This window comes from Chelonus insularis, unplaced genomic scaffold (assembly GCF_013357705.1).
Source record: "Chelonus insularis isolate UGA/USDA-ARS -01 unplaced genomic scaffold, ASM1335770v1 contig_270_pilon, whole genome shotgun sequence".
Taxonomy (NCBI): domain Eukaryota; kingdom Metazoa; phylum Arthropoda; class Insecta; order Hymenoptera; family Braconidae; genus Chelonus; species Chelonus insularis.
Window position 1 is genome coordinate 1 of NW_023276458.1, and position 142235 is coordinate 142235.

General features: G+C 29.8%; 19 protein-coding genes and 1 long non-coding RNA gene across 33 annotated transcripts in view; 14 read left to right on the plus strand and 6 right to left on the minus strand.

Moving 5' to 3' along the window:
• Nucleotides 1–2925: 2925 nt before the first annotated feature.
• On the plus strand, nt 2926–4824 carry LOC118065170 (uncharacterized). The gene is made up of 2 exons (XM_035080288.1): nt 2926–3575; nt 3689–4824. The coding sequence occupies exons 1-2, from the start codon at nt 3545–3547 to the stop codon at nt 4588–4590; spliced, it is 933 nt and encodes a 310-aa protein (XP_034936179.1). The 5' UTR covers nt 2926–3544; the 3' UTR covers nt 4591–4824.
• Nucleotides 4825–4955: 131 nt separating this feature from the next.
• Nucleotides 4956–6434, plus strand: LOC118065171 (farnesol dehydrogenase-like). Its single transcript, XM_035080289.1, has 5 exons — nt 4956–5296; nt 5372–5498; nt 5770–5902; nt 5966–6109; nt 6188–6434. Exons 1-5 carry the CDS (start codon nt 4996–4998, stop codon nt 6230–6232), a joined length of 750 nt encoding a protein of 249 aa, XP_034936180.1. The 5' UTR covers nt 4956–4995; the 3' UTR covers nt 6233–6434.
• A 218-nt stretch (nt 6435–6652) lies between these two features.
• On the plus strand, nt 6653–8555 carry LOC118065168 (uncharacterized). Its single transcript, XM_035080286.1, has 3 exons — nt 6653–6750; nt 6863–7587; nt 7730–8555. The coding sequence occupies exons 1-3, from the start codon at nt 6720–6722 to the stop codon at nt 7952–7954; spliced, it is 981 nt and encodes a 326-aa protein (XP_034936177.1). The 5' UTR covers nt 6653–6719; the 3' UTR covers nt 7955–8555.
• Nucleotides 8556–9614: 1059 nt separating this feature from the next.
• On the minus strand, nt 9615–29805 carry Fim (plastin-2 Fim). Of its 3 annotated transcripts, none has more exons than XM_035080202.1 (4): nt 29204–29805; nt 11270–11700; nt 9970–11188; nt 9615–9897 (listed from the first exon to the last, which is right to left on the minus strand). In XM_035080202.1, the coding sequence occupies exons 1-4, from the start codon at nt 29252–29254 to the stop codon at nt 9673–9675; spliced, it is 1926 nt and encodes a 641-aa protein (XP_034936093.1). In that variant the 5' UTR covers nt 29255–29805; the 3' UTR covers nt 9615–9672. The 3 variants fall into 3 exon arrangements, with proteins under 3 accessions (XP_034936093.1, XP_034936094.1, XP_034936092.1); XM_035080203.1 differs by lacking the exon at nt 29204–29805 and adding an exon at nt 13077–13095; XM_035080201.1 differs by lacking the exon at nt 29204–29805 and adding an exon at nt 12111–12785.
• On the plus strand, nt 13077–14852 carry LOC118065124 (farnesol dehydrogenase-like). Its single transcript, XM_035080206.1, has 6 exons — nt 13077–13140; nt 13648–13971; nt 14077–14203; nt 14290–14422; nt 14492–14638; nt 14717–14852. The coding sequence occupies exons 2-6, from the start codon at nt 13671–13673 to the stop codon at nt 14756–14758; spliced, it is 750 nt and encodes a 249-aa protein (XP_034936097.1). The 5' UTR covers nt 13077–13140; nt 13648–13670; the 3' UTR covers nt 14759–14852.
• LOC118065123 (farnesol dehydrogenase-like) lies at nt 15374–16516 on the plus strand. Its single transcript, XM_035080204.1, has 5 exons — nt 15374–15720; nt 15797–15923; nt 15988–16120; nt 16186–16335; nt 16398–16516. The coding sequence occupies exons 1-5, from the start codon at nt 15420–15422 to the stop codon at nt 16437–16439; spliced, it is 753 nt and encodes a 250-aa protein (XP_034936095.1). The 5' UTR covers nt 15374–15419; the 3' UTR covers nt 16440–16516.
• On the plus strand, nt 16814–17987 carry LOC118065125 (farnesol dehydrogenase-like). Its single transcript, XM_035080207.1, has 5 exons — nt 16814–17162; nt 17234–17360; nt 17430–17565; nt 17645–17794; nt 17890–17987. Exons 1-5 carry the CDS (start codon nt 16862–16864, stop codon nt 17917–17919), a joined length of 744 nt encoding a protein of 247 aa, XP_034936098.1. The 5' UTR covers nt 16814–16861; the 3' UTR covers nt 17920–17987.
• Nucleotides 29806–33380: 3575 nt separating the features above from the next.
• Nucleotides 33381–45351, minus strand: Kdm5 (Lysine demethylase 5). Of its 5 annotated transcripts, XM_035080311.1 has the most exons (13): nt 44604–45351; nt 41741–41957; nt 41487–41647; nt 41208–41409; nt 40272–41129; nt 40074–40201; nt 39727–39921; nt 36345–38318; nt 36153–36234; nt 35331–35731; nt 35144–35264; nt 34744–34886; nt 33381–33873 (listed from the first exon to the last, which is right to left on the minus strand). In XM_035080311.1, exons 1-13 carry the CDS (start codon nt 44862–44864, stop codon nt 33799–33801), a joined length of 4818 nt encoding a protein of 1605 aa, XP_034936202.1. In that variant the 5' UTR covers nt 44865–45351; the 3' UTR covers nt 33381–33798. The 5 variants fall into 5 exon arrangements, with proteins under 5 accessions (XP_034936202.1, XP_034936203.1, XP_034936200.1 ...); XM_035080312.1 differs by having other exon boundaries at nt 35331–35668; nt 36207–36234; nt 40272–41409; XM_035080309.1 differs by having other exon boundaries at nt 36207–36234; nt 40272–41409.
• Nucleotides 45352–45965: 614 nt separating this feature from the next.
• Nucleotides 45966–47049, plus strand: UQCR-Q (Ubiquinol-cytochrome c reductase ubiquinone-binding protein). 2 transcript variants are annotated; one of them, XM_035080321.1, is made up of 4 exons: nt 45966–46067; nt 46287–46452; nt 46524–46621; nt 46900–47049. In XM_035080321.1, exons 1-3 carry the CDS (start codon nt 46059–46061, stop codon nt 46616–46618), a joined length of 270 nt encoding a protein of 89 aa, XP_034936212.1. In that variant the 5' UTR covers nt 45966–46058; the 3' UTR covers nt 46619–46621; nt 46900–47049. The 2 variants fall into 2 exon arrangements, with proteins under 2 accessions (XP_034936212.1, XP_034936211.1); XM_035080320.1 differs by lacking the exon at nt 46900–47049 and having other exon boundaries at nt 46524–46736.
• A 396-nt stretch (nt 47050–47445) lies between these two features.
• On the plus strand, nt 47446–61417 carry LOC118065181 (epidermal growth factor receptor kinase substrate 8-like protein 1). Of its 4 annotated transcripts, none has more exons than XM_035080315.1 (12): nt 47446–47504; nt 47594–47772; nt 47912–48017; nt 56656–56713; nt 56813–57051; nt 57129–57465; nt 57584–58791; nt 58880–58997; nt 60512–60775; nt 60834–61002; nt 61069–61204; nt 61273–61417. In XM_035080315.1, exons 4-12 carry the CDS (start codon nt 56668–56670, stop codon nt 61354–61356), a joined length of 2601 nt encoding a protein of 866 aa, XP_034936206.1. In that variant the 5' UTR covers nt 47446–47504; nt 47594–47772; nt 47912–48017; nt 56656–56667; the 3' UTR covers nt 61357–61417. The 4 variants fall into 4 exon arrangements, with proteins under 4 accessions (XP_034936206.1, XP_034936204.1, XP_034936207.1 ...); XM_035080313.1 differs by having other exon boundaries at nt 47919–48017; XM_035080316.1 differs by having other exon boundaries at nt 47594–48017; nt 58880–58988.
• Nucleotides 61418–63068: 1651 nt separating this feature from the next.
• On the minus strand, nt 63069–77643 carry CRMP (Collapsin Response Mediator Protein). 2 transcript variants are annotated; one of them, XM_035080319.1, is made up of 10 exons: nt 77350–77643; nt 71629–71723; nt 70945–71257; nt 69141–69320; nt 68887–69000; nt 66823–67055; nt 65651–65987; nt 65363–65518; nt 64772–65048; nt 63069–64472 (listed from the first exon to the last, which is right to left on the minus strand). In XM_035080319.1, exons 1-10 carry the CDS (start codon nt 77386–77388, stop codon nt 64393–64395), a joined length of 1824 nt encoding a protein of 607 aa, XP_034936210.1. In that variant the 5' UTR covers nt 77389–77643; the 3' UTR covers nt 63069–64392. The 2 variants fall into 2 exon arrangements, with proteins under 2 accessions (XP_034936210.1, XP_034936208.1); XM_035080317.1 differs by lacking the exon at nt 66823–67055 and adding an exon at nt 67910–68142.
• Nucleotides 77644–82078: 4435 nt separating this feature from the next.
• Hcf (Host cell factor) lies at nt 82079–89758 on the minus strand. The gene is made up of 6 exons (XM_035080242.1): nt 88439–89758; nt 87205–87912; nt 86984–87129; nt 83774–86896; nt 83302–83686; nt 82079–83176 (listed from the first exon to the last, which is right to left on the minus strand). Exons 1-6 carry the CDS (start codon nt 88596–88598, stop codon nt 83058–83060), a joined length of 4641 nt encoding a protein of 1546 aa, XP_034936133.1. The 5' UTR covers nt 88599–89758; the 3' UTR covers nt 82079–83057.
• A 297-nt stretch (nt 89759–90055) lies between these two features.
• On the minus strand, nt 90056–94527 carry LOC118065148 (coatomer subunit alpha-like). The gene is given in 5 exon segments (XM_035080243.1): nt 90056–90452; nt 90575–92686; nt 92760–93298; nt 93301–93983; nt 94392–94527. Coding segments are annotated over 5 exon segments (3645 nt in total). The 5' UTR covers nt 94472–94527; the 3' UTR covers nt 90056–90221.
• A 174-nt stretch (nt 94528–94701) lies between these two features.
• Creld (Cysteine rich with EGF like domains) lies at nt 94702–97180 on the plus strand. The gene is made up of 5 exons (XM_035080244.1): nt 94702–94975; nt 95105–95504; nt 95582–96242; nt 96314–96409; nt 96499–97180. Exons 2-5 carry the CDS (start codon nt 95331–95333, stop codon nt 96720–96722), a joined length of 1155 nt encoding a protein of 384 aa, XP_034936135.1. The 5' UTR covers nt 94702–94975; nt 95105–95330; the 3' UTR covers nt 96723–97180.
• A 34559-nt stretch (nt 97181–131739) lies between these two features.
• LOC118065172 (outer dense fiber protein 3B) lies at nt 131740–134605 on the plus strand. 3 transcript variants are annotated; one of them, XM_035080291.1, is made up of 4 exons: nt 131740–131880; nt 132082–132512; nt 132587–132928; nt 134248–134433. In XM_035080291.1, the coding sequence occupies exons 2-4, from the start codon at nt 132086–132088 to the stop codon at nt 134280–134282; spliced, it is 804 nt and encodes a 267-aa protein (XP_034936182.1). In that variant the 5' UTR covers nt 131740–131880; nt 132082–132085; the 3' UTR covers nt 134283–134433. The 3 variants fall into 3 exon arrangements, with proteins under 3 accessions (XP_034936182.1, XP_034936181.1, XP_034936183.1); XM_035080292.1 differs by lacking the exons at nt 131740–131880; nt 132082–132512; nt 132587–132928 and adding exons at nt 133029–133441; nt 133540–133758; nt 133968–134175 and having other exon boundaries at nt 134248–134605; XM_035080290.1 differs by lacking the exon at nt 134248–134433 and having other exon boundaries at nt 132587–133280.
• A 190-nt stretch (nt 134606–134795) lies between these two features.
• LOC118065131 (outer dense fiber protein 3-like) lies at nt 134796–135823 on the plus strand. Its single transcript, XM_035080215.1, has 4 exons — nt 134796–134929; nt 135004–135201; nt 135273–135429; nt 135555–135823. The coding sequence occupies exons 1-4, from the start codon at nt 134836–134838 to the stop codon at nt 135799–135801; spliced, it is 696 nt and encodes a 231-aa protein (XP_034936106.1). The 5' UTR covers nt 134796–134835; the 3' UTR covers nt 135802–135823.
• Nucleotides 135824–136070: 247 nt separating this feature from the next.
• LOC118065132 (uncharacterized) lies at nt 136071–137305 on the plus strand. The gene is made up of 3 exons (XM_035080216.1): nt 136071–136244; nt 136307–136488; nt 136568–137305. Exons 1-3 carry the CDS (start codon nt 136134–136136, stop codon nt 136905–136907), a joined length of 633 nt encoding a protein of 210 aa, XP_034936107.1. The 5' UTR covers nt 136071–136133; the 3' UTR covers nt 136908–137305.
• Nucleotides 137306–138647: 1342 nt separating this feature from the next.
• On the plus strand, nt 138648–139963 carry IFT46 (intraflagellar transport 46). Its single transcript, XM_035080223.1, has 3 exons — nt 138648–138859; nt 138919–139104; nt 139375–139963. Exons 1-3 carry the CDS (start codon nt 138648–138650, stop codon nt 139949–139951), a joined length of 975 nt encoding a protein of 324 aa, XP_034936114.1. The 3' UTR covers nt 139952–139963.
• LOC118065138 (uncharacterized) lies at nt 139341–140223 on the minus strand. Its single transcript, XR_004690139.1, has 2 exons — nt 140091–140223; nt 139341–139871 (listed from the first exon to the last, which is right to left on the minus strand). It is a non-coding gene; the product is annotated as an uncharacterized lncRNA (long non-coding RNA).
• ClC-b (chloride channel protein 7) overlaps nt 140200–142235 on the plus strand; it is a 4313-nt gene continuing 2277 nt past the window's right edge. Inside the window, exons 1-5 of the mRNA XM_035080221.1 lie at nt 140200–140803; nt 141049–141180; nt 141352–141550; nt 141637–142068; nt 142139–142235. The exon at nt 142139–142235 is cut by the window's right edge and continues 428 nt beyond it. Coding sequence (XP_034936112.1) covers nt 140642–140803; nt 141049–141180; nt 141352–141550; nt 141637–142068; nt 142139–142235 — 1022 coding nt within the window. The 5' untranslated portion in view covers nt 140200–140641. The remainder of the gene's footprint in view (nt 140804–141048; nt 141181–141351; nt 141551–141636; nt 142069–142138) is intronic.

A 142235-nucleotide genomic window follows, 5' to 3' on the forward strand; every position in this document is an offset into this window, starting at 1 on the left:
TTCCCCCTATCCAAATACATGGGATCGGGAAATTTCTAATTTCTTCGCCAATTTACAATTATTTCTATAAAATTAGGTACCAAATTACAGAGGAATTAATGCCGGACTGACGTAAACAACAATTTTTTGTATATAGTGAATATTTTTATTAAAAAAATTAGAAAGAATAATGAAAAAATTATGAATTGACTTGCCGCGCTTAAATTTCAAGATGGCGGCCACATCATTCAGATGAAAAATCACTAATTATTTCATTTTTATACGTTTTTCGCCCAAAATTCGTGTTTGCGTCAGTCCTTGCCATCTGTCTGAATGTTAAAAAAATCAATTCATAGTGTAAAATTGAATAATTTAGAAATAATTAGAAATCTTGTATTCCAGATGATATTCTCCGGAAAATTAGTTTGAAAAAATTCTGATAGGTGACAGCATTATGCTCGCAGATGACCTCAGTCATCCATATTGAAAAAATGCTCAATCCGTATCCAGAACTGATGGTGCCCTGCATTTTGGCGAGTAAATTCTGTATGTGTGTGTACGGGTAATATATGTATGTGATGTAAACATAGTGTATCACTTTACAATGCCCTACACTTTGATGACTATTGCAGTTAGGATAAATAAAAATGATGATACTCATTTAACATTAATTAATATAATACCTGCAAATAACTTCAAATACATACACTCATCCATTATTATCATTTTTATTAGGTATAAATGTTAATAAGGAAGCTCAATTCCAAGTCGGCGTATCCAAGCATGTAGTGTAAAAACAAATATACATTAACTCAATATCGAGATCATGCTGGCCATGTGGTTAGGGCGTCAGAGTTCTATTTTGCCGGGCAGGGTTCGATCCCAGTCATAACCAATTTTTTTTTTCTACTTTATTCGTTAGATTAGCATGTAATTATAATATTGACATGCTATAATTAATCTTTTATAACAATTTGATTTTTTTTTCTGTTTATTCATTGAATTTATTGACGCTAAGTCGAAAAATATTTGAACAGAGCCATAAACTTTCTTTTTGTATGAATACATTGATAATAGCCTGTGTTTAACAACTTATACATCTTTACATGTATTAACAATGTTATGTTATTAACAAGTTAATCATATTATTATCAACATTGAAAAGTAGTTTAAACAATCCGTGGCGAGTTCTGGCACTTCGCTGGCAAGCTCTACCCCCACTCTCTATGCCCAAGCCTGCAGCTTATAATTTTTGAGCATATATAAATGTTTTGTAATCATAATAGCTCGGTGGTTAGCGCATCGATCTTTCATTTTGATGGGCAGGGTTCGATTCCAGTCATGGTAGTTTTTTTTTTTCTTTTTCATTTGTTAGATTTGCATGTAATTATAATATTAACATGCTAAAATGAATTCTTACCAACGATTTGATTTTTTTTTCTCAATTATTTATGTAATTTATCGACGCCGAGTCGGAAAACATGAACAGGGTTATAAACACTTTTTTACTATAGCTATATGAACGTAGCTTTTTTTTAAGCAATTTAGAAATATTTAGAAGTAGTTGAAATAATCCACGGGGATTTCCGGCACTTCGCCGGCAAACTCTATCTCCACCCTTCGTACTCAAGCCTGCATTATACAATTTATAAACATAAACATGATGTCAGAGATAATATGTTAGCTCTGTGAGTAGAACACCAAGCTTTCATTTTACCGATTAGGGTTCGATCCCAGTTATAGCCAATTTTTTTTTTCATCAAAATTTTATATAAATACAATAATTGGTTGTTTGTATAAGTTCAAAATCAATTCCTAGTGTCTTTTAAAGACAACATTTTCTAAAAAAGAGAATTCATAGTAACTCGTTCCTCACCCTCAGCTTATTTTCAGAAAAACAAGTTTTTTTTCGTAATTAATTGGAAGAATAATGTAATAAAATATATGAATTGATTTATAAGTATATAAAGTCACTTGAACAAGAAACAGAAAAAAAAATTGCCTATGACTGGGATCGAACCCTGCCCAGCAAAATAAAAGGTCGGGGCTCTAACCACTGAGCTATTATAGTTCCAATTATATAAACGATGCTTGAAAATTATAAGCTACAGGCTTGGGCACAGAAAGTGGGGGTCGAGCTTGCCGGCGAAGTATCGGAACTCGCCGCGGATTGTTTAAACAATTTTTTATTATTAATAAGTTGTTAAAAAAGGCTATTATCAATGTATTTGTACAAAAAAAGGTTAATGGCCCTGTTCAAATATTTTCTCATTTGTCATTGATTAATTGAAAAAAAAATTTTACATAAAAATTGAAATTTAAAACTCATTTTTGGCATGATAAAATTGCAATTACATGCAATTTAAATAAAAAAAAAATTTTGCCGCAATTGGAATCGAACACCGTTCGGTAAAATAACTGGCGAACCTTCTGACTATAGAGCTAGCATATTTTCATTTGCTTTGTTTACGTTTAGATATCGTAAGCTTCAGGCTTAGTAACAGAGGGTGGGGAATGTGCTTGCTCGTCAACTGTTCGAACTCGCAGTCTGCTCTGAAAAATAAGACGGAGATAGATAGATATATTTTGTGCTCTGTCTTGCTCGGAACAGATTATTCTGAAATTTGTAAATTTCTTGGTACCCTAAGGCTCCCTTTTTGTAGTGCATCCCTGAAAATTATCATTTTTCGAACGATTTCTCTGTTACCTACTCAATTTCAATTGATATCGAGCTTCGGCTTTTCGCCGCACAACGTGAGGGCGTAAAGTCAACTCCGGGAAACTTTCTGACTTCAGCCCAGCCTTAATTTATTTAGTCATACATTATTTTAAAAATTAAACATTTTATCAGCTATACAGAATTTTCAATATTTTGATGTTCACATAAATTAATTGTTACTTTTGGATGAACTTTTTTTGATCGTTTACAAAAAAAGTATCAAAGATGAAATGGCGCGACTAAAATCTTACTATGGCGAAACACTTATTTCCGTTTAAAAAAAACGTCACATCCGTTTTGTTTAAATATTAATCCAGTAGAATTTTATTGCTCTTCCATTCGAATTATTTTTCTTGTTATGCTGGTTATTTCATAGTCAAATTATATGCTAGTTGTATATGTTACGTTTAATTTATTATATTAATTATTTTATTTTTCTAATTTTTGGTTAATTACTTTCTATGAATTATAAATATTTATGCAAATCATAACGTGCCAAGTGAAATGTGCCTATTATCAATCATGATTACAAAGAAAAGTGGTGAAAAAATCAAACAGTGATTGATAGTCATCCGAATAATGAAGAAGCAAATTTGATTAGTAATTTATTTAGTTAATAATTAAAACTTTCATTATGTGATTAAGAAAATTTATGGATGATTATTAGCAAGTGGTTATTTATTCTATTAAAATCTATTAAGTCCAATAAAAGAGGGTATATATATGGAGTAACTTGTAACTAACATCCTGCTAAGTTTGCCTTGAGACTACTTTGAGTCTACGTTCTTCACAATTTTAATATAGGAGTATTAGCATTGCAAGTCCAAAACTATTATCAATGTCACAATGATTGAATACTTTATACCATATTTACTCTGTGAGTAAAGATCATTTCTATTTTTTTTTATCATTAATGAAATAAAATAACTTATATTAATGCTTTTATTTAACTTGTTGATATATCAAATAATCATTCATTATCCTTTACAGTTACACAATATTCGTTCAATGATCCGAATGTTTATTATGATCCACAGTATGTCTTCAATTATACAATTAATCATGAGCATAAGTCTCAAAATTCAATATATCACAAAAATTTTTTTGCAACACTCAAGTGCCAAAATTTAAATTCCACAAGTCTCATTTGTATTATTGAAAATCCAAAAGTACAAGACTATGAAGAAATGGAAGATTTAAAATCTAATATGCTAGAACCAAAATACAGACTAGCTAATTGTAAAGAGTTAAATATTTGTCATCCATTTGAAATTATTTTCGGAGAGGATGGGGTAAATCAAGTATCTGAAAACGTACAATGGAATAATTCTTATTCAATTTTATCTCAAACTGTGGATTTACTAAATATACAATGGATAAATAAAATAAAACCGGAAAATGGATTATATTCTTATCAAGAGAAGAACACTTTTGGATCTTGGAATTTTTCAGTAAAAGTAATTAAATCAAAAGAAAATGAACATGATATTGATAATAAAGATTTATATACTATAGAAAAAATAGGGAATTTTAATGGTATGAAATTAAATTATAAGAAGACTAGGAGAGAACCAAGTAACATTTGGAATCATCTGATAAATGACACAATAAAAAGATATTTTGTACATAGAGCTATCATGTCGGCACACGAATTTATATCTTTTATAGAAACTAGAGATGATTATACTCCACACTATGGTGTGATAAGTATAAAACGAACTTTACTTTTGACAAATATTGAACCAGCTAGCGATAGAATTTTTATCAAACATGGCATTAAATATCGTCCATTCAACATTTCATTTGGCATGAATTACGACGAGATATCTTTAAGAGATTATTTATCTAAATTTACGGACAAGTTTGATCATTATGGTAAAATAATTACATAGAAATAATATACTTCTATGTTATGGATATTGTCTAGTTAGCTAAGTGTGAAACTACTGCATTGTTGAGTGCTGCATAAATATACTGTATTAAATGTTTATGTTTTTTATTTCAATAAATTTTGTCTAAAATTTTGATAATTTCATATTTTAATAAACGTTTCAAATCTGAACTAGACATTTAAATGTATTTGAATAATTTCAAATTAATGTAGTGGAGTATTTTTTTGATATTATTTTAAACTTTTTCAAAGTTCAATAATAAAAATATGTATTTAAATATTTAAATATCAGTACTGTTTTTGTAAACATGCTATTTTTAAACACTCAAAGTATAAGATTAGTATCTCATGAATACTTGACCGTTGACTTTATATACTGGCAGTAGTTCGCACATCTTCGGCAAAAATGGAACGTTGGGTCGGAAAGCTTGCTATTGTGACTGGAGTTAGTTCTGGAATAGGAGAGGCAATCACTAGAGCTTTAGTTGGAAATGGAGTTAATGTGTTGGGCCTTGCACGACGCGAAGATAAACTCAAAGAATTATCGAAAAAATTGGAAAAATCGAAAGGATCATTTCATTACGCAAAATGTGATGTTAGACAGGAAAAAGACATTTTAAATGCTTTCACACTAGCTGAAAATAAATTTGGGGGTATTAACATTTTAGTAAACAATGCAGGGATTGCTACATCAGGTGTTATAACAGGTAACTAAACAAAATACAGTAATATTCAAATTTGAATGATTGTCCATTTTTATTAACTAATAATCTTTTTCTTAGATACAACCACAGAGAATTTTGAAGCAGTTTTAGACGTAAATGTTCTTGCTCCAGCCATATGTATAAGGGAAGCAATTAAATCTATGAGAAAGAATAAAAAAGAAGGGCACATTTTCAATATTAACAGGTAATAAAATTTTTTAATACGAATATGGTATCAGCATTTTATTGAAATATTTTTTATAAATATATTGATATAGAACGAAGATCTGCTGATAACTCAGACTATAGATAATTTAAATGAAATTGTATTTATGATACTATAGAAGAAGGAACTTTAATTCATATCAAAGCAGTTTTTAGTTACACTTCGAATTTTGCTAGAAAATATGTATATAAAAAAATAATAGAGTAAATTTATAATTGAATATTTTGTATTGAATTTGTTGAAATGTTAGTGTTGCAGGACTTAGAGCTACAGCAGCAGGAATACCACTTCACATATATCCGGCCAGTAAATTCGCTTTGCGTGGAATGACTGAAAATCTCAGAGTTGAATTAGCCAAAAATAAAGATATAATCCGACTGACAGTAATTAATTTTTATTAGCACATCTAAGATAAATGAATCCTGAATAATTGTTTATTTTTTTAGTCAATCTACCCAGGATTAGTGAAAACTGAAATATTAGAAAAAGGGAATGTTGGAAATAAAATTTTTGATCTCGTTCCATACTTGGAAACTAAAGATATTTCTGACAGCCTCATATTTGCATTAAGTGCACCACCTAATGTACAGGTAATAATGTTAGTCTTAATTCAGAAAATAAATTTTCTTTGTCATTCATTAAAACTAACGTGATCGTTTTTTATTCAGCTGGAAGATCTAGTCATTACTCCTACTGCTTCAATGAAAGCATAATCAATTCAATCAAAGTAACTTTTTTTGTAATTAGATTTGTATCTTTATAGTATGTTTATTGATTACATTTTAAAAGTGAATATTAAATTTTGTTTAAAAAACACGAATGTTCCAAATATATTTCTATAAAATATATGATGGTACTGCTACAGTATTCTTAGTTTGGAATAAAAATTAAATAAATTAACAGTTTAATAAATTAAGAACATAGAAAATATATTTTTATTCATACATTGTAATTTATTGGTACTAAAAATGATCAATAAACTAATCTAAGAAAAATCAACTAATTATTAATTGTAGTTTTCTTTGAACGTAATTTTCAAATAACCATTATTCAATTATATATGAAATGACCATCAATCTGATAACTTTTCAGTGTGCAATTTCGTAATTTATATAATGCTTGAATAGACTAACCAATATAAAAAGAGTGTCATGAATGTTGGAGATGTTATTTTGTTGCATTAGTTGAATCTTTGCTACCATGAAAGTGATAAGTCTTATACCATTTGTCAGTAAGTCAGTAATATTTTATTTAAAGTTTTTATTTCATAACATAGAATATTTTTTAAACATAATTTACAACTTTAATTAGTACATCAAAGTTAAATAAAAATTTTTTTACAGTCGGTTTAATAGGTTTTGAAAATTGTTTAAAAGAATCACCAGATAATTGGAAACATGGGCCAGAATATTCTTTTCGTGTTGGAGTTAATTCATCATTTCAATTTAATGAAACTGATAAATTTATGTATTCTAATGTGACAATTATCTTGAAATGCCGTCCTTTTGTTTCTGGCTCAGAAAATCGTACCAATGGTCTTCAATGTTACGTTAAAGAATCTCAATTACAAAATTTTGATGTCGACAAATCGTCAAATCCATCAGCTATCATCGAAGCTGACCCTAAATCTGATTTGGAAATAGGAGCATTCAAATTTGAGCTTCTATATGATAAAAGAGGTTTAAAAGAAATCAAAATAGATCCAGCACTTACAGGATGGCGTTTAAATATAATTAGATTAATAGCGAGTCATTTAAATTTTGGATTTGATAAATTTGAAAAAGGAGGCGAAAGATTTGCCGTTGTTAAAGACGTAGGGACAGAAAATTCGACTCTAGGTGAATGTGAAACAAACTTTGAAGTGTCGAAACAAATAAAAGCTAAAGGAAAGCAATGGTCCAGTAAATGTGGAGATAAAATATATCTAGAAATGTATGCTTATGGGAATAAAAATCCTATGATTGCAATGGACAAAACACGGAACATGGAGAAATGCTCAAAAATCACTCCTTATTTTCTTGGGGTTGATGACATAAAGAAAAATGAATCAGTCTTCAATATCAAAATGGTACTATTTTAATTTACTTTAAACGATGTCGCAGTCTAATTGACATGATTTAGACACTTATGAAAGAAGAAATGATAAATATCTCTTCTAAATTTATTCCTTTGAATGTTATAATTATTCTAAGAATTATCATTATTTTTAGACTTCTTCAGTAACTTCATTCTTCATGGCACCACATAGTTTTCAATCTTCGAGTCAACAGCAAGCAACCATAATTCTTCCTCTTAATGAAACAAAATTAGGGACGACAAATGAAAATATTTGTTTATATTTGGAAAATATTGAGCCAGCTTCTGAAGAATTTAAACGGATTCCAACACCAAGTACTACTACGATGTTTTCGAATGATGAAGTTCACAAAAGTTGAATCTCATTAATAATTATAGTAAGTAATACATTAGATTAAATTTAACTATTCTATTAATGTTATAAACTAAATAATTGTAGAAAGATATCTATCTATATATTATAATTATATATTTTTGACAGATGAATATAAAAACAAGATATTTTTTATAGTTACTTTTATTAAGTATAAATTATAATTACATGAAAATCACTATTTGATTTTATGTAGCTTCTGTTTTTATCAATACGAAATAATTTTACAGTGAAATAAATTTTCATTATTATTCCTATAATTAATAATAAATTTTAAAAAGTCAAATTACTCTTCTAAAATATGCTCTCACTTCAGTTTTAATAAATTTATTATGCTTTAAATGGTAAGAAAAAAATTGCATGAATACATTGCAAATGCCCCTATGCATTTGGGTAAGAGAAAAATTTTTTTAATTGATAAAAATTTTTATATTTAATATATCAATTTTATATATATTCAAGTAGAAATTCCAAAAGTTTGTATGTTTGTTTGTGAAACAATCATCGATATCGTCTCTTTTAAATGACAAATTTTAAAAAATTTTCTTTTGAATTACAAAGTTGAATAAAAATGAATTATTATCCCATTTCTTATTGGAATTGACTTAGTGCATTTAGTTGTATTTTGCTTATGCATATTCTGAATCGCAGTCTCTTCTTTTAATTACTTAGGAGAAGTTTTCTTATGTTTCGTATTATAATCATTATTATTACGATAATTAATAATTATTAAAGCATTTTTATTGTTGATTTATTAATAAATTTTAAAATGCGCCAGCATAATATAGACATAACAAAGCAAGAAATAAGTACGACGGTTTAATTTCAATAATCATAAATTCATTAATTAACGATTAAAATAATTAATCTAATTTTTTTTATTCTTATAAATATAAATAAATCATCATTCGACAAAAATTATCAAAATTTTTGCATTTTACATTTCAATGGCACAATTACTAAATTATATGATTAGTGTGCGCATTAACTTTATTATAATTAAATAGTTTTGTGATAATATTAATTAATATATTTAAATATTGACCAATCTACGATTATAAATCATCAATCATTTTCATGGAATGCCTTACTGGATTTCTTAAAAATTTTTACCTATTTAAACCAGCAAAAACAAAATAAAAAAAATTTTTTTATACAAACAGGTATTGAATGCGATTGAAAGAAAAAAGATACAAAATCGTTTGTAAAGTATATTAATTAACATATAATCAATAGACTGTCACTTAAATAAGCATTCAATGCATATAAAGGTACGGTCGTTGATCATAGGCATATAATATATGTATAAAATACGACTTAAGATTGTGTTTACTTGTAAAGTTTTTTTTATGGTAGTTTTATTATATATTTCAAGTCGGTATAAAAAGATCAGTCAAAAAAATTTTACCCTACAAAATTTTTTTAATCTTATTATGGATCTTTTAATCGAATTTTTTTTATTTTAAAATTAGTACCGACTAAATAGACGTGTATATACATTTATTATTGCATTAAATATGAAATCATGATCCACTTGAAATCGATATTATTTATCATATATTCTTGACTATACGTATAAAAAATTTAATTAAAAATTATTCTTAAATTAATAAGTAATCCATTTGTTTTATATGTAATTATTGAAATCACATAATTATTATTATTATAATTTTATCATAAAATTTTTTCAGTATTAATACCATATTATTGCCCGTTTTTCATATTATTTACGTTATTAACATTATTGATGTTGTTAATATTATTTTGTTTTGAATCCATATTTGGAATGTAATCCATAGCCATAAGACAGGCAAATACGGTCATTACCATTTTGGGTTTCACTTCAGTTATATCTTCAGGAAGGGCATAAACTCGAGCTCCACATTTTCTTGCTAAAGATATTGCATATTTTGCATTGTCTAGATTATCCTGAAAGAAATATATTAATTCAGAACAATGAACAAAACAGTTTAAAAAATTCATCGATTGAATAATATTTACCTCTTCAGTTCCACCAACTTTAACAAGTTCATAATTTACAACTCCAGGTTTGATAGCATCAATGAGGTCTATAACGGGTCGACCATCAGCTATTGCAAAATCTTGAAAACTTTTAATACTACTACTCTTTCCAGCTGCTTGAAGTTTTGAATTTACCCACTGGACAATTTCTTTTTCAACAACTGGACTACCTGGTGTTCCTGCAATACTGGATAACAACGAAAGCGTATAAGATCTCATTAACTGCCAAATTAGAGCCAAAGTCAAAGTAGCATTTCCATCATTAATATCTTGTCCAGCTATTCCTACCAACGAAAAGTTCATTTGCTTTCCTAATTCTACTGCATAATTGCAATTTTCCAATTTTTCCATAAATTTACGGAGTTTGGAAAATTTTCTATGAACTTTAGGCCACTTGACAGTTCCTGGTTTGATAATGTCATAAAGTTGGAAAATAACAAGACCATCAGCCAGATCAGAATACAACCAATTGACATATGGAGACACCCCCATAGAATTCATCCAATTTCTGTAGGTTTTTTCTTCTCTAGTTTCTTCTAAAGATCCCAAACCTTCAATATTTTCGGCTGGTTTATCTAATCCAGGATAATTGTTAAACATATTTGCAACAAAGGCAAGATTAAGTTTATAAATTCCATTGACAACATCACTGGGCGTTACGAAACTTCGACAACCGAGTTTTCCAGCTTGTTGAAGCATAATTTCTGCCCTGGTAACATGATTTGGTTCCATCAGAGCTTCTAAAGTCACTCCAGCTGAGTTTGGAGCAATTTGTTTAATCAAATGTGAATAAATTTCTGAATCTGTAATATCTGATTGGAAATTAGTACATCTTCGAACAATTCCAGCATTTTCTAAATGATGATTGACCCATCGAAGAAGAATAGCTTCTGGTGATAATTTCAAAAGATCTTCAATCTTTTCACCATGTTGGAGTAAAGTTGCAAGGCCTGGACAATTTTCAAGAGTAATTTGATTAAACAATCCAATTCTAATAATTTGCCAAAGGAGACCGAGAACCAGATGTGGAGAGCCTTTTGTTAAGTCATGAGCATCAATATTTACTATGTTACAACCGATTGCTTGGGCTGATGTAAGAGCTAGAGTTAAATTCTCATGCTTTTTGTAAAGAGTAAGATTTTTTTTATTTATTGTTCGTTCATCGATGGTGTCTGGACAAGAATGGTTGATAATTTTGCTAAAATATAACCAAAAGTTATTAAAATTATAAAAAAATATAATAATTTATTACATAAATTTGTTAGAAAAAAATATTTACCAGAGTAAAATTCCATCTTCGACTTTATCATAAAGCAGTCTGCCCTCTGGATCAATTGGCAATAAATGTTTGAGATCAGGATCATGGCCAAGATTTGTATTAATCCAATCACTAAAAGCCAATTGTTCTTCAAGTCTTACTGAGTGTGTTGTACCCTCACTAGATGCTTCTGATATTCCACCAAGAGTCTCAAGATTTTCTTTCTTTGATACAACCTGCTTGAATGTAGATCCAAGCTCGTTGGCCTTGAGTTCTCTGCAAAGCTTCTCAAACTCTTCGAAGGACAAACGACCTTTGTGTTGAAACTGTTGTTTGTCGTCATATTCTTCAATCATCTGACGAACTTTGTAACCCGGCATTTTAAATCCGCACACGTCCAAAGCACTACGCAACTCCGTGAGGTCAATGAATCCATCACCATTTTCGTCAATCTAAACAAAAACAAATTCCATGTAAGTATTTCATCGATTAATCCATAAAAGATTTTGTTTAAAGTTAATATACTAGATATAAATGATATTTATCAGGTGATGAGTTTTCATCAGCATATCGTTTATCAAATGAATATCTCAAAAGTCATTACTTCAATTATTCTTCTGGCAACTGACTAAACATCAATCATGAACAAATATGTTCCATCAATATCATCAATTTATTTGTCATATTTTACTAACTTAATAACACAGCTAAAAATATTCCTTAACATTGAAGAAAACAATATTTATTCGTTTATAAATATTAATGACTAAATAATGTTCTCACAAAATGTTCAAAAAAAAAAGAAATAATAATAATAAATATTTTTAGAGAAATACCTGAAACTGAAACAGAAATTACTCACTAATCGAAATAATTCTCGAAAATCTTGAAAATATTCTTCAACAATATCGAATCTTTTTATAAAAAGAATGTCCATATTGATAAAAATAATATTAAATTATTTACACAGGTAATAGAGTAAAATTTAAATAATTTTCAATGATAAAATATAGTAATTTTATTTAAGAGTCTACGTAATGTGTAACGAGTGATGAGTAAAAACTACGATACTTCGCTTATCGTTGTTATCAAATCGATTAGACAGATAAAAAATTTTTACAAAACGATCATTTTATAGTTCATTTTTCCATGAACTAATTTCGTATGTTACATATTAGAGTTGAACATTTAAAATTTTAGAAGCATTTCAAAGACTTCCTGTATTAGAAAATGAGAATATTGCTCAAGGTCTTTAAGTGATCATTTATTTTGTACTGTTCGACCTTCACACAATCAATCCAATTTCCTTCTCGACGGTATCCTGACGTAGTCTGACAGGCTTCCTTCCTGTTCATTTTGCAGTCTCACTCTTCATTTTATTACTTCTTCATTCATGACTTTAAATGATGAATCAATAACAGATATTTTGCTAAAAAAGTTCCAAAAATAAATTCGCTTCTTGTGTAAAAAAATCCATCAGAGTCAATGACAGTATCATTAACAAATAAGAACATTCAAGAATAGATGGTTATTATTTCATTTCAGTAATAAAAGTATTTTAAACCGTTACTTCCAGACAGTCCCACGATTTTTCCTTTAGATTTGTTCTCACATCTCTAAGATAAAAGACTTTGCACAATAGATATTTTATGTGTTGTAACACCATAAGTATAAAAATTAATTTATAAATAATTTTTAATTACTTTACATTAATAAATCTATTATATTAATTTTCTAAACTTTTATATGATTTTACATATTTTTTTATCTGTAACTTCTGTACATTTTATCCTTGAAACATATTAAACATGTGCAATGTCAACTTAACCATCACTGCATCAATTTCCTAGATCATTCTCCATCCGTTCATTGTAACAGTGAGATCACACTTGGTATTACTTTATTTATGTATATACTGTGAATACAGTGAAACCTCTAACATTTTGGGAATTCGGGGCTATGGTTTCTCAGAATTCCTCAAAATCAGAGAGGTTGGTGCGAAAACGTCTAATACAAAGTATATGGAAAAAAGAGTGAGGGATTTCTGGGGTGTTTGATTGGATGAAGGTTCAAAATATTAGAGGTTTTACTGTACTATCTCTTTTTTGATATATATTATGACCGTTGATTACCAATTAACTGAATTTCGAGCGTTCGATTAATTGACAGTATAAAAAATTATCAGTCATTTTTCTATTTAATTAAAAATTATTAAAGTCAATATCATCGTGATAAAGCAAATTTAAGCGGAAGTATATGTCATTACATACTCATTGATTATCTATCACGTAGTATTATTAAAGTGCTATGAAGTAACAAACATAAAACTCTTATTAAAGTTACATAACAGTTGTTCACTTTATAAATCATCATCTGAAGAACATTGATTTTGCTTACAGTATTTTGTACATCATCAAGAAAGATGGATCGTTGGATTGGAAAACTTGCAATAGTTACTGGTGCTAGCTCTGGAATCGGCGAAGCCATTTGTAAATCATTAGTTCGAAGTGGAGTAAACGTTTTAGGACTTGCGAGACGTGAAGATAGACTTGAAAGTTTAAAAAAAGAGTTATCTGGTTGTAAGGGATTGTTTTATTTTGCTAAATGTGACGTACAAAATGAAGCAGACATAGTAAATGCATTTGACTATGCTGAAAAAAAACTTGGTGGCGTTGATATTTTGATCAATAATGCAGGCATCCTTAAAGCTGCTCCATTTCAAGGTAATGATGAATAATGATAAAAGTATCTTCTCTCTTTTTGGGTTGATTTTTGATGATGTGATAAATTACACTATTTGGACTCATTATCTTAAATATTTTTTCCAGAAACTAAGATAGAAGATTTACGGGCGGTAATGGATGTAAATCTGATTGCTGCTGTAACATGCATTAGAGAGGCTCTAAAATCTTTACGCAAAAGTAAAAAAGAAGGTCACATTTTCAATATTAACAGGTAGATAAGTGATGATTGAAAAATATACTAAATTAATTTTTTTCTATTATCGAGTTTTTTGTTTTATCTATTGGATATTCATTTAGTATTGCTGGACTTGATGCTAAAATAGCATCAATACCTATCAATATTTATCCAGCAAGTAAATTTGCTATGCGTGCTATGGCTGATTCATTGAAGATGGAGATTAAGCAAAATAAAGATAAAATACGATTGACAGTATGTATATAATTCTATGAATGATGAACAACAAAAACACTATACAATAATTGATATGAGCTTTTTTAGACAATCTATCCTGGTTTGGTGAATACAGAGATAATAGAACTTTCTGGTCTTGATACAGAAGCTATTTTCAATCTGATGCCAGCCTTAGTAAGTGAAGATATCGCAAATGGTGTAATGTACGCACTTGGAGCACCACCTCATGTTCAAGTAAATTTATTTTTATTTTATTTTATATATAATATTATGTCTAAGTTAATTTATGAACATTTATTGATTCTATATTAGGTGGATGATTTGGTAATTACTGCAGTTCATAACAAAGAATAAAGTTATCTAAATAAATGGAATCATCAATAACCATAATGTTACTAAAAAATTTGTTGAATAAATTATAATGAATAAAAGCTATTTTATAACTGAATTTATTGAAAGTTTTTTTAAATTAAAAAAAATGGTTTTATAATAAAAATACAAAGAAATATTTCATTATGAATAATTAAATTAATTAAGATGAATAATGAAAATAAAAGATAAGTATTCAAACAAGCTTCTTGTTTCACCGGGTAATTGATTAAATAATGAGTCCATCAATATTCAATGTGATTAAGTAAGTAAGCAAAAAAAAAGTATAATCAATTAAATACTTATATAATTATGTTTTTATTAACAAGAAAATCATCAAGAGACCATGGAATAATATTTAATTGTCTATTTCTGATTATGATTTAATAAAAAAACTTCTAGATAATTTTTCAAATAACGAAACTGGTACATTTATTTCAGAATTTTTATAGATTATACGGAAATTCTATGAATAATGATTTAAAATTTTCAAGTTAAAAATGGTATCCACGTCCATCATTTCGATATAAGCATTTGAAACGTATTATTTGTCAAGGATAAAGATAACAAAAAAAATATTTATAGGAGTAATCTAGCTATCCTTAAATTAGTTGAACGTATACTATTCTACTAACTGTTAAAAAATATGAATCGTTGGGTTGGAAAACTTGCAATAGTAACTGGAGCAAGCTCTGGAATTGGTAAAATTATTTCACAATCCTTAATTCAAGACGGTATCAATGTATTGGGGCTCGCTCGAAATGACGAAAAGCTCAAAATGTTACAAAAAAATTTTATTGGAACTAAAGGATCTTTTCATTATATGAAATGTGATATACGTAATGAAAAAGAAATATTAAGTGCTTTCAAATACGCTGAAGATCAATTTGGTGGTGTTGATATTTTAATTAATAATGCCGGTGTATTTAAAGTTGCAACATATGATGGTAAAAAAATAGATTCTCGTTACGAATTATTTTTCAATTTTCAAATCTACCCATCACTTCTCAATTCGTTTTCTAGTACTCTCGACAGAAGATATGCATGAAATAATGGAAGTCAATCTGATTGGATCTGTGATATGCATCAGAGAAACTATCAAATCTATCCGTAAGCATAACAAAGAAGGTCATATTATCAACATCAATAGGTAATTGAATTTTATTTTTGTATTTTTTTACTATCAATTTGAAATTAATTATCATAATATTTAGCATTTCTGGTATTAATGCTAAAGCCGTACCTTTACCACTAAACCTCTCTCCACCAAGTAAATTTGCTCTGCGTGCAGTGGCCGATAATCTTAGAGTGGATATTGCAAAAGCCAAAGATCAGATACGAGTGACAGTATGTATAAAATTCTACTAGTAAAAAATATCATTGTACAATCATTAATATGAGTGATTTTTTAGTCAATCTACTGTGGTCTAGTAAATACAGCGCTGAAAGAAAAAAAGCCTCAATTTGATCCAGACGTGGTTACCAAAACAATGGCAGGCATAGAGGGTACTGATGTCTCTAATCTTCTGCTATATATACTTGGGACACCACCTCATGTTCAGGTAAAATTTTGATCATTATTTTTGTTGAAATAAATTATACTTCAACGTTTATTATTTTTTAGATCGAAGATTTAGTTGTTACTGGATTCAATACAAATAAGTGAACTTGCTGGATCAATTGATTATGTTTTTTCCCAAATATATAAATGATTTTAAATAATAAACAAATATAATACGTAAATTTAGTTTTTTTTCAATTATTTAAAATATAATTTAATAGTGTAGTAAAACGTAAGATGACATCAAGTATTTGCAATTGCATTTAAAATCATTAATGCATTTGCAATAATGACAATAATAATGCCACTTATCAACTTCTCAGCTGTAATATTTAATTTATTATTTTTTCTTTTATATAAGAGCAAGAACGTCAAGCAAATTATTTCTGAAGGTTGAGTAAAATGAATAAAAAGTATATTTATAGGAGTAGGAGGAATCGTTGCCACTATAAAATGCACACAGAATTACAAGTCATACATTTCATAGGTCAGTTAAACCATCAGTATTCTATTCATTGTTAACAAGAATGGATCGTTGGGCTGGAAAACTTGCAATTGTAACTGGAGCAAGTGCTGGAATTGGTGAAGCTACTGCGAAAGCTCTAGTTATAGCAGGCGTAAACGTTCTTGGACTTGCACGAGGAGAAGAAAAGCTTAAGAAACTGCAAAATAGTCTTACTGGGTGTAGGGGATCATTTTATTATATGAAATGTGATGTACGTAATGAAAAAGATATTTTGAATGCATTCAAATATGCTGATGAAAAACTTGGTGGTGTTAATATTTTAATTAACAATGCAGGAATTGTCAAAGCTGCTCTATTCGATGGTAAGATTTAACTTTAGTACATTTAACTATTTGATTAACTATTTATTTACTGAATATGATATTTTGTTTAGCTTTGAAGACGGATGAGATTCATGCCGTCACAGATATAAATCTGATTGCACCTGTAATATGCATCAGAGAAGCCTTGAAATCATTACGCAAACACAAAAGAGAAGGACATATCATAAATATTAATAGGTAAGTATATATAATAATAATTAACCATATTATTACGCACAAATATTGAATTTGTAAAATTTTTTGTAGCCTTGCCGGTCTTAATGCCACAATAATAGATCCACTACCAATCAACATTTATCCAGCAACTAAATTTGGTTTACGGGCAATAGCTCAGAATGTTAGAGCAGAAATTGCAAAAGCTAAAGATAAGATACGATTGACTGTAATAATTATTTTTAAATTTAAGACTTGTAGATAAAAATTATACTCAATAAATCACAATAAATTTTTTCATTTTGTAGACAATTTATCCTGGTGCCGTCAAAACAGAGATTAATACTAGCTCTGGAGTTGACCCAACTATACTCAATAGTATTATGCCTGAAGTTTTACGGAGTGAAGATATAGCAAATGCTGTCATTTATGCTCTTTCAGCACCTCCTCACGTTCAGGTATTTAATTTTTCCAATACTAATGTTGTGATCCATTAATTAAAAATCAATGTTTTCCATTAATGAAATATTTAACTTCTATATTTTTTTTCTAGATTGAAGATTTAGCTATCAGTGGATTCTAAAAACCTCGTTTTTTTCTTTTACTTTTATATGAATTATTTGCTAAAAATAAATACTCATCAAAACTAAACAATATTTATTTTATTATTATAATTGGTTTTACCGAATCTTCGTACTAAATATGACATTTAGTTTATACGATAATTAATGTTACAAAAATTTTATCCAAAGAACAAAGATAAAATAATAATTGAAGTTATTTTTATCAGCAAGAGATATAAACTTAATACCAGCATTGTGGTAACGAATCAGTTGCTTTTGAAATTAATACCAACACCAGTAGTTCATCGTCTGCTTACAAGTATGAATCGTTGGGTTGGAAAACTTGCAATAGTGACTGGTGCAAGTTCTGGAATAGGTGAAGCCATTTCAAAGGCTCTAGTTCATGAAGGAGTTAATGTTTTGGGGCTTGCGAGGCGTGAAGAAAGATTGAAAGAATTATCAAAAAGTCTTGCAGGCTGCAAAGGTTCATTTTATTTTATGCGATGTGATGTACAGAATGAAAAAGATATTCTGGATGCGTTTGAATATGCTGAAAAAATCTTCAACGGTGTTGACATCTTGATTAATAATGCAGGAATTATTAGACTATCCTCTTTTGAAGGTAATTAATTATTAAACGAATAAATAATTTTATAAAACAATGATTGATTCATTTTTGTTGTTTCAGAGACTAAGACAGAAGATCTGCGTGAAGTATTAAACGTTAATGCTCTCGCACCTGCTATATGTTCTAAAGAAGCTTTAAAATCTATGCGTAGACATCAAAGAGAAGGTCACATCATAAACATTAATAGGTGATTAAATTTTTGGTTTACTCTTAGATATAAAACTTATCATTAAGTGTTTAAACGTATCTTTTTTTAGTATACTTGGGCAAAGTATAAAAACAAGACATCGTAAATTTAACATGTATACTGCGAGTAAATTTGCCATGCGTGCTCTGGCTGATACTTTAAGATCAGAAATTGCTGAAACAAAAGATAAGATTCGAATCTGTGTAGGTGTACTTATTTATTTATAAATCAATAATCAATGATAACATTTATAAATATATTTGATATTTTTCACAAATGTAGTCAATATATCCTGGATATGTAAGAACTGAAATAATTGGACCAGTTGAAGATTTGAAGCAAAATGTAGGAAGACCTGTCATAGAAAGTAGTGATATTGCTGATAGTGTTCTATTTGTTTTATCAACTCCACTTAATGTTCAAGTGAGTTCTATTTACTAATTGTATAATTTTCTACAGCAGAATATAATTATTTTTTTTGTGTAGGTAGAAGATATGGTAATAAATCCACTGCATGGAGTAGTGTAGAGAGATACATGTATGTTTTTTGTGCGAAGAAAGAATTCTTCATTTCCCATGGATAATAAAAATAGTAATGTTTTAATAGTGTTCACCAATTAAGTATGTCTTTACGATGTAAGATAAGGGATTGATGAAAGGAAGAATAGATAAAAAATTGGGAAATGTTCAGAAGGCATGAAGGACAAATTGAGATATAAATTACATGCATTACACGTAAAATGACCTGCATCAAGTGTTTCATTATTTTTCTTGGTCGCGTAATAGTTGGCCTGGTTAGTAATATTGTCCATGTCGTCACCGTTATGGTTGCTTAGATGACAGACGCAATGGAATGCAAGAACATTCTTAATTTATGTTTTCAAACCGTGACCACGTTAACGTCGGAATCAAATGTTTACAAGAATTTTCCCAATATAAATTCATCACAATTAATAGTTTTTCATGACATTGATTAAAAACCTGATAAATCATTATGTCATTGATAAAAAAAAAGTTGATTTAAATATTGCCATTTATTTATCTTTATCTAATCGTGGGTATCGAAGTATACACTTATCGACATTTACTTGACATATGACATATGAGTTAACTGAATAATACAATACATGAAGATTCAAGTACGTCTGGAATTGCTTGTCGTCTGCGAATCTACGTTATTATATTACTGCATGCATTGACTCTCACGTAGGAGGGAGACAACTTTCAAGACGAGGACATTATACATCAGATGACAATTGTTAGCCTTGATTTTGAAGCTCTACTCTTTGCTAATATGCTAAATAACAAACATGAACTCTTTTATTATTATCTATTTAAAAAAAAAACACTTCACTCTTCTTACTATAGAAGAGTGAAGCATTACATCAATTAAATCCTCACATCGATACACTAGTAGGTAAAGAAAATATTACAGTTTGTGTATAAAGCAACCGTTGTCAAGTTTCAATCTTGAGATTATTTCATTTTTTGTTGTCTATTTTTTGTCCAAATAAGTAGCATACATATGTTATTTCAAGGTAGCAAAAGATCAATTTCAATGAAACTGCAGCATGATAGCTGCAGCTGTGACTGGTTTTTGTGGTTTGATAATCCCCCATCAATGATATCACGTGGTATTAAGCATTATTTGAATCGTTAATTAATAATAATTATCCTTCAATGAATTGACTGCAAATTTGAAGGCAATAATTTACTGAAGAGTTTTTATTTATATATTTTTAAAGCTGAGAAAAAAAAAGTCAAAAAAACAACGTCAACTGGTACATCATTTAAACTATTAGAGAATTCCTTGGAGCCAGAAATTGTCGCCAAGTTATGGAAAGAAAAACCTGTTGCGACGACGAGACTTCCCTGAGGCTAATTGTAAATGTCCACATTTTGTTGCGCTTCATTCTGCCCTTGCAGCTCAACTCTAGAGTTTAACTTTACTCCAAACGTTGACATTAGTGTCCCTTCAAGCTGAGGGGTCACTAGCCTCTCCATTAGAAGATTTTATATCATTTCCTTTTTCCTTGTGCATTTTAAATCATGTTTTTATTTCTTTTTCTTCGTCACACATTCATGTAAATACCTCACTTTTGTTCACTTTTTTTTTCAATTAATTATACATTCAAAATTAAATTAATTGTGAAGAATAAAAAAAAGGAATAAATTAAATTTTTATGAATCACACGTCAATGACTGATCATATGTGATTCATTTCACCCACGCATCTAATAATCTTCAATAATATATGTTTAAAAGTATATATTTTTCCTGCAATTGATAACAATAAAATGTCTCTTTTTTAATTTTTATTTCTCATTTTAGTAACAATTATCATTTATTTTTATTCTTATCATCTTCGTCACTTCCGAGAGAAGGTTAAAACATAAAAAAATAAAAAACTTTATAGAAATATTAATTTTTCTTACAAATAGTATTTAGAATTAAAATATAATATTTATTTTAACGATAAAAAAATATAACAAAGTCATAAATGATACATTAGATATTATTCGTGTTTCTTAATCTTCAAAGCAATTGACCTAGATTAGAGACTTTTGTCGTAAAATTGTTAAAAAGATTACACATGAAATTTGAACTTAACTCTCTAAGCTTTACGTAAGTCTTAGATTTCAAAGGAAGTTCTTTAGTGAGTCATGAGCAATCACCAGGTCTTCACGTATTAATGTTAAAAGTAATATCCGTCATTCTATTTGAAAATAATCCAAATGAATATTTTGAGTGTAAAAATGGGAAAATCTCAATCAGATGTCAACGGATTTTTTCGTGAAAACATGTATTTTTGATGAGAGTTCAAGGAGAAACTGGTCACGATCTGAACTGACAAGAAATAAAAGTAAACAAGTACTACAAGACTGAGAGATTCAACAAGAAAGAATCTGTAGTATGGAATGTACGGACGAGCCACTCGTTTAAGTTGCACCCACTCCTTGTACGACTTGTATTCTTCCGCAAAGTATCTTCGTATTCTAAACGAGTCTCTGTTATTCAGTCGACACGATACACTCACCACCTGGTGATAGGAATTTCAAGGATAATCATCACTTTCCAAAAAAATTATTATCCTATTTTCTCAACATACCTTCATGAAGTTTTGAGTAATTAAGACTTGAAGGAATTTAATTGGTTAAATATTTTCAAGTTTGCGCTTCTCTAACCTGAATTAATAATAGTTGATGATAGCTGTTTGTAATCATGTTCTAATTTATTCAGCTATTAACAATGTAATTAAAAAATTCTGGAACTTATTGTCACCATCAGTGTCATATAAGTATAACAGAATCAATTTAAATATCATAAACATTTGAAGTTATAAAATTATCATGATTATTTTTTAATGACTGTTTGCAATATAATAACTTCAAGATATCGCCGTGTCACGCAGTATAATTATTTGTTTCTATTTCTTTTCAATTTTCATTTATTTATTTAAAATTACTAATTACTACACATTATATGTATTTTTCTATTTAATTATTTATTTCCAATGTTTCATTAAGTTTTATTGTTTAATAGTAACTGAGAATAATTAAACAGCTATTACTCTAAATTTCATGAATATTATTATAATATGAATTAAATTGTTGTCATTAAAAATGTTGATTATTTGTCGATACTAAAGTATAATTGAGAAAATAAATGCTGAATGTCATTAAGATTTTTTTCGATGATTAAATAAAAATAAATTAAAGAGATATTAAAATAAATAATAATAATGAGTCATTTGTGGTAATAACATATTCACAATATGTATTAAGTAATTAAAATACAAATAAACCCGTTTACGATTCTGGAATTTCTCGATTTGGTTCGTTGAACTTAATTTTTGCAAGTGTCGGATGTAAAAGAGTAGAATCCGTATAAGAATGGATTAATTATAAGAGCATGGGTAATAAGAAGCTCACCGTGGGATACGTGAGACAAAAGATTGACCGCCCTGTTAGACACGTGAGAATATAAGTTTTCATAAAAGGGATTGTATCTATACAAGTATATAGAAATACTCATTCAGCATGAGAATGAAGCATGTAATACCTCGATATCATGAGCATTTCATTCATAGATGTGTAACTCACTTTGTTTTTCTTTCACGTCTTTAAACAATAAATGTACTAAGAAAATGTTATCTATTATTACATTTTAACGCGAGTTATTTCATTCTTCCTTCGAATGTGTTGAAAAAACAATGATTAAGAAAGCACTATTTATTTTTATTTAATAAACAAAAAATTAATTACTATCCATGATGTATGTATATTTTTAATTATAAATATTTATTTATATCTCATCTGTATCTTTTCTGTCAATTTTTAGGTAACCCCCTAAATGCATTTAAATCCAAAAATAAAGCAAAATATTGGGGAGTCACGAGCCAACGCAAAGTTTCTTCGCTCTGGGGGTCTCAATAGGCACACGTGCAACAGACAGATATAATAGTTTACGTATATTTGAACACACCAACCCATGACTGACGCCGATACTTTATTTATCCATACACAGACAGGCTTTCAAAAAAGTTCAGGAGATTGAAAAATGTATCACAAAGTTTGATTTCAAAAGAAAAATTTTTAAAGCCAATTCTCTATTCAAATTCTATCACAAAAGAATTTCTAAATAGAAAATTATTTATCATAAATATATTCTAGCGAATAAAAATCATTTTTTATCAATCAAATCCTTTGTTTACATCCCCTTATTATTGTGTATTTTAATAATAATAAGTATTTTTATTAGCAATTAAAATAGTGATTTGTCAGCTTCATATATCCTGAATGATGAATCAAATGGTGAGTCACTAGTTGAACATTGAATTGTTCTCTTTGCATGCATCAAATAAGAAATAATAATGCAACAATTAAAACAGCGTCACTGAATCATAGGAAAATAACTATTTATCAAAAAAGTTTTAATTTTTATCTTCCGCCATTTCTTCTACTTCTTATCGTTGATTTCACTTTTATTTAATTTCATTTTTTGTGTAGACATTATTTTCGAATAGAAATGCTTATCTGCATATAGACTCCAGACTTTATTATGAGACAGCACATAAACAAGTTTTATTTTTAATAATTCTTAAAAAAAAACACCGACATACTGGTCACGAGATTAACTTTTGCTTTCTGCAATAAGCGTTATATAAGTGAAATAATTTGATTATTTGCTTGAGTCATGACATAAATTTTCCAGTAAATAGACGTCAATAAGAAGTAAGAGTCGAATAAAAGTTGGTATAAAATGACTTGATTTATTTATAAAAAATAACAAAAAAATCTGTATTGTAGATTGAATGAGATAAATATGAATTTGTGATTTGGAGATTCTTTGAAGAAGAAGAGTCCCAAAAGATTCTGATTTAAGGCAATGACTTTCTGTTCTAGTCAACAATAAAGTAAGAAATGAAATGTGATTGTAGTTTAAAGAAAATCATAGAAAACTTTTCTCGGCTGAATAAGCATTTTCAAGAATAGAAAAAAAAATGAAGAGTTTGCGAGGTATTATGACCAATAGAAAACTTTTACACTATTGAATATATATATATATATATATATATATATATATATATTGATACAGATTATGACTTTTACTATTTAGTCTAGTAAAGAGATTGTTTCCATTCGATTGAATTCAATTAAAAGGATATTATCAATAAATGAACATAAAAATTGTTATAGAAATGAAATACAATAAATTTAATTAAGTTACATTGATGTTAGTTAGAAAAATCCAGTTGTTTTTTAGCCAATAAAAGATAATTAATCATCTTATTTAAATAAATATATGTAGAAATAGCAATTCAACAACTAGAAGGAAAAACGACAAGGAAGTGAAAATAGAGGAATATTTTCTAGCTTGCTGGAAATAATCACAACTTGATTATATTTACAGCAATGTTTCGGAATAACCAGAAGAATAAATTTCCAAATGACATTTAAAGACTTCACGAACTCACAATTTTCTACTTTATTACTGTTAAAAAAGGCAGTAAACGATTCTACGTATATCCTTATAATTCCGTTGCAAGAAAGACGTCTAGGCACGCCCAACATTAACTGGGTATATGTTCACGTTATTACTCATTTCATTCCTTGTTAGTCTATCGTGAAATTTCTAACAAAAAATTAATGTGTGTAATACATCTGCAACTTTACCACAGACAATACGATTATGCAATTTATTTGCTCCAAATAAAAGTTGACAAACTATTTGAGTAAATACATTCATTTAAAATTCAAAAGGATAAAAAGTTGAATGGTCACATAAAAATTATCTAATGTAGGTTTAAAAAAAAATAAAAAAATAAGTTAATACTTTTTCAGGTGTCAATTCAAATCTTCCAAGGTTTCGACCTTGTTTACTCCTCCCACATTTTATCCAAATCGAATAACAGTATCGTATTAATATTCGTCACAAAAACTAGGACAAGTGAAACCTACATTATGGAATATTTTTTCTTTATGCCTCAAATTATTCAAGCATTGACGTCAAAGAAATTTACGTCAATATCTAATACTATCGGCAAGTCTTTTTTCAATTCAATTACTCATTTTTACACGCTATTTTCTTCTGTACTTTTAATATGTATGGATAAAAAAAATACCTTTTCTGGATAAATTAGCCCACTATTTTTTGTACACCTGACTTTGCTATCCACCTGCCTACTTATTCATTCACTCCGGCAAGTTCTTCCAAAGCCCATGGTCTATCCCTTCATTTATTCGGGTTTGTTAAGTTTTCATGCTAAAAAATCTTGGAAAAAATATTGTGACATAGACTTATTATTTTTTATTATACCTAAGCAACAATTAGTAAATTTTTGAAAATAAAAAAAATATTTTAAACATAACAGAAGTGGAGGTGAACGACCTATGTACATATAGGTACGTACGAAAAAACAAAAGTCAGAATTTCAAGAGCTTTAAAAGCTCTTTTTGAGTCTGAAGATTTTTCCAGGTTAATAAGACTCGTGATCTAGATTTTAGTAGACTGAAAGATCAAATAGAAACACACAAAAGAAGAGAAGTCAACGTGACTTTCCTTGATGGAGGGTCGGAAAGAGAGAGAATGATTTGATGGCAAACAATGCAGCCGCTCCAATTATTTCTCAACCCGGCTACTGTAGTCGTCATTTTGCAATTCTTACACGAGTGTGGCAGCTGGAGTCGTACATACATATACATATGCTAAATAGTAAGTAGAGAACAGTGCGACCAATTACATTACATCCAAGTACGGGTGTGTTGTTTAAAAACAATTATTCTTACGCAAGTCATGTGTTCATATATATATCGAAATGTCTAAACACAACAAATGACAATACTATCTATTTATGACTTAAAAACCAAACATGATTAACCAATAATGTGATCATTTCTTCATAACAATTATTTTTTTACATTCTCAAGGATAAGTTGCAATTTAGTTCACTAAAACATGAATAAACAATTATTAATTTTAATTTAAAATGATAAACAATTGAATATTTCTATTGACTTTTTTTAAATACAAAATAAAATTCAAGGCTAAAAAGCAAGCTGTTATCAGTTCTTAACTAGAGTTAAAATGATTAACAGAAGGAAAAGAAATGAGTGAAGTCTACACAAAGAAGGTTGTTAATGAAACTAAAAACGGATAGACACATTCAGAGACTGTGGTCAAGAATTTCTTACATTTTAAATGCCTGCTATATTTAATCTATGATTTACCAATAATTGGTACTAAATTTTTTAGAATAAAAAAATCTAGAGAGTGGAAAATGGTTGATTGCACGGTTATTTCCCCTTTGAAGCACCCTACAGTTATATTATAGTTTCCGAGAGGGTGTGAAAAGAATGATAACGATTAATCCTTTACTCAGCAGTATTGTTACCACTTTTTTACAGCGAGTCTTTCAATTTATTAGTTATAATTGTCTTTTTGTCATCAAGAATATAATCCAACATAATAAATATTGATGATATTATAATGCTCAATAGTTGTTGGAAAATTGAAAAAGATTTTACAAGCTACTCTTGATGTATTAACTCCGTCAGTAATTTTATGACGTGCAGAAATTGACAGGCGTTACCCTGGTTACGAAAGCCGGATATTCAGCAGCGTTGTTCAACCCTCTTAGCTACAACGAAGAACCGTCATATATATTTATTCATCCTACGAGGGTGATCCATGCGAGGTGGCTACGAGCATCAGAGAATACACCCGTCTGCTACAAGCACAGCTTTTTCATCTTTCTATACTTTACACACTAATCCCTCACCTCCCCCTTTTTGCCCTCTTATTCTGGCATGCTTTATCATCTCAGCCGTATATAAGAACAAGTTGAAGTCTGTATTTTTAAGTGCAAAAAGAGATTGACAAGATTCTCGTCCCTATAAAGCTCAACCTGCTCAACGATCAATAGGACAATTAAAGACCTTCTAGAAAATACCGGCGGAAGTACGTAATTTTATCTGCCCTCTTCAAACTTCCCTTTCTACCACGTTCCACATTCATTGTTTTATTTATCTGATACTTATAGGATTTACGGCCCGTATGTCTGTTTTTTTTACTCCTTTTTTTTTTTATTAGAATTCAGAAGCGAAATTTCAAATTAAAACTTTATTTAATCAAATGATTTTTCGATAATTAATTTTTTTTTATTGTTTCTAATAACAAACTTATAAATTGTGGCTTCTGTTATAAGATGAAATTTTTTCAGTATTTATGAGTTGCCGTTCAAGTTCGGCAGAAATTATTACATGCTTTACAAAACTATAGAATAAGTCAGGTAGATACATAGTAGTTTATGTACAAGTTACAAATTATTGAAATCCAATATTCACTATATAATATGTATGAACTCGTTTTCTCTATCTTTTTCCTCGTGGCTACTCCGGTTTCGTGGAATTTTTATAAATTATAACGGAGAATTGGTCTGATAGCCATAAATTTCCTGTCAAGCGAAAAGAGTGAGGGACAAACATTTTTGTCGTTTTTACATATGAATTTTATAGTAATTAAATAATCTATGAAAGCTTTTAAATATTTCATAATCGACATAATATTCCAGATCTTTAGATAATTATTGATAGACGTTTTTGTTCAATTACAATAATGAATAAAAATTAACAATATTTTATCACTTTTGATGGTAAATAAAATCTTTATTATTTCATAAATAAGAAAGAATGATAATTGTTTACTCAAACATATTTTATTCAAGGAACCTTTTATAGTTTAATGACGTCAATTTTTGAATCATTTTATCAACAAGTTCCCTTGTATATATTTAAGAATAAAACAAAAAATAAAGAAAATCAATTTTTCCTTGAAATAAAATGGTAAAATATAATAAAATTTTAAAGCATCGTAACAAATGAATTCGTAAGCAATAATATGCAAAACTGAAAGTCAAGAATTTACAAAACATGAGAGCGTCCTTGATGAATCAACATGCTTGGAAAAATTAAATTATAATGACGTGGATATGCTTATACATTAATGTGAAGTGAAGAGCAACAAAAGGCTTCAACATTGACACCAATGTAACTAAATTTATTTTATTTCACAGTACATAGAAACTCAATGTACGTCTCTGAACATAATGCCAACAAATTAGCTACTCTTTACTACTTTATGAAAAAATCTAATGGAATTATTTTTTCAATTAGATTTGTGGTTACTTAAACATTTGTATAATAAAGAAATGCAGTACTTGGAAACATGAAAGATGTTGATTTATGAAAATTCTAAATAAACTTGAATCAAAATGAGAAAGTATTTTTATGCTTGAAAATAACACATACTCAAATGGACTCTTGATATTAAAACATAATAAAACCAGAAATTTCTCATCGGGCCTATCCTACATATTTATTAATTGCCTGAGTCATAGATGGTTAGGTTAAAAAGGGAAATCATACTGAAAATACCAATAAGAAAAGGTTATATACAAATCTAATTCTAATAAAATAAATTTAAATTTTCAAACATTAAATTCAAGATTTCACTGATACCTTTTGATGTTAATGAAAAAGAATTTTTATAACTTTAAGAGACTCAAAGTATCCATTATTGTGATAAAAATCAGAAAAAGACATCAAAGTACAGTAAAAAAAAATCTGAAGGAATATTTTTTGAAAGTTTAAAGGGACAAAAGCAGAGTGATAAGCTAAGAATGCCGATTGGCAAAGTGCAGAAAAGGATCAACAGCCACGAGGCTTTTACAAGTAAATAGAAGGTGAGACAGGTAACTCACGAGGGCATGTGATAACCGTAGGATCGATAAAGAAATTAGAGAAGCTCAGTATGACGCCTTGTAAATTCCCCGAAATCATTTCAATTCATTTAATCCCTCTTTTCACATCCAACTTATTTATTTTTTCACTGTTTTAAGAATTTTTTGAAACAATTGTCATTGAAAAAAAATTAAAAGTGATTGATGACATTATTTTAGAGAAAAGCAAAATTGAAAAATGAAACTTACCGTTTGGAATTGCTCCAAGAGTTCCTGCCGGTCGTCGATTGTAGTGGCCATGTTGCCTGAATCCTTCCGTGGTCTCCTTTTTCCACGCCCCGCTCACCCTCGCTATTTCTTTCCTTCTCTCACTCACAGACTTTTTATCCTTCTCTCCAGGCGCGTCTCACTCGAATTCACTCCGAAAATTACACTGATAAATTTTTTGATCACTTAAACAAAACTTTTTGTTAAAAATCTTCTTAAACCTTTTTACACAGAATAAAATTTTAGTGCTTTTATTGAAAATATTTAAAGCACGTTTCCCAGAGTCTTGACGTATATTGTGGAGTACAAAAATCAATATAAACCATCTGTTCACTAGCCAGCCGCGGAGCAAACTGAGCTCACTGAGCTACAGCGGTAGATTGAACACCGAAATACAGTGGATTGTGATGCCCCACCATAAACACTTTGACCTGCGCGAGTCACTACGAGTCATTGTGACCTGCCTCTATCCTTTATCACCATCATCATCATCATCATCATCATCATCACTTGTGTATAATATTTATACATATGCGTATTGCGTAGTTTAGTGTTATCCTACAACGACACTGTTACCATCTAAAGTTGACTCATTTGTATTTTGTTTAATGTACATATTTCAGTGTACAACACGTGTACAACGCAACATGCGCAATCGCACGCAGTTGTACTTACAAAGTCATAACATAAAAGGAGTTCGTCATTTTTGAAATTACCTTTTTAATGATTGACATTAAGAAATTATACCTTTTACTTATTCTGATATTAAATTCACATTTAAATTAACATAAAAAACTAAACAATTATGTCTTTAACATTTATTAGAATTTTTAATTGTATAATTGAACAACTTTTTAATAAATAATTTTATCATGTCAACGTGTATGGTACTAAAAATAAATACTAAAGGATGAAATTAGACAGAGTAAATTGGTCAATTAAAAAATTTTGCTCAAACTTAAATGGGCTTCATACATGTGTAACTCCTTTACGACCACAATTTCATATTCATAACAGAGGGAAAGAGGGAAAAAAATACAAAAATATAAAATATGAAGGAAGAGCTTTGAACCTATAACTCGAAACAGACATTGTGCATAATATTCATATTCAACTTGCAACCGTGCATTCATAATTACTAGTTTTTAGTCATTTTCAATCCCTTGAACGCCCACGAATATTTCATATCACAGTTGTTAAATGATAGATTACTTGTAATTATTAACGGACAATGATAGTCATTTGCAAAATTTTTATTCCATTAATTGTATCATTTTCTAAATTTAAATTTAATAATATAATCAAATGGAAAAATAATAAAAAATAAAAATTACTTTTACAGTGATTAAACAAAGTACATTCCACTGATCCCAGTCCCTTAGGCCCGACCTTGTGCCCGTAAATTCTTTTCTGCTTACGTCGTGAAAGTTATAGTTCTCTCATCCGCAAAATGTTACGTGGGTACGGATAAAAGAGCCAGTATAGGTACAACTATCTATATATATCGGGACATCACATTTTTATGAATAAATTGCTTAGCTTACTGCTATGTAAGTAATTTAATGCACACTATACATGCAAAACAGATCGAAATCGATATAATAGAACTGGTATATACACTAAAAAAGGTGGTATTATTCATATTAAAGAATCTGATGAATCACCATTCAATCTCCCAGCTTCATACATTTGCACTATACAACACTTTGTACTCACATTTAATTAAAAGGTTTTCCTATCTCTTTTAACAGAATTAATATTTTGATAAATACACAAATTGATTTATTAATGTGCAATTGATCTTTGTCTGCAAATAAAATTTATTAAATTTATTTATATTTAAAAGTTTAAGAAATTTATTCAACAAACCCATTTGTAGATTTAGAGTATTGATAAATCAACAGGAAGTTGGTTCAAGTATATAAGAGATAAAAAAAAACCAAGACTGAAAAATGAAAGTATAAAAATGAAATGGGTACAGAGAGTAATAGTGTTAATCTCAACATTTGATTACTGGGAAAGCTGACTTTTGTTCCTGTTTGCATCTCTTTACTAAGCAAGAATCATCCAGATCTCTAATACGTGTTTTATACGTATAAAGTGATAGTTCGATGACCCTTTAAACAAGCAACGTTTGTGTTCATGTTACTCGTTTTTAAAATATTTCTTTACTCTTGATGCTTAATTAATTATCATGATGATTACATGTATTAAAAGTATGGTAATTGTATATTCATCATGTTGGCTAAAAATGAATGAAAAAAATTTCAAAAAAGTACATGAAAATAAGTATGATAGAATTATCACCTATGAATTGAAATTTTAAGCTGTGGGTCGACCTGAATTCTTTCACTGCAATATTCTTGTACCTATTGTCATCATTGTCACCATAGTCACTACCGCATTAACATTTACATTTGAGTTTACAACAGCATATACTCCAAAGTTTATTCATACCGAATTTATAAGTTCGAAGACGAAACCCAAGAACAATTGTAACAGTCTAGTATGTAATAGAAAAAAAAATATTATATGTATAGTCATAGATTAGATTGATGTTGACATATCATTGTAAAATCAACGTCTGATGATTAACTTTGTCAGAGATTAATTCGTCATACTGATCGTTTAGATGTAATACTATAGGTGAATGAGTCATTTTTTAAATTGATTTTTCGAATAAAAAAATCTATATAGATGATTCATTTACTCTAAAAAAATTTATACGACAAATAGATGAAACTCTTGATGATAAAAATCAAAAAAACTTTAATGAAATTTTTTATCTTAATTAATAATAGTAATCAATGTAATAGATTAATTGAAATAACAAATAAAAGATTATAAAGATACCTATATATTAACTGAAATGTTATTTTTATCCTTACCTCTCACCTGCTCATCCTTTATGTCTCTGTCTGTCCCTTCTCACCTTCCCACTTTCATGTTGTCTGGCCATCAAGGGAATCTTCCTTCTTTGAATCTTTCGGGTTTGGGGACATCGACCTCTAAAAACTCCAACTTCTAAATTTGTATATACTATATATGATCTATACACATAACAATGTTTATCTCACACATAATGGACCAAGTGCAACAGAGAAAAAAAAATATAAATATGTAGATAGATCGTTGTTGTTTTTGTTTTTAGTAAATTTCATGGATTATTGATTTTAAAAATAGTAATAAAGTTAAATAAAAAAAAAGAAAGATATACAAAAAAACAAATCCAATCAGGAAAAATTAAAAGTTGTAGAATAGGTGTAGAATCCACTCAATACAGCATTCCAGGAATTCTTGTTATATTGGTGGAATAAAAAATAGACTCCTTGATTGAATCTAAAAAAATATACGGGTATATTATAATTGTCTGATATCAGTAAATTACTTTTGGACTCTATCTTTATTATTATTGTTGTCATTATTGATATTATATATCTTTTTCACAGCCTGTTTTAAATAAAAAAAAACGTATATATTTATATTTAAAACATACTGTGCTATCGTCTTAAATTTAATTAACATACATTTTGTTTGTAAATTTTTCTTTTGTTTATCAAGTTTCTTAAAGATTTATAAGGACATTATTAATCATCATCAGTAACAATGAATAATTGTACAAAGAGTGTCTTATTCACGTGATAAAAATACGTGAACTAATTATTTACCACTTATAATAATTATTAATTTTTTATTGTTTTTTTAAGATGTAATATTTTTTTATTCTAGAATAAAACTCTTTTTTATTTTTTTATACAATACGTAAATAAACGCTACATATTCTCTTATTCTTAATATACGAAATAATATTAAATTATTATTTGTAAAATTAAAAAGAACAAAAGAACAATTATTAAAATAAAAATAATAAAGAGCAGATAATTTTTACAGCGTTTATATCAAATGCAAAACTTTTCAAACGACATTTTCGTTAACTAAGGAAAAATTCATTATAATTATTCGTAAATGAATAAAGTACTTCATCATCATATTTACATGCTCTATCAATAATTATTATGTTATTTCTTATTTAATAAAAATTATATTTGTTACAGAGAGATATAATTATTTCTTACAAATGTTTTTCGTCATTTTATTTAGAAACTGTACGAACAAAAAGAGTCTAATGTCATTATAACTCAAATTATTTGATTTAACAAAAATTAAAAAACAAAAACATTTATTCATACGTGGTATGGTCATTTGAATGAATGATTTATTTTATTTTGGAAAGGCCAAGTAGATATGATTACGCTTTTTATCCATCAGTGCAAAATTACTTTGTTTTTATCAGCCATAAAAACACTCCATATTTTATAGTCACATTTTACATTTACGTAGTTTTACTTATTATTTTTTAAATACATCTCTCTTTCAGTCTATCTACATGCACCGCAATTGACATGAAGGGAATATAAATATATTTTATAGACATAATTTAATATTTATAATTAATATCAATGAAAAAGGAAAATAATATTTCACGGATGAATTTGAGGACCAGAGATGATTTTCTTGCATTCGACGCTGTTTGTCTGTCTTCTAGAATTATTGTGCGGTGCTTTATTTGAAGGAAGTTAATAAGTCCGCTCGTAGGAATCGATTTCCTCAATGTCCTGATCATCATTGTCCCCGCTCAGGTAACCCTGGGACTAAGAAAGGGATAGAAGTGCATCCAAGCCTAATAAATTTGCCTTTCTATTCACATTTAACTTATACGTTTTACATTTAGTGTAAGAAAATGATATATAGTATAATCGTTAAATTTCAATTAAATAAGCTCCGAGCAATTTTTTCTCATGTGTCAATAATAAAATTAAATCAACTTTTAAACTCAAAATATTTATTACTGTAGAAAGAAAATAATAAGTATTATTTTCTATACTTTAATTTAAGAAAATATTAATAATTCGTATTATTATCAAGTATTTGAGTTTAAAAATTATTTCTTGTGAATTTACAACTTAATGAAGCAAATGTTATACTTAAAAATGAATGTTACGCAAGTTCTGTACATAAAGAATATATATCTAGAAATAACACATCGTCAAGTGCATATTAAAAATACTTGATAATTAAATATATTCAAACATAAGAAGAGTAATTACGATCTTTATCTGAAGATTGAAGTAAATTTTTTTTTTTATTATTTAAACTTCAATATATCTGTTCTAATCTACGGAAGACAAAAAAGTGAAAAAATTAAAATAAGAATACAAAATAACTGTATGGCTTCGTTTATACAAAGTGAATAAATATGAATAAGAATATTTCGACATAAATGTAAATGAATTTAGTTATGAATTGATTATCAAGTGTAAAAATGATAACGAGGCAAAAAAATAGTTTTTATGAGTGAAAATAGAGAGAATAGGATTCAAAATAGCACCAGCCTTCATGCGAGTCGAAACTCAATTTAAAAATAAAAATAAAATCAAATAATAACTGACATATCGCGGCAACTAAATGAAATTTCTAATACACGGTTTACGAAAAGATGATAATTATCTGACTTTTCGTACCGTTGTATTTTGATCCACGTCCTTGCAATTACTGCAAATGTAGTCATCTTCCTCAGCAATTTCTGTTCTATCCAGGCCGACGCAGTGCATATGGAACCATCCGTTGCATCCACCATCACACTGTACCCAATCAACTTCACGTCCTTCATTATAAAAAAAAAATAATAATGAATAAATAAACAAGCAAGCAAAATAAATTTATATTATAATTAAAAATAATTTTTATGTTAAATTACTTCCAACTAACAGTAATGATTATAATTTTTACGATCAAAAACTATGAATTTGTAGAATTGTCGTAAGAAAAAATTGCTCTTCAGCTTTAAGTATTATGTAAAATATAATTAATTGTTACATTTAATAACTGAAAATTATTATATAAAATGGAAAAATAATTTACCGTTCGGCCGGAGACAATTATCTGCAGCACAATCATCTTCTTCATCAGATGTATCCTGTTTAGTTTTTTTTCTATTGCCTCCTTTTTTTTTCGGAACTTCGTCCCCTTCTTTTCGCTTGATCTAAAATTGAAATTCAACTTTGTTTGTCACTGAAAATCTCTATTTAAAAATAAAAATAATACTAACCTTTCTTGGCCCACGTTTTAATTGTCCTTGAGATGGAATGATTTTTTTGTCCTTATTAATCAATCCTTTCTTCTTCATGATGACTTTTTCATCAACTTTCGGTCGACTGACATTTTTGACGACTTCAAATTCGTCTGACTTCCTTTTTCTACCTCTTTTTTTAGGATCTTTTGTATCAGCATTGAAATTGGCTTGAACTTCTTCGAAAGCTGCATAGTTGCGAACGGTGGAAGGGCTGTTAGTATGGCTAAGGATTCTCCAAATATGCTGAGTTTCATCAAGTGCCACTTCTAGAAGATCTCCTTCCATCATTAATTCCTCCAGTTTAATTTTCATCGCTGCAGATAAAACGATGGTGGTATCGGAGTTTTGAGTTTGTAATTTTCGTTGTAATTTTGATACTACAATAAAACAATGAACATTATCCTTATTCTTATGAAATAAATTATTAATTAAAAATTGAGACTTGATGATATTAAATTACTATACTCATCTATCTCATTTAAAAATGAATAATATTTGGAGGTATAAATAATCATTTAAAATGATACGAACAAATAACTATTATTTTAAATCTATCATTGAGATAAAATTTTCAATTGACTAGATATTACATTTATACTCAATGAAAAGCTAGAGTACGTTTTCATGTACTATTAGATGAAAAGAAAAATTATTGAAACAGCATTATTCAATTACTTATCTTGATAGATAGGCATTTAGTTAATTAAATTTTTCTATCTTATAGAATCTCAATCAACGTAAATCTTGATGATTGATTAATTTATTAACTGATATGGGTAAAAGCAAAATGGTTTTTACCATAAGAATAAGCATGTTCATTACTATTAAAAGTACTACAGGACGGCTCCTCACCCTCAGTTAAATCGTCTTCTTCTTCTTCCTGAACATTTAAAAAAATAAGTATAAATAAAGACTATCATCTAAAAAGTTATTTAATTCAAAATAAAGATATATTTTGACGATTAAGTTAACATTAGAATCATTACTTACAGCTGTACTAGGGACACTCTCATCTGAATGTACCCCACTCAATGGTGCTATTGCTTGTACACGCTGATGTAATTCTGGATTATTAGCCGCTTTCTTAAGTTCACTGCTGATGATTTTTTCTGTTTTTTCACGAGCTGCAGCTTCTGAAAGTTTTTGAGAAAGTACCGAAAGTTTGGCGAGAATTGTAGAAACTTCTTCTGTTGCTAAAGCTTGTCTGGCACGGTCCTGCCAGTTCATTGCTCGTTCTGTGAGACATTGAAGAGCTTCTCCTTCTGGTAATCGTATGGGAATTTTTTGAAGACTAACTAAAAGTGCCAAAATAGTTTCTAATCTCGGTCTTCTTGACCTTAGACAACAAGGACATAAAAATTTTGTTTCCCTAGCTGGCTGAACTTTCCCTTTATACGTAGTTTTTGGAAGAGGTACACAATTGGAGTGAAACCAATCTTTACACAATTCACATTGAAGCATCAATCCAAACCTTGGTTTTCTACAGACACAATACTTCGAGTCTTCGTAAGTTACTTTTTTTATATTTCTATTTCTTAAACTTCTCATAGCATCCATTTCCCGACCTTCAGCTGATTTAAAAGCAGCTACAACATTTGCTGAATTACTAGAATCATCAAGTTTTGTATCACAAACAAAAACTGCATTACCCTCATCTCCTTTGTTCTTTTTCGTTTTCTGCTGTCCTGGTTGTCCAACTCCGATCCGAGGAGAAAGTGCCTCCATCAATGTGTAATGTGAATTTTTTCTCAAAAATGTCCTTGCCGTTCGATCTTTCCAGACTTTTGCTTGGGATAATGTTGACTCAAGCATTGGAAGAGCATCTAAATGAAGAGGAATATTTCGTCCTTTGCGAGTAAGGTCTTCTAGAGTATCATAATAAGGATAATTATCTCGAGCCTGAATTTCTTCGACAGTTTTTGTCCAATTTTTAGCTTTATTTAAAATATCTTGAAGACTATCTAAACTTGGTAGATATGCATCAATATCATCAGCTTCTTGAATTAATTCTTCAAAGGCAGTAATACTCTGTCGATTCTTTGCTTGCAAATATCCTTTAGCTTTTTCTTCCCACTTATCAATATTTAGTACTAGTTGTTGAAGCTTTGATAACATCGTTTCTATACTTATGTGAGGTGGTATTGACATTCCTTTTTCAATTAATTTAGCTAAATCTTCACGAGTTACAGATTTAGATTCATCTAACATCGATTTTACCTCATCAAGCCATTGGATTTGACTCAATTTTTGTTTCAATCTTGTCAATTGTGGTAGTTCAATGCAAATAGAATCACCAAAATCAATGCATTTTTCTAATTTCGCTACATCACAGTCGTCACATTTAGATTCTAATTCCTCTGCATCTTTCTGAAACTGTAATACTTGATCTAAAATATATTTTACACCATCAGATTCTTTTAGCTCACAGCAGAGATTAGTTATTTCTTTATAAAATAGTGTCAACTCTTCAATAGTCAATTTATATTTAGTATCAACAGACTGTCGAGTTCTTGTACGTTGTTTGTTATTTAACAATTGTTGAGCGACACTAGCACACTTCTCTGCATCTTGAACTGCAGTTGTAAGAGCTGTCAAGAGTTGACTGTCAGGAAACTTTTTGCATTCCGCTTCACTTAGTAATTCTTTAAGTTCACTTAATTCTATTTTTTCTGCCTTAGGATCCATCGCTTCCTTTACTTTTGTTACCCATGAGTCAAAAGACTCAGCCTTGAGTTTAAGTTTTTGCAACATTATGGGTAGTTCATCAAGTGTATATCGATAACGAAGAGTGTGCTTCTCCGGAGGACAATTGCAAAGATCCCTAAAATGCCTCAAACACACCAATTGATTACTCTGACATGAACAGGTCACCGCACTAAGGAAACATGTTGTTTTACATGTCTCACACTGTCTTTCGTCATCTGGCAATAACTCAAAAGCCTCACGTTCTGCTTCGGTAACACCCTATAACCAAAAAATATTTTTGTTTATTGTTAAAACTTTTATACTCATTTATATTATTAATATATTAATAATATATATTTATTTTAGATTGATAATATGTCGAATAAAAATATTTATACAGGTTAAAATTTTTATTTGCTTGTAACGTGAAATTTGTGTTGATGAGAAATTTATTGAAAATATCAACACATTCAATATATTCTAATAAATGAATTTAAAATTAGAGAGAGTACAGAAAAGATGGTTATTGATTGATATTTATACAAAGAGACTATTCTTATGTCCTTGTTTGCACATTTATGAAGACATCAATTGTATACCTCATACGTTTGAACTGTAGCTTTAAGGTTAAAAAAAAAAATCTTGATTTACTTCTACACTTCATTAACATATTATTATTATTATTTTAATGTTTTCCAACTGTTGAAATAAATTTGTTGCCTATTTCAAATAGAATTAACAAAAAAAAAAAACAACAAATAGAGAACAAAAGAAAATTAGCAGACAAATTTGACCGGGGAAGAATGTCCAGCTGTAACAAAATTTACTAATCAATTATTCAAATGATTTTGAGGTTAATCTATCATATTAAACACTTAAATACAGATCTAAATATTAAATCAATTATTTTTAAGCAAAACAAGGTAAGAAAATAAATAGAAATGATTGTAAAAACGTTTTTCGTTTACACAAACACGAATGTGTGGCGTTTTAACAACATAACCTTAACATGACTCTTCAACTCACCCGTTTTCTTACTGAATTTTGTTATATAATCAACTTAAATGCATACACAATAAGCTAAAATGACTCAAGGTCGACGCGGTAACACGAGGAAGACGTCTTTTAGCCGGTTATTTGAAACAACCTTAATGATAATGCAAGAAATAACCGCCGAGTAAATTAATAACGCGCGCACATTAACCGAGAAACATTTTTTTATTACTTGTAACGTGGGCAAGCAAGTCTCAACTAGTCAGACAAGTTCATAGATATATTGGATACATAGCACACACGCGGACTCTACAGTCATTTTATGTGTTTGTGCGCGCGTCGACTGTTTGATTTGAGGCTGTTGCTAGTTGCAAGCCACCAACAACCAATCAGCATCGTAATTATAGCGATTTATATGTGTGTGTAAGTAACCAATCAAACTATATCAAATTTATACTCAATATCAATCCCTCGTGCTATATGATACATTTAACAAAACTTAAAAACATAAATTTAATATGAAAGGAAATTCATGTTATCATTGTTTATAATTTAGTATGTTTTAAATTTTAAAAAATTGAATTTGTATTTGTAAAAATGTTATGTATAGACTATTTCATTCTATTTACAATGGACTTGGAGATTTCAATAAATTTAGAAATTAATATTTTGGAGTAATTGTTTTAATACTTACCCATTCTAGTAAATTTTTTCGAAGTTTCTTTTCATCATCAACCATCTGCAACATATCCTGGTATGTTGCTGCAGCTATACCAATATCTAAAGAATCTGGATCCGATGACATTTTGCAAACTAATTCGTCATGGGAAAATACACAAAATCGACGCAGATTCGAATAATGTGCAATACATTCTCTCCCGATTTTTAACTGGAAAATAATTAATCGTATTAATGAATATATTAAACAAAATAGATGAATAAATAAGTCAAGAAATATTGAATTTTTTGTTTTCCTCTCAAGTAGAAAATATTAATATTAAAAATATCAGAGTTTTGATTGAATTTTTCATAAGTATATACCCAGTCAGCAGGAGCAAAGTTTACAGCTTCAGCAAAATTATAGCCTTGATTGAAACCTGCGTGATAAGCTCGAGGAAACGTGACAACAAATTCACCCGCGTGCTGATCCGTTCTAAATACTGGTACACCTGAAATTTAATCAATAACCTATTAAACAACCTATACATTTAAATATCAAAATCTGAAATTATTTTATACCTTCATTAGTCAAAATTGTTGGATTCATTATTGTAACCAATTGATGAAGTAAGTCTGGCTGGCTATGGAATAGTTCAGGAGCAGCAGACTTCATTGATTGTTCAAATTTCTCAGCTTCAGAGCCAGGAACTCCATACCAAGTTTTAGGTTCGCCCCAATGTAAGTAGTTAATGGAATAACTCCAATGATCTTCGTTGTGCCAACAAAATGTAGCAAAACACATGCCAACGTACATCCAGGGCACTTTCATCCCACTGATATCTGCATTGATATGACCTAGCACACTTCCCTGAAGAACTGGAAGATTATTGAGATTCCAAGCTGATTCAGCATATTCTTGGTCACAAGTAAATAGATTAACGCTGGTCTTTGTAGGAAATCCTGAACCATGATCCATCGTATGAAGATCGGCACCGTACTCGACAGTAACATCTTCATCAATCGAGGAAACTATCCTCCAAAATTCCTTCTCTACAAGTGATGTCGGTACCATATGGACTGGCATATTAAAGTAATCACTTTTAAATTGATCAGCCATCTCTCCAAATTGTTGAAGAGTATACTCTCGTTGTGCTTGTTCAAAGCCAAAAGCCTCCATAGGTTTGGATACCTCTTCAGCAACGCATTTTGGACATCGCCAATCACCTTTTGGGATTTCGGTCAATGGAGGTAATAAACAAAACGTATGATAGCTGTCATCACATCCATCACAAAGTAACATGCTTTCTTCCATATCTCCTCTTCCACAGTTGTGACATATATATTTTGCCAATGGATCATAATCATAGGTGTATTTAATCCCACGAGTTTTGTTGGACTTTTTTCCATCTTTGGTATTGAATCCAGCCATCTTTGGACCTGGGCCATAAAATTGAAGTTTTTTAAGTTCTTTTGAATCCTTATCTCCATCAAGTTCTAATTTAATATCATCTTTACACTCGTTGTCAGAATCACATTCGTCTTTACAATCTTCCTGCTTAACAGCCACATCCTGCTTGTCATCTTGACCCGCAAACCTCTTCGATCGTCGAGAAAATTTTGCTGTTGGTGGCTTTATCTGTTGTCTGGATATAATTCCATGTGGTTTATAGTCACGATCTTTCTTCTCATTTACTTCGTTTTCTGGAGCTTCTATTTTCTAATTTTTGTAAACAATTATGCATTAAAATTAATCAAATTAAATAAACTGATAAAAAAAAATATTTAAAAACTTACAATATCTCCCAATGTTTTGCCTTGTTTAAATACGTCAAATGGATATAAAATTCTTTCATAATGATTTTTTAAAATACTGCCGACACTTTTTCCGGAGGGATAACCGAGTTTGTTTGCAATTTTTGCCCATCGTCGTTCTCTTCTGACAGTTTCAATACCTCCTAAATATTGAAAATAATTCATGTTAATAGTTTTTTCAAAATAATATTCTTACGATTAAGTTTTTGATGGTTCAAAAAAAAATTCATTTTTACCTTCTTCACTAACTATTTTATGTAATGAATAGAGATCTAGAGCTTTCTTTTCAACTAAAGGAATTTTCAATGAAGATCCTTGCAATTCCCAAAACTTAGCAATTTGGTCCAAAAAGTTTAATTTAATCCTTGTTTTAGCCTCAAGTTCATTTAGCCTCTGTATTCTCGGCACGAATTTAAATTTGTCAACGTCTACAGCAAATGGTGGTTGCCAGTTCTGTGAAAGAAAAAATGATGAATATAGTTTCTAGTTTTGTATGTTTTTGAATGGATTTAGAATATTATTTAAATCACTCTAAGAAAACGCGTATTAATTGATGCTTTATCAATCATAATTGATTTAGTCTCTTAATACCTTAATCTAGTATTATAAACGAATGTTATCTTTAATTTACTCAATAATAAACTATATTTTGAAATAATAATTTTTTTTTATGCCTACTAAAAATATTATTTCTAGATATCAAGTACATATTTGAAGAACAGATATTTTTGAATGATTAATTAAACATTAGTTTCTGCTTCTATTTTTATTTCATGTAACACCTTTATTTTCCTTCAATTCTGTTTTTTCCCAGAGTTCAATCGCTTACCATCTGCCAATTTTTGCACTCTCTTGTGAGGTTTAAAAGTTGTACAATCGATACGTATTTTCTTCAATACAGTAAAGGACGCGAATCAATGCCATTCACATTAAAAAATAAAAGAATAAACGTCACAATAAATTAAATGATGAACAAGACATTATTTGATGATCTTTTAACAAAGCTTCTCAAAGTTATTCGACATATTTACTGAGTAACTTCATAACTCAACTTGTTGAATTTTCACTATATTTTTATGAGCTGTCAACTGTAAAAAAACTAACAAACATATTTATTGTTAAAAAATAAAATATACTAGTAATAAATCATGCATAGTTTCTATTGGAAACGAATCCTCTTTATTACATCATTCCGTGTAATGGCGTCCCAAAGTTTCCTTTTCATCATCAATATCTCGCAAAAAATGGTCTCTAATTACTAATGATAATTTTTCATCAAAAAGAGGGTTTATTTTATAAGAAATAGTTAATGAAATTTTTATTCACTTTATTTTATAAAATTAAATTAAATTGTAAACATAATAAATATTTATAGAGTTTTAAAGTTGAGATATTTTTACATCATAAATAATAGATGAAAGGATAAATTCTTAACAACCTAATTATAAAAATCAATTACTTTATTCGAAATCGGAACTATTGAAATTAATATAATTTATACGATAATTAAATAAAATTTTGAATATCTAAGAAAATGTATTCTCACATTGAGAAAAACTAATTGAAAAATTGGGAATAGCTTTATTAATATTCTTTAAGTACTGTTAAAAAAATTTTGATGAAAATAATGATATTTGAGATTCTTTACAAAAGTTTATATAATTTGTTTATTTAGATAAAAGAAGATATTCTTTTATGTAAGTCCAGTTTTTTGATTAAAAAATATAATTCCAATGAAATTCCATATTTACAAACTGTTTCAATGAATAACTTGCAAGTGTTATTATCTACAACTATTGCAGATACTTTTGTTGTTGTTGTTGATGTTGTTATACTTGTAACTGCCAATTCATGAAAACTCAGTAACTACGAATAAACAATCCTACCATTTTCATCGTTTAAAATCTAATATATTTGTAAGTAAAGATTATTTTAAAAATTTTATCCGAAAATGATACATTAACGATTGATTTAGATATTTTAGAATTAATAAAAATTGTTTAGATTGCGTCACACATCATAATGGATGAGAAAAAGGAGGGGATCATAAATTGTCTTTATCGACCCGTAAGCGAGAGAGATGCAAGAAAATTTCCCTGTCATGGGAGTTTTAGTCCTTTTATATTAATGCTTAGTATAGCTCATATTTATCTAGATAATACGAAATTTAAAAGATTTATATCTTTGATTAACAACAAAATGTAAACAAGTTTTCCATTTTCCGACAACACATTATTCTAATCAAAGAATTATATTATTTGAACTACTTTCTTAAAGTTGAAAAATTTTCTATCTACTTTAAGCTCATTTAGAAAATTTTATCGACTCTAAATCTATTGAATATAATCATATTTACATTTACCAAGTAAGTTAAAATAATTAATGACATCTTGAATACTTAAGGCTTTGATATCGAATTTGATTCAATAATTCCAATTTACTTTGGTGGGATATTTTTTATTTACTTGTTACACTGCCTATTACCTATATACCAAAGTGAAAAATCAACAGAGAGGCAATAAAGGAAGAAGACCAAACCAATGAATATTTCTGAAGAAAAATAGTAAATGATGCCCTTCCCTGACATTGTTAAAATTGTCCTCCCGGCCATTTTATCATGAAAACTCGAAAGGCCGTGCGGGTGTGCTGTACTTGTTCTAAATAGTACCGTTATACAAAATAATAATCCACAAATAAGAAATTATTTCAAATTTTATCTTTAACCTAAAAATAACGAAAAAATCAAAAAAAATGTCAATTGCATGAATGATTGTTGAGGATTAATAGCATTATACAACATTTGTTTCTTGTCGGTCTTTCTCTCACCTCGTATTACCCCCACTTTCCTTTCTATTGTCACGTACCAACGCGATGTCTGTTTTACTTAATTTACCCTGTTTTTCCCTTTATTAATAATTTTACTTGAAAATATTGTTTTTATCATATTTTAACTGTTTTTCTAAAACAAGATATCGAGGGACGATTTTAAAAATTTTTGGACAAGTAACGGAAAATTTGAAAGGGACAAAGGATACCCGAAAGATTTGATACATGTCTGAACATGTTTGAAGAAGTGTTTTAACATAAAAAGACACTCACAGGAGGCGGTTTAATCTTGCATATGCCAGATTTTTCAGCGATGGGACGTATTTTAGCAATGTATGCAAGTGGATCCAGGAACTCCTCGGCTGTTGGTTCGAAGACAGGTGCTTCTGGTGGGGCTCCGAACTCAAAATCACTATCAGCACCAGCGTTACAACCGCGTGTTGTATGTTTCTCACTCATTATGTTTTTTGTATTGATAGCAGCCCGGCTGAATCTTGTGCTCTCAATATTATTGGCGTCTACCTTGGACACCATGACTCGTGTGCACGCGATGATGCACGACGAGAACGTCGACGATGGCAGCCACGATGACGCCAACAAGCTACGCAGCACAAGAGAAAATTATCTTTTTCGTCTGAATAACTTCAATTTCCTTCAAATACACTTCACTGTCACACTCTTTTTATGTCTTAAAAGTCTTTATAACACACTATTCCAATCATTCAGGAGTTAACTCGATGTTTAGACACTTTCCCCGTACAATCATGATTGCTACAAGCATTAACTTTGGTTGTATGGTTTTCAAGTTTTTTTAACAAGCTGACAGCGAAACACTTAGTAAAATAGACTACAAAAAATTTTATTTATCAAGATTTTTCTGGATAGATGAACTAATTACTGACTTAATTAGGCAAAAAGGCTACAATACACAGCAAACAAAACTCTCTTTTAATCGCTCTCCTGCACGAAGCTTCGCACACGGACTACTGTCTGAACGTTTCTTTCTCCTCTGCCTCCTCAGGGCGCCGTCGTGGATTACCTTTACGGATATTCCCTTTAATTTCATGTTCATGTGAACGACGTTCGATATGCCGCCGTACGGAGGAATAGTGAATCAGAGCCCATTGAAAAGTAGAAAACATTTTTATTGGCCAATATAAATTTATTCATGTAATTCAAAAAAAAAAAAGAAAAAACTCTTTTTTTTAGCTAACCTCTTAAAATAGTTTTATGTCATTTATTAATACATGCATTTATTTCAAATTTTTTCAAAGAAAAAAAATAAAAAAAATTTTTTTTATTCGTTAAATTTCATTTTTTCAACAATAGTAAAGTTATTAATATTATCTATGTAACAATTATGAAGCTACACAAAAAATTTATACTTTCTATTTAAAAATTTAATCATAGAATAAATTTAGAAAATTTTTGTTTTTTTTTTATTTTAACTTATGAGAAAATTAATTGTTTTATTGATTAAGCGCTAACATGTGTATATATTTCCTAAAACCGTTGCAATACGTCATATTTTATTGGTCGTTGTCTTACAATATGGCGCAAACATGATAGCCAACTATGCGGTACGTAATTCACTAACAAAAACAAAAATAAGTTGGTAGCAATGAATCTCATAAATTTGGGGAATAACAACATGATCAACTTCACGTCAGTCCCGTATAGGTATTCGTACATATTCATACGGTCAACGTTAATTTTTCAACAGCAAAAATGCGTCTTGTGAGTTTATTTTCTGATATTACATAACAATTAATAAAAAAATAACTTTTCATATAAATTCTTGTTTATTTATCACAAATTGATATAAAAATGATCTTATAAATTATCTGGAAATGGATCAATCAAAATTCGATCAACTATTAACGAAGCTCTATTTTTAATTTTATGTAATGTTATTTTTTGGTTAATTTTACATATTTCACTAATCATATATTTCAGACTGCTGTAAGAAATCACTTGAGATTTGGCAATCTCGCCAAAATTCGTGGAATAGTCTATTATAGACTAAGTCCATTTGAACAAAAAGCATTTGGTGGGGTCATATCTCATGGAGTACCTAATATAATTCGTAGAATGAGAGAACAAGTTTTGAGAGTTGTTCCCCGTGAGTATTATTTATAATATAATTTATTCATGATTTACAACTGATATTAATTATTTACTATGTTGTTTTAGCATTTTTTATATCTTATTTTGTTTATTCCTGGGCCACACAAGAACACGAACGTTTTGTTAGAAAGAAGCCTGGTGAATTTGACAACGATGTGTAAATGGTAAAAATGTTTAGCTAATATAATAATAAACTTTAAATTTAAAAGAATTTAATGATTATTTAAAACTAATTATCGTTAGTAAAAGTGTATATTAAATAAATTTCTGAAGAACCAATTTGAGTGGTTTATCTACTTTTTTCAATCGAAATTTTTTAATTTCTATACAATAAACATGTAGTAATAAATACTTTCGTCAGGTACATTGTTCATTTCCAATGCATTTTAGCATTCCAAAACTTACACGCTCTTACTTGCTATGAATTTCATTGTGGTTTCAGAATATAACTTGAGGATATTTCCTGTTAAAGAATTCTTCATGCTTAGCGATTACAACGGAGCTTCTTACTGATCTCGAATCATTCAAATATACTACTACTTATACGTTTATAAATGTTACACATATGCTAATAAATATTATATAGTCTAGATTTATGTGTATTGCGATATTGATAAATTATGCTGCAGAATAAAAAAATATGTGTCATTGTGAGAAAATGAAACTTATTGGTTGAACAATCTTGACTCAAAATACAAGCAGCAGTAATCATAAAAGGGTTGAAGGGAAGATAGTCGTTGGTGACTTTTCGTATCATTAAAGTCAAATGAATAAAGTAAGAAATTATTATCCCTCAATTGTAAATGATTATATAAAACATGTTTTTATTAATACAATTGTGTCGATAGATGTCTCCAGATAATTCGGTTGCTCCAGTATTTATGTCTAATGAAAAATTTCTACTTTTCCCACATGAGAGTTTTATGTAGTGAAATTTTTTTTGCTATAAATAATTGCAACTTAATATATTGTTTAAAATAAATAAAACTCAAAAGAAATTTTGAATAAAAAACTACGTCATGTGTAATAAAATATGACGAAGCAAGTGTAAGTATAGCAATATTGAGTTAAATTTTTAATACGCACCTGAAACCCGTGTAATTTAAAAGCTAGAATCCGATCTCCTGCATTTTCAGGTGGGGAAGTGTCCACCAATCACGATGGTCGTAATAGAAAGCCAGCGTCGAAGCTGTAGTTGAGTCGGCCTCAGGTAGTAGCTCAGGTATTTCCAGTCGAGGATGAGTGGGACTTAGGTTCACTGAAATCTCAGTGTGTTGCGTATAACGCGCGTCTGCTTCTTGTAAATATTATATAGGTAAGTAAATAAGTGCGTGTTATATTTGTTTTACTTCAATCTCTAAATACTCGTGAAAGGAATTTGTGAAAATAGTTTTAATCACGGTATTAATCAAAAATTTTACCGATGAGAAATAAGTAAAAAATAATAATTAAAGAATATAGTTAGTGTATTTGGTGATCAAGAGATCGATACGAGATCTTCCACGAGTCATCTTTACCCGGAAAAAATTTCCCCTGAGGTATCATCAGGTGTTTATCAAGGTATTTATCGATGTGCTAAACTAAGTACCTGTTTAACGACGTATGATTAATTTTATTTCAAGCGGAAGTTGGTGAAAAGGATGTGTGTGAATATGTTTCAGTTGATGTGGCGTTCTCCATGTTTCTCTATATGTTTTCCTGTGTACACATCAAATTTCCTGTAATCAACTATATAAATGAATCTCAAATCTTCCCAAATTTACATACTATCAGTGTTTTCAGAGTATTTTTTTTTTATCTCAAACAATTTTTTTTATCTACTAAAAATAGTTAAAAGTAATTTTTATCGATCTTAAATTATTGAATATATTAGTAAGGTGTCGGAATTTATGTTAATGCATTTGAGAGGAATAAATTCCAGTAGAGTCGATGATTTTCTCTGCCACGAGATATCCTCATTCCTACTGAGTAGCCAGATGTTTCTTGTTGTGGTTGACGTGCGGCAAGAGAAAGATGAAGTGACCGCACACTCGATGCATTTTGCGATCTTGTGGCTCTGTAATTGCAAAAAAATCATTAGTCCGTTTTTTTGACACCTAATTAAGCTACTAATTGTCGATTAATTAGTTCATTCGTTGAAGTCTAGTACTTTTAATTTCTCTTTATTTCTAAATAAGTATTTGACAAAAACTGTGCCACAAAAGATTATGTCATTAGTATAGTTAATAGTTGATGGCAAATTATTTGAAAATATTAAACGTTATCAAAAATTGATAAAAATTTATAATTGCCACGTTCCATTGAAATTAACGGGATCTCCGACTTAATGCATATTTTTCTTGTTGCATACTTGACCACAGTTCTTGGGTTCCCTCAACAAAACTCTGATTTACATATGTAGAATATTTTTTTCTATTAAGAACAATGAGACTTGAGTATGATTTAACACAGGAACAATATTTTTTTTTGTTTATTTTAATATTTTATCTTGGAACAATGATAAGATTTAAGCTGATCTTGAAACACTTTTTTGATATGTTGATTCCTAAACTGGAAGAAAAATAAGTTTATAGACATTTATGTACATCTGTATAAGTAGTTCGTAGATATCTTGTGTACATATAATGATGTATGACGAAGGATGTTATCATGAAAAAAAAGTCTTATCAGTTATCACCGTGATATGCAGGTGCAGAATAAGATCTTTCAAGCGAAATGCATTTGTGGTTTCACGTGCGATTTCCTTTTATCCTTTTTACTTATTCCATTCACGTGGAGTTTGTGTATACAACACAATGTGCTTATTAAATTTTCGACACTTTAATATTCGATGTAAAATTATCTATAATAAAAAAAAAAAAAAATATTTTCAAGTCAATTTCAATAAATGAAATATTTTTAAACTGTTGCCAATATTTAGACATGTTTTAAATAATTTATGTTCAACAGTTATTATTGATGGTACTTATTAATGTTAATTAAAAATTGTTTCCATAATTTTTTAATAATATTATTGATAATAACAATAAATACTTAATGATGGGAAATGATATCACAAATTATATTTTTAATGCTGAATAAATTCTCCGGAAACTCTAAATGGTGAAGAGAACCTGAGGAAAAATGTTCCGGAACATAGTGGAAAGAATAAAGCAGTAATAAGGGAACAGGGGGAAAGAGAAAAATGCCGGTGTTTTGCGTTGAACTAAGCCATGTTACGGTACATTAAAATGATAAGGTTCGTGCGGGTTATATTGCAAAAAAAAAAAAAAATGAAAAATACCCATAGATAGTCTAGTACTGGTAGTCATCATTTTTTATCATATAATTTGTTCAAGTTATTATGTGTTTTTTTTTTTAATTGTTGTATTTTTTAATTTAATAATTTTGCTATGTTGAAGGTATTTATAGTTAATTATACTTTTGAAGGTGTTGTCAATGATGATAATAGAAATTTCAATATTACATTTGTGGTTGAACAAGCTCACTAGCAAGGGTGCCTGCGGTAAATCGTTATTAATGACGCGGAAACTAAACATATATGTATGCAACACCTGATCATTTCTACCTCACCACTATCAGATATTTGATAGATTTTCAAAACCATTCATAATATTGAACATTATCGTCTCTTGATACTTCTCAATTATGTTGTTTGCTACCTGTGAGTTCATGTTGGATTAATGACTCATATCAGGTGTCTACTGATAACATTTCCAAATTTTAGAGTATGAAATATCGCCAATAATACAATCCGACTGATAAATTATACTTTCAACATATTAAATGCACTTTAGGAACTCTAATTAATTATTTTTAGCCTTGAATTTGTCTGTTCGGTCATAATTTTTCCTTCAAGTTTGTATTTTTTAAATAATAAAAAAAAACAAGTGTCTGAAGTAACAAACAATTAAAAATTTTTTTCACTTGTTAACTTCTTGAATCACAATTCGTGTTCATTGCCCATTACAGACTTGATTGCAAATTTATTTCCATCGTTCCAGATAACTTAAAAGGAACTCAACTAACATTAGAGAACAACATAAAAGTTATATGACTTACCTTGAAAGGATGAAAACGTTTAAAAATTTTTCTAATCTTTGTAAAAAAATTTTAAATAATTTAAAAGTAATCATGTAGTTAGTAATTATTTTTTTACCGAATATTGTATATTTAAAGTATTTTTGTTAGCGTCAATCAAGCCATTTTATTTTTCGTATAAAAAATTATCTGTAATTGTATGTGCCTATTCATTCTTATTTCCTTTCTATTATTACCAGCTCAATTACAAATTTATTTACGCCATTGTAGACAGCCAAATAAGAATTTAGCAAAGATTAAAAAATAAAATAAAAGCTATACGAATTACCTTGAGGAGGTCGAAACATTTAAAAGTAAAAAAGAGAAAGAAAGAGAGAAAATAATGTAAAAAAGAATAAAGTTGAGATGAGGATCACTTCAGTCGCATTCCTAAGAAGAGGTCGTGCTCTCTCCTCTCTTCTCTTCTTGTTCTCATTTTCTCTACCTACATCTTCTTTTCTCTTTATCTTACATAAACTTTAGAAGAAACTTCTACAATATTACTAACATATGTATATACATATATAAAATACCTACGATCTAACTATATATTTGTGTGATGTCGTCGATTAAAACTTATTCCATTCACTTGGGTCGAACGTGATCCAATGAACTCTCATGTTCATCTACTCATTTTCAAGTTAGTTGATTTACGGATAGAATTAATGGAATGCCTGTAAATGCAATGCATCTCTCCTATTACTTAATCAACATTTTTTTCTTTGACATTCCACGAGAACTATTTTTTTTCTTCATTCTTTATTGAAAATATTTTCAAAAAGTCATCAATTTTCATTATAAAGAAAGCATTTATTCATAGTAGGTAATAGCACATCTACTACACTTTTTATTCCATTAATTAAAGTAAAAAAATATTAATGATAGAGTGAATAGACATAAATACATGATAACTGATTAATTAATGTAGAATATAAAAATGAACATGATGCAAGTAAATACCGCTATAAAAAATGCATTGAATTATTGAAGAATTAAGTGAAGCAAAAAAACATTTTTTAAGAATACAAATATTTTATAGTACATTTTTTCCAAGGCGTGGTTAAAAAAAATTGATATATCGTAGAGAGATTAAAAGCAAAAGGATGTCAAGGATTGATCATAAAGATCATGATATTAAATATAAATCAACAATTAAAGTTATTATTTACTGTAAATAACTTAGTTTGAATTAATAAATATTTAAATGTACCTCGTAAAAATAATTAAATATTATCTAGTAAGTCATTATTGATCCTGGAATAAAAAAATTTCATTAACCAGAGATTAATTTAATTTTGAGATTATTTGGTATATAAATAAAATAATAATAGTGCCCCAAATTCCATAACCCTGTAATATATTATCAGATACATTCAAGGACACAACAAATAAGACAGTATTACTTCATGACACATTCCATCATTTTATTTCTTTACCTGGGCGTGTCAGAGTCGCGCATTCATAAGTAATTTCACGTGACTCTCTTCACCCGTTTAGGTATAACATGTAAGAAATAATTTCTGTCAAGTTTATTTGTTGCGGTTGTCAGTGTCCAACGGAAAATCAACAAGTACAAATTGCTGAATAATTATATTTTTGTGCATAAATTATGTCATACATCCACTTAAATTGTCAATTTGTAATAATATTACAATTAATGATAAGAAAAAAAATTAATTAATTTAACATCCCAGCGTTATTTTTATCCCAAATATCTCATTTTATTAATCGAGAAAGTAAGAAAAAAAAAGGCCGAAGCTAATTAAAAGCTCAAGTCTAAATGAAGCAATTGGAAAACAATTAGAGGTATCGCGTGGATGGTTCATATATGAATATAACGAAATCCTTGGGTGCATCGAATGCGGAATGGCGCGTTCAAGATAGGCGTAACGGTCGATGAACTGCGAGTGTGGTAACTCTTCTCTAATTATAGCTATGGGGTTCCCAAGTGTACCTGCTTATGTGCAACTTTCTTTGCCCGGAAGATGTTACTTCAGACGACTCAACTAGGAAGTAGCCTTGAACAAGCCCATGTGAAGGCTAAAACTGCTCTAGATGGGATTAGATAATTGTCCAACATACTCCTGAGTGCTAACTAGCTTTTCTAACGAGATTTGTTTGTTGAAAAGACTGATTAACTGATTTTATTTCAAGAATATCTTTGTCTAACTAATTGATAATAGCTTTCATTCAATCAAAGCTTCGCTTTAAATCTATATAAACTCTGCAGAGTCAAGCTGTTCAAGTGGATTTTTTTGCATAGAAACATAAGTAGCAGAACAAAAAATATGTCATTTGAGATTTTACTTCCATGCATTTGAAAAAATATCAATGTTACCTGAAACTATTTATAAAATGTACTTCTTGATGATAACTATAATGATTTTTCAAACTGTTTAGTACTTTAAATGATGTGCAAATGAGTGTAATTAATTAAGATTGATTATTGTCATTTTACATTAGAATAAATAGTCAATATGTCAGTTAATTTGAAATGTAGAACACAATGAATTTTATCAACAAAATTAAATTTAACTTAGATATCACTTATCATTAGAGCCTAATCATTCTCTCACGATTAATTTAAGTGAAAAACAGCCTTCAGCTGTACGTAATGTATGTTTTGTATTTTATTTTTCATGAGGCTTGCAAGTAGGTGTGCCACATACTGTTATGGGTCAGTGATTGGCGATGATTTTGCGTTCGAAAGTTTGCACGTGATTAAAGAATGCCAAGAACGCAATAACATTGTAATACATTAATTTTAGATATTCAGTTGGTTTATTATCTTAAAATATGAATTAACTGAGTATAATGATTGTTTCACCATAAAACTAGTAAATGACGTTATTTAAAAAGTCATTTATAATTAGAGTGTATTTAAATTTCTAATAGATCTTAAAAGAATATGATGATGAAGTCAGCTGATGACTAAAACACACCTCATCTTATTCTTATTGACTATTAAGTACTTTATGTGAAGACTCAATAGATAGTAAATTTTCTCTTTACTTTTGCAAAACGCACGACATTTCCTTTTGTCTTCCTTTCATTATATAATTGTCATAGTACAAAGATCCGATGTTCCTGTTCAATAGCTTAGTTTCATCACTCAACATTTTATTATTATTATTACAACATTTACTTTCTCTTCAATTAATATGCACACCATAAGAGCGCAATGTTTGCTAGTTATTATTATTTCTCTCTTTATTTAGAACTTTATCTACTTCAGAAATGACATTTTCTCAACTCATTTTATAAAATTCTCCATTGAATAATATAATTACTAGTGTTAAAATAGTAAATCACAAATCGACCTTTCATGAAACCTAGAGCGTAGGTTTGAATAGCCAAGTCATAAAGTAAAATTTATACGAAAAGGCGATAGATCATGTTGGTATGACGCCTATGTAGTTCACACGTAGTCCACACCCGGGAGGGAAACTTGGAGCACTTAATATTCATACTCAACTTTAAGTCATTTTACCCACGGTCCTCACACGCCTCAGTGCCCTTAGACAATTTAAATTGAAAATTCTCTATGAAAAATAAAAAGAAAAACTCATTACCAGATCGTAAAAAATATTTAGTAAACCTCTCAAGTTATCTAGATAGTGATAAAAGACGAACGATAACTCTCTACGATAATTTTTCTTTCTCATATCATTATTATTGTTTGAAAAGTCTTCTCTGAATGGTTGTTAATGAGTTCCTTGAGTCGTCGAGCCTTATAAGAATCGTCAGCCTACACCTGTGCGTCTCTATGATTCACCTGTGCATGAACCAGTAGAGTCATAGATAGGACAGCATACTGTTTACACACAATCCACTCGATTACTGCATCAGCTTATCCACCTTAACATGATCGTGAAAGAGACCAGTACTTATTTGTGATTAGCAAATACTATTTCAGATTATTATAACATCTTACGTTGACTGTATCATGCTTTGTTCTACTTTTGTTTGATAAGATTTTACTCAAGATAATTCTGTTTTTTCATTTGATAGACAATTTAACCATTTAATTCGTGGTATACTAATCCACATTATTTTCTACACTTAATCTTGAGTAATATTTACTTTTTTCACGAAGAAGTCAAGTTTTTATTACAATATGATATCAGATTTGTGTATGATCATTAATTTTTTGCTATTTCTAATAAATATATAAGAATTTCAATGGTTCGTGGAAATAAACCAGAGATGAATTGATGAATTCAATAAAATCGAGAGTTTTAAATAAAATTGTTTTCCTATTCTATTTTCATGTTGATAATTTATAGTTGATAAAAATTTGTCAGTGCATTGTATTTTTGATTCAAAATTATCAGAATTGTGGGTGGGAAAATAGATTACAATCTTTATTGAGTTTTTTTTGTTGACAACTTTCTATTGACTAATTGAGAAAGTTATTAAAAAAAACAATTATTTAGTAAAAAATTTTTTTTACATTAAATTATTCTTTTTCTGATAGCATGCAAAGTTTTTAATTGAGTTTATTTTCCAATATACAATTAATAACTTTTTTTCAATGTAACATATGTTTAGGGTTAAGTTTTTTATTGCTCATAGTTCTTCATGAGCGATAGTGGATTAAATGTAATAAAAAATTTTCACTCAATTTTTACTTTTCTATTGTTTATTTCTGTATAATTTATCTCAAAGTATGTTAAAGCAATTTGCAAACTTTCTTCAACAATTCTTTAGTGACTGAATCTTTTGATGATGAAGCTGAGTTTGAGTGAAATTTCACTAGATGGATTTCAAGAAGACATTCTGTGACATTTAAGATCAAGAAGAAGCAGTCGCAAGACATTTAAGAGTAGAGTCCTTGAATGTTCATAGGAACGTTCTCATCTTTTCTCATAGCAATCTTGCTATTGTTATTGCATAAAAATTATTTAATAATAGTACAATAATTAATTGTAAAATTCATTCACATTTTCCTAACTGTATATTTTATTTGAAAATATTAAATGATGGATTGTCATTCTTTTTGATTAATTGATTATGATTGTGTCACTTTCATCTCTAATTCAAATAATATTACATCAGTTTACCTCAATTACACTGTAATCTTTGATGTTTCATACTCTCATTAAATAAATTAAATGAAAAAAGAAAAAAAAACATTTCATTTCCATCGGATACGTGAATATGCCGTTATCTTGCATGCAGTTCATTGCACGTCTCATGTAGAGTCTCATGACTCTTCTGATCATGGTATCAAGATAAACAGCGATCCGAAACCTCCGCATCCTTTATTCTCACTGTACTCGGCAAGAATACACATGATATTGTCCCCACAAGTATACTTATATGTCTTACATACTTAAATGTGAAAAAAAAGTTTAAGAATATAAAGTTTCACTTCTCTTCGTGGATGATCGATTGACTCGAATGGCCCACGAGAAAGTCGAACGTGATCGACTAATTTTGTCGTTTAATATTGAGGACTCTCACATGTAATGACATTTATTACCATTGAAAAAAAAAAAATATAAAAATTGAATTGTCAGAAAAACTTGTTTCAATGTTTACTAGCAAAAATATTGACATCACTTTTTGTCCCATCAGTGTAGGTATTAATTTATTCGATTTTTTGTCTGTACCGTTAGCAATAGCAGTTGCATGTACATCATAATATTTAAATTTCTGAAAAATAAGTGATTTACATGATTTTCTTAACCATTCAATTACTGTCAAGACTAATTGTTTATTTAACAAAAAACAATATTAACTTCCGTAGGATTTTAAATTGATAAAAATCATATATTATCTTATGATTACTGTAATAGAAACATATCGAAAAACTAATTTATTAATTTGAATTAGGTTACTTGAAATTTTATTTCACTATAGAGTAGTTTAGCTTTCCTGTCACCAAGTACGGATGTCTCGTTCAAGTTGTTCTTTCTCGAAGCCGGATGCGACATATAGTATGGGCAAGAACAACTGGTCAGTAAAGAAAAGCCTTGCAAATCAAATAGAATAGAACTTCCAAGTGCAAAATGTTTCATGAGTTGCATACAAATGATATCATTTTCCATTAACAGTTTATATAATGCCTTTCTACTCCTTCAAAATTTTTTATAAGTTATTTATTTTGTTTCAGGTCAATTTAAAAATGCCTTACTATAACAGTGGTCACAGTTCTTCACCCTATACAAAAGGTACTGGTAGTTGATAAAATAAATTTTGTTGAAAATTTTTCAATCATTAGAAATAAAATTATTTTGTTCATTAATAAAAATTACAAATTCAATTGATAGATGGCAATCCAAGTGGTCCCTCGAATTCATCAAGTGGTAGAACTGGAGGGAATGAACCACCAACATATATGATGGAGCATTTAGCTACTTTTACAGTCACAAAAGAAACAGGAATTGTTTATCCAGCTGATGGAATGCGACGTCTTCTTCAGCTAGAAAAAAGTAATGGAATATGGAGTCAAAAGATGCAATTACGGCTTGAACGTAATTGGGTTCTTATCATGGACAATGAGACCGGAGTAAGCAATAATTCTAATTGATTTTCCATTTGTCATTTATCAATCAACAGACTTGTAAATACTAAAAAAAATTTCAGGCTGTAATGGAGAGATTTCCAGCAGCTCTTATCCAGGAACCAACGGCCTTTACCTCACGAGATCCAATGGAAATGTACAACAACATTCTAGTATTCACAGTAGCCGATGACAGTGGTTCGGGTCAACGAGCAGAGATGCACATCTTCCAATGTCAAAGCGTTTCTGCTCAGGACTTAGTTGAAGACTTAAAAATGTTGCAAATGGGAAAATTAGCAACAGGAGGCTCACCTCGAGGACCTCGAGGTCAAATTCCACCTCCCCCAGCTCTTCCACCCCCTGAACCACCATTAAACGGCGTCAATGTCCGTGAGCAAGTTTCAGCCTTTAATGCTAGCAGTGAGTATCTTTCTTTATTACCTTTATTTCACCCTTCCCCCAGAATGATCATGATAATGTTAAATTTAATTGGAAATTTTTTACTATCAATCTATTGATGAATAATTTTTATTTTCAGGTCCAACGGATAGAGAAGAAAACAATGATGAAGTATCTTCAACATCATCAGAAAAATATGAGAGAGATGTCACGATTTTAAACCACTGTTTCGATGACATAGAAAAATTTATAGCACGACTACAACATGCTGCTGCAGCTTCGAGGGAGCTTGAACGAAGACGACGCAATAGAAAGTCGAAAAAGAGGAATTTAGGTGATGGAATGCTAACGATGCGAGCGAAACCGCCACCAGAAATGGAATTTATCGACATTTTCCAAAAGTTTAAGCTTTCATTTAACCTTTTAGCAAAGTTAAAAGCTCATATTCATGATCCTAATGCTCCAGAGTTGGTTCATTTCCTCTTTACACCCTTAGCATTGATCGTGGATGCATCTCATGATACCAATTACGATGCGAATTTGCCGAGTAAAGTTGTTTCCCCTCTATTAACTCGAGAAGCAGTCAATTTATTGATAAACTGTGTAACAAGTAAGGAAACGGAGCTCTGGCATTCTCTAGGAGATACCTGGTTGATTCCAAGGGACCAATGGAAAGGTCATGTGCCACCATATCATCCGATTTTCATGGATGGCTGGTCTCCAGAGTATCCAATTCCAGAAGAAAGGGATCATGATCATTTGGCTTCACTTTTGAACGCCGATAAAGCCAAAAGGGATGAGATTCCCGAACAACAAGGTGATAATTATTATAGCCACAGAGACGTTGAAGAGTCTCATTACAGCAGCGATTACTTGGAGTATGAGAGTAGAGAAGAACGTGGTAATGATTATTTCGATCGGAATTATGGGCCTGGATCTGAATTATACGGAAGAGAAGAACGAGAAAGAGTCGATCAGACACGAGCTCATAGCGATATCTCTGTAGATTCAATTGAAAGAGGACCCAGAGGTGCTCCTGCTATTGATAGAGCCCAAGATGCTTGGCTAGATGAGCTAATTGCTCGCCATGCTAAAATAGTTCAGGTTACTTATCCTAGGACCGCTAATAACGATAAAGAATTAACGGTAGTGAGAGGAGAATATTTAGAAGTTTTAGACGACAGTAGAAAATGGTGGAAAGCAAGGAATTCCAGAGGAGTAGTTGCTCATGTTCCTCACACCATTGTTACACCGCATAATCCCAATCACAATGCTGATAATGATGTATTTAATAATCCCTTATATTCTTCAAGATATCCAAGACAAAGTCATGGATATAATTATGCGGTAAATAAATGAAACCGATAATATTTAAAATTTTTCATATTCGTTTGGTCGCGTGGATATTTAATATTATGTATTTTTTTATTTTTAGGATTCTGAAATTGAGGGAACTAGTACTAGTCCTGGACCAGAAACCACTCACCGACCTCACACAATTCCACCTCCAGCTCCAGCTGATTGGGTACGCAAAGAGCGTCTTGGTAAGAAAGGTGAATTTCGATATTTTTAAAAACAAAATTAATTACATCAGTATTTTTACTGATTTATCAATCAAATGTATATGAATAGAGTATTTATATTCATATATCAATTGAACATGTAAGTACCAAAAGCATCGAGAAAGAAAGAAATTAGGATATTATATTATACTTCTAAATATAAAATAATTCTTAAGTAATAAAATTAATTCAATCTCAAAACACGTATATTTATCTTAAGATTAGATTAAAAACTATGAACAAAGCATTAGTGTTATAAAATTAATCTATAAGTGTCCATTTAAAAATATAATTACATGTCTTCACATTGATTAACTAATTAATAGTACGTGGAATATATATTATAATAAAAATATAGATAAAGTTTTATGAAGAAATCCATGACTCTGAAATTGATTATATTTTTTCTACATTCAAAGAGATTGAGTTACCATGGATTTTTATTTTTGCTGACAATATTTATAGAGAATAAAAGCACATGAATAAATATTAATAAACAATAAATCAATTATTTGATTAAGTTTATGAATATTTTCAATCAAGTTTACATGGAATTTTGTATTTATCAACTAACCAAATTTTAGAAAATATTTTGAAATAATTATTTTATATTCTTTTACGGATTTTTGTAATATAACTTACGAAATTACATTGTAGATTTTTATTTTAACATTTTTTATCATGTTTCTCGATTTATGTGGGAATGATGATGTATGCTTGTCAACCTACTGTATAATGTTTTTTGTCTCTGAATGTAGCTTTTGTCTTAAAAATGATTTGCATTTATTTTTTGAGTTATTGTGTCCATCCTACACTATATTTTTCATAAAGTAAAAAATTCTTGTGATTGACAACAAAAATTTTTTACTTTTATTTAAATCATCTATGTTCTTTGAAAAGTCAATACTCAACATTGTGAAATTATTTTCAACATATAGAATAAATAAATAAAAATTACGTTATATTTGTAATCTCTAAATGTAATTAGATACTTAGAACCTGATTGATTTCACAATGTTGATGTGTTCCATCCTGTCACGACTATCGTGTCATAACGAAAAAAAAATAGATTAAAAAATATAAATAAACTTATACATACATGAACATAAACGAATTTTTATTTTTTAATTATTAGCAAGGATACAATTATCCGCCCAGTATTTCAGTTTATGTAATTTATGTAAATCTTTTTTTTTATTATTAATAAATGATTGAATATACATTTTACAACTATTTGTGCTTATTTGTGAAGTCTTGAGATCATTACTGCTTTTTTCATTCGCATTCTATCTTTATTTTTATTTAGCTTAATGCATTACATCATATATGAGTTTTATTTTTCTAAGTAAATCTTCGGAAAAACGAAAGTATTTTTTTTGCTTATGAATTGTTGCTTCATGTGATTGTCAAAGCTCCCAGCCAAGGTATTTGAATTTTTTTTTTTTCACTATTAAAATATTATTTAGAGATAGTATTATAGATGTTTACCAATGTTTTTAATTTAGATGATTTGGAAAGTATATCGGAATCATGGAGTAATTCATCACAAGATAGTGAGAGTTTAAGCCTGAAAAATGAAAGAATTCTATCTACATCAACTTTTAAAGATTCTAAGGACATTTCAAAAGTGACTAAAGAACTAGAAAAACTTGTAATACCTTCTGTTCCACCTCCACCACCTTTACCTACCCCTACAACTTCTTCAAATACAAACTCTACGTGTTCTAGTAAAACTAATACACTTAAAAGCTACAAATCTGATAATGGAGGTAAATAATGGAATGTATGTTTTTTTTTCATCACTGATTGCATAATAAAATGTTTAAGGACCTTCGGACCAAGAAAAAATGCAACAGGAATTGAAATATGTACTTACAATGTTTCGCGAAAAAAAGAAACATGTAGAAGTAGTTAAGACTCCCGACATATTTATAGATCAGCTATCAACTCCACGAGAAGTCCAGGAGTGGTTGATGGCTAAAGGTTTTTCGGAAAAGTAAGCATCTTAACTTTTTTACCGTTAAAAATGGATTAAAAGGTAGCAAATATTTTCATTTTATAGGATCCGAAGACAACTAAAAGAAATGACCGGTTCAGAACTTTTTAATTTGTCAAAGAGACAATTGGAGCAATACTTTGGTTTAACTGAAGGAAGACGGTTGGATAGTCAAATAACTATATCGAGAAATACTTCAGGGGTAATTCTGAAAAAATCTTTTAAACGTTTTTGAAAATAATTTATGCTAATAATAACTATATATTTCAGTATATCACAGCAAGAACGTGTGAATTGAAGCAGATATTAGAAAAAGCTAGAAAAAAAGTAGATACTCCAGATACTCATGATTAAATATTATTTTGTCAAATTATATATATATGAATATATTTAAATAAAATGAACAAATTATTTATTTCTGCTCAACATAATTTAATCATGTAATATGTTAATGTATTTATTCGAAAACAATCATATACATTACAACAGACATATAAATTAACTGGTATACTCTAAAATTGTATTATGATACACTGATTAAATTAGTAATTGTGATAATTATATTAAATTAAAATTTGAAACATCGTTAATTAAGTTTCTTAAAAAAAACATGAAATTAAGTTCTTAAAATATATTGTAAATTATTTTACATTAATTAAGAAATTATAGAATATCGAGAAAACATGAAAAAGAAGAGGCCGTTTCTTAAGAGTTTCCATATACTTTGTATTTCCTTATCGTAAATCGTTGCTCGTTCAGTTATACCTGTTCAATTACTTTTCATGAATTTACGGAAAATCTCGAAACAAGACGAAAATGTCCGAAAATCTTGAGACAACCTCTTACTTCTTCATGTTATCCGGATACTAAAGTCAATTTTTCCGTGAAATTTCATCATAAATTTTATGGACCTCTATTATGTGGGCGATCCGAATTCAATAGTCCCTTTTAAAAATAGGTACCTTTTTCGAGAAAAGGTATGAGAGTACCTTTTCCATTGTAATAATAATTAGATATTGTATATTTGTATTGTTATCAATTGATTTTTGGATAATTGTTAATAATGATTTTCATGTCTTTTTACTGAAATAAAAAATGTAAATCAAGTATAATATGTATAGTGAATGTATACTTGTTTTAAATATTGATCAATCTATTTTGATACTTTCAGAAGATTTGAAGAATATAGAATAGTGTACTTTTGGCAAGAATGATCTCGAAATTTTGTACCAGATAATCACTAGAGCAACATGAAGCCTTATGAGGTATACAGTAAAAATTTTAAAAAGTATGTCACTCGATTTCATATCACAAGTAAAAAATTGAAAATTTCTCTTTTAAATTAATCATTTAAATGTTTTGAATAATTTATTAAGAAGTTGCAGCATCAAAAAATGCGGTAGAAAAATTTTCATTTCTAAAATATTTAGAATATTCAATATTATTACGAATAGATTATCAATCTACTGTTAATACTAGTAATAAGATTAGATGCCCTTGTTAATTAATTAATTTATCAGCTATTATTTATTTTATAATATTTTTGCTTTGTCTTGGCTTACATTGATGTGATATAATGCTTGGAGTAGATTACCCACAGTGACTGTCAATCAGATATTTAAATAAACATCGACTGACAGGGAATATATTTAATTAAGTAGATAAACACTGCACCCGGAATTTTATTTGTATATAAACTTTTTGAAAAATATATATTTTTTATTTCATTATAAACTTTGATTTATTTTTTTAATGGTTAATTCAGTAAAATTAATATTGAGTGTTTAATTCTTTTTTATTTGTATTCAATGAGAAAGATATGTTTACAAACATGCTAACGTAATTTTTTTTTATTTATTATTTAAAAAAATTTTTTTTGTGTCATGTTACTTTTACAGTATTATTATCAACAATATTTTTTTTAATCAATTTTTTTCTAAATTTATTAATGACCCTATTTCAAAGTGCAGTGAATTATCTAATTATTTTCTTATGCATTTATTTGAATAAGAAATAGCATTTTTTATTTTTGATTATTAAAGATCATTAAATGGAGGCTCCAGATATTGATTTTAAAATTTTCCATTTATTCATTGGTTAAACTCCAAACAATTATTTTCCGATATTATTTCTGTATTTCAATTTATTCTAAATTGAAATACGTCTGATACTTTCTGATGACTTGTATTTTATTATCATGCTCACTTTATTATCGTGTGTATAGATAAAATACAAACAACAAAACAAGATACTAATTGAACTATTTTTTAATATAAATTTTTAACATGAAAAAAAAACAATATCGTCATAAGACATCTTTAAATGACAATTATTCAATAAATTGAATGTTAATAAACAATTATACAGTAATAGTCGTAATTCATTCTATAACATTACACTTTAATAAATATTATTTAAACCATAAATCGTCAAAAACTTTAATTTCTTTTGTTATTACACAATCCATTTGTATTAAATTTTTGTGCGTTAAAATTCATTGATATAGTTAACTTATTCTAAAAATCGTCAATCGTAACACACATTTTATACGAAACATTCAAACGAAATTTGTTTCATCATTTATATCAATGTTTCATAATGAAATGAAAACGAAACACAGTTATTTTTATAACAATACTTTAACTGATCAAGTGCTTAAAATTATTGATTTGTAAGCTAACATTAAATAATACCCATAAACTTCTTTTTATTATTATCTAATATTGTATTATATTTTAGAGCAGTCTGAATATCATATTGTATACTTTATATTTTATTAGCCTCTTGTGAATGTATATAATAATTTTCTTAATCAGAATCATTTCCATTCTTCATACTTCACATAATATATAAACATTAACTATTGTTATAAATAAATTAAACTAACACCTAATGAATTTTAATATTACTTGTTGATGAATATTAATGAGTAATGGATATTACGAGCAATTACGCAGAAATGTTTAGTATGTGTCTGAATGTTGAATTGATTCATTTATTAATATATATGTATATAAATGAAAAAGCAGTTTATAAGCATAATAGATATATTTCAATAAATAATGATTCATAATTGTCTATTGATTCTTGCGATTTTCCGACGGTGATACAGACCTTGATGAGTTTATTACATTATTTATTAGTAGATAGTTAAATATGTATTAATAATATTTGGTGAGTAGCGAAAATGAAAGCGAAATAATTTCCCCAGGATTTGGGATGATTATAAAGAGATGAAAATGAATGAGAAGGATATCATTTGTGTAAATGAGGAGCGTGATAGGATCATTCTTTTATTTATAAATATTTTTGTTTTCATTAAACTTTGTTTAGATTTCTTTATTGGATAAATACCCGCGCAAAAGCAAGCCTTTTAGCTGAATTTAAAAATTACCAAAATCCTCCAGCACTGCGACCACCTGGTGGATTATTCACACGAATACAAGCACGTCGAGCTTCATCAATATCCTCTGTAAAAAAATTTTTTAATATTACAATTTAAACAATAATGAAAGATGAAAAAGAAAAAATATTGTATTGGTTAGCTAAAAAAATTAAACAAAAAATATTCATATCAGAATAATTACACTTGAAAAAAATTCAAATGCTGAGAAACATCCAAAACAATCACTGAAAATAAAAAAAAACAACAATACAAAATACACAGCAGAAGAAATACTATTTAGAGACAATAAAATAAGACAAAAAGTAATGGGTGTCGAAAAGATGGTAATTAGGGGTGCAAAAGATATCCAAGATCAAAGTTTACCGCTGATAGAAAATGTTGAATCTTGAAGATTCCTTTGTCCTTCTAAACGTGGTCCCTTAGCTGAAGGAGTAACAACAGCAGAATCAGGCAATGTTGGCGTGCAATCAATTTCTTGAATTTTAAGTCTACGAATAGCTTCATGAGTTCCATTAGTTTGATTAGACTGTGCTCTAGCAGCTGCAGCAGCTCTAGCGGCTTCTCTTGCTTTAGCTAATGCTGCATCCTCTTCAGCAAATCTTTTAGCTTCAGCAGCCGTTCTCGCAACTCCTCTGGGCATCTAAATGAATTCATCCGTAACATTTTTAAATATATATATATATATATATATATATAGATTGAAATGGTCATCACAGATATTTATCAAATTATTTATTTTATCATTTGTAAGTTACATTTTTATAAAACTTAATTTATGGAAGTTGATTAAGGATTATTTCTAATCAAAAAATTTTAACCACTTGTTTCATATTATTCACAGTTGGTAGTAAATATCAAGTATAAAAAATATAAAAACATTCTATAGATTAATTATATTTCATATGAAAAATATTTCAAAGTAAAATATTCAAAAAAAAATTAATTTTTGTTCACCTTTTCTCTGTCTTCAATCATTTCATAAACATAGGGTGGACGCAGAGCTGTTTCAATGAATTTCCCATAACCGTGAACGGCCTTCAACTCACAATTGTCTACGCAAACGCGTCCGTTAACGATTACATACTCGGGAACTCCATTAATTTCCATCCCCTACAATAGAATGGAAAAAAATACGTTTCTTTAAGCTTTCCTATAAATAACTCACGATTAAAATTAATAAATAGTAATGTGGCTTGATAGTAAGACAGATAGATGAATGAATAAATAAATAAAGAATAGTACCTCAAAAATATTAAAGTCAACAGCTTGAACATGAGTCTCGGCAGAAATAATTCTTTTTCTGCTTGGATCCCAAACTACTATGTCTGCGTCAGATCCAACAGCAATAACTCCTTTCCTTGGATACAAGTTAAATATTTTAGCAGCATTAGTGCTGGTAACAGCCACAAATCGCATTGGATCCATAATTCCAGCATGAACTCCTTTCTCCCAGACAACAGACATCCTGTCTTCGACTCCATTAACACCATTTGGAATCTTAGAGAAGTCATCTTTACCGAGAGCCTTTTGGTCGGCATTGAAAGTGCAGTTGTCACTACCAGTACATTGTAGTCCATCCCTGTTTTATTTGACATTATTATTTTCACGAAATATTATTAGATGGTAAATCATTTGATTACCAATCAATCACAATAAGTAAATTATTTGTTATATAATATCTCCATAATCTTATTTTATTGCTACTTATAGGTATGAATTAATGATGTAATAATAATAATATATATGTTATTGTAGCATTGACTTTATAATTTATTCAGTTTCCCTTAACAACAAGTTGGTTGATCAATAGTGATAATCAACTTTTTTGTATTTTTAATCAGTAGAGATTTGTATAAATTATGAATTTATAACTTATTGCGCATTTTATAAACTCTGTTCTATCACTTATCATTCACTTCCCGTCCAATTATGCTAGAAATTATTCTCAATTCCTTTCAACCAGTCTTTCAGACAACTTATCTACTATGACAACATTATATTGCAAATTGTAATACTATCTCAATTCTCTTATTCACCTTTCGAGTCGCAATTATTTTAGTCTATAAATTATACGATGTGTTTTTTTCAGCTTTCCAGTGAAATTTTCAATTTCAAAACTTTCTTTATTCCTTAATAAGCCGATTCGAGAGTCCAATAAATTTATACTTATATTGCAATCTCGTTTCTAGTTATACTATTTACTATTTAAATAAAAATGTCTTATTTTCTCTCTATATTGTTCACTTTTTTATTAATATTCTCCTCCTTCTACTTTTTTCATCATTACTTCTTTTTACTACATTATTTTCCTGTTTACGCAGCATTATTTTTTTATTGATATTAGGTCAATTTATTTTTCTTTCTACAGTTATTCGTATACAAATAGAGATATTTTTATTTTTTTGATTACTTACTCAGCTAACTTTTCTATCAAGTAAGCAGGCGTAGTAGGATCTGGTCGAAGAGGAGGACAAGTAACAAAACGACGGCCTTTGTCAATGTCTTTTCCAAATTGTTCACTACCATCAATGCCTACACTCGCAGCAGTTGGTTCACCAAATACAATACCACCTTCACAACGTTTTGCGGATATCACGTCGGCCGCAGATTTACTCATCACCGCTGACACGTACAACGGACAGTTTACCTACATACGTCATTCAATAAAATCAACTCCGATATTTTTATTCCATCAATTTATACTTTTACATCTTTTTCTTCAACATAACGACTAGTTTAACTGTCCTAGCACAGTTGATACATACTTTCAATTGCTCGTGCATCATTACAATGAGATGAATATTTTACAACATGGGATACAAGTAACTATGTTCAACAAGACAAACAGCATAAATATAAAATATAATTGAGATGCTTCAGTGGCAAAAATAAATTAAATTATAAATTAAAAATAAAGGAAAACTGATAAATAATAAAGTCATGCTTTCAAATTCTACTTCTATAAAAAGTGCAATTCATCTAATTGTTTTGAATATAATAAATGATATGAACACTTCGAAACTCCTTCAATAATTTTTTCACTTATTCTACGTGTGAAAATCAGTGTTGACCAAATGACAATACTCTGATGGCAATAAAACGAATACAATAATGTGTTGAGCTAGATTGGAGCATAAGTAAGAAGTAATTGTCCCTAATGTGATAAAAAAAAATAAATAAGAATGATGTTTGAAATGGATGATTAAAATCAAGTAAGGTAATGACATGAGAGAGAAATTTTTTGAAATTCATGTCCTGAGCCGTGTCTATGACAAGAAATGACCATCAGGTTTGATTGCTCTGATCTATATAAAAACTGGTCGGTCTCTTTTACTTTTTCATACTTCAGAACGTGGAAGATTCTCTGTTTAACATCATTCCATGCCTTTTCGGTTTCTTATCGACATATTTTACAATTAATTATTAAATCTAACTTCTGAATGAAAACTCTATATCATTTATTGATTAAGAATAATTTTTTCGAAAAAAACTTAAACTCACGTGCTCAGCTTAATCATAAGATCTTGCGGAGTATTTTCATCTGGTCTAAGAGGAGGACTAAGAATATGTCCTGCAGCATGTCTCCAGCAGCTGTGCCGATAGTTAGTGCCATCGGTGCCAAGAGCAGCAGCTAAAGTCTCGCCCCAAACGCAAACCCCTCGTTTCCGGGCAGATTCAATAACTTCCGCCGCACTACGACTCATCACATGCACAACATACAGTGGACAGCCAACCTAAGTGCCATATAATACGTATTTCTATTCATGCAACATTGCAACATTAAAAGTACATTAATAAAACATTATCTAACACGTTCAGAATACTTGATACATATAGGTATAATAATTCATCATCGAGAATTATTTCAACGTTAAAAGTATCGACAATTTTTTATCAACTGTTTATTAATTTTTCTAACTCACAAATTTTACTAATTTTAGCTATCAAGTATTGTTAGTGAAATTGAGAAGTTGAATTACATTATCTCATGTCCAACAATATTTTTTTAGGGTCTATCAATTTTTGCATGACTCAACCTAGAAACTACTAAACATGCACGGTTCATAATAGACATAAGCACTAGTAAATGAACAGCAGACTCCCCAAACAAGTCGCGACATCCGGTCGTAATTCTCAAACGTGCAACTGTCAGCACGTGTGCTTCTATTAGACAAAAAATAATTTTTTACAATGTGATACTATCAAGTGTTAGCCGTATTGCAATAATTTATTCACCATCAAAGCCTCAATAGCACAAGCTGAACAAATATTTTCATGCAAATTTATTGAAAATAATTCTTCTAAACAAAATGAGAAAATAAAAATATTTTAACGTTGAAAAATTCTAAAATGATTACATAAATATAAATACTTAAAATAAAACTCATAATATTACTCAATTATTCAAAAAAAAACGTATGTCTTTGGCAACAATAATAACTTCAACTGTAAACAACTTGTTTAGATGTAATAATTACCTGATTGGCTATTACACAAGCTCTATTTGTAGCCTCGGCTTCAACTTCTTCCGGGCGTGACATTTCATGTCCCTCAGGACCTGTTACTCCAGCTTGAAGTAATCTCTTCGTGTTCTATAAATTTGATTGCAAAACTTTAATGAATTTCGAAGGAAAAAAAAACGAGTTTCCTAAAGAAACTTATATTTAAAAAATATTCTTATAATTTATTCTACTGTAATTGATTTCATATTATTGAAGATTATTTTAGTTACCGCTGCAATAATGTCGCCATTTTCAGCATGTATCATAGCAACAGCTCCTAGCTCTTTGCAAAATGTGAATACTTCAATTAATTCTGGATCACGTAGCATGAAAAGATCTTTGTATGCCATAAACATCTTGAAGCTATTAACTCCATGGTCTTGGGCAAGTATCATCATTTCTTCTTTCACCTATAAAATTTATTTATCGATTAATATCTTATCATTAGTTTTCCTTTTCTTGATATCATTTAAAGTATTTTTTGCAACCAATCAAATCAAGACTAATCTTCAGATGTTGGAATCATTGGAATTCTCTACAAGCAGTTAATGTTTCATTTCATTAATCTAGGTCGAAGGTTTCCTAAACATAGAGCAAGTGCACGCAATTCTGTTATCTCTTTAAATAATCGATCTTTTAAAAGAACTAATTCATAATAACTATTCAAATTAGTTCAAACTTACAAAGTTTACACGTTTTTATTGCGCAAAGACGACTAATTAATAAACGAATTGAAAGTAATAATTAAATAAATCAACTAAGTAAATCATTTTCTAGAAAATTTTTCAAAAATTTCCCTTTTTTTTCTTGCCTTTTCTGTCTTCTTGTTAAACTCGTTACGCTACTCCTAAGTAAGCAAAAAAGAAGTAGGTTGATTGTTTATCACACGCTAAAGTTCACAGAAATATACATGGATAAACTTGTTAATGATTTCTTTTGATAAAAAAAAATAAAAAAAAAACAAATAGAAAGCAAAAGAAAATATTTCGATTTTCATTCTATAATAATTTTGATTACAAAATTACGTTGGATTAGTAGATAACATATATCTCACGGGTTATACACAGTTTATAACTCTAAGAATAATTATAATGATACTAATAACATGAAATTATTTGACAAACAATTGAAGAAATCTTTTATTTTCACTAGAGTTCATCGTTTTACTGACTTGATTTAGGCCACTGAATTTCGTATTTGATTCTTATTTACTCATAGCAATTGGATTCAAATCTAACTGGAAATGTAACAAGTTTATACATTCTTCTCACGTAATTACCCAGGCTTTTTCGAATTCTTTCCACCTGAATATCTTTTTTATGAATAAAAAAATATTACTATTATTATACTCCAATAATTGAATAAATTTTCAGACTTAGTTTAGTTGAATAATGACATGACATGACGTAGAAACGTTATGAAGACCAATAGCCAGGATTGAAAAATAATAAGCGTCTGAGTCACTGGAAAAAGGGTGGGAACTGCCATGAGAACTTGCAAGTGATAAGTTGATAATCCACTATTCTCTAGGTTCACATCATCATTATTCTTTTAAATCGCCTGCAGAGGTACCGATTTAATCTCTAAATTATTCTTCAAGTCTCTAACTCTCAACTGATTACACGAAACATCTTCTCAAAGTTTACTTCCATTATCCACCGTAAATACTCATACATACTTGTCATTATATGTAAGTAAATAAAATTGGTTGATAAGGCAACGGGATAGCAACTTAGTACAGAGAACTGCATTTGTAAAAGCGTGCGAAAGTCACAGTGCATGTGGCACAATGACCTGGTACTCATTTACACTCATTTGTCATTATACTTCATTATATTATTTTATACTGGAATCTCTAAATTTTCCCTCCTGTCATATTTCTATTTCTAACACACAAATTTATTCTCAATTTTATTATGCCATTTAAAATCTAAACAAGGAAATTTACTCTATCCTTTCATTTATTTACTATCATATACACATACAGCTTAACTATGTAATAGTAAACAAAAAATATATTGAGATAATGTTTACCTTTGGGCTCCAACTAGTGATAGCAACATGAAGTGCATAGTCGCAACAGACTTTCTCATCAGCAGTGGCACGATACCTCTCATAAGCTTCGAGAATGCTTTCTCCCTTGCGAGGAATAACAAAATCCATAATCATTGTTGTACCACCAGCTACTGCAGCTTTAGTCCCTTGATAAAAGTCATCCACTGATGTGGCACCCATAAGCTCTAATTCGAAGTGAGTATGGGGATCAATACCTCCAGGCATCACATATTTTCCACGAGCATCTAACGTTCTAGTGCCCCCAGGAATTATTAAGTTACGCCCAAGCTGTCTGTTGAATTTAAAAAATGTTAAGACAACAATGCAATGATAAGTAATAGGTAATTGTTTTTATTTTTACCATTATAGCAAATAATTGACTGATGAAAAAGAAGTTTTCATAGAAAAATGACTAAATTGATAAAATGTATCATACTGAGCGACATGAGTGAGTGTAATTGTATTGTAAAAGGTGTTGATCAGTTAATAAATATTGTGAATCCAAACAAAGAATTCTTCAGAACTATATGGCTTCAGTCTTGATATTAAATTTATTGGTTTAATATACTCATGTAGACTTTTGACTATTATCAATTAATTTACTCATTTACTATAATTTAATTAATAATTATCAAAGAAAAAAGATATATATGATTTACTTACTTGATAATTCCATCTTCAACATAAATATCACTATCAATAATTCCATCTGCATTCACAACTTTTCCATTCTTTATCAGCAATCTGTTTGCTGCACTCTGAAATAGAAACAAAATATTAGTTATAAGGATATAGCGTTAATTAATCCGTAACGTTAAATCCTAAATATATATGATGTTATTTTAAATCATTATTGATGATCACAGTTGTTGTTTATTGTCAATTGTTATCGATTTTAAATTGCTCGTCATCATTTTATATTACCTTCTATCTTATATCTAAGTCAGAACATCATTACTCTCTTCGATATGCCTATCCAACCGTGTACTCATGATTGTATGTAATTTTCTATGATCGTGTTATATTATTACATAGCACGAGCCATCATCAACACAAGTCTACATATTAAATGATCCACTTTCAATTTCTATCAAGTATTGCTGTCTTAGCAGTATGAATAGATTTTGTTAGAATCAATCTCAGTACTGTTAAATGTAACATGAAAACGAGTTTGGCAAATTTCCATATTTTTTTTCTTGTTGAAATATCTGAGTTTGCATTATTTCCCGGTCATCGTACTCATCATTTTTTCTTAAAATAATTCATTTAAAAATTTCTATTTTAATCTCGCATAAAAACAACTTTTCACTATTTGGAAAAAAGAATCTCTCAAATGATCAAATATATTTCTAAATAATTTATGAGACGTATTTACAATATATGTCGTTAAAGATGGAGAATTTAATCGATATAATTACTCTTTCATGTGAAAGAAGAATACTCGTCCTGTGGATTGCATAAAACTTGTAGACTTAGATTTCCGACAGCAGCCACTCGAAAAAGGGGATAAAAATATAAATAAAAGGCTGAAGGAAGTCTAAGGCTTTTATCTCAAAATGGTATTTAAAATATCTACACTCACAGAGGTATCATAGCACGACAGTAACTATTACCATATATGTGAACCCCTTGTATTGTACGTGAACTCGATTAGGGCTGTCACCCTTGTTATTTACTGCTTATGACCGCTGATATAGATTTTCTCTGGTTAAGACTGATTACTGAAGGGTTTGATAGCACCCTTAAAACCCCTGGAGGTATATGTGCTCACTCGCGCAACGGATTTTAATCTCCCTACTGGTTCCAGTGCGTAAACACCAACTGGGGCCCATGCATTTGCAAACTGCTTGACCTCTTAAACCATTACGAATCATTTGTCGTTTAGGGCACTTGGTAAACCTTATCAATTTTCTCATAATGTCTTTTTGAATTTTAAATGAAACAGAAAATACAATTATTTTTTTTTTTTTAAATAAAAATTATGAAAAAAAATGTCTATAGACATTTAATTATAATTAAATTGAAGTATAGTTTTCCATGTTTTAAATTTAATTAGTGGTTTTGATAAAAAAAAATCAGAGTGGAAGTAATTAAGCAATTAACTTTTACTTAAAAGAATTAAAAAATTTTTTCTGATGGAAAATTAGACCTTAATTATTACTTGAGTGAAAAACACGAAATTTTTCTATTCTATTAAGTGTAATCCAAGTAAGTAAATAAGGAATCATGTATGAAGACATCGTAATTCCAAACACTTCCCAAAGTAATTTAGATTATATCATTGACCGAACTTTCACTGTCTCGTCCACTAACATGATCAAATATTCATGTCAGGGTCGTCGGACACTCACTAAAGGTCAACATGTTAAAAACAAAAAACCACATTACTGATAAAATATTAATTATTTTTTGAATAGAATAAGAAAGATTCTAGTTATGAAATACTGATAATTAAATCGATAAAAAATGAATAAACATGTAAAGAGGTCATAAGATTGTAGTGCATGGTCTAGTTGATTTGCAAAAGCGCGTGCTGTCCGGAAATAGTAGATGTACAAAGTCACACCTGGCCAACCAGTTCCTCCCTATAGTTATTTATAAACACAATCAACAACCTGCAATGTTTCACAAAGACTGGAGAATCAACCCTAACATTTTAATTTCAATAATAAAGATAAAAATCATTCATCATAGTTATTATTTTACTACATATCTACTCACTGTCAATTATTTTTTGTTAAAATGATTTAATTACAAACCACTACAAAGAGCTTAGTAATTTCAACTCATTTAAAAATAATCGTCTTCAAAGATAATATTTTTTTACTCTGGTAAGTTTTGAGATTTATTTTCTCGTTTTCACAGTCTTAGAATATTCTTCTCGACCTATTTGCTTCTGGCTCAAGTTCAATATTCCTAGAAGTCTGTAAAGAAATTTGCAAAGTAGTCAGAACACATGTATGTATCACTGTAATAAATTGTCAGACTAAAGATAGACATCTTCTATTTGATATTTGGTGACATGATTTTCCCATTAAAGTTATTTGGTACACTTGGATATTATTTTGATTGTGAGAATAATAGTGATTGTTTAAAGAAAGTCATACTGATGAATGAGGTAGACTGTGTAAAAGTTGCAATCGATAATCAATAAAAGTTCATTCAGAGTTTAATTATAGCACTTTTACTTTTGTGTATTACGCTTAGATATGGATCTTGCGACGATATAGGTACTTCTGTAATGTTCCTCGAGCGACACAGTGTCGACGAACTATCGATTTCTGTCTGCCACAAGCTACAACACTAGTTTATTCCAAGCACTGAAGGATAGAAACGTACAATACTTGAACAAATATATTGTATAAAACATCAGTGAAATAGTAAAGTTCATGTAACTGATAATAGACTCACAGAAAATAGATACTCCACCCATCTGCTGTATATTTGCAAAATTCAACAACAACAAAGACTCATCTATAAATAGAATTGTGTTGAATCAACATTGAGATAGTATTCAAAACAGAAAAATTATTTTCTCCATCAAAATGAAACGAATTCGCCGTTTAGTTCGGCCACTCTACAACCGTAAACTCTAACGGGACAACCGATTGTTCCGGTTGTCAGTTAAGTCACAAGTCTTGTTTCTAGTTATACTCCTGAACGCGTATTTTTGAAGATAATGCAGTAAACAAAAACCTAAAAGTAGCCAAGTTTGACCAACAAAGATAAAAAACATGAGATGATAAAATGGTACTTGAAAAGAACAACTATCTCAAAATATATAATCAGTTGATTAGGTTTCTAATTAAATATTTTCAAAATCATCTTGATAACTTAATATTACTGATACTTTTAATATTAATATTACAATCGTATATTGATAAGATAGTATATATTATTCTAATCCAATCGAAATCAATCAAATAAAATAAATAATTTCTTAGAAAAAAGAATTAAAATTTTTTAATCAATTTTGACTGTTTCTTAAAATAGATAATTATTTCTTAGCGATAATAGTATGTATGTTAAATATGCTCTACCTCATGTGTGATGGATAAAAAGATCAATAAGTCACCAGATTGCTTATTATTTCAATAAGTTGGATAAAAGTAATCTAATGTTCCATTTTCTGCTATTTTTAAAATGCCCACTTTTATGAGAGCTTTAATTTATTTCAAGATGTAACAATTCCCTTCCTACAATCATTCTACCCACATCCCCTATCAGATTATTCCCCTTCAGTATGTGGATTATTTATGTCGAAAATTCCAATTAGTTAATGAAAAAGAAGCAGTAACATATTGGATTGTTTAAATAAAATAGTTTGAAAAAATGGAGGTATTGGTGGTGACAAGAAGGTGATAGTTGAAAATAATTTACACCACGTGCTAACTGAGCTCAACAGCCGGAACAGTCGAAGAAATTTTTCACAAAAGTATTGCCATTAACAATTTATCGCCTGATGTTTTTAATGTTACTTGAGCGTAAAGAAGCCGCCTGGTAATAAAATAAAAGTCGATGAGACTTGAAGCATGTTACTATTGTTGAATGATCAGTGCTTACAGTATACATTTTCAAGTATTTTGATCTTTAATGACAAGCCACTTGGACGTTTCAAAGTCTATCAGAAGTTCTAATAAACAGCTGAAGATATAATAAATTTAAAGAACTTGAGTATAATATTCTTTATCAATTAATCGCCTAAGTTCAAGAAGTTTCATTGGATTATATACAACATTTTATACTCTTTGGAGTAGTGTAGGTTGAAGGTCTGAACAGGTGTTTTTGTTTGTGTAGCGACACTGTCCCTTGGTACGTGTTGAGTTCATTTACCTTTTTTTCATCCTCCAATTCAAAACAATCTGTATTTTTCTTATGACTTTTACAATTTTGAATAAATAAATGTTTGATGTTTACCAAAGCGTACATCCGTAATAATATAAAAGGTACTGCAATAAAAAAATATTGTGTATAAACCCATGAAAATCTCATTTTCCTCATTTAAATTTCCATATCATGTATATTAATTTTTTTTCAAAACATACTTTACACTAATTCTTCTGTTTACATTTTATTATGCATTTATATTCATTAATATCACTTAGGATTGTGCTCTTTCAGTTATTTCCTAATTTCTTTTTTTTTTTTTTTGAATAACTTTTGCATGTTGAGGTAGTTCATTAAAAAAATAATTAACCAAATAATTTGAAATAAATAAATTAAGTGAATAAAGTAAAAAAATCATAAACAAATATGATAGTGTTTTAATCAACAAATTATCATAAATTAGAATTTTTATTTCTTAATATTCTTTCTACTTTAATTATACGATAAAAATGTAATTACCAACAGCTGGAGAATTAATTAAACTTTCGATTGTAATTAATGAATAAACAGTAAATAATATATTGTACATTGCTTTCGTGTTTTTTTTTTTTTTAATCAAAATAACAATTTTATCACATTATTTTCCCATATAATGTTGAATGAATTAATTATTTCATAAAACTACTATGTACATACACATTTGAATGATATTTTATAAACCATCCACAATGTACATATAATAATAATTTATGATTCCCAGTTATAGATTCCTGTCAATGTTCTACAACGCCTATTTCTGGATATTCACGAGTAAATTACGTAATAATCATAGCTGGTGTATGTGTAAATGTTCAATTACACGTCATTAGAAAAATAGTAGTTGTTCATTTTGTACATAAGTTGCTATTATATCAAGTATTAAGGCTGTTTTATCAATATATTTACTATTGATTCAATTATTTCACTTTTTTAAACAGGACTCTCGATGATAATATTTATTATATATCATCTTCTCAAAGGATTCTTTGATCATGATAATTAATTTACGATCATAATTACGACTCACTACAGTTCTACTTCCAATCAAGTAATTTCATTTTGATATCATTGCTCTTCAATTGTCACTCAAGATTTATTGATCTATTGTGAATCAAAATGTATGGCTAGCTATGATGCTGATGTCAATTTTATTTCAAATGTAACAAAGAAGAACCAAAGTCTATTTATTTTTTACAATAAAATCTAATTTTTATTTTATAATTGGAATTTTCTTCTGTAATCGATAAAAAACAGATACTTTGAAAGAGATAAAAGTCGAAAACATAATGCTATTACATGGCTACCGGCTTTGAGAGGAGGCAGGTAACAGAAATAAATCAACTGTATTTTCAGCAGGTGAAACGAGAGCTATACAATCAGCTCATTGTTTATCCTCATGTATTAAGCTAGTTATATTAATTAAATCATCTCATTCTATTCTTTAAAAAATAATAAGGGATTTTTAATTTGTTTTTTTTTACACACATATAATTAGAATCTATGCAAGATTAAACTCACCTGGAGATGAATTGGCACCTTCTTGACCGGAGTACTCATTTTAAATTCACTTTGGTTTTTTTTGGTTTAAATTAATTTTCTTTCCAATCACAGTTCACTTACACAATTCGGAAATATGTTATTTGCACTTTTATCGGGTTTTTGTCTTAAATGTTTGATTTCAGTACAACGTAAAGAATCAGAAATTAAAGATCTTTCACTAAATTTCCCACTAGACACTTATACTGTCTCAAAAGGACAACAGGGCGAGTGTTCGAAGGGGAAAAAGCTCGAGCTTGCGCTTCGCAACCAAAGCCAGCGATCGACTGATGTCATAAACGCTCTGCGCGATGCGTAGAAGGGGCGATTCGCGTCTTTATCCCCTCCTTACTACTATAGTCACGTCTAGGCATCCTCTTTTTCTCTTTCACTCTCGCCCTCAAGCCTAAAATCTTCAATCTCACGCTTATCTTCTTCTCTTTAACCTTTTTTTTCATGCAAATATAGCAAATGGAACAGAATAAAAATTTGTCAATTTTTGTCTTTAATACTATTTAAAATTTTAGAGTATACCAGTCTCAAATTAACTGATAAATAATAATTATAAAAATAATTTATAATAAATCGGAATCATTCTCGGTTCTATTCTCATCAATATTGGAAAAAAATTGGCTTGTTCAATGAATTTTATTGTAGTGAGAAAATAAAACTCAACACTGTGCTAGTAGTAACGCCAGACATGATGAATGAAGTTAACCGATTTAAATCACTGTCAGTAAGGGTGAAAATCTTTAGAGTGATCATACGAATGTTGTCGGCACTTCATTATCAATGCAAATTGTTCTGTCATTCTAGTCAATCAATCAGCTCAGAGATAGAATTACTTCGTAGGGTTCCACGATTGTATCTAATGTCTAAAAATAAACATACACATTTATATTTTTTATCAATTTATTGAAAACTCATTATGTATATTTACCAATCATTATATTCTTCTTTTATCTTAGGCATCGTAGAGTTCCTGTTTCAGCCTCAGATCATAAAATCCGAATCATACTGAATCCACTGTCATATTAGCTTCAAATGGCAAAATATAGATCAAGAAGCATACAAGTTAAAAATGCCAAAAGTCTAAAAGATCCTTTTTTAGTGTGCAAACTCAGCACTCAAACAGAATTTATAACGAGTGGTTGGCAAAGTATAGAAGAAATAAAAAAGGAATAGGCAATGGGTAGTGGACTGGAGAAGTCAACGATTGCAATCGTATCACGTAAATCGTCAACTTGTGTTATCCATAACGATGAACATCCTAAAATAGCATAGGAAGGTTCAACCATATACAGTTGAAGTAGTCAGAAATGATATGTGAACCTTTAATGGTTTCGTTAAGCCATTACATTTTTAAAATACCTAATAACATTGGAAATGATAAAGATAAAAAAAAACAATTTGAACGTAAAAATGGATTAAGGAATACTCGGTCGTTAAATGTACATAAAAAATTTGACATGTATTTTTTTATCTTTATTATATAATATATATATACTTAACACTGTACCATTGAAGAGAATTAATAGTTTGTTTGTGAATAGAGTGAAAAGTATAGTAATCACACTGTAACTTAAACGAGAGGAAACACTTTTATGTCAACACATTATTTTGTTATTAAATTTATACTTTATCATTGTTTCAATTCTCTTTTTTACCTTTTATATTCATCTTTTTCATTATTTATATTGCATCTCTTTCTATGCATTTAATGAATAGTTATTCTTTCAAACATCTTATGGTATCTGTCAACTTATAATTTATAAATTATTGTGGTTCATCTCTTAGAAACTAATAAAATAAGATGATGAATATTTTTCTATGTTATATTAGTTTTGTTGAACAATTGACAAGTTAGTAAATTGAATTAAATAATAAAAAAAATAAAATTCTCAACTATTTAGTTACATTGTAGAGGAAAAAATTATTCGACTTCTTGAAAAAAATTATTCTCTCATTTCGGTAGATTCTATTTAATATTATTATTAATAATATTACTAATAATAAACATGTGTGCTTATAAACAAAAATAAAATATATCATAAATTCAATATTCATCTAAAAAAATTACTATCATTTCTTTTTCATTCATTCTATTCATTCATTAACTAATTATTATTTATTTACTTGATTACTTTTCATCTTTTCAATTTTTTTCATATTACACCCATGCATTTTATCTTTTGTTATAAATCTTAATAATTAATATTTTTATCATCATTTTTATTAACCTTCAATCGATGGGTTAGTTGGTAATTATTTAAATACTTTTAGATATACAATCTGCATGTCTATCATTAGATTCTTATAAAGGATGAAGATATTCATCTATTTATACGTTTATTATCATTATTTTTCTTATATCTTTATTATGCTTTCACTCATAAGTCTACTGTTTATTGTATCATTATATTTCCGCCTACATTATCTTTTTTGGATTTTTTTTACAGAAAAATTTGATAGATTTTTAAAAAATAATCTATCTTATGATCATTTGAGTGTTTCATCATTCTTTCCATTTGTTTAAATTTTTTTTCTATGTACAGTACCCAGTACTTAGCAAGTCAGTCTGCCATTGTTACGCATGAAGAATCACTAAAAAACTTCGTTTTATACAATAAAAAGTGATTATTGAAGATCTAAGACTGTTTCTGTGTTTTTTTGTTTACCAAGAGCATCAAATTTTTCCTAGACTTACTGTTAATAAATTTCAAGTCTTCGACTCATTTTTTGATTAAAAATTTCCCAATAAGACTAGAAAAAATTTCAATCTTGTGGTCATCATTATGCATGTTGTTTTATATATTTAAAATCAATTTTTTACTTCACGTTAACGTATGATAATTTACCGTAAAAAAAAATATAGTAAAATAGGATATTCGTTGCGTTGTTATAAAATAAAAAATTTTAAAATATAATTTTCAAAAAAGATCTAGAAAATTTTTTTCAATTATTATTCCTAAATTTTTTCATAATCGCATGCATGGACACATTTTGTTGTTGTGAATATTTTTCTTAAAAATTAACACTAAGGAATAATATAACTGTGCCTGATTGAGACGTTAGGCGCATTGCATTCACTTTAAATATTTCTCAATCATGATCATTATTAAATTCGGACCTTAATATTTCTTCTCATTTATAATAATAAACACCCAAATCGAAATTACAAAAAGATCTCTTTTTATCGTTTTCTTTGTTTCTATGATTTTTATTTTAAAATTATTAAATAAAAGGCGAATTTTTTTCTTTCTCCAGTAATTTTTCACTTGTCGGATTAATAAAAAAATACAAAAATTTCTTTATTGTAATAAAGTAAGAATTCTAACTTCTTACTGTCGAATAAAACATTTAAAAAACATCATAAACTTTCAAAAAAAAAATATTTCTTAATCATCCTAGGCACTTTGATTTCTTGCGAAGTTATCCTGATGCGTAGCTTTAAGGCCATCATTACCGAAAACACTTCATTTAATTTTTAAAATTGATTTTTAATATTTTTTAGTCCTAACAACAAATGAGCCAGTTACTATCGCTTGATTTAAGTTATTATTGAGCTGATTAAAAATGTGATGTTAGTGCAAGACTAAACATAACATAAGTAAAATAACAAATATCATTACATGTTTTTGTGCATAATGAATGGCTAACTTCACATAAAAAATAAAAATAATTAGAATTTTAGATGCTGAAAGAAAGATTAAATTAGTATAAAGAATTTTTCTACAATCAATTAATTTCAATCATTATAATTCGAGTTATTTATTCAAATTTGAATCTTCCATAAATCTTTGCTGCTACTTTACTTGCATTCCTACTCGCTTAAGTTAAAGTAAACAGAGACTAATCACGACTGTCATAACTAAAATTTAAAAAAGTCTTTGACTTATTATTAATTATAACGTAAATAATTAAATTTATTTGTGAAAATTAAAATTTAGACATTCGGTGATTTGTGAAATTATACATTTACTTTACATTCATTTCAAAATCACCTAAAATAATATTTATAATCATAATCATAATATTATTAATAATAATAGCAATAATATTAATTATTCTTATACATATATTTTCATTCATTGACTTAAATTTTTGTCGAATAAATTTTTATAATTTAAGTCGAAGAAATTCATACACTATGTAATAAACATTTGTGTTTTTCATTTTATTCATTAATTAATATTCTAAAAACTATGAAATTATTTATGTGAGGATCATTTTATTTCTTCATCAATTATTATTACCATGTCTTGGCGTGAAGTTCGATGGATTAGGATTGAAGAATGTTGTATGGAATCGGTACAAAAATAACGCCACAGTACGTTTTCATTTATCCTTTTTTTTTATAAATGTATTTATCATTAATCATTAATTGTTATTATTTTCTTTTCATCATTATATTTTTTCTATTTCATTTATCAACCCCCGTTACTTCTGGTTTCTATGATTCACTGAAAATATTAGTAATAAATTAACCGCGACAGCTCAAAATCATCTTCGTAATGCGGCCTCATTAACTTTATTAATTAAATGATTATTTATTAAATTAACTAATTAAATAATTATTAAATAAATAAAATTAATTCGATGTCAGTGGCCTTGAACACTACAAAAATTTTCTTAAATATTCGAAATTATAAAATCTGTTTCCATGATCGTTCTAATTTCTTATTTGACTCAATTCCAGAGAGTGAAAGAATTTTACAAATATTTGAAATAAAAATAAGAAGAGAAATTGATTATTTTCTTTTTGTAGTTGGAAATAATCCCATTACTCATACAAAAATATCCAATATTCCCCCTATTATTTGTTTACTTTTATTATTGGTCATATTACTACCACTTGTTATAGATATAATATCGATGATTATAGCATCAAAAATCAAGTTATTATTGTTTGGTAATTTATTTAATTTAATAATCATTCAACTTGATTTTTATTAATTCATGCTCAAGGTAATCACGATATGTATTGTAAAACTTTTCTTTTTATAGAAAGTAATTAATTACAAATAGAAATTTTAAAAATGCAGTTTTATCACGCCTTTTTATTATTATTTATAAATTATGTTCAATGGATCTAATGATTAATTACTGAGGGGCTTCAAGTATTTATAAATGACGATTAAAGTATTTTTTTTGTAATTAAGCGAAGGAATTGAGGCTGTTGTACCGATGTGATTTCGTTTTAAATCGAACACTTGGCGTACCTCGTTTAATTTTTAATTGTTTTAATTATTTTATTAATAAATTTTTGGATAAGACACTCATACAAAAAATAAATGGAAGAAAATTTTCCATAAACGGAGAGACTCTAATAGAATTATTATTAAATTTTTTTTCTAATCACATATTCATCTCTTATTACATAGTATTTTTACACTCAAACGTTCGTTCGCATTAATTAAAGAGGAAATAAAATTACGAGCGATTCAAGAGTTTAGTCATTACATTGTTTTGTTGATTGTTTATATTAATTACTTCACTTTTTATAATATTAATGATAATTATTAATTAGTAGTTATTAAATTATAAATTGTGATACTTATTAGGCGTGCGTATCAGCGAGAAAATAAAAATTACTGTTGAGTTATGAAATTTCGATATTGAACAAAATAATGGGGGAGTTGATTTGTTTGTCGAGCAGGACTTGATGAAAAAATTAATGAAAAAACAACTCACGAGTAATCTTTATCAGCTTCTTGTTTCACTTTTTTCAAAGGAGAATTAGCTACTGAACGTGCATCACCTACTGATCGTTTTATTTGAGGATTACTTTTAACTGCTGTGGCTGGATCTGCAAAAATAATTAAATAATCATATAACTTTTAAATGATTACTTATCGCACATTTTAAATAAATTTCAAAAGATTATTTTATTCATTAACATATATTATAAATAATTGATTTTCTATTATTTACCCTGCAACCACCTCACTTGAGTGGCAGGTCCATATCCTTTGTCATTTCTCGCTGCTATTCTGAAAATAATAGCTGGTTTTGTCGTTACATCCATGTGTGCTGCACTTAACGAACTGTTAGGAACAGAACATGAGTTGTTAGGTCCACAATAAACTCGAATGAATGCCAGTTGAGTAGAAGTCGTTGCAACAGTTGTTGCTTCTCCAGCACTATTTGATACTGCACTAGCACTTCTAACAGCTAGATATACCGAGTACTCTAAAATAGGTCCTAAATTACTTGGAGGTGGCTCCCAAGATAATTGAGCACCTTCCGCTGACTTGGAAATTTTTATCGCACTCGGAGCACCAGGATATCCTGGTAGGCACGTTTTGAATGCAGACACCTAAACAGTTATAAAAAATATTTTTCCAACATCTCTCAACATGATGAAAATTTTAAATCATGTAATTTCATCATTGAGAATATTTACCTCACTCCACGGACTTCTTCCACAACTGTTAACAGCAGCTACTCGAAATTTATATGCTGTACCAGACTCTAAAGGTACTTTAGCTCTTCCTTTAAATATATCTGCCAAAGGTAAAGACATGTCAAGAGGACTGTCACCGGGTAGATAATAATGTTGAACTGTAAACGTGTTTCCTTTAACAACTCCAACATCATACCAATCTAAATCTTTTTTTTCTTCTTCCGTAAGTTCTGGTTTCACTGTTGGTTTTACAGGTTGTTCTGCAGATCCTAGAGCTGCAGTTGCTAATGTTGTCAATGCAGTGGAATCGTCATTTTCTCTGCAATCATTTTCCTTTTCTGTCTTCGAAATTTCTTTCTTCGGCTCTTCTTTGACTTCAGGCTTTATTATTGCATTTGATTTCTGCAACGAGTCAGTGTCAGGTTCAGCTGTAACTCGACCGTTAGCTACAGTAGTGGCTGGTGGATTTTTTTCACTAATCGGCTCTTCAGTTTCCATTGGAATTTTAGTTTGCTTTACTGGTGTTGGTGGCGATGGTGCTGCTTCTATTTTTATTGGTACGTCAACATCCATGGATTCACTTTCAGGATCAGCTTTTGCTTGTAAAGAAGATTCTCTACTCATTTCTACGTCATTATCAATACTAGTTAGAGGTGTTTCAAGTTTTTCTACTTCTTCATTGTCATCACCAATTTTATCTTTTTCTTCCCTAGTTTCATTTAGTGAATTTTTCAATTCTTTTTCTTCAGTTTCTTGAACAACTTCCGAATCATTTAATTTATCTTCACATTCTGTTTCCAATTTATCTTCTAAATTATCACTTTCTGTTTTATTATCGATCGATTCAGTTGGTTGGAGTTCAGATAATTCTGATTTTAATGAGCACTCTGATGGAGCATTACTAACAATCTGCATGTCACTTTCTGATGGTAAATCTGGTTCACTTGCTTCCATCGGAACTTCACTATTTCCTTCTCCTTCTGCTATATCTTCACTTTCTTCCGTAATTTTTTCAACATTTTCTTGATTTCTATCTTCTTTCTCTGTAGATTCCTCTATCTGAGGAGCATCTTCAGTAATTGATGGATTGACATCTTGCTCTAGTTCTTGGTTGTCTTGCTGTGGCGGATCTGGTGATGCAGTTGATTGCTGCATAGTTGATTCTTCTTCAACTTTTGGATCTTCTCCTTCATCATCAGAAGATAATATATCTACAGGTCCATCAACTTGTGGTATAACAAAATTTCCATCTCCATCAACTTGCATAGGTTCACCAGCACTTAATTGAGACACCAATGCAGCTGTAGTAGTTGCTTCATTTCCGTTACAACTGTCTTCTGCTTTTTCATCACCAGTATCATCAGTCACCATAAAATTAAGTCCAGAAGATTCTTGAACTGGATCAATAAGTCCAGCTTCAGCAGCTAAAGCTGCTAAGGCTGCATCTGTTGTCGCAGGCCCATCCGATGTCGATGCCAGTGTAGCTGAGGGCTGTTTTTGAGGAACGAATAGCATTTTACTTGTGTCTATTGAATCCCCAGATACAGAGGTAGTGACGATGGAACTACTGGTAGGCACTAGAGTTACAGTTTTAGCACCAAGACCACCAGACATTTGAAGAGTAACAGGTTTTCCAGTTACATCAGTAGCTTTCTGAATTCCAGGAACAGTCATAATTTGAGTTTTTGAAGGATTAAAAATTGTTTGCTGACTACCTTTCGTAGCAATTGTAACAGTTTTTGGAACTCCTCCGTGACCAGGAACTGTTATTGTGATGGGCTTTCCTCCCGTTCCACCACCCATAGCGGCTGATGAAACCACAATCATTTTAACCCCTTGTTGATTTGTCACGTGATTTGCTGCTGACAAAGGTAATACATTAACTGGAGTAGTTATTGTCCCTCCTTGACCTGCTTGAGATGTTGTAACAGCTTGAACAGCCCTTAATCCAGACCCTGTAGTAACTACAATGATCTGATTAGTTCTACCCACTAATCCTCCATTTCCACCTGGCTTAGTAATCATTATCGTCTGTTTGCCAGCAATACCTTGACCTTTGCTCATTGCAACAAGATTAGAAGTTTTCACAGTTGTTAAAATTTTAGACCCACCAACGCTATTAGGACCCACAAGTCGCAAAATTGTTGGTCCTTGATTTAAAGGTTTGCCTCCGGCAGTTTGTACGGTTTTTCCTGGAATTAAACTTACTTTTGGTACACTGGCTACCATACCTTGACCAGTTTTAAGTAAATGAACGATCTGAGGTTGTCCTGATATATTTTGACCAGGTTTTTGAAGAATAATTTGTTTACTTTGTTGAGGAGAGGCTGCTCGTAACACTGTAGCTCCCGGGGCCGCAAATCTAATCTGTTGTCCAGGTTGAGCGGTTTTTATCCGGACGGTGTTAGTTGAAGTTTGTGATACCACGTTACTTGGGACATTATTCATACTAATTTTAGGAGTCGCTGCAGCAGCTGCTGCTAAAGCAGCTATTCCAGACATCGCTGTTGGAGATTGACCAGCTGTAGTAGCTACCGGAGTAGTAGGAGCCTGTTCTGAAGCAACTGATGAAACTGGAGTAACGATAGGTGATCGAATTCTTATTACATTGCCAGCAGCAACTCGAGGAGTTAGTGGAGCTGTTGGTTTAGCCACTGGATTTGTTAATGGTCTAACTGTTGGACTCTGAACTGGAGTTTGAACTCTCACTGGACTTTGAGCAATAGCAGCTCGTACTGGAGTTGCAGAGGCTGCAACTGGAGTGATTACAGTAGTTACCGGTTGTGTAGGTGTTGGAAGTGGTAAAGTTGGTGTTGTTGGAACCGGGGTAGAAGCTTGAATAGGTGTAGTTGTTACTGGAATTTTTTCAGCTGTTGGAGCTGGTGTAATAGCTGGAGTTGTTACTGGAGGAACTACAGGTGTTGTCGAAGCAGGTGTAGCAGCTGGGAATGGTCCAGTTGAAGGTGGCATATCATATTTTTGTATTTGCAAAATGTAGTATTGAGCGGACGGCGTTGGAGTCCAACTAAGTTCAAGAGAATTCGTTGAAGCTCGAACCAATTGGACTCTGGGTGGTGCTGGAGGTTTACTGACTTCAAGATACCACAAGTCTTTGCAGCATACCTTAAAAGTAATAATCAACAAACAAGTTAAACAGGAAGTGACAATATATGTTAACTACAATGTTAGTTTATAAAAAGCGACTCTAACCTGATTGTTCCATGCTTTACGATAACCGTCTCTCCCAGACCAGACATAAAGTCTACTATGAATCCCGACTGCACAGTGACCAGCACGAGCTCGAGGGACATTTTCTTCCAAAGAGTCTACAGTTAATTGTTCCCAAGTCAATGTTTCTAAAAATTATTTTATACCATTAATATACAATTAATGAATAATTTATAAAAATAAATTAAAACACATTAACAAACCTAAATTTAAACATGCTAAAGTACTCGTGCACTTCCATTCTTTTTCATGAGTAGCGACTTTGATGTCATCAACAACTAGAGGCACCCAACCACCGAATACATACATCCGGTGACCGATAAGAGTAGCAGTATGTAATGATCGAGGAAGAGGTGTTGGTCCGTGAACGATTGGTTTGTTCCAGGTCATGGAATCAACATCCAGAAACCATAAATCACCTAAACGGCATCCACTCATTCCTCCATAGATAACAAGGCAGGATTTTCCGGTTGTACGATCAGTATAAGCCACTCCTGTATGTGATTCTCGTGGTGGAGGGGCTGGACCATGAGTTTCGGGAATTTCCCAAGCACATTGGCCGTTAGGAAGAAGCTCCAAGGTATAAAGGTCATTTAAATACCTAGGAATATTATTTTTTGGATCGTCACTATCATTTGCTAGACCTCCAAAGAGGAAGACTTTATTTCCTATCAAAGTAAAACTATGTCCAAGTCTTGGACAAGGAGGTGGGCTATCTTTGGGTGGTTTAGGTTTTAATCTTTTCCATTCCCAACGACTTGCTTGAAGTTCATAGAGTTCATTTGAATATTTTCCATATTCTACCATACCACCAAACACTAAGATTCTCGTTCCATCCACAACGAATCCATAAGCAGCACATCCTGGAGGGATGTCTCCTTTGGTCGATGGGACAAACCATTGATTTGTGGCTAAAAAATAAAGACCATCATTATCAATTAAATTAGCCTATAATCAAAAAGCGCGCGTGCACGACGCGCATGCGGGTGCATCAACCTAAAACAGCGGTGTTTGTGGTCGCGAAGGAGAATTCACGGCAGGAGGTGATGAAACGAAAGAGGGAAGAATAAATGTGAACGTGGAATGATGGGAAATGCCGGTTGGTGGGAGAACAGATCAGCAATGGCTGCTCCCGCGCGTATACATTGGAAAAATGTCACACTCTTGATTATTTTATTGATGATTTGAAGGTTTTTAGCTTGTAAATAGCACAAAAAAAAATTCCACCAAAATAAATATCATTCAAAATGAATTTTTAGTATATTCTTTGATCATAATAGGTTGTAGGATTTATTTTCTATCATAAGTCCGGCCGGTGACCGTCATGTCAACGCGTGCCGCCATATTGAATCGCGGGAACTGAACGGCGCGCACGGGTCGGTTGATAGGACGCAACAAGGGTTGTAGTGCCGTCCAAACGATGAAAAATAAAATTACCTGTATTGTAAACGTGAAGCTCATCCACGATCCCCTCATTGCCACCTCCAAAGACGACCATAAGGTCTTTAATGGCAACAGCCCGATGTCCATGACGGGGTCTTGGTTGAGGTCCGCTTGGATTTGTGATTCGTTTCCACTTTAACATGGGTGCCGCCATGATGACCGTCGATCACATCATTTTTTCATAACACCGTATTACCCTACGAGCAGGGGGGTCCCGCGATAGATTTATGTTTTAATTAATTTATTAAAAAAAAATATATATTTATCTCAAAATCTCCGATAATTTATTTTTTTTTTCAATCCTATTCTAAGATTCCAACTGCTTCACTTCTTTAGTGTTTCCAAAGTCTCGCCACACACGAAACACTATGAAATTGTCACTTTTTTCACTTCGAATACACCATCTAGAGTCCACTGTTCTTCAGTATTTCTAACTAACCTTCCCGGCGTTTTAGGGTGGTTACTTTTCGAGTTTTTAACCTTTTCAGGACCTTGCCGATAAGTTTGCGACGTTTTAAGTATCAAATACTGACAGAAACTTCTTATTCTTTGACTAAACAATTTTATTTTCCTCTCTATCAATATTTTTCAGAGCGTGGAAATCCGCGCGCGGGTTTTCCGTGAACGCAACCCTCGCGGGGGCCCTCTTCTGTCCGTCTATCTTTCTCCGGCTTTCCGCTACGCGGGTGTAATGTAAACCTTTATCTACAAACGTTGGTCTTTCTTGCTATCGCATTTACACTCACATAAATATATTACAGTCTCTTTCTATTATCCATTTAGTACAATTAAGCCCGTGATGTTTACGGCACTGCTTTCATGTTCCTTCTCGTTCTATGCCTATCTCTATTTCTATCCTTCAGCCTTGTCTATTCACAATTTGCTGCGAAAAACACTTTGTAATAACCTAAGTACATTTTTTATGAATTATCAAAACCATCTTTTAAGGTTAAGATTTTCGTTCAAACAATTTTCGAAATAATTTTTTATTTGACCTATAATTTTAATTGGTATTTACAACATTGTAAACTTTATTGTCAGTTATGTGTTGAAAAAGTATCTGGGGAATGAAAATTTTACTGTATTAAACAAATACACACACGTCGCCGAATTTTCGCGCGCGCACTGTTATGATATTTTACAATTACCTAATTATTTATTAATTAATTATTGAAAGATAGAAGATGATTAATAATCGCTCGACTTAAATGAATTACACTTCAAAACATTTAATCGTCACTAAAATTATCATACAATTACCAGTTTGACGGCACGCACAAGCGGCCTCCACAATACACATTCGCCATTGCACACGAAAGTTGCAGCGGTAATAACATACAATGCTACCAAGCATAAAAATCTAACCTCACCTTCTGTTTATTTTCTGGGGTATTTCGTTGTATTGACACCATTAGTCGTAGCTATACGTGGCTTCTTTTTAAATATTTTTATATTTATGAAATTATTAAAATCACGTCTCGATTATTTCCAACACTTTTTTTTATTGTACATTTTTCATTGTAATATAATTGATTTTTTTTCTTAATAAATATATAATCAACATTAAGATATTTTCTTCACCTTAATATAAATAATTTAAAAAATAGAAAATTATCAGTTGTAATAGATGAATACTTTATTACTATTGTTATGATTAAGATTAAGCCATAGAAAAAATTATCTGAGGTCATTGACCTTTTCTAGCACATGTAGGACAAAATGTAGAGTTGAATATTTCTAATTAATTAAAAATTTTACCAGTCTTTGTCTGTTTTTTTTACGCTTTCGCGCTAATTTTTAAACCAGTACACTCTTTCCCAATTTGGGAAACTTCGCAAACTTTACATAACAAATCCTTAAACTGTGGATGATAACTTGCTCCGCATAGAGGACACTTGACTTCTGGCTTCCCTTTGTAAATTGGAGTGTAAGTTGCAGCACACAAAGAGAAGGGATTATACTGATCGTACTTCATTTCATGTTCATCGACTGCATTCTTGTCACATGCCTTAACAAAGAAAAAATACAAAAATTAATCATTTTTCAATATATTAAATAATTGTTAAAAAACACCTGTTGAAAACTTTTTCAATAAATCTCTATTATTTCCAAAAATCATCAATTACTAACCTGAAGAATCTTTCTGACTTGTTGAGCAACTTCGGGTTTTGGTCCTAACTCTAATAATCTTCTTGCAAAAGATGCTGTTGTTTTATAATTTTTAAGTTTGAAAAATAAATTGACAGCTGTCCTTAGAGTTAAAATTTGATGGACAGGTTGGAGATTACAATGAGTAAAGTATGCTGCCATTTCACAAACTCTCTTTTGTTCTTCTAAAGTACTTTTAGGTGCATTTTTTCTTTCTGTCTCCATTTTCAAGCCCAAAATATACTCTCGACAAATCTGAATCAATTGTTGAGCGCCTGCTATATCCTGTCGCGTATCTACAATTAGTAGAGGAACACTTAATAAAATTGCTTGAAGTTTTTCTATTGCCTCCATAAACTTTCCGCCTGTTGTCAGTTGATAGCACACTTGTAATCGTTGCACAAGTTCCGTTAAATGTAATCCAACAGCAGGAAGACCAGTTTTAAGTGTTGCAGTTTTCCAATTCCGTTGTGGATAAGCATAAAGAGAAGGAATGCTTGGAAGGCATGCAAAACTGGTCCTAGATCTAGCAAAAATATTGAGAAAATGCGTTTCATAAGCATCAAACTTGGTTACTCCAACTTGATCATGTAAAAGTCTAAATGCAGTATCAAACGATCCAGCTACAATATGATCTGCCGGAAGCTGAGAATTGTTGATCCAATAATGGGTTACTGATAGCCCTTTAGTTGGAGCGACAAAATAGCCCTCTTTAGCACCCGAACCTGGTGTATCTAACTCTGGAGGAAGATCGACGTCTTCAACATCCCATCCAGCACCACTGTCTTCTGCATCTGCAAAACCTTCTCCACCTTCCACACCTTCTTCGTCATCTATTCCAAGCACGTCATCAGTAGCCCAACCATCAGCTCCAGTTTCATCTTCAGATTGGACTGCAGTTAAAGCCGCCGTGACTTGGTTGTGCCTTCTAGAGTTCATAACTCCTTCAAAAAATCCTTTAGATACCGTTAATAAAGGCCAATTATTTTCAATTTTTTGTACAGGTACCGGTGGTCTAAAATAGACTGCATCACGCTGTAAATCTTTTAGTTCTTCTTCAACTGAATTGGCTTGTTCTTCATCATCTTCGGTTGCAATTCCGTGAATTTTCTTTGTAACCGCAGCCAAAGAAGTTTGTCCAGCTTCTTTTAAAATTTTGGCGCGTTCATAAATATCGCCAAGAAGAAGGCTTCCTTGATATTGACCAGAAACATCTTTTCTTATTTCTGCTATTTTAGTCATTTTTTTTAATTTATCTAAATTTCCTGTAATTAAATACAGGAATGCAAGTTTTTCGAAATTTTTTGTGCGCTGATAGCACATTTCTACCACTTGGTGATTTCCCTGCAACAAAGCTGCGTGAGCCAATCTTTCCCAACAAGTTTTTTTATCTAATATTCTTGCAGCCTCTAAAGCTACTTCAATATTGCCACACTCTAGAGCTAAGTTAAATCTAGTTTCTTCGTCTTTAACGAAGTGTAATGCAACTTCTGGATATCCTTTCTGTTGAAGATAAGCAATAATGGATTGACCAACTAAATTAGCATTCACAACCATGTGAAGAACTTCTTCATATTTTCTGTTAATTAAAGCAAGTTTAAATTTATATTCTGTTGGATCGATCCGTAAAATTCTTGGTCGGCATTCACGATCCAGACAATAAACTTGATTTCCTTTAACTCTCGTCACGTAAATAGGTAGATCAAGAGTCCGAATAATTCCATGATCTCCTGTGTTAATGGCATACTTGATATGATTACTTGTAGTATAAATAAATACTCCAGAATCGTCCCATGCTCCAGATTTCACTCGAGTATTTTCAGAAATTGAACAAAGAGATTCAAGTTTTCGATTACAAATGTTGACGGTATGCTTTGATAATAATGCTACATGGGACATATCATTGGACCACACAACATAACGGCATTTTGAAATTTTAACTTCTGCTAACTGACGTTTCTGTTGAACATCAAAAAGAATTACTTGATCTGAGTCTCTAAGGAGAAGCATTCCCGTTCCTGCATAAAAAATTTCATCACAATTTGGAATTTGGACTTTTTTCGTTACTTCGTTCTTCAAATTTTTGATAACCAGCTAAAAAATAAAAGTAAATATTATTGTCATGTTAAACATATTTAAAAATTTAGTAATAATGACTATTACTCACTGAATATCCTCGATCCAAAACAGCAAATCGATTTCTTGCTACCCAAATAGCCGTAACACCAGAAGCTCTTTTAGTTTCTGGTGTTGTATTTGAATCACCATCCTTTGGAATCATGTACAAATCATAGGTACTGTTTTCAATATTAGATGGAACTCTCATACAAATGAGAACTGCATTCTCTGCTTGATTATATGACATACTGTAAGCAGGAATTTTTCCTCCCCCTCTAAGTTGCATTACCGAAACATCTTTTGACGTAGTGAAATCCAACTTTCGTAAAAATCTATCCTTCACATAATAAAGTAAATTACCATGAACAGCAAAAGCTGGTCGTTCTCGTTCTAATTTAAATATTATCATTCCTCCATCATGCCCAGCAGCAAATAAATTCAATGTTGGATGAGCTGCAAGAACCCAAAATCTTTCATGTTCTCTTCGGAATGTTTGAAGACATCCTCTTTTAGCCATGTCCCAAACTCTAATACTTTTATCCTCAGAATTAGATAAGATTAAATCTTGTCGTGGATGAAATAGACACAAGAGACATTATTGTAATGACCTCTACATGTATCCACTTCCCAGGCTTTCATATCATTCATTCTCCACATTTTTATTTGACGATCATCAGCACCTGAAACTATCAAGGGTAAACTTGGATGAAAAGATGCCCAGTTTACTCCACGATCATGCCCTTCAAGTACATGTTTGACAACAGCATCAGCTTGCCCAAATAAATCTGTCGTTCCAGGATTTTTTAAATGCTCTTCAAGACCACCTGGACCTGGAGCTACATTTTTCTTTCTCAATCCAGAAATATCCCAAACTCGCACAGTTTGATCCAAAGATGCTGACAAAATCATATCTTCAGAAGGATGGAATTGTGCACACATGACATAGTGATTATGGCCAGTTAAAACGCAGATACAAGCTCGACTCTGCCAGTTCCAAATCCTAATAGTTTGATCATCTGAGGCACTCAAAATCCAAGGATACTCATGGTGAAATACTGTTGTTCTAATGTAATCTAAATGACCCAATAAGGTGAATATACACCTCCTTTGTTTGTAATTCCATACTTTAATTTTGTAATCATCTCCTCCGGAAACAAAAAGAGGCTGTTGATTGTGGAAGCAGATTCCCCGGACTGGACCATCATGTTCGTCGAATTTATCCAAAAGGGTACACATTCGATAATCCCATAATTGAATAAATCCATTGTGTAAACTTGAAAATTTTAAATAATCAATATCATTAGTTTCAATCTGCTCTAATAGAAATTGAATTATTTATCAATGATTGGATTGTTACTACGACAAATGTCTGAACAACAACAAACTCTAATATTGATTGCAATGATTATTACATTTCGAGTAACAATGAAAATTATAGTATGGCTATTTAAAAGGCATGTTTTATAAAATTACCCAAAAATAACAGAGAAGATAAATTTAATATGTGCAGAAAAACATTTAAAAAGAAGTAATAATCATTCGCAAATTATGTTTGTTACAATCTAATTCTAAATACTCAAATTTGAAAATGCCGAAATAAGTAAATATTTAATAATCCCATATACATAATAATCTAATAATTATTTAATTAAAAATTTATGATAGATTAGACAGTAAATACCTTGCTAAGATCCACGGACGTTTGGGATGAAATGAAAGCCCTTTGACTCGAGCTGACTTTGTTTCGAAATTTGTTAACATTTTCTTCGTGTTGACTGATTACAATTGATATTTAATACTTTTAAACAATCATATACATCATAAAACTGTGTTTATTAGAAGCAATAAATTGTTAACCGAAGACACGTCACTCGAAATTGCGTTAACAGCAGTCCACAGGTTAGGTTATTCTCGAACATGATCTTCGCCATTATAGAATACTCTACTAACTCCATCTACTTACAAAATGGTACCAACTTGTCTAAGATCGATTTATCGACTAATGATATTATTGGGTGGTTCCCAAAAATGCTTGTTTTTATTGTTTATTTAATTTATTTAGTCATGCATTACTTTAATAATTAAATAAACATTTGAATTACTATACAAAACCTCCAGTATTCTGATGTACACATAAACGAATTGTTACATTAGAATAAAATTTACATATGTAGGTACCTCTTAACAAGAAAGTACCTCAAATACAAAGATTTAGAATTAAAAATTGTGATAAAACTAAAAATTGAGACAAAATTATTCACTGAGGTAATTTTAATTTACATGTTGTTACAAAAATCATTGCTAGACACAAATTCTTAAAATAATACGCGGTAGAAATTGATTGGTTATTAGCTGACATATGCCCTAATCTCATTGGAGTAAAATTTTTATCAGGTGGTGTTTGTTGCTGTCACATCTGCAAGAGTTTGGTTCTTTCTCATAGAATGAAATAAAACGAGAGTTTTTTGCTGGAGAATTTATCAAGAATCTTGAATATCGTCAATAAAAATTTGATTATTTATCATTAACAATCACTCCATATCACACGAGTTACACATCTAACCTTAAATAGTGCCTCTACACCTACAAAATTGATTGTAAACAAACTAGTGTGATTAATATGCAAAAATTCATTGAATACGTAATTGTTTATTCTGTATTATTGACAGTAATTTGCTCAATTAATTATGCCAAAGCCTCGTTGAGCCCTCCATCACCTGTTGATGAAAAACTTAAGACTGAGAAACTTCCACCATGTGCTGCTTGTAAAGTACTTATCGAAAGCTTTAAGAAGGTAATTACATTGTTTATTGAGTATCTATATGATTCATACTTTGCTTTTCTTTTTAAATAAAATATTGATTATTACAGGGTTTTGATAAAACTAAACGAGGCAAATTTGAAGGAGGAGATACTGCTTGGGAGGAAGATAATCTTAAATCTTATGCTAGAAGCGAAGTTAGACTTACAGAAATTCAAGAAGGTTTATGCAAAGGAGTTTTAAAAGGTGAAGCTCAATGTCATGAGCTAGCCGAAGAATTAGAAAGTGCGATTGAAGAATGGTGGTTTAATCATCAGGATTCTTACCCTGATATTTATGTGTATATTTGTATAAAACACTCCAAAAGATGTTGCCCTAAAGATCATTTTGGTCCTGAATGTACTAAGTGTACTGGCTATCCAGATAAAGTTTGTAATAATAATGGCAGATGTAAAGGATCCGGAACTAGAAAAGGAAATGGTCAATGCTCATGTGATAAAGGATACGCTGGAGATCAATGTTCAGAATGTGCTGTAGGCCACTATGAATCTTATAGGGATGAAAATAAATTACTGTGCTCCAGTTGTCATGAAGCTTGTGCCAAAGAATGTAAAGGAGCAGGAGCTGCCAACTGTGAAGGAGGATGTAGAAAGGGTTGGAAAGAAACGGAAGATAAAGGGTGCGTGGATATAAATGAATGTTTAGAGAGCGAAAAGTATTGTCCTGGCAATCAATTTTGTATTAATAAAGACGGAAATTATTCTTGTTTGAGTGAGTATTTATCAATGTATTATTTACATTTCATTAGTTAAATACTATTTTATATTAATTTTTATTGTTAGGTTGTGATCGAGCTTGTAATAGGTGCAATGGAGATGGTCCAGATATGTGTATCAAATGTGCTGACGGCTATGAGAAAAAAGACAATATTTGTATAAGTAAGAAAGACGAGTTGTAAAAAATAGTTGATAATGATTAGATTGAGAACTGAACTAGACTAGACAAAACGAAATCTTTCTTCATACAGATCCAGATATTCTTGGTCGTAAGCGACATGAAAATATGGCTCGATATGCAACGTATTTTGGACTTTGTGTTGCTACATGTATTATTCTACAAAGAAATGTTTATGCTGCTAGTGGAATCGGTCTCCTGGTCGGACTCTACATATCTGTGTCTGAATATATGATTGCTAATAGTGATATCCAGCATACTACACCTAATGTCGATATCTTAGATCCAATTAATTAATTTATTTTCTGTTTATTTATAGACAATTCACAATTAGGGCATCTTAAAACACTCAACTTAATTTATTTCTAACAATTTTTGGTGATCTTTAATAAATACTGATTCTTTTTCTCACTAAACGGATTATCTTTTAAATAACAGACTGTAGGGATAAACTGATCAATGGTGGTAAAATAAAGGATTGAATAGTATCTTTAATTGAATAAGTTAAGTAAAGAATACTATAATAAGTACTTCGTTATTTATTTTTAAATGTTTTCTTCAGTTTTGATGATTAATCATTTAAGATTATCACTTTCTTACTGTTTTGTAAAATAATACTTGACAGCACTGATTAAAACCTCTTCCATTACGTGCTGAGATTTGTATAGAAAATTTTTATCAGTCATTTTCATGAAGAAATTTGTAATATACTTCACTTTATATGCATGAAAATATAGACATACAACCGGAATTTATAGTAGAGTACAAAATTTTTTAAGATCTCTACTTCAACTCCAATAATTCTTTAATCACTTTTATCAATAAAATTTGTATATAGCCTATAAAACAATTCCAAATAAAATGTTATCTTTAAAAAATGTATGTTTAAGTTTATTTTTTAATTTTTTGTTGGTCGAATAAATGATGCATAACCAAAGAAAGGATAGAAATCCCATTACAGTATAATTCTGTGTATCAGTATGATGCCAAGTGGAATACAATGAATTACGAAAAAATAACGAAAACTGTGAAACGGAACAATAATTTTTTAAACCCTGGGTTTATTCAATGTCTGTCCAAGTAACAATAGTTTTTTTTATTCTTTTCCTTTTTTTGCCCTTCTCTCACTTATTTTCTATATTAGCTATAACTTGAAATAGTAAGTTAGGGGTAAAAATTGAGCAAAAACACTTTTACCTCGGGGTTCTGTAAAATCCTTCTATCCTTTCTATGGTTTAGCGATCCTTCCTCGATAGGGTGATCGTCAATAGGATTTTTTGGAATTTTTAACTGGGGGTGAGAAAGAGAACTTATGCAGCCAGTTGTTGTGTCTATGTCCTTCCTTTAATTTCTCTTCTCTTTTTTTAGCTTTCTGCTGACGTTAGCAACCCCTCACGAATTTGCTCCACAGGCTACCCCCTTTACCCCCTACTTTTGCCCGCATTTTTATATAAAGACTCGTTGGCTGTTTTAGGATCCTTTTTCTGGAAACGGGGTTAATATTAGGTAGCTCTTACGCCTCGAAGGGGGCCAATCAATGATGAAAAAAATGGGGAGATGACGGGCGACAATACTTTTCTCTCCTGAGATCAAATTTTATAACGGTTTTTACTTGAATTTTTTAAAGTGTCATAAAATATTTTGATTTTCTGATAATTAAGTGTTCTATTTACAAGCTTATCATCATAAAAAATTACTCGAATCACTACAGCTCTATAATTAACTTTTATATTATGATTAATTTTTATTTCTATTTTTTAGAATGTAATCAATAAATTCAGCAGGGAAAAGGAGGTAACGTAGGGTTAAGGGCTCGAGATAGGATTTCAAAATAAATAAAAATTTATTTGTACGAAAATAAAGTAGTGTGAGAGGTTTATTCATCATCAGACAGCTAATGAATTTTCGATTCGTTTCTAGGCTGTCAAGAATTGTAGACTGTGTAATTGTTACAAATTTTCGCATCATGTGTCTCCATTTGACAATTTCGAGAGACTGGCAGCTGCTTAAATGATGTTCTAGAGAATTGAATAATACTGAGAGTATACAGATCTAGTAAAGCAGGAGGAAGCGTTCATTTCTCTCACAAATTATGCACATATCTAGAGCTATGAGACCTCTGACATCTCACTGCAGTATAATTCCAGCGATATACATTTTATAGATTATAATTGAATTTTTGTAATTTAATTTCATGGGTATCTCTTCACTGATCAACTTTAGTTTCATTAAGATGTCACTTGGAATATGTGCAGTGTTTTACCTAATTAGAGTAATGCAATCATCTATTTCAATTTTTAATAGATATTCAATTATTTATAATATTCGATTTATAGAGCTCTAATATAATGAATAAATCATTACTAAGGTTTATTCGTGAATATAAAAAATTAGCTATCATTTCTAACATTTTTAATAATGATAAAAATCAAATCAATTCAAATTGTCATAAAAATAAATAATGATTAAAATGAATTAAATTTGGATTTTTATTTAATAAACAAAATTTACATTGAAGTTTTAAAAATATAAAATTCGATAAAAGTGTATCGAACGGATGAATTATACTACTTTCTAAATTAAGCAGTTTTTTTAGCATATATGAAAATGATTAATAAATGATCATTGACTTTGCAATTGAAATAGAGTTGCTTCCGGCTTAGCGTTTGTTATGACCACCTGACAGGAATAATTTAATTATCAAAATCAATTGTCAAAAGCGTGAGTGTTTTCGTCTGTCGTCAGAAATTAATTCGATTGTTATATATTCAGTAAGTGGACGTTGATTTTAGAAACGTCAACGACATACAAGACCATCCCCATATGCACTAAAAGTTGCACTTACTAAATTGGAAGGAAAATTGAAAAACTCAACATTGATTGAAATCAATGGTGGAAATTAAATTATTTATAACGTTTCTAAAATTTCGATGATAATATCATCAACAGTACCCTAAAGTTTATCAAAGATTAAAGAATTCTAATGTCTTGATATTATCTGTAGTTATTGAGCTTGAATATTCTCTACGTCATTACATTTAAATTTTAAATAATTATTTAACTAATTTTAATTAAACAATATCTTCATAAGTCGTCAGTAGATGGCATTCGTGACCTGGTCTTCTCTTCATTGAAATATTACCAGGGTCCAATAAATTTCAATGCTATATATAAGATGATAGCAATATTCAGTAGAATATATCCATATAACTAATTTTTGAAAGAAGCTATTACAGAGCAGCTTTCTACAAAATCCAAATAATAGTTTGGAAAACTCCATTACTCCAAAAGGTAAGCCATACACATATATGCCATAATACGAGGATTGATCATATGAGGGGTAGGACAAAAATAGTCAGTATTTTGGTATTATTTTGAATATTATAAAATAATATTATTCAGCATGGAATTTTATAGATTTCAAAAACATGTTAACTAAGAAAAAATCAGATCATTAATGTCCGCTGGCGATAAGTTATAATGAGTATGAAAATATTAAATTAAACATTAATTTAATTTTTCTCTTGTCTCGATAATTATTATGTAGTATTGTTATGAGTTCCATGCTTACCGATAGGTGGCTAAGTAATTTTCATTTCTTGCTAGAGATGTATAGTATTAAAATAATAAGTTTAAATCGCTTATTTTGTTGAAATGCAATATTCAGTATAATATACATATCCATATTGAAATTTTTGAGGGAGTGGTGTAGGAATACATACGCCAGCACCGCTATGTCAGTTGTAAACAAACATCACTTTGAATTAATTCTTACATGTGAACATTCAAAACGTGACCAATCATAGGCTGAATGATTTCATGAGATTAAGTCAAAGTAATTACAACAAGTCATATAATTTTCTGATAAGCGTAATAGTTGATGATAAAAACTTGGTTTTTTGAATGACATTTTTTACAATGTGCTTGCCAATAGTTGATTATGAATTTTTTCATTTAAAGATGGATAAGTTTCGACCATTCATACCAAATAGCACAAATACAAAAAATATTCTAATAACTAAAAATATTCTATAACACAAATATGATAATAAAATCTAGAAATGTAAAACTTTCAATAAAGATCAATAACAATACTCAATATGTTCAATGAAATTGATCCGTGTATAAAGAATATAAAGTAGCTTTTTATCATTATAATCTGCGTTACATTTTTATCTAATGATTCACTAACATCCAAACATTTTATAATCAACTAAAGACGTCTTAATATATTAAAAAATGAAAGATTTCATCATAATTTTTTAAAAAGATATTCATGAAAAGAAAACGAATATAGGGAGAGAACGTTCCCTTATTTCCCTTTTTTCATAACCCCAAAGGCTTGGTTCTCGGCACCTGGACCTAGTCAACGCGCGAAGCTGTTCACCCTTCCTGGCTAAACTACATAAAACGTACACCAATATACACCCCAACAACTTTTTTAACTCCCCACTAAATTTCTCAACCTCCTCATATGTTGCTTGTGTACATACATCGAAGGTTTTAATGTGTAAGTTTGAAAACCTCGATTTCAAGTCTGGCCTACCCCCTGCTCGATAGCTCGAAGGGTTGTTTTAAATAATAATACGCGAAGCGATCGCGGGTCGAACTCTTACGCCAGTCGTACGTCAGTGTGTTACGCGAAGGGGCACGTGCCCTTTCGTACTCTTTTCACTCTTTCACGTTGTTGTGTTGTCTATACCTTTTTAGACTGCTTTGAATTTGATTGAAGGCCCGATAAAGCTTGTCGAATAAATTTGATTCTATTTAAATATGTGGATCGATTTGGAATTGTAATTGTGCACGGTGGTTAATAGAATTTGAGTGGGATTCAAACATTCAAGTGATGGATTACTGTGTTTCACTCCAATGAATTCTTTTTTATTTAAAATATCATGCGAGAATTGAATTTTATAAATTAATATGTATGCCAAAGGTTTGTATTACAATATCTTTTTATTTATTCCACTGTAAATTCAACTCATGATTAATTTTAAATCAAAGAGTTATGCTGATGAAAAGCCATCGCTCATTTACAATAATCATGACAGCATGATAATCCTTGCAATGGTTAATTGTATTTAAAAAAAAAGGAAAAATAGTAGTTTAATATCTTTATGACGTACAGTAATACATTGGTTATAAAGTTAAGTTGACGATTCACTAGAACTGATGCTAATAAAACAATCTGAAAAAATTTTTTACGATTTTCTAGAACTGATCTTCAACAATAACTTTTGTGATGGTCATTTACAATGCCACAGTTTTTCCAGTGATAACGGTAAACTAAAATAATAGTCAAACAACTCAGGAAGTAAACCAAAGATTATTGTTGTTGGGAAAAAAGAATGCAAAAGCACTCAAGATGGTCAGTTGTGGTGCTAAAATAGAAGGAAGTTGTGAAGAAAGAAGAAAATGATTTAAATCTCTTGGAAGAGACGCGTTAGAATAAACGTTATAGTTTCTCTGGTTCTCTCTTACTTTATGCTTCCGTTATGTACTAAAACCATGAGTACTCCTTGAACTGTGCAGGAAGAGAGATGGAGAGGAGAGCAAAGACCGCATAGATAAGTGGTCCGGTTGTGCGCGATCGGTTCAGCTCTACGTCTTTGGCCCTTCTCTGATGCTCATTCGAGCAAGGCGAGCGGAATCGATGATGCACGCTGCCGTGAATTCGTGATCTTCCTGGTCCGAGGTACAATGATCTCCGATTTTCTCGCGAGAGTGAAATGCTTCTTCCACACGAATTGCTTGCCTCCATAGAAGTCACTTCCCACCGACATTACATATTATACCATTTTTGAATTCACTTTTCATTTTTTCATCCGTTTTATTCAATATTTTTCGAACAAATATATTCTCGCCAAAAAATTATCCATTTAAATATTTAATTCAAATTAATAACTCATCCATTATAAAGATAAATTGTTTTTAAAATTTTAAGTTAAATTAATTTTTTGTTATTACTAAATCATCATTTCCTCTTGAAAATATAATAGCAAAGAGCAGCAATATAATATTCATCAACTGCAGTTGATATTTTGGGTAATTTATGTTTAAATATGTATACAATAATTGAATAATTTTATTGAAGATAATTTTTAAAAAAGGGACAGCTTAAATATGTTAAACATTTATGAACAATTTACGTATTATTCACAACCTTCAGTTAAAACTTTGAACATGTGTCATACTTTTCGCTGACTGTCAAGAGAAAATGGAAGAAAATTTATAAATTATAACGTTCGAGTTAAGCTTTTAAATGATAAATAAAAAGCTTTTTTATTATTTCCAATTTTTCGCTATAAAAGTTCCCTCTAAATGACAAGGAACTTAATATATCTATATTTCATCAGTTGTTGAAAAAATGAAATTAAAACCTAAGTTATTTAATCATTTATTTTTCACGGACTTTAAATGAAACTTATTTTCATTTTTGAGTATAATAGTTCTAAAAAAATATTTAAGATATTAAGCAATCACCGAATCATTTCAACGGACCATTTTCCAAAAAAAGATAAACAATATATAGATTAAAATCAAGAAATGATCAAAGTCATGCTTAGAAGCACAAAAATCACATTTTCCACCACAAAAATAATGGGCAATAAAAAAATAGATTAGCTAATTAGTTAAGGTTTAAAAAAAAAAAAAAATTAAATAATAACTGAAAAAGTGCATGGTTTAACAAGGAAATATCGAATGAAGCTAATCATGAAAGAACACAAAGCCCGGAAGCCGATACCTTTCATTTTCGTCCTCACTCTTTCGACAATTTAAAAAAAATTAATGTTTTTTTCGTCGTAAGATTTCTTTGTCTCAATCCATAACTATTTCTATCGAGTATTTTTACTTTTCATTTTTGTCAACTCACGGATGGACAATTTTGAACATTTTTTCAAGTTTTATCTTTGGTTATTGTCCTTCTTTGTCTTTGCTAGTATCGATGAGTTGGACGGCTGACTCGAACCCAAGGGACGACGATGACACGGTTGGTTATAGGGAGAGAGAGAGAGAGAGAGAGTTATATAGGGTGTAGGGTGGCGCACCCCTTAAAAAACCAACTACCTCCCTTTTCCCCTTTCTTTCCACCCTTCTCGTCCTCCTTTTTGACCAAAAGAATTGGCTACCCCGCTGGCTCCCTTTTTTCCACTCTGGCACGCGCAAGAGTTGACGCTTTCGATAGAGAAAAAATAAAATGAGAAGAGTTTGGCACATGAGGATGAAGGTAATGAGTCGAGAACTATTCCTCGTGACTCGAGAATTGTATTTTTAAATCAACTCATTTTAATAGAATAATTATTTTGTTAAAAGTAGATGACAGCTGACATTCAGACCATATTTTTACAATTAATTCCTTTCTTTTTTACAGCTAACATTACATTAAAAAATATTCATTCTTTCAAATATTTCAATAAAGTAGATTTAGCTTTCATGGAATACACTAAATTACAGAGAGTTAAATTTCAAAAATAAAATATAATTTTGCAAAATGGATAGTCAATATTTTTCGTCTTTAAATAATTTTAATGCACTTTCTTCATTTTTAATCTCAAGAAAATGTCTTGGTTTTTACTTGATTATATTAAATGTATTATTAAAATGGTAGATTGAAGATTTAATTAAAGTTAAATTTAAAATAATTCGAGTAAAAATTAAAACCAATATTCCATTGATATAAAGTGGAAAATATAATAAAATAGAAATGTTGAATAAGTAAATGTTAATTAAACAAATAAATGATGGGTGTAGAATAAATGAAATGAATAAATTGAGGTATTTCCTCAAAGTGTTGTTCAAACAAGAATAATAGGAGAGAAATGATAGATCTAAAAACCGCGGAAGTGGAATACCGTTAATCGTCAAAGATCACTGATTGTCGACACAATTCATTGAGCTGTAGAACATTGAAATACTCGATGCTTTGCAGCAATAAGACTGTAATTATTCCATTGTTTAGTAAAGTAGAAAACCTGTTTTCTCATATTTTCCTCCAATGCTCATAATTTTTTTATTCTCTATCTTTGCCAAGAAATAGTAAATACTTTTTACTGACTTCTAGCAGTATCTATCAATTCCGTCAATTATTTTTTATTCCTTCACTTTATTCATCATTTCACTATTCCATAAAAACACAAACTCTTTGCTACATTTTACCTTAGATATTTTTTTATTTGAAAATTATTCTAAAAAATGACTTTGAAAAAATTTCAAAAAAAACTTAATAATAATCAAGAATATCGTGGTTAAATTTTTTATAGACATTTGAGCAGATGTTTTTTAAAATGCATTCTAAAGAATGATAATGCACTATTGATCAAAATTTTCCGCTTTATTATTCGGAAGCCTGAATGGGAGATTTTTTTAAAATGATTTTAATGTTATTGGCTTTTACAGTTTTAACTCAATAATAAAAAAGTGTAAATATTATTTCAATCGAACTAGAAATAATTATGACGCCATTTTGTGTTAGATTTCGTACAATAACAGAAAGATAAATTGAGATGGCCAGGGGTGAGATGGAGAGACAACGGTTTCAGTATAAGGGGAAAAATAGAAATGAACATGCGAGAGGGTGGCAAAAACACCCTGAAAACCTAGAAAAGAAACTCTGCCTATTGGTGGAAATGATGCTACATTTCCTCGACTACTAACATATCGATTATTTGTCGTTGATACGAGTCCTAATAAGCCACTCAGCTGGCGACTGCTGGTCAAACTCATCTCAGAAGGTGTGGTCTATTGATGCACCCATCGCATTCAGAACCACCCATTTTTATTATTACTGTCATTTAAGTTTATCATTAATTTCGCCAAAAAGTTTCAAATTCAATAAATAATTGACAAAACTATCTATTTTGAACTTTAGCTTTCTCAATACTTGGAGATTGTGACAGAAGATCACTGACAGATTCGTTTATTTGAAATAGCTTTTCCAGTTCTGTAGTGACACTACGTAATTGAGAATACTGCTTGTCAATTAACACTATAGAAGATTGATTGATTTATTTATTTTTTATTGTCATTCCAATCCTTCCTATCAATAGAAGTTTCACTTCATTGAAAAATTATTATCAATTCTAGTTTATTTTTTGTTTTTTTCGATAATTCATTTTTAATTTTTCAATTAATTTATTCTAAAATAGTGGCGAAGTGATATAGTAGATTATCCTTTTCCTCATCAATAAAAAAGAGATAATAAAGTATAAATGATTAAATAAAGTCTGATTGTTGATTCCATTGGACTTATTAATGAGATGAATAATTGAAATGATAATAAGTAATAGATTTTAGAAAAATCAATAGATTAAATATAAAAGTGATATTTTAAATTCTGTCAAAAAAGTGATTAAATTTTAATGATAAACTTTAATAAAAGCTACTGAAGCTCATCATGAACGTATACAGAATCCCTTTGAAGAGATTTTCAACGCAGTTTAATATCAGAACAAAGAAAATAAAGTGCGTATGTTAGTGACAAGCTCAGTAATTGAAAAAATGTTGTTATCTTTTATTTTTAGTGGGTTAAAAAATTTTTTATCCCGAAATAGTGAGTGATCACAAAGCCAGGCTATTTTGTGTATCTATTTATGAATGCTTTATATGTCATATTAAAACATCATCGTTATTATATATTTGCATAATTTCGATAATATTTCGCAGTTCTATGAATATACCTCGTGCACGTTCATATACTTTAATAATTAAATCATCTAAATGGAAGTTTCATGCCAACTTAAAACCAATCGTATTTAATTATTCTTAATTATTCCGGTCAGAAAATGTCAGACTAGTCGATTTTCCGATAGACATATGGTAAGTAGGACAGGTTTCATATATTATTTAACGAATTATTCATTTCTCCATCTTGTCAGGAAGATATCTATTTTTGTTTAAATATCAATTCAGATCCATTTCCCTTATTTAATTTATTTTTCGTCCGCTTATTAGAGTTATTACTTATTTTATTCATCCAATCCACTGCCTGACACTTTGCCAATTGAATAATAACTTTATTTTTTTATTCATTTCTCTTTTATGTTTCAATACTATTGGAAATAATAAATCATAATAAATATTTTTTAAATCTTCCACTATATTGACTAGAAATAACTTTTATTTTATTCCAAACTTAGGTGTGTATTAATTAATTTAATTATCAAAATCGTACGAATTTTTCCAATTAAAAATTAACTCGTATTCCAATTTGAAAAAAAAATGCGTAAAAATACGGGAAAAAATATCTGGCTTGTTAAAAATTGTTTACCAATAAAGCTATAAAATAAAAACAATTAAAGTAGGATGTTCGCCATTTTGTATAGGATTATAATGTATATATGAGCATGTTGAGCGCGGTTTTTCCTAGCAATTGCAATGTGTAGTGTGTTACAATTGAGAATAGAGCACACATGTAAATTAAATGCATTGTACTGCATATGTATGGTGTCCAATCTTAAGAGTGTATTATCCCGTTCACAAACGACTGCGTCCACGTGTCATACTATTAAATGTGTGGTACGAGCTGTTCTCTCATTGGTTACTGCCCACGCCGTGACGTAACATTCCGTCGTCCTGCCGACTGGTTCGCGATACCAATAAATAGTGGGGGTTAACATGTTAGGGGTAGTTACCTTGAGGTGGGGAGAATCTCACAAGCGCCCTTTTATCCTTATTTATGATTAGCCTTTTTTTTTTTATTTTTACTTTTCAAAAAGTTTAATTAGCATTTAATATGTCAAGTTTCTTTTTTTCAAGTAAAAATAACGATTGAATTTTTGTATTAAAAATAAAAGCAAGTAATTAGCATGAAAAGGGGAGATTTTGAGGAGAAAAGAGAGTCTTGGGGGAATGATGATTCTCGATCGACTAATCCAAATATGGTGACAAAAATAAGTTTAGAAAATGTGTGAAGAGACAAAAGTTATGCAATGAAGGAGATGAACAGAAGCGTATAGCACATGTGACAAGATATGTAAAAGATAAACGAGCGGAAAGAGAAAAAGAAAAAAGGCAAAAAAGAAAGAGAAGATGAATGATAAAGGTGGGGATTGCGAGATGATAGCAAAGCCGAGAAGTGGGAGTAGAGCGAGTTTGGAAAAGCGCATGAGAGGGACAACGGAGTCGAGTAGAAACCGCGTCGAATACAAGTCTCAGCACTCTGTCACGAAGACTCGAGTCTGGTGGACGTGTTTTATCCTCGCGTTAATCTCTCAATCCTTTATTGTCGTTTGTACTTTACTTTGACTTTGTTCCTTATCAGAACAAAGTGGATTTCTATCCGAAAAACGTATCAAAAGTCGTGATAGAAGCTTTTTTGTTGACTTTACACCGTGGCATTCTATTTAAATTGAAATTCGCCGCGTAATTTCTTTGCTGGCTTTGGAAACAAATCGAAACTGGACACTTTCAGGACATCTGAGCGAATTATATCTCGTTGGCGATACGTCATGAAAAAGAGACGTCGAACGAGGACAAGGACTTGGAGAGATAACGAGGTAATGAGTCAAGTCTTTATATTTAAGAGTAGAGTATATTAGTGGTGGTATCTATTTCAAAAATCGATCGGTCTTTAATGGAGGTTATTTGGGAAACATTAGTCGCGTAGGCGTGTAAATAGTTTTCAATGTAATTCACAAGAAAGGAGGGAAAGGAAGATGAGAGGAATGTATATCACTCGTAACAGAATTGTGGAACTCTACAACCATTTCCTGGTTATGTACCACTGCTTCCTCGAGTATACCACGTTCGAGATTCCGCTAGGCTAGGTCGATACCCTCCAAGCTCTCTCGTGGTTTTCACTACCACCAGATCGCCTGCTTCTCGTTCTTCAACTATAAGGATTCATGTTCTGAGGATTCTCAGGCTTAAATTCCCTTGGAAATATTCCAATGGATATTGCCCTAAGGGAAATTTACGCATTTCAACTATTTTCAACTAAATTCATTCGATTTCCTTCAATCAACACAATATTTCAACTATTTCTCTCATTTACCACCTCTTATCATCACAACAATCACTTTTTTACTTTAAATTTATTAAATAACCTCATATAAACCCTCATTAAAAGTCAATAAACAATTTGACTTGAACCAACTTTTAGAAATTTATTTATCCAATTCATGCTTTTTCAAATAAATGTTAAACAAAAAAATAGTCATTTTAAAGGTGACGTATTTTGAATTTAAAATAAAATTTGTTTCACACATGACAATCCTAAATGAAATTTTGACTGATCATCTACTGTTCACTTTCTCTCTGAATAAAAGTGAAAAAAAATTTTTAATATTTTTGTTTCATTCATTTATTTTTATCAAAGTTTCAGAGAAATGTAATCAATTTGGGATATTTTTAATATAATTCAACTTTTTTTGACACAAAGTAAATAATTCATTAAAAAATTTATTATCCATAAAGTTCTTTGAGTTTAATTAAAAAATCTCTCTATATATATATGTAAAATGAGCTAATATGTTAATTCAAAAAACTTTAATGAAATTAAGCGAAATTATTTGATAAATGAGACTAATTAAAGAAGGTGGATAACTTACGTCTCAATTATAGAACTTCTAGCCAGAGTATTTTAATAAATGAAGTTATAAAAATAATTATTCATCTATTAATTTTAATTATCAACTTTTTTATGGTCATATACATTCACATATACCTTATTTATTACTCATTTCAGGTATGTATTATTAATAAAAAAAACAAAAAAGAAGAAGCAAAGAAATTTCAGACAATTCACATGAACAAAATTCTTTCAAGTATATTTAAGTTAGGGAGTTCTAGCTTTTTATAATAAATGGACTTAATTAAGAAAAAAAGATTTTAAATTCTAGTTCATCTAAAAAAAAATCCAATGCGAATTTAAGAAGTCAAATGTCACACACAGCTGGAGCCTACGGGCATTCAATTCACACAGTCCCAAAAGCGGAATTAAAAAAAAATAGCAAAAGGACAAAAAGGAAAAGAATAGAAGCAAAATGAGAAGAAAAGGGAAGATAGAATGATGGTCTTATTAGATTTTTTAGAGTCACGAGTTGAGTCAGACCCGTTACTTCTCCCTTTCTCTATTTTCTATCTCTTTATTCGATTTAATTCTTAACTCTGATTTCTAGTTCTCTTTTCTCCGTTTATATTGTATAATGTATAAATAAGGATGAGGGCTACTCTTGATTGTAGTCTATAGCGTCCTCGCGGGCATTACCTCATTAGTGAGTATTTATTTTCAAGGCCGCGAGGATGCGAAAGAAGCAATGTGGTGAGATAAAGATGGGACACAAGTGCCGTCGTAATCTAGTGGTTAATGACCATTTAACTCGAAATAAAGAGCGCGTTCCGTAAGGACAGGTTCCGGTTAATGTGGACTCTTTCAATCGAACGATAAAGTAAAGCACGCCAGGTTATACTCCAGAACATTCAATAGTTGGCCAGTTTATCTGTCCTTACATTCATCACAACTAAATCATTAGATCTCGATCACGTGGCTCATTTCATTTTGTCTTAATTCACCGACCATTTACCATTAGCGGAAACTTTTTCACACTTTTTTTCATCATTATTTCCTCCTGATTATCCAAAACGCGATTAAACTATTACTATTTTAATTATCGAGGCTTTTTACTCAATCAATTATTACTGTTGAAAATAATTTTAGTCTTAGGGTTTGTCACGAAGAAAAAAAAACTTTCTCATCAGGATATTTTTCGATGTGAGAAAAGTGTTCCAGTGAGATACGCACAATTACCGGTAGCGAAACATCATTCACATGATGAGATGGATTTCTGGAGGGAGAGACCGAATTAAAAATGAATTTTCTTGATGTTGACTGTAAAAATTCATTAGTGATTTGTCCAAGTGAACAAATAATTTTTAAAGTGCATGTTATTATCTATAAACACTTGATGCTTCATGTAATTAAGACTTAGTTGAAATTTAGTCATTGAAAGACACGTAATTAATCAGAGATGAAAGTTGCACGAAAGAGGGAACTTGGCCAAAGCTCTGATATTATATGTTCAGCCCCATTTCGAGCTATGAATCATTTAACCTTGGTAAGGCCTCTTTCCTATCTTGCTTATGCTTGATAAAATTCACTAGAGTATGCCAAGGCTTTTAGTTGTCAAGTTTGAAACTTTTTATTCTCTTGTGTATCCTCTAAAATATCCTGATAGGGGATGAAGACATTACTTATCTTCAAATCTTTTAATAATTTCTCGAAATATTACTAAACTTGATTAACATATTTTTGCTAGAGTTTTTATACATTATATTTAAATAAGCTGGATACACATAATAATTTAAAGTAAATAATTAATAAATTTTCCCACAATTTAGTTGTTTAAGCATATGTATTTTTGTTTTTCAAATGAAAGAGAGAATTATACACCAGTGTAGGAAGTAATTAGATATGCTTTAGTTCCTTCCTGGCATCCTGCATACATTTTTGACACGCTTCGACACTTTACGGTGTCACATAATAATGAAAAATAAAAAAGAGAGTGTGATTTCTTGGAACAGATAAAAAAAAATCCTAAGAAAACAACTGTAGCATTTATTATATATACACTTCTTGATACTCGTGCATTCCACCTGTTGTGGTATAAAATCTTTACGATGCAGTAAAAATTTTTAAGATCAATTTTATGCACATTATTTACTATAAAGTTTAAGTGTAATACCTGAATGCTTTACAGTACATGACAAAAAAAAACAACTATTTTCTGTTTTTATATTAGATTTCTCTGAAAATGTTGCAAATAGATTTATCTAATCTCTGAACGAGTTTGTTTATATGAAAATCCTTCAACTGTTATTTGATTAGTAGAGAGTACCACCTCACTAAAGGAACAATAAAATAATTTGATTTCAAGTATCAAATAAAATAACCAAAGGATCAAAAGTCACCGATAATATTTAAAAGTATATTTTAAATCATTTCTTTTTTCAAATGCACAGTTAAATAATTGATTAATTAAAAGGATGACTAACAAAGTATCAATATACAATCTCTACCTTATTATCTAACCAAGATCAAATTAATTTAAAAGTTAATCAGTATTTTTAAGGTCAATGACACAAAAAATACTTGCCATTCTAATGATTACATGTACTTGATTTTTTGTCCTCCAAGTACTAGAATTTTAAATATAAAATAATGAAGCATTGAAGATAAAATGTAAATCTAATTAAAAAGACGATAATAATAATGATTATGACTCGTTGAATGTCTTAAAAAAATATAATAATTAAACAATGCACAAAACACTTTCATTTAGCTGTCTATCAATGTCGAGAAATAATGAAATGAATTGAAAGCGATAGGAAGTATGTAATGGCGAGCAAAATGTAATACAAATTTCCTTGGAGTGTAGAGTATGAAAAAAGACTTTTCAACTATTGGGAATGGAATGAAAATTTAACTGAAACGACAATAATGATTATGATAATAATAGGGATTATAGATACTGCTAATTTAGTGATTTCTCATCATAAAACATGAACATTCCTTAACATTCTTGGAAGGATCATCGTTTCTGAGGAGTTTTATCCAACAGAGTAGAGAGTAATGACAGTATCCCTAGTTCATCTTCTTCCTTCATACTTAAACTTCTTAAAGCTATACATCTTGCTTCCTCTTTTGCGAGTTATTGCCTGATTTTTCATGGAACGAAAAACAACGTCTGTAATTTAGCTCGGTTGAGCGTGCGAAGAGTGAGGCAAAGCGTTACACTCTTGTCCTCTTTCACCAAACGTTCATTGGCTAAACGAAGGTAAAGCATCTTTCACAAACTGAATCCACGAGCAAAGAGGCTTCTTTTACTCTCCTAACGTTATGCTCCGTTTGCATCACGTACATTTTGCCAACTTGCTAACGGAATCATTTTTATCTTTTCTCCATCCTGAACCTACTATGGTAAGATATATATCCTTCCCTCAATATACAAAGAGGAGTACCATGGGCATTAAAATGAAATAAAAAAAATTAGGACTCGTTTTTGTACTCCATTTGAAATTCTTCATGGTTGTTATTTCAATTGCTTGTAAAAAGAAAAAAATTTTCGTATGGAATATACAAAAGAAACTTTATTATTTCAACCATTTTAATTTAACCTTTTTGTCTCAAGTCTCCATTTAATCATTTCATTTTGCTTTCAAGTTTGAGCTTTCTAACAAATATGTTTCCACAACAATACCCATACAATATGTCTCTGATTCTCTTTTTAATACTTGATAAAAACTATTCTTCAAAATTGGAAAAAGTCCTTTTTATCTTGAAAAATGTAAAAAAGATAATAAATACTTGAAAAGTTGATAAAGGTTAATTTTGTATCGTTATTACGCTTAAAAGTTGAAAAGTTTTAAAAGCCATTGGATGGTGACAGGTTTTACCAATAAACTTCGTCATTACGTGGGTTGTTTCTCAAGATGGTTCCTTTACCAGAAAAAGGCGCTTTGCTTTCTACCCACTTCTGAACGGTTCGCGAAATCCCTACTCGTTTCCATGACGACCAGTGTGGGAAAGCCTGTCCCTTTTTTTCTAAGCTTGGGGTGTGTTTTTAAATATGAACACATAGTATAGATGATAGTTTAGATGATTATTGTCAAGTTAAAAAAGCCATTTTTAATCCATTAAAAAGACGAGTTGGTGTAACAATATGCTTGAAATCTTTGTCTGAGGATGCAGCTGAGATAGCATGGGTGCAAAAAAAAAGGTCGTTGACGAGCTCCAAAGTACGTGCCATTGAGGTTGGTTCGGATAAGCTTGCAACAGTGCTTGGAACTTTTGTATTAAAGCCTTGTTGTAGTGTGACCTGGCGGGAAAAGTCGTACGAGACAACATACTGAAGCTTACAAACTCCAAGACACGACTGGTAGCAAAGGCACGTAGTTTGTGCCACTCGCTACCAGGTCAAAGGTCCTTGGAACTTGATGACATATTTACCAACTTGGCACGTATGCTAGTAAACATAAAAAATATCGAGGTCAAACTATAACATTTCAAGCTTCAAATCTATGTACTTTTTAACTTGAACCAATCGTTTTCTACAAGATAAGTATCCCCTCCCACCATTAGCCACTGCTCAATTCTTCATTTCTTCATGTGAGAAAGCACACTTTTTGATAAAATTCAAACCTATTATCGTTGGATATAATTCATATTAAAGTTATTTCGCAATCTGTCATGATAAGTGATAATACAAGTATCTATTTTTGACTATAATTCTAAAATCGTTTGATAACATATTTTTTAGATTTAACAAGTGTTTAGACTCGTTATATTGATCTAAAAGAAATTTCCAAAACTCTCATATCCATTAAGATTATTTGTTAATAGATAATAGCATTAAAAAAAAAACACCAAAAAATCCGATTACTTATTAAAATGATATTATTTTTTGAAACACTCCAAAGGAACAATTATTATTAGAGCAGAAAAGTAATTGATAATACTTTCTCTATCAAAGCCTTTAGAAATTTAACGAGAAAATATTGAAGCTAAGCCTGAAACTAAAAAGGTCCATACAAACAAATATTGAGAGAAGTAGAGGGAAACGATCGATTGTATCATTGTGATCGGATATAGAATTTGGGGGATGTGAGGGAAACGAAAAGTAAAACGGAAACCAGCTAGCATAGATCCGAACGGAACGGAGATGAGGATTGGTCCTGGTTGAGATATGGACGTGAATAGGATGAGGTGAATATGTGTATGAGTATGGAAAGAGAACCAGAGGACAGATGATGACGAAGATGTGAGGAAGATTGAGAGGAGGAAGGCTACGTGAGAGATTAAAATTGGGGTGAATAATAGATCGGGTATGATTGAGGATTTTGAGGTATTGGATTATAGTTTTCCTAGTGATATAATTGAATTTTAAATTCTGTTGATTCAAAAGCAAATTCGATAATGTTGTTATTTTCTAGGCATAATTAACCGCCTCTTACTCGTTAATTTGATTATGCAGTACACCATCATACACAACGAATAGCTAATGATGATTTTCCATAAGGAATAAATATTTAAATGTACATCATTATGTTAAAATTTGATTAAAAAATTTCTATAATAATAATCAGACGGAAATCCTTGAGAGAAAAATGATGTAAATTAATTTGAATGGATATCTATTTAGAATATGGAATTTTCATGTAATTTTTTGTCTCAACAGTAACATAAAAAATGCATTTTATGTAAATGAAGAGGGAATGTTTTTCCCTTGTTTTTATTTAATATAATATTTTTATTATTTTTTTCTCTTTGCTTTTTACTGAAGAGAAATTGAAGGCTTTCCGAGGGCTTTTTGCCTAGATGTGCCAATATTTTACATTTGACAGGTTGCACCAACTCATTCACGTGAAAACTTGATAAACGAGAAAAATCAGAAAGAGAAATATGCAGAGAGAAGGATTGACTCTTGATTAGAGATGAAATAAAGAGATATAAAATTTTTATATTATTTATCTGTTGGTAAGGAATAATGTATTCGACTATTTTCACTATCAGTCATAAAATCTATTAATCATTTTTCTCTTTCAATCTCAATTCAATATGCGGTTTCTCATAAAATAATAATCATGATGAAACTGAAATGTCATCAGTAATATGGTGAATGTTTCTAAATTTCCCTATCAAACATTATCTTCGATTTCTCAATTAATTTTCAAAACATCTTATATCTGGTTAATGAAATAAATAAATTAGATACACAGTTAATAATAATAGAAATATTGCAAGTAATGTAATAAAAATCAGTGAGCAATGATAAATAGATATTCTTGGATGAAAAGTATTCTAAACAATTTGAATACGAAAGCAGTTGTTCTCAATCATGTCTCAGTAGTCTTTTGTATTATTTCCTTTGACAATTTATAGTAAAGCCCAACCTCTCAGGTTCCACTGAAACGTCGAAGATAATAAAAGTGAAGCGTAGAATAAATTATCCTGGATGGTATAGCAATGAAAGAAGAGATCATTAAACTGGGTCAATTTACTACAAGTCGTCTCAAGAGGTCCTTTTGCTTCATGGAAAACTTGCCTTTGTGCTTTATACAACCTATCATATCTCGAAATGCAACCCTCAGTGCTTCCGATCTACACGAGGAGTATAATCCACGACTACAAGCCTCTTTCTCTAAATAAATTATTCATCAACTAAACTATCATATTGTATAATAATTATTTCTCTGATTCTTCATAAAAACCTCACAATTTAAAACTATTAACTCATGAAAGGAACTCAGATACTTTTCAATTCAATTCAAGCCACTTCATTTCTTCAAATCAAAGCTTATTGGGTCATGCTAAATTTTTTTCTTATTTTGATCTTTTATACTCCAATTAAAAGCCAGCTTCTTGCTAATTAAAAAGCAGTAGATAAATTGCTTTCTCGGATTTTTTTTATAATTCTTCTAATGGCAATGTATTCAACAGATTTAACGTATTCTTTCTTTTCATTATATTTTTAAACATACTAGTAATCTGACAGCATTTGAAAAATATTCATTACTTGTAATCAGCTCAATTATTTCATAAAAATGAATTCAATAAATAATCATTGATGATTTAATCGTGAAAACATTCCAACAATGTCCATAAAGTAATATTATAGCAAAGAATGCACGTTGAAAGCATGACTAGTATTTTATTCAAATACAATTCCAGTCCTCATGGTCACGTCAAAAAAACATGTAGGACATTCCAAAGTTAAAAGTGTCACGAAAAGTCCTTTACTATTTCAATTTTCTACATTCTTTATCTTTTTTTCATCAATCGCTTCCTTTTGTATTGACGATATTGAGGAAGTCCAACTCCTCAGGACTCCTAGAAAAGACCCACTATATTTACTTTTGCTGTGATTCAGACCAAGAGTTTGCATTACTTGAGTTTCATTTCATACAGAGCCACGACGTGGACAAGCCAAGAAAATCTAACACTAGCCCTCAGGTGAGAGAATGTTGACTCTGGGAATAAGTTCGGACATTGTGGAATTCGTACTACAACATAGCCGTCAGCATTATAAACGAGTTCCTTAATGGTCAAGTAATGAAATGACAAAGTGAACTTGTATGTTTCATCCCATTTTTGGTATTAATTATGGCTTTTACAAATAAATTCAATTAATAACAATGTTTTCCATTACTTTCTCAATTTAACATAATTATTTTACATGACATTGATTATATCACCTCTTTTCCATCCCTTAAATTAGTTCAAATATTTGCCATCAGTGTTGGCAAAACAAAACGAATTCAACGTTATTGAATATTATTCATCATAATCAATTATGTTACTAGTTTTGAAATACTTGGCATTGCATTTGTCACATTAAAATGATACAGGAAAATTAAATTACCAAATATTTTTGATGTTCCTGTCAATGAGTAAATTTTTATTGAATAATTAAACTGAAGTTCGTGTATGATTGAAATTATTCATTCTATTTTATTTTTAGTATTCAATATAAATATGTATCAAAATGTTATGAAAAAATATTGACTGATAGAAAAATGTGTCAACAATGCATCTCAAAATTAAAAAAAAATTTTTTTTATATTGATGAAAAAAAGATTTATTGGCGTACTACTTGAGATGAATTTTGAATCAGTTTTAATGAAATATTTTTGAATGAATAAATAAATAATATATGATTGAATCTCGGGAAGATTTATTTTGATGAAAATAAATGTGTCAAGAGAAGAATGCAAACCATTTAACAAGTTTATCAAGCGAATAAGAGAAAACAGAATGGCCTCACGATGACACGGTGGTAAATCTTGCAACTGTTTGGTGGTAATATTTTTTAGAGTTTCCTAGATGATATTACCTGGCTTGTGTTTATTGCATCGAAGGGGTCGCGTTCTCAGAATTGCTTCTGAGCATTCATTTGCGACTGGTTCCATTCCTTCTGACTATGCTGTTGCAGCTTTAAGAGTTGTTGCAGTGAGAGAGAAGCCTTCTCGCCAATTCTTCTCAAGGCTATCCTACCAACAAATCTCCTCACTTCAATGCACCAGCAAATTCATCTTCTTAATTCAGGATGCGTTTAAATAAATAAATTCAAAGAATTTATCTGAGATAATATCATCATTTGATTCAACGTTTATTCTGTGGAATAAATTCAAGAAAATGAATTTATATATTTACTCAAACACAATATTTATGTATATATCTATTCTAGGACTGGATTTCTCTTCTGTTAAAGGTCTATATACCATGTACAAAACTCGAGAATATTTCTCGAAAATTGACAATTATAAGAAAAATTTAAACTGCTCTCTATTGCTATACCAGACAGGATTAACCACGATTCAATATTTGTCCAACACACCGTATATGGATTCAATTCAATCAAAACGAGAATTATTACTACTCGGATCATTCGCTATTTTTTAACGCTAAATAATACTTTTTTTATTTTATTATTTTAAACTTGAATAAATTGATATAAATAATTTATTTTCAACTTATTAAAAAAAAGAAAAAATCTTTAGCCAAGTAATTAGATTCCAATTTTTTGATACTTGGTAATATGATGATGATTATTATGATAATTATTAAGAGATGATATAAAGTTTTTCCATTTTTTTTTTTTTTTTTTTTTTTTTAAATTAAAAATGTTTTCCAAAGTTATTTACTCGTTAGTCCGTATTTCCATTGATGATATTCAACAAATATTGATATTTCAATATCAACTGAGTTTTTAAGTGATTGCAAGACTAATACTGTTAAAATTTACCAAGTAAATTAATGCTATTTTTCCAATTGAATAAAGTCCTTTTTATTTAAAAAAAAAAATAAAATAAAAAACAAGTTATTTGGAGTAAATAATTAATATTATAAAAAAAAGTATAAAAGAATAAATACCATTTTTCATAATAAACCTGATTAATTACGAGCATATTTTAAATTACTGATTCTATCGAGTAGAAAAAAGACAAATACATATGTATGGAAACGATAAAACAATTCATATCAAATTCATTTCGTGTGGCTGTTGCCTCTGAATCATACACGAGTCTGTTCTCGATGAACAATGCCAAGATAATTGTTTTTTACTCTTTTTTTTTTTCATATCGATTTAGTGCTATCACTTATGTCACGTCAACCATATGTAAAATTCAGTTAAGTGTGTCGCAGTGTGGCCACTTGAACTAACAATAAATTTCAAAAAAGACTAACATTAATAAAAAATAATTATCGCTATTTGGAGATGTGGGAGAAATGTAAGCTCTTTCTATAGTTAATTTAAATAAAAATGATTAAATAAAATGTAAATAATGATACATGTAAGTTGTTCCTTAAGATGGTAATGGCAGCTTTTTTAGACAAATTATTATGGGTGGGTATTTAGCATTCTTATTGAATATTTTTCACATTAATGACTTGGAGAAATGTCTGAAATTTCGTTTGACCTTATCCGCCAAGGACTTTCTTATAAAATACTTTCTGCGAATCAATCAAAGAAGTATCATTTCATCAGCACTGAAAGATCACACAGGGAGCGGTAATTATGAAGACTTGTTTTTACTTAGAAATGAAGTACAACCAATCTTGGAGATTAATAAACGTAATCAATTGATATCGAGTATTTCTCACAGAAGCAACCTAATAAAAAGATGATAACAGTTGGTGGAATAATAATCATCTCTCAAATTCTGAATGGGCAAAATAGCCAAGTGTTGGCGTTAATTTCAGCCAACTTGAAGTTGATAAAAAATGGTTCCGCATCGATGCTTTATCCTCAACAGATTTCTTGCTTGAAAATCTCGTTTAAAGCAGCAAGAGAAGCCTACGCCTACGTGTTCTCCCGATTATTTCTCACAGATAATGGAACCCGACTCTGATTTCTGCCGCATCACCGAGAATAACTCACGCTTTTGCTTCTTCTTCTACTTTTATATACACTACTCTCCTCTCTTATCTTGTCTTTTATTTCTCTACTCTCTGTACCTCCATCCGCATCACAATCTACCTCTTTGCCTCATCCTCTTCTTGTATTCTTTCACTCTCTCTACCTCTTTGCGTCCATCAATGCCGTGCAACTTTTCTGACGGCCGATCACTCCCAGTAGTCGGGAAAAATCGTAACTCCTTTCTGTCCATTAAACTTCGATTTACTCTTTACTTTTTTACACTACAGTGTCATGTAAATGTCCACAAATAAAATTTTTACCCAAAAAACTCGATTAGTTTCAAGGTAAATTTCATCATTTTTCAGTCATATTTTTTATCAATATTTCCCTTAATTTATTCTTGTTTCATTTTCATCCTCATCAGTAAAGAATCATAGCTAATTACAAAATCGTATCTTTTTTAATTTTATCTTTTATGAATAATTTTGAAAATGAATTTTTTAAATGCATTACTTTGGTGTTGAATTAAGCTCCAAGAAGTTCTTCTTCTTTAATAGTATCTGAATAATTTCAACGAATAATTCATCTCCAATTCATTTTTCTCCATAAAAATTTTTGTAAAATTACATTATTTCTATAAATCATTTTTCAGTTTTCAGTTTAACTTGAAGAAGTCAACTCAATTGCTTTAATAGTTACGTTTCATGAATTCATGTTATACTTAAAAAATAAGTTAACATTCCTTCATCAATGATATTCTTTTCAAATTAAAGTTTAAAGAATAATTTTACATCAAAATAAAAATATTATATTACATTAATGATGTGATAGAGTTGAATGTTTTTTATCTATAATTAGTTTTCATATTGTAAATCTTTATTACGACTTGGTCGTCATAACAGGTCAATAACATTGTAACTTTTTTTAAATTGAGTTGACTATAAAGTCGTCAAAGAACTCATTTGCACATTTGAAAAATAACTGACAAGATTGCTCTGGAAAGTATATAAGAATGAAGAGGAAGAATGAAGTTGGAGACAGGTGCAATGTCTTGGGAAACACCTCTCTTATTTTTTTTTTTCATCCTTTTAGTCAGTTGACTTGGTTTTCTTTTGCGACTTCATGGCTTTAAGGTGTATTTATGCATCACGTCAACCAGTCAGCGATAGTTGGCAACCGGTTGAAACGTAAAGACACACTGTTTACGTCAAGTGAGGTATTACTGTTGCATTTTGCCAGATTTTTCACTCTAGAAAATACAGAGTGATTTATAAAACTGGTTATTGAATAGCTGTAGCTAAAAATACCGGTAATTTGCTCACAGCCAACACAATCTATTTCATTTCAATTTAATTATGTAATTTCGTATTCTTGCCATTTTTCTCTTTTGTTATTTAAAAGCAAAAAAAATAATTTAACTGACAGTTTAAACAGTCAAAGTCACATCATCAAAACGAGTAAGAATTTTAAATGAAGTTTACAAAATGATTCAAGAGAATATGAAGGACAAATTACAAATAACAATTTTGAATTATTTTTCAAACTAAATAAGTTGAGTTTAATGCAAAAATTATTTTATTATAAGTTATAAAGATTTCCTATTGAAGATAATATCTAATTAAAAATCTTTTATTTTAATAATCCAAATCTATTATCAAAACAAATAATATTAACGATGATAAAACTTGAAAAATGATAAATTAAAAGTCATACAGCCATTGGATTTTTTTAATCAGGCACTCGAGAAATTATTGTTCAAGTGGTTCTTCATCGAAGAAAGGAGATAGAAAGTCAAAAGGGTCTCTATGAAGCGTTTGTTCCTCAAGAGTTGTTAGAATAAGGGGGCCAAGAATCTCAACGCGTATAAGAATATTATTTTGTGCCCCTTTTTCCTTTCGATCACTGTATAAAACGGTGGGGGAGGTTATTTATCTATTCCTTTCTCTTTTACTTGCTCGTCAAGTTCTGTTTAATTTTTGTATGGTGGAGTTGCAATGGTGGAGATAGGCATAACAAGGAAGAGAAAAGAATCAAGAGGAAGGGATGAGGAAGCTAAAGAGAAGTTGTAAGACTACTCAGAACTCTGTAGTTTAGTTGTCGTGGGACGTGCTTCTCAAATTTATATCTTTTCCTTCTCTTCTTGTCTGCTCTTCGCATTTCTGTTCGTGAGACGACAATTAAATCATCGACCTGACGTTTTAATTAACATATAAATTTTATTTTAAAGTCATTCCTGCTGAATCTGAAGAGTTAATAGTAATAAAAAGCAAAAGTGATCTAAATTTTTTATAACACGTTATAAATAATTGATCATTAGATCAATGGAAATATATATTGCTTTATAGCTTTATACCTATCAAATAAGTTGTTTCATAATAAATCATATTTAAGTCATTTTCGAATGCCTCTTTAATATTATAATTTATTATCGTAAAATTTATTTTTAATCCTAATCATTTACGGTAATTTATTAGTGTGCAAAAAATATGGGAAAAAAATTTGAAAGGTAAGGAAAAAATGAATAATTGCAATAGCAGTTAATTGATAACTTGAAATGATAATCAGTAAAATCAGTAGAAAAGCGAGATTATTAAAACGAAGTTAATTGGCCACACATAATCGGTTATTTCCCACAGGATTATTGTTATTATCTCTACACACATCGTACCACTAGAGTGAGAGAGAAAGATGTATCATAGCTCTAATATCATTTATAAATTTATTAAAATATCAATCTCAGATATTTGTTATCTCTTTTTCTTATTTAAAAGATTTAAAGATAGATAAGTAAGGTATCGCCATCATAATTTCCGCCTCCTTCTATGCTATCGATCATCTATCAGGTATTGTATCGTTAGCCTCGATTCTTACTCTAGACTAGATCTATGTGCAACAGTTTGTTTGACGTTGAATAAACTCGTTTTTTTATCCATTAATTATATTTATTATTAATCAAATAATACAATAAACTTTATCGCATTAAAATCATGTAAACAATAACGAATAAAAAATAAATCTTTATTTATTTATTAATTGGAAAATTCCTAAAAATGACTACTGTTAAGACTTAAGACATATTTAGAGAATGATTATTTGGTAAATTTATTTGAACGTGTGGAGTAATTACTTTAAATCATTTTAAATAGTTAGAAGATACTTGAGAAACAGTTTTTAAGTGAAAGAGATAGAGAAAAAGGAATTTCTCAATGTCAAAAATAATTTTGAAACTCAAATTGCTCTAAAACATCATGTGAAATGTGTTAATGTTATTGATATACAGTTTTTTTGCTCTTTTTTTTGAGTGAAGAAGAAAAAATTAGCCGACGTGAGTGTTGTATAAATGGCCCTCGTGTATACTAAACCACCTGTTCACACACTTGGTATATTGTCGTCACTCGTACCTGGAGGATAATCCAAGGATGAAGGTGTCAGTGACGCGAGAGTAAGCAAGACATGCGTATGGTAATATATACCAGTTGGTCCCGCATGATCCGATAATGTTATAAGTATAGTATGTACTTAAGAATGTTGTTCATCGCGGTTACACTTTTTCATTGTCAAAGGGGATTCCGGTCCCCCTTTTATTTTTACATAATCGTCTTAAAAAAAAAAACTACTTCAATTCAATTTTCGTGCCACTTTTTTTTCTGCTAATTTGTTCTATCCTCATCAATTAACCATCAACAATTTTTAACGTTACAATAATCAAAAGTTTGATCCCAAATAGTGACAGATATTAATCACACTGGAATCAAGCAAATATTATTATTTAAAATCTTTAACAAGAAATAATGTCTAAAATGAGTAGCGAGTAAATTACGAGATGAAACCATAAAAATCCCCATTATTATATGATTCAAATGAATAATTTGTTAATTAAGCGAATAATAAATATATTGGAAAATAATAAATAAAATATTAAAAGAATAGGCGTTCAATTAAAACTTATGAGGGAGTAACAGTTTTCATTGTATTCTGTTGATTGTAATTAAAGCCATGTTACATCAGTTGATGGATCAAAAGATTCATCATAATGAGGAGAGTATAGTTGATGGTAGAGTTAAAATTACTAAATGTACATCGAAAAAAAGGAATGTACGTACAATACAGTCGAGTATATAAAGTTTGAACTTAGTATATGTAATAGACTAGCTTGTGGAGTACACAAAATAGGTATTTTGTGTACTCTACTCAATAGAGAATGAGAATATACATAGAACCACTGTCAGGATGTCTGGAATATCCGATTACGTTCAACTATGACGATAAAATTCCTTGACGTCCAATGCATACATATTAAAGTTACCGAATCTCTCAAACGTTTATATTTTCATTTAAATTTCATTTGATTTCCCCAATCCTATCATATTTTTTATCTTCACTTCTACAATAACATTATTGAAAACAATTTTTAACTTTCGTGTTTTTCAAAATTTCCTTCAATGATTTTTATCATCTAATTCAATCTTTATCTTGTCAAAAAAATTTATCTTGCATTCATTTTCAAAAATTTTCATTTCTTTTTAGACAAATGATTTTCAATTATTTTTGATGTCTTCGTCTTTTAATATTATTTATACTTTTATTGAGAACAATTTAACTTTTCAATCTTGAAAAAGTTTCAGGATTTTTATCATTTAATCAAACTTTTTTCCATGTAATACTAAAAAAAGTTGTCAGTATTTTTCCATTAACGTTAAAGACTCGTAGTAGTGTACAATTTCACACTACAAAGTCGGTGTATCAAAGTCGATTAACTGATCGACCGTGTCTGTGGGGAAGTTTCAGATTGTGTAACATTACTTGAAGCTATCGAGAGAAAGAAAAATGTATACTACTAAACATTTATTTAATTTTTTTACTCATTAGGAAATTGATAAAAGTTATACAAGAAACTTTGATGTTTTTATTACTCACTCGATAATCTTATGATATCTCCAACAACAAATAATATTGATCTGATGGTTGAATTAAATTTTTTGAGTCATTTAGATTTTAAAGTAATTCAAAGCTAAGTAAATAAGTAATTAAGACAAGACATGTATTAGTTTATAATCTCTTCTACTAAAGATTCTCATTGAAAGGAAAGAGTATTACGAAAAGTGAGTCTATCAAAAGAATTGGAGACTAATGACTCCTAAAGGATATTATTGTTGACTCACGAATAGAAAGAGGGCAATTCTTATTCTCGAGGGCAAAGAGCAGAAACCACAGACCTTTCAAACCGGTCTGGATCCCTGAAAAATTTTACTAGCTATTAAAGTATCGATCATCATATATTGATCGAAGATGTACATTTATGATCCAAGATATTTTAGTTTAACTGCATTGTCATCATCTTACTATTATTACATATATATATATATATATATGTTTAAGTTTTAAAACCGGATCACAGTTTCTTAATTTTTGTTTTATTATTTTATTTCTTGTCTCACATTTTTTTCCTGCATTCGAGGATTGGAGAACACGTGTTAGTTCTCAGCTACTCGATGGTCCTTCAAGGGATTTTTATGGAGATAAAATGAAAAAGTGTGTAAAAGTGTGTAGGAGAGTCGCGAAAAAAAAAAGAAAAAAATTCTCATTGTACTTTCGAGAATCTGCAGTAAATCCTACTGGAGTCCAACATGGATTAAATCTATTTTATGGACAAATACTCGATCGATTTAGAGGTAATTCTACGGGGCCTAGCTTGTGTATGAACGTTGTTTTAAATATTTATTGCTCAATATAGCAATGAATAAATAAACTCTGATAATAAAAAAATAGTCAAAGAGTGAATAAAGTCAAGAAAACTATAGAGAAGGGAAGGAATCATGATTTTCTATTTACTTCAATACAAATCACTTCGTTTCCTTGCTGAATGCCTAATGTATTTGTCCTGTAGATTCGACGCGACGAGAGCCTCTGTTGCTTTCGACATTTATTTATCGATGGCATTTGAATCCCATGTGGAAGGGATCGTAAAATTTTTTCAACATCCCGTTTGTACAATTTAAAAGTCAATGGAGTGAGGTCACAACTCAGCATTACCTCCAACGAGTTTTCAAATTTTATCCCTAAATTACGCACTAAAATATACATCAATTTTCGCCCTTTTATCATCCATATAAACTCACCAAAATATCCATTATCAAATTAATATCTACAACTCAAAATTACCTTCACATACATTCATTATTTTCAACTTGGAACTCAAAATTACCATTCCAACATTGACATCATACCCTGTGATATCCGCTATATATTATGCGCTATATAATATAATGAAGAATCAAGTCACTCGTCATTTAGGATTATTGTTTTTTCTCTAGACAATTTAAACTAAAAGATCATTTTGATCGGAATGCGTGATCACTAAAGCTATAAAATATAATATTGACATCTTAAAGTATAAATAAAAATGGTTTTACATTGAATAAATCATGTCTTAACATAACCAAGAGCATCTCAGAACGTCTCAATACAGAGCTATAAGCGCGTCAAGCTTCCGCAATATTGCATATTCCCTGCGGGCAATGGCCTACACCCAACGGAACATACTAAACAGCCAAAGCACTCGGGTTAGACCGTGTCGTTGCATCATCCCCGAGGTCCTCAATATCAAGCTTGCCACGTGGATCTCTACTCGCGATTACTCACGTGGCCTCTCAACTCCTTCGTGGCTCCCAGCACGACCTTGGTTCTCGATTAAACTTTCAACTCCGGTCTGTTATATAGCATATGTACTATACGAATAAGTATACGATCTAGAGATCTATCAGTCCATTTTAACTTGTCCCTCGCGCATTCTCTCTTGATCTCTAGCAGATCTAGTCCGTTCATTGCCTCCGTTCTTTTCTAACGACCTCCGGAAAACGACCTCGTTTTAAAGATTTAAACTCCTTACACTAAAAGTCCCATTCAATTCTTTCACCACCCTATTTTTTATGTCAACTATTCCATTAATTAACTCTTTTATTTATATCCTTAACAATTATAGCATTTTCTACTCAGCATTCACTGAATCAACAATAATTTTTTAATCAAATAAAAAAATTATTATCACTTATGTAAATATATTTTTTTTCTTTTTTCAGATATAAAAAATGGAAAAAAAGAAGAGGAAAACAGTGTGATAATTTAGCTTATATTTAATGATTTTTAATTAAAAATATTTATAATATAGTGCACATGTCCTAGCACACTAGAGTCTGATAAAATAAATCAATCAACCCCAACGAAATGGCGGAGTATATTAGAGTGAAATAGATATGAAAAGAGAAAGGACAAATACGAAGGGCGAAACAGTTTCAAACATGAGAGAGTGAGAGAGAATAGTGGAGATGAAGCATCAGAGAGATGGGTGCATTGACTTGGTCGCATTACCAGAATGATTGACGCGATTCCGTTAGCCGTCTGTGCGACTCGCAGACCTGGGCTAATTGTCAAATTACGGAGATTAGAACAGTTAATGGACAGACACCAAAGGGAAACCCGTGGTCGCGTGGACATGCGAATTGCCACAAGAGAATCACTAATCGTCCTGCGCAGAATCAATTCCATTTCTCCTACCCTTTCATACCAAAATCAACCCTTCCGTGCCTCTATACTCCCTACCTTTACTTCTCAAGCCACATCAACCCTTCCTGCATCCACCGGCTGCTATCATTCGCGTTCGCGACTTCAACCCAACTCATTCTTCAACTCTCCTCTCTGATACCTCTGCTCTTATCTTCCACTTGTGATTATTCTCTTCATTCCCTCCACTCATTTCACCTATCTACTTCAAATAGTTTAATTGACCTTCTTCCTTTTACATTCACTATTCAATTTGCTTAATGACTTGAACTTTAATCAAAAATATTTTCAAACTCTTTTACTAATACTTAGATAAGTGAATTGTTGTAGTGAAGTTTTCATTTATTTCTTTCGTTATTGTATTGCTCGTTATGTTCAAAATTGAAAATAGAATATACATGTAAGTTATCAAGAAGTATGTGAGAGGCAGGTATAACAGATTAAAAAAAAATCATTTTCTTATCTAACATATTATCTTAATAATAAAACAGCTATATTGTTTCTTATAAACTCTTTCGAATAAAAATTTATTATCATATTTAATTTTTAATCGAAATAAAATGTTATACATTTTTTATTTTATTCCATTAATACTTTCTATGTTAGATAAAAACTTTAAATAAAAAGATAACACAAATAACCTGTGGTTACCATCAAAGGAAAACATCATCTACTAACATCGAAGAATGTTGTTTCAAAATTTTGTGGTTTAAAGAAAGTTACAACGATAAGTAGGACTTTTTTCATCAAAATTTGATAACAAAAACAGTAGAAAGAATGATACTTTCTCCAGTAATATTAGTGGTGTTTAAGGTGAATATAATTTTAAATAAAAATTAAGGTGAAATATTGATAATAGTCAAGCGAAAAAGATTATTGAGATAAAAAAGAGTTTTAAATCAAGTAAAAAGGTTTCTAACAAATGTTTAAAAGTCTCTATCTCAACTAAAACTATGTTATCTTTTATTACTATGGACAGCGGCAAGTCAGTAATAAAATATGAAGCTAAAGCGACCGCAACAGCATCAAAACCCCATGAAAACATCATCGGATAATCTTCAACAAAGTTCAATCTCTTTTCAACTTAAGCAAAAAATACGAAAGGGGGTAAAAGAAATTGTATCTTTTTTTTTACTCCTGTCACTTCAACTTAAATTATTCTTCATCATCGATTCAGATGATTAAACTTTTATTTAATATGAATCGACAGATACTCTAGCTCTCAATACTTTAATACTTCAATATAATATTATGATATGTATAATAATATAATGATACGTTTTACTTTGCAGCTAAGGTAACTCAACTATAAAAATGACATCAATACTGCTGAAAAATCACCAATTATGCAATGAATACTCTTTATGCTTTTGATTGTTGCTCAGAAAGCCTAGTTTTGGATATTGGCTTTCGGGCAATAATCATAATCACGGAAGAGTAGAGATACAACAATTCATCGAATACAATCAATTCTCTATTATTTTTTTTCCATGTATAATATTTATCTGTTAAATGTTTTTTTTTCAGTTAATTGGAGTAAAAACTTTATAACAATAATATTTACAATAACTGCAACCATTGAACTTGTAAATAAAATTTTCCTACATTCGTTCTTTCACGATGATCAACTAATTTTTGCCAGTATGAAAATTTTTAAAGATTTATTATTATTTATATTATTTATTCTTAATTATTGTAATAATCATTGTTAAATATATTTGAATAAACGAATAGTTATGAGGTAAAAATTTTTTAATAATTTTATAAATGGATTTTAGTGTTAACGAAAAACAATAGGCGCTAACAAATGTAATTGAGTAAACGAGGATCATATTTAATAGATTTATTGCATAAATGTTTGCTAATAATTATTTGTCTTGGATTTCCTAGAAAGCTTTTAATTACTATAAAACGTGTTGAAGTAAATACCAGCTATCAATTAAACTTGAGTGATGTATATTTAAGAATGTTTGACTTACCGATCTCCTCACAGATCTCGCAGTAGAATAATTCACGACTTCTGTCCACGAATCCAATCCCAGCCTTCTTTTCCACTTGACGTCGTTGGCTTTTCATTCGTTGATTTTCTAACCACATAAATCCTAGAATGGTATATTGTGTAATTTCTGTTGTATTAGAAGGCCGTAGTTATAAACATACTCGTAGAAAAAAAATAGGACTTGAATCACTCTAAGAATAACATAAAAATAATCAAAACTTATAAATTGTCAAACATTTATCTATATAGCTGTATAAAATTACTTTCTCACCTCTTTAAACAAAGGCTTAAAGATGAATGGACATTGATGATGGAATTACTACTACTAATGTTTCCGCGATCTGTGAACAATTCAAAAATATTGACATTACTTTTGCATTAAAGTGAAAAATTTTCTTGTTTTCCTGCAATCTAACTAAAATATTTCAGAACATTTTAAAGAATATAAATCTTTATAGCATCAATGTGTTTTTTGAACGTAGAACCGACATAAATATTCAATAACACTGCACTCATTATTCTTACAGCTTTTACAATAAAGTTGAGAGATTATTATTTGTAAAAATCCTTTACAAAGCAATTTTTTATACTGAAATACGTTTAGTAAATTTTACTTAGGTACTTTGAAAAATATAAATATTAAGTCATTAAAAATATATTAGTAATTGTACCATTATTTTAAGGTATATCATGCCAACAAATCCGGTAAAATTTTTATTGGTAATAACGAAAAAAATTGAAAAAGTTTTTATGACAAAAATAAAATTATTATAAGTAAAAATTCAGTTAATAAAATTGGTAATTAAAATATTATCAATTATTGAACAAATCATATGTAAATCCTACTATTATATATTGCAAAGAGTAGTAAAAAATGCTATCATTTAACTGACATTCCATTGAATAAAAATTCTACAGTTTTCGTATCAAGTATCAAAAATTTACTTATACGTCAGTCTACGTTCCAATTACCTTCTAAATACACCTTTCAGTCGAGAAATATTTTCTATTCTTCTATAAATAAGGCTTTTTTCTAGACTGACAGTCATGAAAGCTGAGAAAAGCCGCGACTGGGAAACTCGAGTGTTTTCTGACATGTCAAACTTCTGTCTCTTTTTTACATCTATGTTTACGTATCACTTTTGCTCCCTTGCAAAAGTCCCATACACAATCCAAAGGCTATGGGGTGGAGAAGATATGGGTCAGACATGCAAGATTAAAATTTTAAAAGCATTTCAAAGTACCACTAATTTGCCGTCTGGTTTTGTTGTTGCTTGTAACTTTTATTGTCTGGCATTGCGTTACCTCCGCCCATTTATTCGCTTCCTCCTCTTCAGTACATAAATGTTTAGCCACGTAGTGTCAGGAAGATGTGACAGTAGCGGAAGCTGTGCAATATATATATCCAGAAGATCAGGCAAATCATTCCCCTGAAATAGTTGACAGATTGACAGTCGGTCGCGTTAAGGTTGTCGTTAATATTTTAGTTCGTTTCACCTGTCAACTAAGGCGAGACTCTATGTTTAGTTTGGCCTGGCGAACTTTCGACCTGAAGTGACCCCACTGCATCGATGATACCATCACCTGCAAGGATCAACGATGAAGTAGCGAAGAAGAATTGAAACGAAAGCCTAAAATAAACTTCGTATTGATTTTAACATTAAATTCATTCAGAATTTAAAATAGCCCGTGTAAATTTTAATGTTGAAAAAATTCCAAGAAATAATTTTTAGTTCAATATAAAATAAAACATTAACATAATCATTGAACAATTTTATGAAAATAAATCAAGCTTCGAAGCTAAAGTTTCTTCGAGTTTATACTCAATTAAAATAATATTAAATTTTGTTTGAGAAATTTAATTTGCGAATCAATGCCACCCTTTACTATGTCTCTTTATTCCCTTTAGTTGTTAATGTGGTACCTGCCTTCTATCATGCTGTCTCTTAGTACGAAATAAATTATCACTTCTCTTCCAAGCCCACTAATCTCTCGAAGCATTACTAATGGATGTATCATTTATTCATATAAATTCATGATAATTTTAGTTGAAATTTTAGTGACAATTTGTCTGCAATACAAGAAAGACATAAGTTAATAAAAGATTTTTTTTTTTAATTCTCCATGTCCCATTATTGTATTTTTATTAACCGATTCAATAATGAATTGGAGAAAATTAAATTATTCAATTTATTACGTACTACTTAAACTATAATTTTTAGGTTTGAATGAATAAGCTTGGAAAAACGAATAAATCCAATGATTTCTAAACTAACCTCTTAATCAAACAAATTATCCAGATATGGATCTTTGAAGACTGTTTACGCTTGCAAAATTTAATACACTCATTAGCAAATCGTTATCGAATCAAATTATCAGTAAAAAAAAAATGTTTAAGAAGAAAGGAAGAGTAGGCAGGTTGTCTACTACTCACAATCTTTCATCCAGGAACACAGGAATAACAGGTTTTTAAGGATAAAACATAGTCTTGAACGTGGTTTGTCTGTGGCCTCAGGGTCTTCTTTGGAGACTCTTGCAGACGATATCTTCGAAGATGAGTGACAAGGATAATAATGTCTATCTTCATGAGATGTAAGAGGTGTGAGTGACCCTTCACTTCTCGTAGCGTCGTCTACTTGTTGACAAGAAGACAAGACTTGGAAATTTTTTCATCAGTTTTACTCATTTAATGATAGCCTTGTATTTTTTTACATTAAATTGTCGAGGCTTTAATCATAATTTTCTCGTTACTTGAATATATTCTAACTATCAACTTAATTTTTTTCAATGTTTTGATACTTATTGCCGCGTAAACGATCATGTCAAGCTCCCGCTGCTTGGCTTTTCTTTCCCTAATCAACACTAGGTGGCATTGAAATCGTCAAATAGTTGTCAAAATTAACAACAGAGGGATAAATGTGCCAGTCGATGGCTTATCTGTACATTAAAACGTGTTATTATTTTTTTTTTAACAATTTAGCAACAAAGATTAATTGTTAAGTAAAATATTTTATACTAGTGATTAAATAAAGAAATAACTGTAAGTGTTGAAAATTAATTTTACTTTATGTCTCTATTTATTTTATCATAAATTATCACATGTTATTCATTTTCAATAATAAAATGATTTATTTTTAACAAAAGTAATTTGCATTACTGTAATGCTCTTTTTTCAATTATATTGAAAAGATTCAAAAATTCTTGTTGCAATAATATTGAAATAATATTGATTTTTTTTTAGGAAAATGAGTTTTCAAAAAGGTAATTCCAATAGATCAAGGCCTCAAAAATATCAGAATTCTCATGCTTTCAAGAATAATCTCTATGATACATCTCACAAAACAAAAACAATAAATAATATTCAAGTAGCAAATGTTTGTAAAAGATGTAAGGAAATAATTGAATGGAAAATTAAGTACAAGAAATATAAGCCTTTAAAAGCTCCAAGTAAATGTACAAAATGTGATCAAAAGTGTGTCAAACATGCTTATCACATAATGTGTGAATCTTGTGCTCTAAAATTGGAAGTTTGTCCAAAATGTGGCGAACAAACAGAAATAATCAAATCAGAAGTCAAAGAAGAAGTTCTCATATTAGATAGGGAGCTCAGATTACTTCTGAAAAAATTACCAGAGAGAAAAAGACGTACCTTTTATCGCTACATGAAACGAGGTACATTTATAGTTATTTTTATTATAATAGGTGTTTATTTGATTACTTGACTATTTAATTTATACTATTTACAGGAAACAAAAGCGAAAAAAAAGAAAATCATTCAGATAATGATGAAAAACAATTAAATAGAGAAGAAAAAATATTAATCACTGAAGAGAATAAAGTAGCTGATCTGGTTGTCCCTTTAACAAGAGATGATTTATTAGCCAAGTTACAGTCATTGATAATTTCTAACGAAAGAAGAAAAAATGATGAAGATGATTACTATGATGACGATATTGATGATGATGAATTTAATAACTTTTGCAAGAAAATGAATAAAGATATCAATAAAGACAATGTCAATAATCAATCTACAACAACTACTAGCCAGAAACCAAGTGATATTGATCGAACTTCGAATAACAATACAAGTAAATATGATAATGTTATTAATATTCTTGACGTTATGGTAGACGTATGCGAAACTAGCGTTATTTGCAAGCAATTGGATTGATAATAATAATGATGATTTTGATTGAAAATACGATTGGTTTAATGGATGTGAAATGTCTTAATTAAAAAAAAATTTATTGTATAAAAACCTTCTAGAAATAAGCCAATGTTATTACATTTTTTATTCAATTTTGTTTTATATTTTTTCTTTTTGTTGATTAAATATTGAAACACTATTCACGATAGAAATTTTTTCTAAAATTCATGTAATTTGTAATATATGCTTTTAAATGACTAAATATAGCACAATACTCTATATGAGTAACATGACATATAAATGGGCTTACTTCAAGTTTGTACTAGTATTAAAATTTTACAATATTTTTTTTAAAGTTTTATAACTTTTTTTCGATGAATTTTTATTGATCAAAAAAATACAATGTCAACATTTACACTTCAAAAAAAACCACTATTAAGTTGTAAATCGAAAGGTATTTTTAATTAATATTTACTACAAAAAAAAAAGAAATTATCACTTCTACATCATTTTATAATTGATAATTAAAACAAATTTCCTTTTACACCTAAGGTCCTGGTCCAGCTTACAAACTTCCATCTCTAATGGGTTATGAAAAACACGATCCATCACGCTCCAGAAATCCCGCATTCAGTATTCGATCACGTCACAATGAAAAAGATAATATTACAACAGGTCCTGGACCTAATCGATATGATACATATCATTTAACGCGAAATGGTCCAGAGAATCCACCAGCATTTTCATTAGCAGGACGAGCTAAATTCATAGGTTTATTAATATTTTATTAATGTACTCTCTAATCCGATACTCAGAAAATTCATTAGACGATTGATTATTAATAGTGACTATTTGAATAAATCAACATAGCATTATTAATAAATTATTCAAATACAAAATCGAGTCCTATTTTTGTTATAAATTTTTCTACCAATATAATTAGTACGGTATAATAATCGAGTAATTAAATGATGTGTTAGTGTTAGGATTTGGACCAGGGCCTGGTGCTTATCACCCAGAAAAATGTCCTCCAATGAATCACACGAAAAGATCTCCAGCTTTTTCATTAAAACCAAGACGCAAAAATCAATATCTAGATTCATCAAGTCCAGGACCTAATGCATACATTATTCCTGCATGTTTAGGCCCTAAAATTCCTCACAAAAAAACTATTGGAGCTTTTACCATGTACATATATGAATAATAAATCGTTGATTCTTTTTTAATCGCTATATAAAATAATTTTGAGAATTATTACAGAGCTGGACGAAAGTTTGGAAAAGAAGAATCTGTAGGACCAGGGCCAAATGCATATGGTAATCCGAATTATGATGTTATTAAAAAAAAATATCCATCATATTCTCTAAAATCACGAAAAAAGTTTTTCGATCAAGCTGAAGGTCCTGGACCCATTTATAACACTTCATATATTTCTGGAAAACGTCCACCAATGTTCTCTTTCGGAGTGTATCATAGCGAATGTAAAGCTCTTCCAATTACAGATATGGATAACGAATGAAGTTTTTTTTAAATCTTAGAACGTAGATATCTTATAAAGACGAATACAAGATTTCATTATTTCAATCGTGTACAATTATAGAATCTTCTACGTAAATTTTTTAATAAATAAATTTTTTAAATAATCTTGCTTCATTTTTATTAATTATTCACGTAGCTTTCTTCATTTTCAAGTTTAATATGCTGAAGTTTACTGCAGATTATTAATAAGTCAACATATAGATAAGTGATATAAGTGTTGAAAATAAACAAAAAAATTATATTAAAAATGAAAAAAAATATTTAACAGTAAATTTTATATTTAATTTATTTATTAATCTAAAAAAAAGAATGGCTCAGCAAAAAAAAAATCATACAAAAAATATCAAAAATAATGAAATTACTTCGCCATTTAAAAAATCTCAAGCATACTGTTTTTATAGAGGTGCATAACTTTAAGAATACTATTAGAAAAAAACATGCATTTTTATACTATTAATCGGTATTATTTACTAAAAGCTCCCGGTCCGATTTATCAATTGCCACCTGTAGTAGGTTATAAAAATCATTGTCAAACTAAGTTACGAAATCCAGCTCATACTATTATTGGAAAACGTCCTGAAATGTATGACATTCGCTATGGGCCAGGGCCTATTTATTATCCTAAAACTCCTACACGTAGCGGGTTCACATTTGGAATACCATGGAAACCCTTCAGTAAGTTTTAATACTCAAAATTTTATACTTTAGGGGTAAACATCAAAAATAATATGTTATTTTTTTTTTAGAATCAGCAGACAGTACGCCAGGACCTTACTCTTTACCTCCATACAAACCAACTCCGGCATTCTCACTCAAATCAAGAATGAAAGAACCACCGCCTGCATCAATCGGAGCAGGACCTTATAATCTTTCACGGGATTTAAATGGGCCAGCTTTTACAATGTAATCATTTATAATGATTTTCATGAACTAATTATAAAGAATGAATTAATTTTGATGTAATTTATTACTGTATGACATAGTCGTTAAATTAGTTGTAAGTCAAATTTACGATATTGATCTTTTAGAGGTATACCTTTTCATAAAGTGAAGAAAATAGATCATGGACCTCCTCCGAGAGTAATTAATTTTAAATGGGTCACCCCACGAGCACCAGCTTTTACTTTTCGATTTAAACCACCTTACCAAGGTCTATCAAGTACTCCTGGACCGTATAACCCTGTTGATCTTGAAAAAGGACCTTCCTTTTCTATGGGTGTTAAATATAATCCTTGTGTGTTTCCTTATATCACTTCATGTGATAAATTATGCTAAATTCTGATGTAAACTAATAATAATGGAGAAATAAAAAAAAATTCATTCCAATATTAGTGATATACATAGAAATATAGTATATTTGTATGTATCTTAAATTTTAAAAAAAATTTTAAGGCAAACACCTGAATCACAATGTCGTAATACGTTGGCTAATAATTTTTAATCATTTAAAATTGGAACAAAACGAGATAACACGTGACTGTCAACGTCGAAATGATTATAAGAACTGAAGGCAGCGTATTTGTCAAATTCTCGGCAGTTGGCGAAGAGCCGCGTAATTTTTTAGATAGAAATGATTGTAAAAATTTATAAAATATTTTATTCATGAAATGAAAAGTATACCTCGAATAAGTTTGTTTTTGGAACGCGTAATTCAAATAGCAGGCATGGAACATGCATCCTTTCTTGCCATTATTCGACGGATTTTTGTATATCTAAAAGTAAGAAAAAGATAGAAAAACAATCTATAATACCTTAACGAGTTAAATTCTTCATCCAACAGGAAATATTTTCACGGGAATTCTCACAGTTATCTCCAGTATCGAAGCAAGTGATTGCTGATTTTGCAGCTTTATTCATCGTTTGTGCTGTCGTTATTGTCATACTTCTCATTTCTTCTAAATTGTCTAATAAAAATTATGACGAAAATATTATTCACACTGAAATTTTACAACCTGAAAATTCGTAAGTTGGTTTTTTTTTTTATATAAATAAATTATTATTAAAAAATCACTGAATTAATGGATAATTTATGTTAATGTAGCCAAGTAATAAATTTAACTGAGGAAGCAGGAGAGAATAATCATGAGTCAATTTACGATTTATCAAGATTCAATCATGGATGGGGTGATGGTCCTGCTGCTACACCTCAAAAAAGTGCACCACGAAGGAGAAGAGTTATTCGTCAAAAACCAAGACCATATTGTATTCCAAATGGAGGTAATACTTCAAGACATTCAGGATTTAGCGTAAAATTAACACAATCTCAACATTCCCAAAGTTCTCAAAGAAAAAATAGAACACAAACATCGTTAAGTAGTAGTCAGACGTGGCTGATCAGACGAACTAGAAGTGGACAAATTTATGGAAAATATCCTATTTGATACTCCCCTCAACCCAAAGTCATATTTTGAAAATAAATTGAAGAAAATATTCAATTACACAAGAATTAATGAGTAAATGTCAATAGATTTTTTACTTTCTAACAAACAAATTTTAAAATCCCTGACCAGTTCAACATGAATTAAAAACTCAGCTTCATGCATCGTATTATTGACCTTTTGAAATATCTTCCAAGATAATTTTCATAAATAAATGACTACTACGTAATTCAATTTATATGCGCATTATGACGTTGGAAAAAAAGAGATAAGATAAAAATTAAATCTCAGAGAGTTCATGCTCTCAATTTATCAATTATTATTAATAAGGAGGAAGTAAAATAATCATTGGTGTAATAAATGTTGTGAAGTATAGTCTGGGATAATGGACTTGTTTATTTTGTACGAAAAACAAAAAAATTTATACAAACTATTTAAAAAATTTTATAAATTTTTATTTGTAATTTTTTATATTGCTACTTAATAAATGTACAATTTTACGATTATTTTTAGAATTTTAATGAACAATTAACTAATTAATTTGAATTAATAATAAGAAAATAATCAATTAGATAATAGAGTTTTTGAAATAACTTATTTTTATACGAAAAAAGGAAATAATTTGATTAGCAGGTAAAAGATCAATCTCTAAGTGCTTTGTACTATACTACAAGAAATTAGATTCACTTCCATTGTCGATAGATATCTCGAGAAATATTCGATAATCTTGACGATGAGCACTTTTGCGATTAAATTTCAAACTTCCATCTGTTGCAATATTTTCAATCATCTTCGAAGCCGTGATTTCATCTGAATGTTTTATAACCACTAATGCTATCAAGTAATAACTCAAGACTTTGAATATTTAAATTCATTTAATAATTTACCATTATTCCACCATTATTATCAGAACATATTAAGAATAACGAATGTCTTTACTTTCTTCTAATCGTATGATAAATAATAATAATCGCAGCTACTAAAACGGTGACGGCAAATTGATATCATTTTTACACAAACTTTTAGCAGAAACTTAAACTTAGTTTCTTGACTTTAGCTCCTTATTGAACTGGAATCGAGCCAAAAACTTCAATTTTATATCATAATTCTCATGGAGTATTTAGAAAATTGAATCCTCTTTTAAAAAATGAACAACTTTCTAATAGATATCGTGGAAAGTTTTGTCAATATTAAATTTTTAATCATATTCTATTTAAATTTGACATTTCTGACCATTGAGTTGAAAATTCATTAAGAAAGTCATTTTAAATGATTTTCATCGATTATTAATAATTATTTTATAGTGATAATTTGGATCGGGGATCAACTGCCAATCACATATCTCTGGTGATGATTTTATAAACACCCAGAGACATTAGACGTACTATTAAAATATTTAATTTTATTTTTTCTTTACTTCTATTTCTATATTAGAGATATTTGCTTATTAATATAAATTGAAATCATCATGATTCATTATTAATGATAAATAAAATAAAATTTAAACATTTTCTAAATTTATAAATGTATATAGAGCGCATGTGGTCAACAGTATAATTATGGAAACTATGGTAACGACAAAATCCTAACATACCAGTAGACATGTTTTTTTAAAAATAGATCACTACTGAATAAAAGTTAAATAGTGAGTTATATTATCCCAAAATTTTTTACTCAAGTTGAATTTGACTTTACTACTACTCGATTTAAAAAGCAAACGAAAATAATTTAAAAAAGCTGATAATGGACAGTAGTAATAGTGAAGAGGAAGAAAAGCAAAATTTTTCAGCTTTTAGTAAATTCGACGAAAGTATTGAAGTTAAAAACGCAGAAGAAGTCAAAAGTCCGCAAAGTGGTCGATCTTCTACGATGAAAAAAAGTGCAAAAATGGCATCAAATGGTAGAAATGATAATGTGGATATTAATTCACCATTAGGAAAACGTAGTTTTAGAAGGTACTTTTATTTATTATTATTTTATATATTTATAATTTTAAACAAAAATTATTTTTAAGGTTTTCGGAGCATGAAAATTCATTCGAGAAACCTATAGGAAGTGATCCATCAGATAGTGAGGAAACTGATGATGATGATATTGAAGGTACAGCTGTAAAGAAGCCTATGGAACTTTACAATCCTAAGGACTTTGAAAATTTAGAAGCATCTGCAGAAGTTAAGGAACTCTTTCAGAATATAATGAGGTATAAATTTCCAAATTACGTGAAGCTCATAAAGTATTTTTGGAATGAAAAAATTTAACAAACTCAGTGTTTCGATATTAAATAATTATAATATTAATGCATCAAATATACAAAAATTTTTTTTTATTATCTATCTCAACTTTTATACTTTAATAAAAAAGTATTTCAATATCATGAATTAACTAATAAATATTAATAATATTACTGTTCTATCAGGAATTATAAGTCAAATGATGTTGATTATTAATTGTTTTATTTATTTTATTAAAGATATACACCTCAGAGGATTGAATTGAATTATAAGCTTGCCCCTTACATCCCAGACTTTATACCGGCTGTTGGAGATATTGATGCCTTTATCAAAGTACCTAGACCTGATGGAGTAGATGACAAAGTTGGTCTAGTTGTATTAGATGAACCATGCGCAAATCAGTCAGAACCAGCAGTTTTGCATCTTCAGCTGCGAAGTCAGAGCAAAAGTGCGGATGCTCGTAAACATGTGGTGATAAAAAGGATTGAGGATGCTGAGAAAAATCCTAAAGCCATCGATAAGTGGATTGAAGACATTAATCAGTTGCATCGAAGCAAACCCATTCCTACTGTAAGACTGACTCAACCGATGCCTGATATTGATACTTTGTTGCAACAGTGGCCGACTGATATCGAAGATAAACTAAAAAGTGATCAGCTAGATTTGATCCAAGAAAATAGTGACTTAACACAATTCGTTGATAATATTTGCAGCCTTGTACATATTCCAGTTACTCCTGAAACAAGAATCGAATCCCTTCATACATTATTCACACTTTTTTTAGAAGTAAGAAATATTAAAGAAAACTCCTTTTAAATACTTGAAATATTTTATATACAATTGTTTTTATTATCAATGAGTTTTTATGAGAAAAAAAAATTTATTCTTAGCTAAATAAATATGTAACAATTATTATTTAATTTTACAATATGTTATTGTTGAAATAGACATTCACCTATTAAAAATTATAATAAATAAAAATTTTAAATTAGAAAAATTAGTAACATATGGTAAAACGTTTAACAATGTAAAGGGATGAATCATCCAAATTCATGACTTAAATACATTAGTCACGTGGTTATCAGCTGGAATATTGATATAAACTAAATAAAACATTCAAACAGTCACTTCCTCATGCGCATCAACAGCTATACTATAATACAAACCAGTATAACTACGTTGAGTTTGTTGCATTCACATTTTACGTTGGTATTCTATCCGTGATTATATGTATATATATATATATATATATATATATATAGAGAGAGAGAGAGAGAGAGAGTAACATTCATCTAATGGTGGTAGTAGTATAGTGGAGTGCAATCAAACCCAGTGAATGAATTTCTTGTTTTTTCGCTCTCATATAAATGTTTATAATATTTCAAGTCATGTGAATCAAATGTTGCAATTCGTAATCAGTTTTAACATAAAAGAAATGTTCTAATTACATTTTAAAAAATTCAGTAATGTATAATAGTAAACTACGACTGGCAATGATTGTATAAAATGACAGATCTAGAAACTCATGTCAATGTTTTAATAAATTCTGAAGTTGAAGAAGTTAATTATGGTCGTGATTCGAATATTGAAGAAGAAAAATTAGTAAAAACTAGAGCTAGGAATAATTTTCCATCATATTCCAATGACGTCGTTAATGTCAGATTTAAGGTATAAACAATTTTCATCTATTGAATATTATAAACTAATAAAAAACTTTGAACTCCTTTGTTATAAAATCTAACCTATTTTACCAAAGCTTGACGTCACAGTGCTATTTATTTATATACTAACTAAATGGTTTATTGTTTTTAACAATGATAAATAAAATAGATGCTTTAACAAAATTGACTTTAATTTTCAATTTTTCTACAATCTGTAAAGAATAAATTTTATTTTTTTTTTTTTGTCTTTAGAATATTAGACATTGTTTACATGATAATACTTTTACTAATATAATAGAGGATGTGTCGAATCGTCAATCAAATAGAATTAATAATGAACACTTCAAACCTGGAGCTACAAATTATTTATCAGCTAATTACGAGGTAATTTTATAGAGAAATAAACAATTGTTTAAATAAGTTTTTATCGTTTACGTGACAAATTAGTTAAGATAATCATATCTGCAGAAACTTGATTATCCAAAAACTGATATTTATTTTTGATATTGATAAATTAACAATTCAACAGTATTAAATTAATTGTATACTTTCCAGAGTTTAGATTACGATACGTGTGAAAACAATTTACTTCAAGATGAAGAGAGAAAAAAAGGCTATAAATATGTTGTTAAAAAAAATTTCGCACGATGGTTTATATTCTTATTAATAGGAATATTTACAGCATTAGTTGCATGTTTTATAGATATTTCTATAGAAGAATTATCTAATTTAAAGTATGGAGTTTTAAAGCAATGTATCCTTTTTTAAATAATTAAATCAACAAACAATACAAGTTATTGATGAAAAAATAAATATATTTTCCTGATATAATAGAGTTAGATGTGGACATTTGTTCTACAGAAAACTGTTTATGGATACCATATATTTTATGGTTATTATTTAATATAGGACCAGTTTTAATAGGCGCAATTTTAGTAGCTTATGTAGAACCTGTAGCAGCAGGCAGTGGAATACCTCAAATAAAATGTTATTTAAATGGAATAAAAATTCCACGAGTTGTGAGAATAAAAACATTAGCAATAAAATCACTAGGTGTCATTTCGACAGTAGTTGGAGGTTTAGCTGGCGGCAAAGAAGGTCCTATGATCCATTCTGGTGCAGTTGTAGCTGCTGGAATATCTCAAGGAAAAAGTACCACGTTCAAGAAAGATTTTAAAATATTTCAGTATTTTAGAGAAGACCATGAAAAAAGAGATTTTGTTGCTGGAGGTGCTGCGGCAGGAGTTTCAGCTGCTTTTGGAGCTCCAATAGGTAATGATGATTGTTTAATTGATTTATTATTTATATTATAAATACTCTAAAATACTTTTATTATTATTAGGTGGAGTATTATTCAGTATAGAAGAAGGAACAAGTTTTTTTAATCAAAGTTTAACATGGCGAACATTTTTTGCCAGTATGATATCTACATTTACTCT

Bases quoted from the DNA above. Each gene is read 5' to 3' on its own strand.
- LOC118065170 (XM_035080288.1), top strand. From the start codon at position 3,545: ATGATTGAATACTTTATACCATATTTACTCT. The intron at 3,576-3,688 runs GTGAGTAAAGAT...TATCCTTTACAG, and splicing joins CTTTATACCATATTTACTCT to TTACACAATATTCGTTCAAT.
- LOC118065171 (XM_035080289.1), top strand. From the start codon at position 4,996: ATGGAACGTTGGGTCGGAAAGCTTGCTATTGTGACTGGAGTTAGTTCT. The intron at 5,297-5,371 runs GTAACTAAACAA...TCTTTTTCTTAG, and splicing joins TACATCAGGTGTTATAACAG to ATACAACCACAGAGAATTTT. The intron at 5,903-5,965 runs GTAATTAATTTT...TTATTTTTTTAG, and splicing joins AAGATATAATCCGACTGACA to TCAATCTACCCAGGATTAGT.
- LOC118065168 (XM_035080286.1), top strand. From the start codon at position 6,720: ATGAAAGTGATAAGTCTTATACCATTTGTCA. The intron at 6,751-6,862 runs GTAAGTCAGTAA...ATTTTTTTACAG, and splicing joins AAGTCTTATACCATTTGTCA to TCGGTTTAATAGGTTTTGAA. The intron at 7,588-7,729 runs GTACTATTTTAA...CATTATTTTTAG, and splicing joins CAGTCTTCAATATCAAAATG to ACTTCTTCAGTAACTTCATT.
- Fim (XM_035080201.1), bottom strand. From the start codon at position 12,185: ATGGACATTCTTTTTATAAAAAGATTCGATATTGTTGAAGAATATTTT. The intron at 11,189-11,269 runs GTAAATATTTTT...GTTATATTTTAG, and splicing joins GAAGATGGAATTTTACTCTG to CAAAATTATCAACCATTCTT. The intron at 9,898-9,969 runs GTAAATATTATT...TATTTCTTTCAG, and splicing joins AAGTTGGTGGAACTGAAGAG to GATAATCTAGACAATGCAAA.
- LOC118065124 (XM_035080206.1), top strand. From the start codon at position 13,671: ATGGATCGTTGGATTGGAAAACTTGCAATAGTTACTGGTGCTAGCTCT. The intron at 14,423-14,491 runs GTATGTATATAA...GAGCTTTTTTAG, and splicing joins AAGATAAAATACGATTGACA to ACAATCTATCCTGGTTTGGT. The intron at 14,639-14,716 runs GTAAATTTATTT...ATTCTATATTAG, and splicing joins GAGCACCACCTCATGTTCAA to GTGGATGATTTGGTAATTAC.
- LOC118065123 (XM_035080204.1), top strand. From the start codon at position 15,420: ATGAATCGTTGGGTTGGAAAACTTGCAATAGTAACTGGAGCAAGCTCT. The intron at 15,721-15,796 runs GTAAAAAAATAG...TTCGTTTTCTAG, and splicing joins TAAAGTTGCAACATATGATG to TACTCTCGACAGAAGATATG. The intron at 16,336-16,397 runs GTAAAATTTTGA...ATTATTTTTTAG, and splicing joins GGACACCACCTCATGTTCAG to ATCGAAGATTTAGTTGTTAC.
- LOC118065125 (XM_035080207.1), top strand. From the start codon at position 16,862: ATGGATCGTTGGGCTGGAAAACTTGCAATTGTAACTGGAGCAAGTGCT. The intron at 17,361-17,429 runs GTAAGTATATAT...AATTTTTTGTAG, and splicing joins CATATCATAAATATTAATAG to CCTTGCCGGTCTTAATGCCA. The intron at 17,795-17,889 runs GTATTTAATTTT...TTTTTTTTCTAG, and splicing joins CAGCACCTCCTCACGTTCAG to ATTGAAGATTTAGCTATCAG.
- Kdm5 (XM_035080308.1), bottom strand. From the start codon at position 44,864: ATGGTGTCCAAGGTAGACGCCAATAATATTGAGAGCACAAGATTCAGC. The intron at 41,958-44,603 runs GTGAGTGTCTTT...TTTCTTTCACAG, and splicing joins GCAAGATTAAACCGCCTCCT to AACTGGCAACCACCATTTGC. The intron at 35,732-36,152 runs GTAAAAACCATT...GTTTTATTGTAG, and splicing joins TGAACATGCTTATTCTTATG to TATCAAAATTACAACGAAAA.
- UQCR-Q (XM_035080321.1), top strand. The intron at 46,453-46,523 runs GTGAGTATTATT...ATGTTGTTTTAG, and splicing joins AGTTTTGAGAGTTGTTCCCC to CATTTTTTATATCTTATTTT.
- LOC118065181 (XM_035080315.1), top strand. From the start codon at position 56,668: ATGCCTTACTATAACAGTGGTCACAGTTCTTCACCCTATACAAAAG. The intron at 58,792-58,879 runs GTAAATAAATGA...TTTTATTTTTAG, and splicing joins GTCATGGATATAATTATGCG to GATTCTGAAATTGAGGGAAC. The intron at 58,998-60,511 runs GTGAATTTCGAT...TTTTTAATTTAG, and splicing joins AGAGCGTCTTGGTAAGAAAG to ATGATTTGGAAAGTATATCG.
- CRMP (XM_035080319.1), bottom strand. From the start codon at position 77,388: ATGAGTACTCCGGTCAAGAAGGTGCCAATTCATCTCCAG. The intron at 71,724-77,349 runs GTGAGTTTAATC...TTTCTATTTCAG, and splicing joins AGGTGCCAATTCATCTCCAG to AGTGCAGCAAACAGATTGCT. The intron at 71,258-71,628 runs GTAAGTAAATCA...TAAATTCAACAG, and splicing joins GTTGAAGATGGAATTATCAA to ACAGCTTGGGCGTAACTTAA.
- Hcf (XM_035080242.1), bottom strand. From the start codon at position 88,598: ATGGCGGCACCCATGTTAAAGTGGAAACGAATCACAAATCCAAGCGGA. The intron at 87,130-87,204 runs GTTTGTTAATGT...AATAATTTTTAG, and splicing joins TTTAGCATGTTTAAATTTAG to AAACATTGACTTGGGAACAA. The intron at 86,897-86,983 runs GTTAGAGTCGCT...ATTACTTTTAAG, and splicing joins GTAAAGCATGGAACAATCAG to GTATGCTGCAAAGACTTGTG.
- Creld (XM_035080244.1), top strand. From the start codon at position 95,331: ATGCAAAAATTCATTGAATACGTAATTGTTTATTCTGTATTATTGACA. The intron at 96,243-96,313 runs GTGAGTATTTAT...TTTTATTGTTAG, and splicing joins CGGAAATTATTCTTGTTTGA to GTTGTGATCGAGCTTGTAAT. The intron at 96,410-96,498 runs GTAAGAAAGACG...TTCTTCATACAG, and splicing joins AAAAGACAATATTTGTATAA to ATCCAGATATTCTTGGTCGT.
- LOC118065172 (XM_035080290.1), top strand. From the start codon at position 132,086: ATGAGTTTTCAAAAAGGTAATTCCAATAGATCAAGGCCTCAAAAATAT. The intron at 132,513-132,586 runs GTACATTTATAG...TACTATTTACAG, and splicing joins TTATCGCTACATGAAACGAG to GAAACAAAAGCGAAAAAAAA.
- LOC118065131 (XM_035080215.1), top strand. From the start codon at position 134,836: ATGGCTCAGCAAAAAAAAAATCATACAAAAAATATCAAAAATAATGAA. The intron at 134,930-135,003 runs GTGCATAACTTT...ATTTACTAAAAG, and splicing joins AGCATACTGTTTTTATAGAG to CTCCCGGTCCGATTTATCAA. The intron at 135,202-135,272 runs GTAAGTTTTAAT...TTTTTTTTTTAG, and splicing joins AATACCATGGAAACCCTTCA to AATCAGCAGACAGTACGCCA.
- LOC118065132 (XM_035080216.1), top strand. From the start codon at position 136,134: ATGAAAAGTATACCTCGAATAAGTTTGTTTTTGGAACGCGTAATTCAA. The intron at 136,245-136,306 runs GTAAGAAAAAGA...TTCATCCAACAG, and splicing joins GGATTTTTGTATATCTAAAA to GAAATATTTTCACGGGAATT. The intron at 136,489-136,567 runs GTAAGTTGGTTT...ATGTTAATGTAG, and splicing joins ATTTTACAACCTGAAAATTC to CCAAGTAATAAATTTAACTG.
- IFT46 (XM_035080223.1), top strand. From the start codon at position 138,648: ATGGACAGTAGTAATAGTGAAGAGGAAGAAAAGCAAAATTTTTCAGCT. The intron at 138,860-138,918 runs GTACTTTTATTT...ATTATTTTTAAG, and splicing joins GGAAAACGTAGTTTTAGAAG to GTTTTCGGAGCATGAAAATT. The intron at 139,105-139,374 runs GTATAAATTTCC...ATTTTATTAAAG, and splicing joins CTCTTTCAGAATATAATGAG to ATATACACCTCAGAGGATTG.